This window comes from Alligator mississippiensis, chromosome 1 (assembly GCF_030867095.1).
Source record: "Alligator mississippiensis isolate rAllMis1 chromosome 1, rAllMis1, whole genome shotgun sequence".
Lineage (NCBI taxonomy): Eukaryota > Metazoa > Chordata > Crocodylia > Alligatoridae > Alligator > Alligator mississippiensis.
In genome coordinates, this window is record NC_081824.1 from 169,356,790 (window position 1) to 169,478,685 (window position 121,896).

Sequence of the window (121,896 nt, forward strand, 5' to 3'; positions counted from 1 at the left end):
TTTCTCTCCAGACACTGATCTGATCTCTTGGCATCCAAAGGAACTGGAAAGCCAGCTTCAGAAGATGGCTTCTAGTCATTAATTCCTCCAACAGCTGGAGGAAAGTAAGTTACTTGATCCCAAGTTTGGAGGGGCTGATGTGAAACAGATCTCTAATTTTATCTCTGAGTTATTTTAAAGTCTAAGAGGGGATGGGGATGGGGAAGGCAGGGGCAGGAAATACAAGTAAATACATGCTTAGCACATCCAGCAGACACAAACAAGTTGCCTGAATTATTCTTTGTGAATGACCCATCTCCTTGTTCAAACCGATCACATTTTGTTTCTAGAAATGTTGTTATTTAGAGTGATTTGGCAAACAAGAAGTCAGCTGGGGTCAGATCACCCCAGCAAGATAAGCATCCAAGCATTTCTTAAAGGTATCCAAAGTAGGTGCTTGCACCACTTCTGGCAGGAGTCTATTTCAGACTCTGGAGACTTGGATGGTAAAGACGTTTTTCCTTATGTCCAATCTAAAATGGTCTTCCAGCAGTTTGTGACCATTAGACCTTGTCTTCCCTTGGGTGTCTTGCTGAACAGATGTTTCCCGGTTCCTGATGTACACCCCTTATATACTTGTATGCTGACACCAAGTCACCCCTGAGCCTTTGCTTCTCCAGGCTGAAAAGTCCCAGGCCTCTCAGCCTCTCCTTATAAGGCCTGCTCTCTTGACCTCTAATCAAGCACAGGGCTCTCCTCTGGACTCTCTCAAGCTTCTCAACATCCTTTCTAAAGTGTGAAGCCCAAAATTGGATGCAGCACTCCAGCTGCAGCCTTACTAAAGCCGAGTAAAGCAGGAGGATGACTTCTTGGGTCTTGCTTCAGATGCATCAGTAGATGCAAATCAGAGTTTTATATGCTTTGCCAGCTGCTGCATCACGCTGGTGGCTCATGTTCATCTTGTGGTCAGTCATGACACCCAAGTCTCTTTTGGTCATGGTACTATTGAGTGTAACACTGTCAAGCCTATAAATAGGAAACAGGGGTGCAGGTGGTATTCTCCTTTATTCTCCTGGTAAGCAGAAGTGGACAGCGACATGAGGCCTGCATCGGCGAGGTTAACCGGCAGCTATGGAGCTGGTGCAGCCAGGCAGACTTTGGATTCCTGGATAACAACCCACACTTTCACACAGGGGACATGTTTGGGAGGGATGGGTTACATCTCTCCCCTAAAGGCAAGCGTGTCTTTTCTTCCAGATTGGCTGATCTTGTACGGCGTGCTTTAAACTAGCTTTGCCAGGGGATGGGGCCACAGGAGGACAGGAGGACACCTCTGAACCAAGATGGGTGACGAGCACAAGGAGTACCCAGGTAAGTGTTGGGGGTCCGGATAGTCCTAAGAATCAGGGGGTGGTGCATGCACCAATACAAGGCCTTAAATGCCTCTACACTAATGCTCATACCATGGGAAAAAAGCAGGAGGAACTCACCCTCCAGATAGCTAGTACAAACCCAGACATAGTAGGGCTCACAGAAACCTGGTGGGATTCATCCCATGACTGGACGGTAAACATTAGGGGCTACAGACTATACAGGCGGGATAGAACAGGGAGGAAAGGTGGGGGTGTGACACTCTATGCCAAAGAGCAATACGCGTCCTCAACTAACAGGATGGGGTCAGAGGAAGGGCAGGCTGAAGTGCTCTGGGTCAGAATACAGGGGGTCATGGGAAAAGGGACTTAACGGTGGGGGTCTACTACAGACCACCCAACCAAGGGAAGAGCTGGACCATGAATTCTCAGGCCAGCTTGCGGAGGCAGTTAAGGCAAGGGTGATCTAAATTACCTGGACATCTACTGGGAGAAGCAGTCAGCCAGTCAGACCGCTCACGAAAGTTCCTTGCTGAGATACAGGACCTCCACTTAACCCTGGAGGTGCACAGTCCCACCAGGGGGAATGCCCTCCTGAACCTGGTCCTGGCCACAGGCGACGACCTGGTAAGGGGACTCCAGGTTCTTGACCATCTGGGCGACAGTGATCATCGCCTGCTGGAATTCACCATCCAGCGCAGGGAGTCAAGGGCTTGCAGTAAGGCAGTAGCACTTGACTTCAAGAGGGCTAATTTCAATGAGTTGAGGAGATTGGTAGGAGAGGCACTGGGGTCCTGGAGAGTTGGGGAACTGGGTGTCCAAGACCAGTGGTCATTCCTTAAGGAGATGATCTTTTGTGCCCAAGGGGTGACAGTCCCAATGAGAATCAAAGGGGGCAAGAGTGCTCAAAAGCCCCCCTGGCTTACCAAAGGCATTTAGGAATGCCTGAAAGCCAAAAAAGAGGCGTACGCCCAGTGGAAGGGAGGGGCTATCACCAAAGAGGAGTAGAAGAAGGCCAATGTGGTCCCCATTTTCAAAAAAGGGAGGGGGGAAGACCCAGGCAACTATAGTCTTATTTTGATCCTGGGGAAGCTCTTTGAGAAGATTATTCAGGAGCACATCTGGGAAGGACCGGCAGGGGGGATGATGCTCAGGGGCAACAAGCATGGGTTCATTAGGGGCAGGTCCTGTCAGACCAACCTGGTTGCCTTCCACAATCAGGTCACAAAATCATTGGATGCAGGTGTCGCAGTGGATGTACTCTTTCTGGACTTCAGGAAGGCCTTTGACACTGTCTCCCACCCCATTCTCATTAAAAAGCTAGGCAACTGTGGCACTGATGCCTACACAGTCAGATGGCTCACAAATTGGCTGAGGAACCACACCCAGAGAGTGGTGGTGGACGTGTCTTATTCGACCTGGAGGGATATGGGCAGTGGGGTCCCCCAGGGCTCGGTCCTTGGGCCCGCACTGTTTAAACTCTTTATTAGTGACTTGGATGAGCGGGTGAAAGCACCCTGTTCAAATTCGCTGACAACACCAAGATCTGGGATGAGGTGGGCATGCTAGAAGGAAGGGACAGGATACAGCTGGACCTGGACAGGTTACAGGGGTGGGCAAATGAGAATAGGATGGGATTCAATACTGACAAGTGCAGAGTACTGCACTTGGGCAGTAAGAATTGGCAGCATACCTACAGGCTGGGGAACTCCCTTCTTGAAAGCACAGTGGCAGAAAGAGATCTTGGAGTCATTATCAATTCCAAAATGAACATGGGCCACCTGACAGGCTCAGGAAATGGGCGGATGAGAACCTGATGGTGTTTAACACAGAAAAATGCAAGGTTCTCCACCTTGGGAGGAAAAACCTGCAGCATCCTTATAGTACGCTGACTAGCACTACGGATGAAAAGGACTTGGGGGTCATGACTGACCACAAGATGAACATGAGCCTTCACTGTGATGCTGCGGCTAGTAAAGTGAGCAAAATGCTGGCTTGCATCCATAGATGCTTCTCAAGTAAATCCCAGGATGTCATTCTCCCACTGTACTCAGCCTTGGTGAGGCCGCAGCTGGAGTATTGCATCCAGTTTTGGGCTCCACAATTCAAAAAGGATGTGGAGAAGCTTGAGAGAGTCCAGCGAAGAGCCACGCACATGATCAGAGTTCAGGAAAACAGACCTTATGATGACAGGCTGAGAGCTATGGGGCTTTTTAGCCTGGAAAAGGGCAGGCTCAGGGGCGATCTGATGGCCACCTATAAGCTTATCAGGGGTGTTCACCAGGATCTGGGGGAAAGATTGGTCACCAGAGCGCCCCAAGGGATGACAAGGTCAAACGGTTATAAACTCCAACAAAACTGTTTCAGGCTGGACATAAGGAAGAATTTCTTTACTGTCCGAGCCCCCAAGGTCTGGAATAGCCTGCCATCAGAGGTGGTTCAAGCACCCACATTGAACACCTTCAAGAGAAATTTGGATGCTTATCTTGCTGGGATCCTATGACCCCAGCTGACTTCCTGCCCCTTGGGCAGGGGGCTGGACTTGATGATCTTCCGAGGTCCCTTCCAGCCCTAATGTCTATGGAATCTATGAAATCTATGAAATGTGGGGATGCAGTCAGTAAGGTCAACTGCACCTTGTCATGCATCCACAGATGCATCACCAGTAGGGCCAAGGAGGTGATCCTCCCCCTCTATGAGACACTGGTCAGGCCACAGTTGGAGTACTGCATCCAGTTCTGAGTGCCGCACTTTAGGAGAGATGTGGCCAGCATCAAGAGGGTCCAGAGGAGGGCCACTTGCATGATCCAGGGACAGCAGGGCAGACCGTATGAGGAGAGGCTACAGGACCTGAACCTGTTCAGCCTTCACAAGAGAAGGCTGAGAGGGGACTTGGTGGCCATCTACAAACTTACCAGGGGGAACTAGCAGGGAATGGGAGAGACCCCGTTCACCCGTGCACCTCCTGGAGTGACAAGAAATAACAGCCATAAGTTGTTTGAGAGTAGGTTCAGGCTGGACGTTAGAAGACGCTATTTCACAGTCAAGGCAGCTAGGATCTGGAACCAACTTCCAAGGGAAGTGGTGCTGGCTCCTGCCTTGGGGTCTTTAAGAAGAAGCTTGACAATTACCTAGCTGGGGTCATATGAGCCCCGTATTCTCTCTTGCCCAGGGCAGGGGGTCAGACTTGATGATCTACTTAGGTCCCTTCCAACCCTACATCTATGAATCTATGAAATATGATGTGGGGTTTTTCTCCCGAGGTGGAGCACCTTGCATTTCTCTGTGTTGAATGTCATCAGGTTTTGATCCACCCACCTTGTAAGCCTGTCCAGGTTGGCCTAAATTGCCAGCCTATCCTCTAGCGTGACCGCACTTCCCCATAATTTGGTGGGGTCTGCAAACTTAGCCAGTTCGCTTCTGACACCCAAATCCAGATCATTTATGAATATATTGTAGAGTATCGGTCCGAGTACTGAGCCCTGGGGGACACCACTGGTCACCGTGCATCAGGTTGACTCAGTCCCATCAACTATCACTCTCTGGGTCCAACCACAAAGCCAGTTCCCCAGCCATTGGACCATAAGGTTGTCGAGGCTGCAGTTTCCCAATTTTACCATGAGGACATCATAGGAGACCAATTCAAAAGCTTTTTTGAAATCTAAATATATGACATCAATCTCTTCTCCTTTGTCCAGGTGATGTGTTACCTGGTCATAGAGGGAAAGGAGATTGGTCAGGCAAGACCAACCCACAACAAAGCCATATTGGCTCTCTCTCAGAATGTTTCCTTCCATTAGCCTGTTGCTGATGGTTTCTCTGATGATTTTTTCCAAGATTTTTCCAGGGATTGAGGTCAAATTGATTGGCCTGTAGTTCCCTGGATCTTCCTTCCTTCCTTTCTTGAAGATAGGCACCACATTGGGCCTCTTCCAATCTTTGGGAACCTTACCCAAGCACCACGAGTTCTCAAAAATCCTTACCATTGGTCATGCTATGTCAACCAACTCTTCAAGCACTCTTGAGTGCATTCCATATGGGCCAGCTGACTTGTGGATGTCCAGCTTCTAAAGCTATTCCCTCACAAGATCTTCGCCAATTATAGGCATATGATCACTTTTACCCTAGCAGGGTGATCCCCTCGGGCTGGTGGAAAAACAACATAAAGTAATCATTGAGGAGATTAACTTTTTCCTGGATGTCAGTTGTCAGCTGCCCCATTTGGTTCAGCAAGGGTCCAATGTTGCCCTTGTTTTTTTTTCTGACTTTCCACATATTTGAAGAAGAACTTTTTATTGTCCTTGATTCCCATAGCCAGTTTGAGTTCAGTTACAGCCTTGGCTTTTCTGGTCTGCTCCCAACAGGTGCGGGCCAGTACTGCATAATCCTGACTTCTACCCCTTATAAGCTTCTCTTTTCAAATTCAGGAGGTCCATGAGTTCCCTATTGAGCCAAGGGGGTCTCCCAGCCCTTTTGCTACCTTTCCTACAAGCCAGAATGGACTTCCCTTGTGCTTTTAGGATCACATCCTCAACAAGCAACCACTCATTATGGATTCTTTTCCCTGTCAGTTTATGGTCTCTCAGGGCCTTAACAACTATAGGCAACGTATAGGGCGGGCACAAGGGAGCACATTTCCCCCCTGAGATTGGCCACCACTGAAGCCACCACCAGCTTCTGTAAGCAGTTGCCACTTCCCCCTTGCTGTCAACAGTGTGGATGGCCGCTGCAGGTGGTCCCTGCTCGCCACCCACCCCCTCCCCCTCTTGCCACCAACACTGCCACAGCCTCCTCCCTTGGCCCTCACCACAGACATCACCACAGCCACCTGTGGGTGGTCCCCACTCACCGCCACCACACCCCCACTCCTAACACCACTGCCACTGCCTGTGGGTGGTCACTGTGCCCCACCAGCCTCAGGAGGCATGCGTCATTCATGTCCACAACCAACCTCATGAACTTGTGAAAGTCAGCTTTCCTAAAGTCAAGGATTCCTAAAGTCGATGATGAAGAGATCAACAAGACTAACCGCACTTTATCATGCATTAGCAGATGCATGACGAACAGGTCCAGGGAGGTGATGCTTCCTAGGGGTGTGCAAAGTAGGCCCTATTTGATTCAGATTTGGATTTGGCCCGAATCAGGGACAGTGATTCAATTAGTTGATTAATTAGTGATTAAATTAGTCTAATTAGTAAATTAGATCAATTAGTGATTCAATTAGTCCGCCGAAAAGCTGGCAAGTCGGTCAGCAACACGCAAGTCCTTGACTTGAGGAAAGCCGACTTTGACAAGCTCAGGAGGCTTGTCAGTGAGGCCCTAAGGGACTGTGACCGCAGGGAGAGGGGAGTTCAAGAAGAGTGGTTGCTCCTCAAGGGAGCGATCCTCAATGCACAAACTAAGTCTATTCCATCTCGGAGGAAAGGCAGCAAGAGGGCACAGCAGCCCCCCTGGCTCTCCAGGGACCTAGCAGACCTCCTGAGGCTAAAAAGAAAGGCCTACAAAGGATGGAGGATGGGAGTCACCTCCAAGGAGGATTATTCTGCACTGGTCCGGGCCTGTAGGGAGCAGACCAGGAAAGCCAAGGCTGCAACTGAACTCCAGCTAGCTTTGAGCATCAAGGACAATAAAAAGTCCTTTTTCAGATATGTGGGGAGCCGGAGGAAAAGCAGGGGCAACGTTGGACCCCTGCTGAACCAGATGGGGCAACTGACAACTGACGCCCAGGAAAAAGCCAACCTATTAAATAGGTACTTTGCATCGGTCTTTCATCAGCCCCATGGGACGCCTGTGCCTGCTACAGGGCCGGGAAGTCCGGGTGAGGGTGATCCACTGCCCTCCATTAATGCTGACTTTGTGAAGGAACATCTTGAGAAGCTGGATACCTTCAAGTCAGCCGGCCCTGACAATCTTCACCCCAGGGTACTCAAGGAGCTGGCGAGCATCATAGCCCAGCCTCTAGCGCGGATCTTTGAAAACTCTTGGCGCTCTGGTGTAGTGCCCGAAGACTGGAAGAAGGCCAACGTGGTGCCTATCTTCAAGAAAGGGAGGAAAGTGGATCCGGCTAACTATAGGCCCATCAGCCTGACTTCTATCCCGGGGAAGATCTTAGAAAAGTTTATTAAGGAGGCCATCCTTAATGGACTGGCCAACGCCAACATCTTAAGGGATAGCCAGCACGGGTTTGTTGCGGGTAGGTCTTGCTTGACCAATCTCATTTCCTTCTATGACCAGGTGACCTATCACCTGGACAAGGGAGAAGAGATTGATGTCATATATCTTGACTTCAAAAAAGCCTTTGATCTGGTGTCCCATGATCGTCTCTTGGAGAAACTGGCCAATTGTCGCCTTGGGTCCCCCACGATCCACTGGCTGGAAAATTGGCTCCGGGGTCGGACCCAGAGGGTAGTAATTGATGGAAGTCACTCATCGTGGTGTCCTGTGACCAGTGGGGTCCCCCAGGGCTCTGTCCTTGGACCCATACTGTTCAACATCTTCATTAACGATGTGGACACTGGAGTCAGAAGCGGACTGGCCAAGTTCGCTGATGACACCAAACTTTGGGGCAAAGCATCCACGCCAGAAGACAGGCGGGTGATCCAGGCTGACCTGGACAGGCTCAGCAAGTGGGCGGATGAGAATCTGATGGTGTTCAACGCCGATAAATGCAAGGTTCTCCACCTTGGGAAAAAAAACCCGCAGCATCCTTATAGGCTCGGCAGTGCTATGTTGGTTAGCACTATGGAAGAAAGAGACTTGGGGGTCATCATTGACCACAAGATGAACATGAGCCTGCAATGCGATGCTGCGGCTAGTAAAGCGACCAAAACGCTGGCTTGCATCCATAGATGCTTCTCAAGCAAATCCCGGGACGTCATTCTCCCCCTATACTCGGCCTTAGTGAGGCCGCAGCTGGAGTACTGCGTCCAGTTTTGGGCTCCACAATTCAAAAAGGATGTGGAGAAGCTTGAGAGAGTCCAGAGAAGAGCCACGCGCATGATCAGGGGTCAGGGAAGCAGACCCTACGATGACAGGCTGAGAGCCCTGGGGCTCTTTAGCCTGGAAAAGCGCAGGCTCAGGGGTGATCTGATGGCCACCTACAAGTTTATCAGGGGTGATCACCATTATCTAGGGGAACGTTTGTTCACCAGAGCACCCCAAGGGATGACGAGGACGAATGGTCACAAACTACTACAAGATCATTTCAGGCTGGACATAAGGAAGAATTTCTTTACTGTCCGAGCCCCCAAGGTCTGGAACAGCCTGCCGCCGGAGGTTGTTCAAGCGCCTTCATTGAACACCTTCAAGATGAAACTGGATGCTTATCTTGCTGGGATCCTATGACCCCAGCTGACGTCCTGCCCTTTGGGCGGGGGGCTGGACTCGATGATCTTCCGAGGTCCCTTCCAGCCCTAATGTCTATGGAATCTATGAAATCTATGATTCAGATGATAGTCCCTGATTTGATTTGGCCAAATCCAAATCTGAAGATTCGATGCTGATTCAGAGAATCAGTGATTCGGACACAGACACAGCTTTAAAAGTTTTTTCTACATACCGTGATGTAGCAGGTGTGGCTTATGATTGCTGCAATGCTGGGGTGCATGGAGCATCCCACAAGACTGCTGGGGGGGGGGGGGGGGCGGCCTCCATGTGCTCAGTGGTGAACCTGGACGTGAACCGGAAGTACTTCCGGTCCACTTCCGGGTCTGCTAGGGAGCACACTGGGGGGCCCCCCCACACCTCCCTGGTTCAGCGATTGGCCACAGGGGAACCCTGGGTACCCCCCCAGACCCAGGAGGCACCAGTCACCAAGCTGGGAGGGTGCGGTTGGGTGGGGGCCCATACGCTCCCCGGTGGACCCGGAAGTGGACCAGAAGTGCTTCTGATCCACTTCTGGGTCTGCTGTCAAGCACATTGGGGAGCCCCCCACACTCCTGTGAGACACTTCATGCACCCCAGCATCACATCACTCACAAGCCCCTGCTACCTAGACGTATGTAGAAAAAACATTTAAAGATGTCTCTACGTCTGAATCTCCGAATCTTTCCAAATCTCTCCAACTCAATAATGAGGGTTCTGATTCAATTTGGAGATATTAAAGGGACCTCTGATTTGACTCAGATTCAGAGATTTGGCCACTGAATTGGGCTGAATCTCTACCAAATCGAATCAGGGACTGAAGCTTCACAAAGCCCTAATGCTTCCCCTCTATGCAGCACTGGTCAGGCTGCAGCTGGAGTACTGCGTCCAGTTTTGGGCACCACACTTCAAGAAGGATGCGGAGAATCTTGAGAGGGTCCAGAGGAGGACCACTTGTACGGTTAGAGGCACGCAGGCAAGGCCCTATGAGGAGAGACTGAGGGACCTAGTTCTCTTCAGCCTATGCAAGAGAAGGCTGAGAGGCGATCTTGTGGCTGCCTATAAATTCATCAGGGAAGGATAGCAGGGAATAGGAGATGCTCTATTTACTAGGGCACCCCCTGGAGTAACTAGGAACAATTGCTACAAATTGACAGAGAGCAGATTTAGGTTGGACATTAGTAGAACTTCTTCACAGTAAGGGTTGCCAGAATCTGGAATGGGCTTCCAAGGGAGGTGGTGCTCTCCCCTACCTTGGGGGTCTTCAAGAAGAGACTGGACTGTCACAGCCCAACATTGTGATTTTCTGTTTGTGTGTGCTTCGGCATCGCTAAATTATTTTTCCCGCTGAATTGCAGCTTCCTTGCACGATGGAGTTCTCTGCTGCAGAAGAGAACCCCGGTGCAACGGAGAATTTCCCGCCAACTTGTAGCTTTCTTTGCATGGTGCATTTCTTTTGCATCTCAGAAATGCACGGTGCAAAGGAGTTCCCACCATTTGTATGAGGATTCGTGCCACATTATTGGCCAATTCTAAATTATGCACATGTGGCAGCTAGCGATTGGCCTGCTAGCCATATAAAGAGCTTGGGTGGTTTCCGCCCAAGTTGGAGAGAGAGAAAAACTGGAGAGAGAAGGAGAAATTGGAGAACTCACCAGGAGGAAGATCTTCACGCTGTGTGAAGATCTCTAAGTGCTGCGGATCCTTACAGACCCAACGCATCTCTTAAGAAGGCAACAGAGGTCTAAACAGCCTCTGGCCTCTCCCCATCGCCGAGCGCAATCCTAGACGTATCCCTTTTCCTGTATACTAAATATTCGAACCCACGGAGCTTTAACAACTCCATGGGAGGGAACCAGACTGAACCCACGGAGCTTCAGCAACTCTAGGGGAAAGAAATTACCAAACCTGCGGAGCTTCACAACTCCGGGGCTAGAACGAATTTGTCGTAGTCCTCCAACGAGGATTTAAGCGGAGCTGCGCCTGGATGCTGACCAGCCTACACCACTACCACCACTGGTGTAAGTAAACAATCTTTGAATCAACCACTAAGTGTCCTTGACTAATTCTAGTTCGCCCCCCGGTCTTCTCCGGCCCCGCGTGCCCGGGCTGCTGGCCACAGCCCGCATGAGCAAAGACAGGCCCAGCTCGCCCCCAGCCTGCACATGGACAAGCACCTAGCGGGGGTCGTCTGACCCAGAGCTCTTTCCTGCCCAGGGCAGGGGGTTGGACTCCAAGGTAGTAGCTTGTAGCACAAAGAACAGAGGATGTTCCATCCAAATTAGTCTCTAGGCTGATGGCTTGTGCTCACTGCTACAAGATGGGAGCAGTGCCCCTCTCACCCGAGCAACAGTACTATTGCAGAGCTGCTAGCTCTACAACAGGCACCCTGCTCCCAAGTAGGCTCTGCTCTTCATACTATTGCAGGGCAGCCCACTCAACCATAGGCACTCATAGCCTGTGGCCCCTGGTGACCTATTCCCCTGCATCCAGCTCATCAAGGGCAGGGTTTCCCTCTACCTGGGCTGCTCTCTGCTGCTGTTTCTCCCTAAAAGTAACAGGGAGTCCCTGGTTCCCTGTTACAGAGGTCTAATCCCCTCAGGCAGAGACAGGCCTATAACCCAGGTCTTTCATTACCTGGGTGACTGTTCTAGCCACTTGGCCAATATATAAAAGGTTGACACCACAGTCACCCTGTTCAGTTTTGTGTTTACCCACAAAAGAGGACTCAACCCTCTGACTGCAGAGTGGATAGAGGTGTCTACTGTGTAACTCTGGATCAGGTACCTATGTTTTGGTGAGGAGCAGGAGTTTAGACGTACACCTCTGCATAGTATTTCTTATTGGCTAGCTCAAGGCAAATCCCTGCTCACCATCTCAGCCCTTTGACTTATTGCTTAGAAATGCCTATGCCCCCATATTGAATGTCTAGGAAACCTAGGTGCATAAATTCCTTTGAATCACCTTCCTGGAGCCAGGAGGATATCTTGACATCTTCACTGGAGGCAGCTAAAGGGCTTTGGCCTAAGTGACCTGACAAAGGTTCCACAGGAAAGCTGGCAGAACCAGGGGCTTGGACCCAAAATCTCCTGAGTCCTGATTCAGTGCCTGATCCACAAAACAAACCTTCCTCTCCATCTCCTGAACACTTGTGAACCTTTCCCCTGTGCTCACCAAGCTTTTACTTCACCAGCCAATATGCAGAGTAAATTGAACAGAACCTTGGTGGAATGGGGGAAGCACCTTATTCTCATACATGCTTTTAAGGGGAGCATTAATGGCTTCCTACAAATCTGGGTGCCAATCTCCCAAGTAAACATAAAACATGAGCTTGCTCCAAATGGACATTTCTCATCATCACCATAGTAAAGATATAAATATTTGTTCCCAACACTGAACTCAACCAGGGAAACAGATGTAGTGCTTTTTGAATTTACCTCTGTCTTAAGAGTATAGATGAGTTTTCCCCTTTCTAGTGGTGGTGAGCTCTGCTCTGTGCTGTAGTGTCTATTCAGGAGCAATGCATAGGTGCTGCAGCCTGAAGTTCCTTGCAGGCATTTGTTACTTACCATCCTCTAAATAGCATGTGCTGTGTGAGATGGGTCATGGAGCTGCACAAAAAACAAACACAACTGTATATCTAGTGCAGCAGGCTCACCTTTCAGAGCTTGGGTTGAGTCCCAGGCTTGAGATCCTGCTGTTTTGATTGGTGGAGCCCATCCACCAATCAGGAGACAGCAGAAGAAATAAAGTCATGCCCCTTTCCTGAGGGGAGTGGGAGATGAGCTCTTCTGGACCTGATTGAAGACTGTAAACTGTCAGGTCCGGAAGACTTCAGGGGCGGAGCCCTGGAGCCTATAAAAGGAGCTGTGCCCAGCACAAGGAGCAGAGGGACTTGAGAAGAGTGGAGCCAAGGAAAGGTGGGGATCTTTCCCTCAGCGGGCAATAGGCCCAAGGCTCCTGAAGCTGCAACTGGAGGAGCAGCCTTGGGAGTGGTGTGAGACTGCTCGGGTTGTTGACAGCACACAGGGATGGTGTGTGGAGACCTGGTCCTGGGAGCAGTGTAAGACTGCTGGGGCCCCTCAGTGCACAGAGCCAAGGCTTTGGGAGACGCAAGCAGCGGCTCGAGCCTGCAACCCCGGCAGAGCCTTGGTGTCCACAGTGAGGTGGCTCAGGCCCCATCTCCCATCAAGTGGCTAGGTCCCACCGTGCACAGGGCAGCGCACAGACCCAAGCTTTGGGAGCCAGGGAGCAGTGGAGGCTGCTTGGGATAGCCACCCAGCATGAGGATGGACAGACGGAGCCTGAAGGACCTGGCCTGACCTAAAAGAGCCCTCGGTGCCAAAACCAGGGCACGGGGAAATAGTAGTGCTACAGCGTGAGGCTCAGCACCCAGAAGCCAGCAGCAGTGGTGGAGCAGCTGAGAGGAGCTGAGCCCTCAGTGCCCAGAGCGGGGCAGAGGGTGAGAAGGAGCCCAGTGGCATGGGAGAGGCCTGGAGAGGCACTCCAGCAGAGGAGACCCCATCAGCTGCGCCCTGACCTCCACCCCCTGGGGGAGCATGAGTCATTGGGCCTTTGGGTCCCACAGGGGAAAGACATTTGATCGGGCAAACCCAGAGAAGGAGCTGGGTGAGCATCCTCCCCACCCGCACCCCAGTCAAGGCCTAAGGGGAGGGGCCCCTGGTGCTTCCTGGACACCCCACCCCCAAGGGACCCCATTGGAAGGAGGACTATCTCTTGCCATGGGTCAGGGACTATATTAAGGAATAGATGTTACTAAGATTGTTCATGTTTGCACCTTATATTTTGTAATTGAAATGTTGTGTTGTGATGTTGTAAATAGTGTTATTTAGGATTTGATCTTGGTTATTGGTTAATGTTCACTGTATAAATATATGTATATGATCTTTAGTTTTATGTTTATGTATATTATAACTCAATAAATTGTATATAGTTAAGAACTTTGGGGCTTGGGCTAACTCTATAGAGGAAAGAGGGATCTGCTAGATATTCTGACATCCCTCTCACAGCAGCCCCTCCTGCCTACCCATCCCATCCTGTTGAGAATAGGGCACGCCCTTGGGTGTACCCAGGTTACACTAGGCAGCAAAAGAGCTAAGCTGTGCCTTTGACCAAGCACTGAGGCTGGAAGCAGATGTGTCACGAAGTAAGGTTAGGCTGTGGGGAGAATGGGTGTTCGGAAGGACAAAAGGCATCACGTGAGTTAAGATCAGGTTGCTGTAGTAAAATACATGAAACCGCAGCCTACTGCTACTTAAAATAAATTTACCCTAACTTGTGTCTGTGTGCTTGTGCTGTGTGCAAACACAAACGCACACACACACACTAAGCCAGGTAAGAACCAGGAAGAGATTTCTTCTATTCCCAGCCTCCTACCTCTGACTTGTGGGAGACCAATTGCAGGGGGCCCAAGCCCATTTGTAAGTGGCAGGAATTGAGAGGCTGGCAATCCTCCGGTCTTCTGCCATCCCCAGCTGTGTAATTCAGAATTGCAGGATGCCTCTATGGAGAGCAGTAAGTGTGAGAAACACTCTAACAAAGGAAGAAGGCGTGTAAGCACCCCTTACAAAGGCCTTGCTTCTGTAGTATCCTTCTCAACGCTCAGCTCCCTTGGCACTTCCCTGCCACCTGCTCCTTTTATTTCACAGGCATCCCAATATGGGCAGTGCACGGCCTTAGAAGCATGGGCAAGGATAAGTGCCTTATGCTCTCAGAGCAAGTGCCAGGTCCAGGACGTAGGCTTGCAGTTTTCCAAAAGTGCTACACTGTGATATTAGGGCACAGCACTGCTGTAATCTGCATTGGCTGGATACTGTAGGGCAGTGCTATGCACAGTGACATGCAACCAGCAGATATGATGCTGAAAACAATGTTTCCCTGAAAGGCTTACACAGCCAGTGAATGCTGTGAGCTCCCTGAAGCAGGAATCCCAAATTTATATCATGCAGCATATGCTAGGTTCCTGTTTACTCTGCATACTCATGGGATTTGCTGGACTAAGGAGCTCAAATATTAAGGCTCCCTCCTTTTTTCCTCTCCATTCAGGTTCTTATACCATGCCCATCACCATGGCATCCAAGAGCCCTTCAAGTCAGCATGGATCTCTCCCAGCTCCACTTCCTCTTTCTGTTTGCAGCCTACATTGTGTCACATGACAGTTATCCTCACGCATATCAGACCTTAAAGTCAATGGCATGGTACCTGCAATCACATGGCCCTGACGACATTCCTGCCAGCACCTAGAGGCAGAGCAAGGGGCCCTCAAATAATTCCCACGTCCCTTCCTGTACTGCACTTCCCCTGCTCTACTGTACTTCCCCTGATATATACATAAAACATCAGAAGAGCAACAATGAATTATAATGTTTTCTCATTCTTCCTGCATGCCCTGGACATCTGCCATACTAGGCTCATCACATTATGGTGGAGGAGACCATGCAGGCTGTAACTAAGATATTTGGTACTGATGAAGTCAAAGACTTGTAGTAGAAAACTATGTAGTCTGCTGCACTGGAAAAATGACTGGCACTGTTTCATGTTGTAATGGTGATGTTGAAGAAATGGGTGAAATGAGACTGATTTTTTTGCAAAACTTCCACTTCTGACAAAATCCTGCAATTGTAATGATCTTGATTTTTTTTAACTTTTGTTTTGGAGAACAAAGCCAGTCTTAGATCTCATCTCTTTTCACATTTGGAAAAGTTGACTACATAACCTGTGACATGATCAGTACTAATACAGAAATTCATGTTTATGACTTGCATGAAATTGCACTTAAATTCACATGGATGTAAGCCAGACTCTTTGTCTGGCACAGCTCAGCTTGGTTTCTGGAAATGTGACAGGGCTCTACTGATTTACATCTGCTGAGGATCTGGCCAAGTGTTTGAAAAGCACTTGGTAGTGCAATTGTTGCTTCAATACACAAATGCTTGCTCATGTGCTTCATCCCACTGAGTTCAATGAGATGATGTCTGTGGGGAAGTACATTCTAACTTGAGAAAAAATTGCACAATCAAGCTCCTGTGAAGAACCCCAGTCACGATTCTGCTTTTAAACCTTTCTTTGGAAAAATCACTGATGCTCCATTTTGAGCAAATCGAGTTCAAATTCTCTTGACTTAATAGGATTTAAGATTTGACTCAAATATCTTCTGGAATAAGGGCATTTCCTCAAGTGGGGTCTTAAAACCAGCTTTGTTTCCATACAATCTGATGACTGTTCTGTAATTTTCTTTCATAGTTTTTAAATTGAAATTCCAGCCCTAGTGTCTATGAAATTTATTATTTTAATCACAAATTAATAGGTGCTGGCATATAACATAGCTCCTTGGAGGCTCCTCCATCCCATCTTGATAATGCATCTTCAAATACTGTCAAGTGATAAGCCAGACACAGAATAAAGCTCTGCTGACTGAGGTTCAGAAGCAAGCAAGAACTTTTCTCTTGACTCCAGGTAGTCTAGGAAAGGAGACTCAATGGACTCAGTTGACAGTGGTAACACTGTTTTTCAAGAACCCCTCCACAAAGGATTTAAGACCCAATATGGGCCTCACTAAAGTTACAGGGAGTATTTAAAATGACCTCAGGGAGTTTGATCAAAGAGTCCAAATGCTATGTACATGCCCTGGCTTTTCATGGAATGCCTGTGCCCGCTTCTTTCCACCCCTCGGTTAAAGACACTAACTCCTGATGTCCCTTTAGTATTATGCTGTGAGGCTGAGAGCACTCTCCTGGACACCTTTCCATGGTAGACCTGACATTCTCAAGGATGCAGAGGTCACCCAGTCACTGTGAAAGGATGCAGAGGGCACCCAATCACTCCACACGCAGTCTGGAGCAGATTACCATACATCAAGGACCAAGAAAAGGTAGAGGTGCCATGTGGCAACTGTCTGAACAGACATCAGTGTCTTCACTGCCATATCTTCCATTGTTTAAACCCTGCTCTGAATCTTCACTATTGCATATGGAGGCTGGTTTATATTTGGGGGTTCTGCCACTCCAGATGTTCTTCAGTGGAGACAACATCCTCAAATTTCTCCAGACCGCAGTAGGACCCCATTGGTGCTTATCTGCTTTTGCTCATTTTTCAGCTGCCTCCTGTCCTGGCCAAAACATCTGTGGTAGCTCTTCTTTGCTGCTGGCTGCTATTAAAGGTTAACAGCAGGTGCTCCAAAGTTTTGTTCTAGGCTCCATGCTGTTTAATGACCTGGAAAGGGAGGCGCACAGAGAGGTCACAACATCTGTAGATGACACAAAGTTATTTATATTAGTCGGGATCAAATAGGACTGTGAGGAAGTTCAGAGGGATCTAACTGAGCTAGGTGAATGGACAGCACAAAAGCAGGTGAAATTCAGTGATGATAAACACAAACACACAGTGGAGCAAAAAGTCTTCCATTACTCATGTGCTTTACAAGGTTCTAAATTAACTGTAGCAGCTCAGGAAATGGACCTGGGCGTCATTGTTGCCAGCTCAATGAAAACCTCTTCTCAGTGGGCAGCTGCTATCAAAAAAGTAAACAGGATGTTGGGATGAGCAAAGAACAAGAGGTTGGAATAATAATAGGCTGGTCTTCTATAAATCAATCGCACAGCCTTGTGTAGAATACTGTGTGCAGAGCTGGACGCTGCAGCTCATCAGGGCACTGCAGCACTAAACTGGGCTCAGGAGAGGACCCTGAGAATCCTGGCAGGACTTGGGAATCCTTTTGTATGAAGAGCAATTGAAGAGCTTTGGGGATTGCTTACCTTGGGAGACAGATCACAGGGGACACAATAAGCATATATGAAACCATGAGTGCTGCACAGAAGACGGAGTTAGAGTTTCTCTCTTCCCTGTCTCCTGGAAGCAGAGCAAGGGGGATGGGCAATTGAAGTACAAGATAGGAAATTCAAAAGCAATTAAAGGAAATACTTTTTCACCCACTCAAAGAGGGAGTTCATTACTACAGGAAATCATTTAGTGCATGAATTTAGCAAGATTCAGAAGAGGATTGGATGCATACATGGATATCAGCAACCTGCAGAATCATCACAAATCATAACAGCATGCTTTGGAGGGGATATAAGATCTTTTCAGGGCTTAGACCAGTCTCAAACTCAGAGTGATCAGGATGAGGCCCAGTGGGGGTGGGGAAGGGAAGATTACCCCTCAGCTGCCTGCTGCAAGCTTCCTATAGCTTTCAGGCACCTCGTACTGGCCACTGTCAAAGACAGGACACTAGACTCTACAGACCATGGGTCTGAGCCAGTGTAGCCATTTCTATGTTCCTTTGCTACCAGAAAATGCTCCCTTTTGAGAGACTGATTGAACGCATCGGGAACAGAACATGGAACTGAGTGACTGAGGGGCAGGAAGGGAAGGTACAATGGTAGAACAAGGGAGAACTTCCTCTGTATTGCTTGGGCCTTAGTTCTCAGCTTCCCTGAGGTCCAGATGGTCACTTCCTCTGTTGTTATGTGTGTCTGATTTTAATCTGGATGTCTGTTTATCCTTTTTTTTCTTTGGTGCTCTGAACACAGTCATGTGCTGCAGTTAATATATATTCCTAAAACTTCTACATTCGATTGCCTGAAGTGGTTAGGAATTAATAAGAGACCTAGAGCACTCAAAGTCTATTACTGCTTCCCTGAAGCTATGAAGTGTAGAGTGACTTGGCCTAACATAGCAAGAAAGTATAGAGCAACCTGGATTGTCAGAGGATTACAAGATGGACCAATGCATTAGATGATTGTAGGGCGTCTTGGAACAGTTGAGGATTGCTGCCTGCACCAGGATGGCTAATGGTAGTAGGATAAGCTGACCTGGTGCAGTTGAGGAATATTGCCAACTCCCTTCTCTCTGGGGACTATCATACTGGTGACAAACAACATTTTGTTTTAGTAGACAGTGTGTCTCAGGAAATTCTTTTATTTGTAGCTTTGTCCTAGCTATTGATCAGTAGCTCAAAAAGCTGCCCCACAACCAAAGAGGAAAACACTGCCGAATGCACAACTCATATTTTTAAGCTTCTGGTAATTATTTTTTAAGAGAAAATAGATGTAAAAATAGATTTTTATCTTCAGTGTCTCAGTATGGGACTTTTTCATACCTTCAGAATAATTCAAACTGCATGGCGCAAAGTTTCTAATCCAAAAAAGCACCAGCCCATTGAGACAGGACAGCCTAAAAAGACAGTAGTGCAAGCCTGAAGTCCAACAATGCTTCAATATTGAGATCCTATATGAGTGAGGGGATTAACAATTCCAGCTTGTCAAGATGGCAGTACCATGTCATAGCCTGGCCTTTGCTGCAGGCTGTTAATGCAGGTTGTTGCGATAGTATAGGTGGGGATGGTCCTGTTTTGAGTAGGGCATTGAACTACATGACTTCCCTTTCAACCCTAATTTTCTATGAGTCTATGATTCATGAGCATCTCCCCCTGAGATCTCCGTACTTCTGCTATTGAGCTGTCTAGTGTAGGTACTTGTATGCCTGTCGTTGCTGTATTTATCCTCACAACACCCCAGCAAGGTAGAGAATTGTATGACTCCCATGTTAAAGCTGGACAGCAGTAGCTCATGCAAGATTATAGAGGACATCTGTGGCAGAGCAGAGAAAGGAATCCTTCTGTGACACCCTAAATACTAGTCCACCCATCCTTTCACATCATTTGTTACACAGGCTATGGTGAGTTATGTGAAACCTGGACAACTTTCCACATGGTCTCCCTGCATCCTGCTTTAGGGCTAAATTCTGACATGCACATTGCATATTACCTTATCCTAAAGTAGTGCCATTGATTTTAATGGTAAAACTGATGGAGAGAGGCATTTGTTAGGAGAATCTACCCCTTAATAGATCAAATCTTCACCAGGTTACAGCTTAAACTGCAATAAAAGCACAACCTTGTTTTTTTTCCTAGAGATGATTTTGAGCAAGTACAAATTTATACTCATTCTTCAAAATTAAGACATACATATATTATTATAGAAAGTAGGGATGAAATTCACCCCTGTTCAACAGTGTAAGATCCACCACTTCATTCCCACATAGGCTGTTAGGTACAAGGCTTTATGCACAAAGGGTGTCTTTACATATGCTTGGGGGGGAGGTGCTTTAATTAGAGAGACTCTCAGGAGATGCTCTAATTAAAGTGTCCACGGCGTCTCATGTACGCAGCATCTCATACTTCAAAATGGTGGTGGAGCACTTTAACTAAAGCTCGTTCAATGAGCTTCAGTTAAAGCACCCCTGCCACTATTTCGAAGTGCAGGGACGCAGAATGCACGTGATGCTGAGGCTGCTGGAGCATGCAAATTAGTACACTCCAGCAGACTCAAGTCTGCTCTGACACACTCTGATTAGAGCGCATCAGAGCAGGTGTTGGACACGTGGATAGGTGCCTAAGGAGAATATTGTGCTCTGAAACCTCAATATACTTAATGCCCTGGATGCAAATGAACCTTGTGAATTAAAACTATGGCAATATGGTGACAACGAAATTTTTAAGCGATCAGCTGTCCATTATCTAAAACATTTTCTCAGGACGCTTCTGCTTTTTCCAAGATTTCCTATGCTTCTTTCCAAAACGAGATGATCTTTTTGGGAAACAAAAAAAGGACAAAACTCAAAGCAGGCCCATATCCAGCCGTAAGATCCTTTGCATGAGGAAGGAGTATGACTTCCAAGTATTGCCTATTCCAGTCATACACATGGCAGGACATGTACATGAGTTCTGGTAAACGCAAATTACCTCAGTGAATCACTGCATAGGGCCTAAGGCTACCAGCGGTTCAGTCACATCCTATTGTTTCAATAGACATCCAGGAAAAGAACAAATGTCATGGAAGTTACAGAAGTACAATAAATTAATTCAGTGCAGATCTTTTAAAATTAACAAAACATACCCTAGAACTCCTCTTCATTCACAATGTTAGTTGACCTTTCAAATGCATACCAAAAGGAGACTCCCTTTTCAAAATGTTAACTTGTTGATCTGCACTCAGCTACATGTTGTATATCATGTGCTTCTAAGAGGAAGAATTATCTACATATGTGGGCCCCGTCAACATTGAACAGAAAGCCTCTCCGCTATATGCATATTGATCCTCCTAGTACTCCAGTGTGGTATCATTGTTCTCCTGTTACAGAAGTGTAACAAGAGCTTCAGGAAAGCATATGGCTTTCTTAGAGCCACACAGGAAGTCGCAGAGCCAGGACTATAGGAGGTGAATCCAGCTGTCCTAAGTCACCATCCAGTGCTTTCATCACCTTGACCATCCTACCTGAAATGCAATAACCTCTACACTGTAGGAGAGCTATCACATGGTCTACATAGTTCTCCTTTCGGCTACAAAATGAGCTGTACCTCATATTTAGTGTTGGGATTTAGAATGAGGATGCTCCCAATCTGAATGGCCTATGATTGTAATGGGAAAGGGGCTTTTCAGAAAAGTAGCAGCAATCTTTTCTCATAGAGTCATGGATCTGAAAGCTACAAGGGCCATTATGATCATCTAGCCAGCCTCCTGCATAGTACAGGCAGGTCAAAGGATTTTTTAGCTTGAGGTAGTAGCTAAATTAACTCCTCTACACTTCAGAGTTCTGTCCTGTGTACAGTCCATGAACTGTGAGGTAAAGGTAACTTGAAAGGTGAGGCATCACTGGTATCTGCTCTACAGCACAATACAATGCCTGAAACAGCCAATATGTAAATAAGCACAAGTGCAGAAAGTAAAGGCCAGTTTAACACATCAGGATAGCTAATGCTCTTATGGCTATTGGAAAGTAATTGGCATCCATAAGCAATTAGAAAGAGATTTTCAAAGGTGCCCTTGCAATTTTAGTAGAAGCTGGGCACCCAGCTACAACCTGTAAAAAATTGTCTCCTCCTTAAGTGCTACATTCCCACTCAGCCAACAAGTGCAGTGCCCTTGGCTATTTTAGAGTATATTACACATAGTTATGAAACCTCTTTCTTGCCCTTCTGCACCCATGGAACCAAGCGGACTCTGTTCCCAGCCCGCATCAGGTTTGGCTCAGCTGCAGAAAAAAATTGGCATAGTTAGGGTCTTCAGAAACCACTGCTGCTCACTCCAGCTAACCTGACAGTGTCGCCAATTCTCCAGCTGTTCGCTTTGCCTTTCCAATTGCTCCTTCTCCAAGTCCTCTAACACAGAGTGGCTTCTCCTGAATTAATATGCTTCGGGAGGGTGGGGACTGGAAGAGGGGTTGGCACTACCAGCGTTAGTATGTTTTAAACTGAATCTAGCCACAGCACAAGAGCCTCAGCTGCTGTAAAATGGTTGCTGGCTCCACTGATGTCCACGGGGTTTTGACAGTTTACAACTTAAAGGACCCAGCCTACTGTTTCTTAACTTTGTTCCCAGCCTAGCTCAAACAAAACTTTTCATAAAGGGTGATATCTATGTTACAGGTCCACTGGGCATGTTAGACCTCCCACCTTTATCCAGTCCCTCTGAAAGCGTCCGCCTTTAAAGCTAGACTTCAGGCCTCTACTTTTTGCAAAGGTGAACCCTGCAGCTCCCCTAAAAGTGAGGCTAGCTCTCTCTTTCTGGCTTCAGCATATTTTTTCTTACCCCAAGGCTCTTCCAGCAACTTCAAGACAATGTGAGTTTCCATGACAGACCTACCCTGCCTGGAAGCCGTGTAATATGTAGTAGGGCTGTGTGAAGCTTTGGGTGGCGATTTGATTCAGAGGAGATTCAGCCCAATTCGATGGCAGAATCTCCGAATCGGAATCGAATCAGGGGACCAATTAAAAGGTCCGAATTGATTCAAAGCTCACTAAATCTTCAGAAAAGATTCAGAGAGCTTTGATGATTCAGGCAGTCCCCGGTGGCTGCAGCAGGGAGCTGCAGCCAACTCCAAGCTGGTAAGTCCTAGGGGCAGGGGGAGGGGGGGGGCGGACCATGGTGGGACCCCTGCCAGCCCCCATCCCCTCCCTGCTCCCCAAGCCCCCCAGCCCTGCCCCCCCCATGGGTGCCCCGCCTACCCCAGCTCACGGCCTTTTAGAGAAAAGCCCCAGTACTCACCGGGTACTGCCAGGTTGGGGGGGGGGGGGGGGCGCGATCCCTTCTGCCCACAACTGCCCCACGCTGCATAGGGGGCTCTGCACAGCTGAATCTCCAAATCAGATTTGGCCGAATCAATTTGGGACAGTGATTCAAATCACCAAATCAAATCACTGTCCCTCGAATCAGTCAAATCCGAAGCAAACACTAGCCTCTTTGCACAGTCCTAATATGTAGGTATCTTGTAAGGGAGAGCTTCTCCCAGGTAAGACAGCGCTTCTTAGGTAACTGGAGCTCAGTGCTTTAGGGCTCTTAGGCTGGTGGAAAAAAGCAGTCCACTTCGGCACTTCCCCTATCCCCACCTTGTCCCTGCACTGGGCAGCAGAGACACCTCAGCCCTTTGTTTCCGGCTCCTGTCCCACGGCTTTCACATGCTCTGCCTGTCTCTGCTGGCAGTCATTCACAGTTAATGGTCCAGCCCCTGGCTCTTCATTGTCTTTCTAAAACAAATCCATTTGTATGTTGACACTTCTCCATAGTTCATTTTTACCAACCACTATGTTTACAGCCTATATGACTCCTACCCATTCTCCGGTACATGAAAACAATTAACTCCTTCACTCCTGCAGGCCACAATACAGAAGTGAATGGGGAAACTAGGTCATGTGTATTTTCCACAAAAGTAATACAGAGATTTGGCACAACGTTAAAGGAGGAATCTTTCTTCTGTTTCATCTACAGTCTGCTTTCTTTCCCAGTTTACCTTCTCATCATCTTCCCTTATGTAGGCAAGCCTTAACACTATGCCCTGGGGAACAGATGATGTCAGCAATTTGCAGGACCACAGAGTATATTTGAGATCCATATTTCTATTAAAATGTTGACAGCAAATGGATTAATTACAAAGATACAGGAAAATAAAGGTTGATGCTGAGAGATCTGACTGACTATAAATAGCACATAGAATAAATAGGCAACTGTCAATTATGGGCTTTAATTCCAGGTTTGGCCTGTAGACAACACCTGTTAATAGGCGACTTTTACCAGTTTATTTATTTGTTTTAAAATAAAGCCTGTTTGCAATGATAAACCCCAGGATGACAGATTTACTACTTTCTGTGAAAATGTTACCACTTAATGACCACTTGCAGGTGTTTTTTTTTACCTACTCTTCTACTCTTACGTTATTTCTTTCAGCCAGTGGTGAGGTAGTACTTTAAGGTATAGCTGCATGCCAAGTTTTCTTTCTTACATAAAATAGGCATAACACAAAAAGCAGGGGGGGAAGCTGCTGATTAGCTGACAAAACTCTAGAGTGTGCAGTTGGCCAGTGGTTACTGGGATAGGTCACAGCTCATGAAGTCAAGTGCTACTAAGAAATGTAACTAAAAGTGCTTTATAAAAATCGAGAAAACAGTTTAAGACCAGGAGCTGAGGGCCTGAGGAGGTCTCTTAGGAATCTTCTCCATGCAAGAGACAACAGCTGGGATTCATGTAATTTAGATGTTTCCAACTAAGTATGCCAGTTTTTAGATTAGCAATGCTTAGTACAAATGAATCAGATTTGGGACATGTTTGACCAGAAGGGAAAATGAGAAGTTTTTAGGCACAATGGTGAAAAGTTGAGGAAGAAAAACTATGATTTTGCCTTAAGTGACAGGAGTTTGTTCTCTTATTGTCAAGGGAAGTTTGACAAGCTGGCTTGTGAGACTTGTGGAGAACTGTACCTTGAGGCCCTGTCATGACCCAGCTGGGACTAGTTGCAACGTTATGCCGTGGCTTATGGTACACACAGTACTGATCAGTTAAAACTCAAGCCACAAAATGGAGCAGACTTCCATCAAACTACTTTGCTCAGTGCTGCAGTAGGTGTGCATGCGCGCGCGCACACAATACAGATAAATAACTGTCATGCATTGTTGGGTAGAGGATCTCTCCTTCTAGTCCAGCTTCTTGCATCTAGCAATAGCCAATGGCAGGATCTTCAAAAAAAGGATAACTCTCAACATAATGATCCTAACTAACAATGGCTGCTTACCACGGCAGGAGGCAAACAAGGTTCTTAGGGTAAATCCGATATCTTTTATTAGACCACCTAAAGCAGCTGGAAAAAATTCTTCTTTGCAAGCTTTTGGGTACAAACACCCTTCTTCAGGCTGAGGAAGCATCTGCAGTTGTTCTGTGCTCTTCCTGAATGGGAGAGAATAGAATAGAAGCCAGAGGCCAGTATGCAAGAATGCCAGTCAGTGAAAATGCCCCTGTACCATGGCAGGAGACTTTTCTTCCTGACTTACAGCTAACTGAAAAATGTATGATGTCCTCATTCACAGAAATACCAGATCTTCTTTTGAACCTGGGTACACTGATTCATCTACTGTGACTTCCTGTATAACATAAACCATAGAATCTCATTTAGTTACCCCTGCACTGAGCACAATATGTGTGTCTGCCCTTTAGCATGTCATTATTTGATATTCCATTATAATTTCTCTTCTCTACATAATTGGTCCACATTTCTCTCACCTGTACTGAAGCTTTACATCCCTATTGGCATTTCCATTGTTTTCTTGGGAACTTTTCTATTTCCATACCAACCTCTCGGAGAGGAGATGACCACAATCAAAACCAGGGTTCCAAAGGAGGGCACATTATCTGCTTATAGAAAAGCCCCTATAACAACCTAACTTGTGGTTTGTGTTATTTCTTGTCCACTACAATCCACTGCCAGAGAAGATAACGTGCTTGTTTACCTTCAGGCTACAGCTCATTCAGAATGCCCAGTTTGTTCAGAAATCTTACTCTGTTCCTTCAATGTCCAGCACTTTGCTCTTATCTACAAGGACATTTGTCTTCTACCTTGTAAACCAATTACCTTTCTAAATAATTTTGTATGAGCCTCCACTCCTGCCCCCTCTTCCCAGAATTATTAAAGAGACAGGACTAGCTGGTTTCACCATAACGTTTCTCTTTGCTTAAATTCAATGTTTTATAAACATCGGGGGAATATTTCCAGGATACCCACCTTCTTCCCCCAATTAATAAAATTTTTCATTCAGCTATTAACTCATACTGGTCCCTAATCATTTCTACAGCCTGATAACACCAGAGAACCAGAAAGTGAAATTTCCCAGAAATTGACTGTACACAGAAATTGAACTGCACTAACCTATTTTCACTGATTAGATTTTGAATTTCTATTAGGGCAATCAGTTTAAATCATTAAATGTGCAGTATTCTGGAGGCCAGTTGAATGATTCTAATGGAGCCTACTGCCATCTCTTTTAGGGACAAATAAGACATTTTGTTGTTGTTTAAATATAACTTTTAACCAGTGTCACTTTAGTAACTATACTAGACAGCTAGGGGTATGTTCCCTGGAGCATCCTGCTATTAAAACTTCTTCCATGCTCAGAAACAGCCATTCATTGCACCTCTTTGTGTTCTAGCTCCCCCCCAACAATTTTTAATTGATAACCAAATGAGAAAGCTAAATTCTGCAATCAGGTTGCCTTTTGTGAGGGATTTTATCACAAGCCTTTCAAAAATCTAAATAAATTAGAGCCACTGGTTCTCTTTTGCTCACTGTTTTGTGACCTCCCTTAAAAATATTCCAGTGCTGTCCTGCAGTCCCAACTCCAGCTAGATCAGCACCCTTCACTCCTCACCTGCAGTCCCCCAACTATTCCAGTCCCAGGTTTCCCTCACCCAGTTGTGCCTGTCTCATGCCATAGCACCATCTGCTGTTCCAGACCTCTCTTTCTTTTTGTGTCCTCTCCTCTCTCCCTTCCCCAGTGCTAACAATCCCTTTACATTCATCACATTAAACAAAACATTTCATGGCCATCTCTTTTATCTCCTTCACTGAACAGCTAATCAGAAAAAATGCTTTCATGTTGCTAAATCAGGACCAACAGGCAAAGCTGGGCTGACAAGAGACATTTCCCCCTGTCATTAACCTGGCCTAAATAGTATTAATTACACAGGCTTCCCTTTGATTGTTGAAGTGTGGAGAGTATTGGGGCTGGTGGCAAGTCAGTAAAAACTCCAGGCTCCTCCCTCACTCACTTCCAGACCAGCCCCAAGATTTCTGTTTTTCTTGTCTGCTTGACCTCTGGGATTCACTCATGCTTCCCTCTTCCTAAGGAGGAAGAGGATATGAGAACCATGTGGTCAATTTACATCAGTAGCAACACATTATAAGTGCACTGGGACCTCCAGTGAAAGATGTGAGTTGGACACCTTCTGCAATTAAGGCAAGTCCTCCTCAGGAGAACTGCTGCTTCTAGCAGACAGACAGCCACCTATGGTCCTGAATAAAGAAGAAAGAACAAGCATGTCTCATGTTCAGCAAAATCAAGGAGATAAGGGTTGTGGAGAGGAAATGACCCAGCAAGAGAAAGATGGAGAGACCGAATATGTCACCAGGTGGCTTCCTTTCATTGGCTGCATGAATGAATAATGTCCATCATTGCTAAAACCAAAGCACTTATAGTGTTTTTTTTCAAGTATTAATACATTCCTTCATACTTGATGCAGTGGGAAGGCTCTTGAAATGGAGGAGTCATTCTGAGGCTTGAGAGGGACATGGTTTGCAGACCTTGTGTGAGAATCCTCTGCACTTCCATGTGTAGTGGAATTAGAAAGCATGGCAAGGGCAAATCCAAAGGGGTCCAATAACCCCCTGACTACGTGGCCCCTGCAGCTACATGAGGGGTACTATGGTCCAGTGGGCAGAGCACTGTGCTTCGAGTCAGAAGACATTATCATCCCTGCTTCTCACATTTACCTGCTGTGTGACTGGGGCAAACTCATGAATTTCTACTTCCCACCTTACTTTTGTCTATTGAGATTTCAAGTTCTTCAGGGCAAAGACTGTCTCTTTCTCTATGTTTATACAGCTCTTAGCATAGCATTGCCCTGATCTCCGTTGACCTAAGCAACACGTTAATGCAAATAGTGTTATTAACATACACAGACCAGTCTTAGAGATACTCCAAACCCTGGGCATGAGGGTTCTTTCATTTCAAGGCCTGGATAGATGAGTTATTTACACCATTGTAAAGAGATAGTGAAGAAACTGACCAATCCAGTGTATAATGATCCATAAAAGAATCAGGGTAAAATTCCACCGGTATAAATTACATCAGCGTTTGTGTCATCTGTCCACAGCTATCCCAGGGTTGCTCAATAATTAATTTAATACCTGCTCCCCTGCTAGAAAAGCACTTTAATACCTGGTAGTAAGGCACCTTACTATGAAGTAGCAGCACGTCTGTTTTCTTTGGATGCCAGTATAATTTACATTAGTGTAACACTGCTATGAGCATGTTCAGGTCTGAGGCAGCCCCTCACAGGACTGGGGCTGAGGGCAGTAGGTTCATGTTGCATTAGCAATAACTGTTTAGTGATTTTGCTGAAATGTATTTCTACACATTAACAAAACAGCAAAAAATCCTCAGAAACATGAATCATCCTTCAAGTTCTAAGTTATGTGAGTGAAGAATGCAGGCTATTGATAGTCCCAGTAGCTTGTTCAGTCTTTTATGAACCAAACTGAACTGAACAAAGATTCGGTAGGGCAACCACCGAAGGAATTTGCACAGCAGTCTTTTTTGCCAAGATGCTCCCCTTAGCTTGCTGCTGTGGGTCTGAGTCAATAGTTGTTCTGGCTGAAAGTGGTTGAGGCTCTTGCCCCTGGTGACTCCAAGCCATGAAGGTAAGTTCCAATCCCAAACAGGTGCAGGGAAGTGTAGTGTGAAGCCTCGGGGTCATGGACTTTCCAGAAATAGATATACACCCACAACAGGCTAGTCAGCTTCACTTTAATTCCCAGTCATGTGTACTCCCATATCTCCTTCTCCTATAAAGACTCCCATCTGGGTATAGCCACTCCTCTGCAACACAAACCCAATAACTATTCTCCCTGCCCTGTTTCCAAGCCTCCCCACCTCCATGTTATGTCATACTCACTTCAATCCACCAGCTCCTCCAGCAAAGGACCAGCAAAGCAATTTTAATAATGTCATCACTGTAATTGTCATTACCATGTTTAGAGTTGAACAGTTCACAAGTCTTGTTTCAGGATTTCTACAGACTCAGAAGAATGTGGAAGTTTCTTTTTTACAATAGTTTCATGCTCTTAAGGCCTTCATCATTGCCATGGGGTTAGAAATATTTTTTACATTGAAAATGAGCAAGATAGGAATGACCATATTTAATCAGACTAGAAGACAGGCACTATTCCAGCTATTAGACACCTAATTGAAACTTGATGGATAAATTATTCTATTCCAGTTCAAATGCCAGAAAAATTCATTCATATAAGAGGTGAGAGGGAACCCCTTTTCCTCACTGCTTTTTATAATTCAATCTGAAAGTTAAGATGAAGGCATTTTACAAAAGTAGGCACAATAACCAATTTTCAAAGACTCATGCAAGGTGAAATAGGCTTGCACTTTGGAATCAAATCTAACCCTTAGACTCCAGTATTCTGTCTCCAACAGTGGCTAGTACCAGTTGTTTCAGAGAAGTCCATAAATTCAGCAGTGGGAGACTGAAAAGAACTGCTTATCACAAAAGCTTTTCTCCAACCATTCCTAGTCTGAAGCTGTTCCCTGCCTTGAAGCAGGAGGGTTTATAACCAAAATGCCTTTTTTTCATTGTTGGCTTTTAATCCTTCATTTTGAAACTCTGGATAATGAGGCTTTGGATTCTGGAGCCCAATTCTGTAGCAAATACTGGTTTCCATGACCATGTCTGTAGCTACCAAATCAGAAAATAAATATTATCTATGGAGATGAGATTATTGATAAATAGAGGGCTTTGCCTGGCAATAAATGGAAGGTACTAATACTACATATCACTGACATGTTCACATGAGCTCACAATTCCTCTTGGGGTTTCTGTATGTTGAGTGACACATTAGGCAGGACTTTACAGTCTGTCTTTTGCCTTGGACACCAGGTCAGGCTTGCCTGAAGTACATAAGTGTCCACAACTGGGCTTTTGCTGCCATGTGTTGACATCCATTCTCTCCTCCTGACCCCAGAGTCCATCATTTGCTGGAGGAAGAATAAGAAAGCTGGAATGAACAGTTCTGAGCTTTGGGTTATGATTACTCTTTGAGTGACCCATTTCTGAGCTTCTAAGAGCTTTTCCAAGAACATTTTTCCTGTTTGGAGCAGCTCAAAAGCAGCAATGCTGTTGGCAAAGGCTCAGAGTAGTTGTCAGGTACTTTAAGGTCAACATGTCGGTTTTGTAAATAAAAGTTTTACAGGCTCTAAAAGCAATAGAAATATTTTCACAAAAATGTCAAGGGCTTGGGTTTCTGTTTGCATGCATTTAACCTCTGCAAGTATTTACAGTGTGAACTAAATGTCTTGGGGAGGGGGGTGGTACGCAGAGGGGGAACTAAGAAGTCTGCCTTCGTTGTCCAAAGTAAGTGACTTGCTAAAAAGTCAGCATTCCCAAGATATGGTGAGCTGTTTGTCAAATCCTTCTAGCAGTATACACACCAGGTGTTCATGATGGTTTCTGCATAGATAATCATTAAGTTAATCATGGCACTCTGGGTGCCAAGCACACTGTCATGAATCAGGCAGCACCTTCCTCCCTCCTTGAAGCAAGAGACAGCTTTGCATTGGTTCAGCTGGAATCAGGCAGCCCAAAAAAGATGAATGAAGGGACACCTGCTATGAACTCAGTGAAACCAGTCACTTGCCTTTAGGCTATAAATGGTTCTCTCAGACACAGGCGAACACCATGAACATTGAGGCAATGATCATCTAACATTAACTTCACTAGGCCAGCTACATCATCTGGATGTCCAACTCCAGACTCCAGAAGCAAGTTTTATTTCTCCCAGTCAAGGCAACATGCCCAAGTCATACACTCACAAGGAAGGTAGATAAAGCACTTCAAGGATGTCCTCAAGGACAGCTTGAAAAAAATGCAACATCAACATCAGCTTGTAGGAGACTATCACCCAGGACCACCCTAAATAGCAGAAGAGTCTGCTGCAAGGATCTCCGTACTTTGAAATCCCATGACAACAACAGGAGATGGAAAAGCAGGAGCAGCAGAAACAGCACAAACAGATGGCAGACCTAAGGGGAAATGCTCCTTTGTCTGGGATGCTTCCTCCCTGGAGACTACAAGGCTGCTCCCAGTTGCTACCATAGCACATCATGGGACGCTGCAGATGGCAGCATGGATGAACGGATGCACATAACTGAGAAAGGTGTGAACCAGCAGCAGGATCAGTTGACAGTGTAGGGTATCAGGGCAATCTTGACTGCTAAAGACTGAACTGATTGACATCAATGCATTGATTATACTCATGCCTCTCATTTGCCAAGAAATAGCTTGCAAACTGATCAGCAACCTCTCTCTTGACTCACATATACCTCAGACCCTTTAAGGACAGTGAGTTCCATCAGCCCCTCTCCCCCTTCCACAGGCCAGCTTACATGATGCAACCTCCACCTCTCTCCTCTGCCACCGTCACTGCTGCTACAGTCCCTGCAGGACACAGTGGTGAAATGCCTGCAGGGTCATGTTCTGAAGGCTGCATGGAGAGCTGATTGGGAGCAAGATGGGAAGGGAAAATCAGGAAAAGAGGGAAGGAAGAAGCAACAGAGAGAGGGAGACAGGGAAAATGCCATCTCCCTAGAGGTTGGGGGCTTGCCAAAGACAATCCAAGAAGTAGAACTAGGAGTCAGAGGTAAAAACAATAAGAGGAGAATGGGCTGAATATTACAAAACTTGCCATGATGGTGAGATCTCTCTAATGGTAGAAGAAGTGGAAGGAACCCCACTGCTTTTACTGTTCTTTCGTATGACAAAAAAGGTGTCTGTATCTTTATCTTTGTGCACTTTGGCATTTTTGTTGATTCAGGAGCTCTTGGCTATCAGAGACATTTCCAGGGATCACTACATGGAAGTGGCTCCCGTCGATCCCCGCTTTTACTGTGAAAAGAAGAGACTGGCATGGATAGAACGGCACTCCTCTGGCCTGGAACATCTCCATCTCCTATGTCTGTAGTTCTGTGACTACTAATTGCATCCTCATTTGAAGTGATTCATCAGCAGGGATCCAGGTTTTCTTTTTCCCATGGAAAGATGGAGAAAAACATGGATTTCCCCCTTTACCTGACGAAAATGCAGATTTATCATTTTAACAGAGAAACCTGTGGATTCTGTACTTTTGCAAAGAGCTTTCTGCAGGCTGGCAGAGTTCCAGCAGGGCAGGGGGCTGTAGGGGGAATGAGGGGCACCAGCAGGGCTGGGGAGGCTGTGGGTTGGGAGTGAGGGGCCTGGACCTGCTTTCTGTGAGTGAAGGGGGTAGGGGGAGCTCTGATTTTCCATGATAAAAAACCCAAAATCAAATACCAACATTTATAGGTATTTAGAATGTATTTTATTACAGTGATTAAGAAACTGGTAGGCTTCCAAATTGCTTTAAAATGGTAACTATATCAAGTAAATGTTATGTTCAACTGATACCTGTATATATAGTGGCCTTTCATTGTGGAGTTTGGGGTTTTTAGCAGAGAATTTGCCATTTTTAATCAGAGAATTTGCAATTTCTTTATCAGGGAAAACCAGAATCCCTGTTCATCAGGCAGTAAATGGAGATAGAAAAGAAGTACCTGAAGCATCACTGCCTGTTTGGTAAGTATAAGCCTTGGAGGGGAAATCCTGGGTTCTACCCCTTGCTCTGTATGACCAAGAGCTGGCTGCTTAATTTCTGCGCATGCCTCAGTTTCCCCACATCTAAATGGGAATCGATCACTTCAGACTGCTGCAAGTGGAAAGTCACCATGAAGCAGGGCCTGCAGTGCTTCAAGATGGAGTGGGTCAATGATGAGCTAGAGAAGAGGTGTCAGAGGCAGGCAAAACAAAATGGTACTTGGCATGCTAGTGCAAGCTCACCTGTCTTTATATGTGCAACTTCCTGGAGGGTCTGCTTGTCATGCATCAGACTCCTCAGCCACTCAAGAAGCTGTGGTGGTACCTGGTAACCCACCAAATGCGCAATCTCCATGGTCTCCTAAGATCAATGGCTGCCAACAGTGATAAAACAGGAACAATGTCAACAACCTACCTCAGAGGCTCTTTTCCTTGTGTCATCTGCTGCACTTACCCATTGCATCTTGTTTTAAGAAGGAAGGTTAGTTCCTCAGGCCCAAAGCCAGGTGGGTAAAACAACCCAGCCCGCTAGGGTCCTGCTTCTGGGGTCTTACTCCCTGTTGCTATGGGAAAAATACAGAAATAATATCAATAGTGAACAGCAGTGGAAGAATGGGGAATGGCTCTCCCCAAACACATCAAAGAAGATCTCACTTACATTTCTGTGCTCTGAGCCAGCGGCCCTGAAGAACCTCTTCCAAGGACAATACAAATGAGAACTCTAATAACCTTACAGCACAGAGCCCTGCCAGTTCCCCGGAGCGGCTGCTTTGGTGGCCATTAAAAGGGGCTCCTTCTTTGCTTCCACCTTAATTACCCTTCTCTGGCTCATGCACTTGGCAGCAGAAGTGCAAGCAGTCTTCAACGATCGCCAGGTTGGAGTAGCTGCTCTAGGACACAGATTGCCTCCGCTTCCCCCAAGCACTCAGCTGCCCACCAATGCAGCCCAGTGGCCTCCCACATGCTGATAGTCCCAAGGTAGCTTGACAGGGCAGGCTGCATTGGGGGGCAACACAGCACCCATATCAGGAACCAAAAAGGGCATGTGTGTACCATGGCAGTGAGCCACAGTATCTTTATATAGCTCCACAAGTGTATTCCCATGATAACATGGAGGCACATGGAGGAAACCCACTCAGAGAATGACTTGGTCCCCAGCTAGACCTACGCCCCCAGCAGGAAATATGGCTGAGCTCCTGTGTTGAGATCCCACAGCACTTTACAAAAGGGGACTGATGTTGTTATCCCTTTGTCCAGAAGAAGAAAGGGAGGAGAAGAGACTCATAGCAAACCAGGAGCAGAGTTAAGAACACGTTTCTTGACTCGACCTTTGCCCCACCCTGCCTCCCAGGACTAGCTGACATGAGGAGCTGGCTGCCCTAGAGAGAGGGAACATTGTGGCTTATTGGAACATGCCAGCTCTCAGCATGTCCAACTTCTGTTTCCTGCAGTAAACCAGTTTGCACCTTCCTCTTTATGTGACACTTACACAATCTGCTCCCTTGTGTCAGCAGGAGGGCATGAAGCCATAGCACTAAGAGCTAAAACACATCTTTTATCCCTTCTGGCACATCCCAGGCTGGCTTCCTCCCCAGCCCTGCTCCTGCCCATTTCAAACCCTTGCCACAGTAGCAAAAATAATCAACCATCTCTCTCCTCCCTTGGGACTGCCCATGTCCTCTCTGGCACCAGCCTCCTTGGCAATGAGAGTCACATGAGCAATAGTGATGGTCGGAAAGCTGGCAGGGGTATTGGAAGACAAACACAGGCTCCAACACAAATAAGATTCCCAGGGAGGGAGATGGGACGTCTTTCCCACTGGGGTTATTTTTAAACTGTTTATCAAAGGTTTGCTGCTCTTGGCATCAGGGGTGGCAGACTATTTTTGGGCAGATGTTGTAGCTCTCTGCAGAGAGGAGCTGCCACTGACCTATTCCTTCTCTCCCTAGTACCATCTGATCTCTCTGGGTATCTGAGGCATACCTTCCATATATGTTTTGTATATTCACACACACTCAGAGTCACATTTTTTAAACCACATTGCTGCATGCTGGTACCCTCTCATAACAAATGCTACTTAGCAACTCACTTTTGCTCTTTCCTGTCACCATCTTATCCAGCTTTTGGTATGCCAGTAAAATCCTTGCTCCCCCTCTACTCTTTCCAGCCCTCAGTGAGAGTGGTTTAGGCACAGAACTAGGTCTCTGGACACTGGGTTTCAGTTCCCATCTTACTGCAGGCTTCTGGCATGACCTAGAGACACACACTTTGTGTTACTGTGTCTCAATTTCTTATCCATAGTATAGGAATAAAAGCATCCCTACCTCACCAGGGTGTTGTGAAAATTAATTAATGGTTGTGAGAAGCCACTTAAGTAGATAGGTGGCAGAACTGGGAGTTAATTAATATTAAACCCTCTGAGAGCAAAGCATGAGAAAGAAGATAAATTATGCACTTTGAATGTACAAGCAATGTCCACTTTTAAACACAGCTGCTGAAGTATAGAAGGCATCTCCAAATGGATCCTGTGCAGTATTTGTGGCAGGAATCCTCATTGGTGTATTGAGTCTAAAATGCAAGCAAAAGAAAAGATGGAATTAGCAATTGAAGTTTCTGTGACTTATAGGAAGTCAAATCAAATAGAAGCAATAGAGAGAGGTGGAAAAAGGCAGTGGTAGGAGATGTGAAGCCAATGGAAAATGGAAAGATCAAACTCAAATGGTAAGGAGTCCAGTTAGTGACCAAGAGGAAGACACCTGAGGAGTTGCCCAAGAAGAAGAGGCAAGTGGTCCTATTGTTGGCTCCAAAATGAGGAGCATGATGTAAGGTAATCATGAACAAGGTAGAGAAAACAAGACTGTACACATGACCTGTTGGCTGCTAGGACAAAAGTGTTGCCATATGATTCCCAGGTATCCTCAAAAAACTCTGGGAATTTCCTTTTGATTGTTAACCATATGGGAACAATGATACCTCTGGAGAAAGATTCACTATATCTGAATGTGATTTTAGGGACCTGAGTGAAGTCTCACTTATTGGAAGTGACTCTCTTCTGATATCCTTCATGAGTGATGATCAGGGATCCTGTGTTTCCCTGATAAAATCTCAAATTCTCTGATTAAAAATCACAAATTCTCTGATAAAACCCCCCAAATTTGTGCTTAACTTGAAAGACCACTATATATGTGTGTGTATATATATAGGTCTCAGTTGAACACAATGTTGTCTTGATATATTTACCATTTTAAAGCAATTTGGAAGCCTACCAGTGCCTCAATTATTAAAATAAAATACATTCTAAATACCTATAAATGTTGGTATTTGATTTGGGGTTTTTTGTCATGGAAAATCAGAGCTCCCCCTGCTCTCTTAGCTCACAGAACGCAGGTCCAGACCCCTCACTAGCAAGCCACAGCTCCCCAGCCCTGCTGTTGCCCCTCACTCCTCTCCTCACTCCTCTGCCACAACCTCCCAGCACTGCTGGCGCCCCTCACACCCTGCCAGGAATGGCGCATGCCCCCGGAGGCTGGGGGGGCATGGTGATCGCATGCAGGTGGGGGTGTGGCGGCAGCGAGCTCCCGCAGGCAGCCACGGTAGTGTCAGCGGTGAGGGGTGGCGAGCACCAGCCAGCAGTTGGCGACCACCTGCAGACACCGCCAGCAGTATTGGCAATGGCCAGCGGCCGGTACCCACCCGCAGAGACTGCCAGTGGTGTTGGCAGTGGGTGGGGGGGTGGCAAGCAGCGAGTGGTGACCACCAGCAGTATCAGCAGCACTTCTCTCAGGGGGTGCACCACCAATCTCAGAGGGTGCACGTACACCCGTGTGCACCCCCTACTCATCGCCAATGCTCCCCACCCCCCACCCCCCCCCACACACACACACAGCCCCCTGGCTCTGAGAAACTGTGCCAGCCTGCAGAGAGCTCTTTGCAAAAGTACAAATCTGCGGTTTACTCTGTTAAAATGAGAAATCTGCATTTTCCTCAGATAAAGGGGGAAATCTGCATTTTTCTCTGTTTTTCTGCGGGAAATGGAAAACCAGGATCTTTAGCCATGATTGAAGAAGTCTGGCAGTGGTTTCATCAACTGGTATACCAACCATCAGATTCAGAAAGCGTGGATGTGTCTCTTGTTGTGGGAAGCGATTGCCTCATTTAGTCTCCACTCACACAAGAGGCAGTGCTGACATCCTACCTTCAAAACTGGCAGGGCTTGCCAGGTAGGCTGCAATCTGAATAGGAGGCTGGCATGTACTTTGAGCCATGCAATAAAATGGAAAACACCACTTTCTGAAGCAAACAATAAGCAACAAGCTAACAAGACTGTATACACAGAAGGAAGAAGCCTTCTGAGCTACAGGGTGGAACTGTGATCCCATTGACCTGACCACAGGTTTAGTATAGATGGGTGCAGTCTACATAAAAAAGATTTCTGGAGGGGCAGTTAGCATGGGCCATTGATCTGCAGCTCAGCAATGATGAGGGGGACAGAGAGACAAGTTACAAGGAATAAAAAAGGAGAAATGAGGAAGAGAAAGTGCCAACCTTCCCAACACAAACAGCAGTGCTCCAATGAGCACAGGATTCTTTGCCCACCAGTACACATAGGCAGGCAAATTTATAAAGAGGAAGACTGGTTGTCCATATTTTGTGCCAAAGGGTGGGGAAGATCCAAAGAAACTGCCAGATGACTCGTTCCCCTCATTCAACCAGCTCCATTAAACACCCACCTAGGGCTGATTGTGCAAACATCAGGGTGGTGAGGACTTATATAGGAACTTATTCCCATGGCTTACATTAGGGCTAGTGGTATGAAAAAGGCTGGCCATTGTGAGTCAGGGAGTATTTACTCCCCAGACAAATTCATTGGAATCAACGGGAATGCATATGTTAGTGTGCCTTCACCACAGTGAGTAACGGTTGTAAAATATGGATTTTCTTCAAAAGAGCCAAATGCTTGTCATTGGAGGGTCCAGAGGAGGATTCATGAGCCTGGATCTTCCTCTTATTAGTAAGATAGGACTCACTGAGGAAATAAGAATGACAGGGAAGCTTGGAACCAGTTGGAAACAGTGACCACAAGATATTTGAACTGCCTGTGTGCAGGATGCCAGCAAAAAGTGAACAGTGTTTTTCAAGAAAGCAAATTCAGAGGAAAAAAGAAAGAAACCCATAGTCAAATTCACTGCTGGTGTCAGTGGACAAAACTTTGTTGCCCATTTCCTCCTGTGATGATTTTGACCCTTCCAGGCAAAATTCACTCTGATGCAGAAGGCCAACACAAGACCTACTCACCATTTACATCCCCTCCAAGCCCTAAGGCATAGGCCTCACAGGGGCTCTCTGTATCTTTGGTCCTGGTGACTGATGGGATGGGAGAAAGCACTAACATCCACCAGAATGCCCTAAATCATGTTCTAATCAAGATGGCAATTCTACTGCGAGAGGCTACAAACAAGTAAGCCATTATCAATGCTTCTGTGAGACTCGCACACAGAACACAGGTTGGGGTGGGGGGAGCAGGAAAAACCCTGTGCCATGAATTATGAGAGAGGAGACTACACAGTAGGTTTAGGTTTGGCCCCAGAAATGGAACAGATATTTGAAGAAGCAACGGCAAAATGTAGAACATCTAGGAAGCAAAGGCAAATTTATCCAAATACAAAGGCCAAATATTAACACCCCGGCATACTGTTCGGGTCCACATGGACCAGAATCGCTAAAAGAGATACTGCCACAAAATTGTTATGCGACTTTTTCCTCTCTGGGTGGCCATCCTGTCCCAATGTATTAAAAACACACCATACACTAAAGGACTGCCCATAAGTATTCACAAAGGCCCTCTGCCCCTACTCACCTCATTAACCCAAAAGAAAAAAAAGGGCTGCCCAACAGCGTCACATATCTGGCAGAGGTGGTTTCCAGACCACAGACACTACTTAGAGAACACCTTTCTTGTCATCTCCTTTTGTTATATCAAGAGGGCCCCAGCTTGAGTGCAGCTGCTGATCTGGGGGACCATGGCAGTATCTGGGGGAGGGAGGGGGTCTCCCAGGTAACCAGCTTCTAACTTCTCAGCGGCTTTACGGCGTTAAACCAATTCATTGTGTTCCACCTAGAAGGCTCCTGGGGGGTTCTGCAGATCCCACAGCACAGGAGGAAAGTGCTTCCAACATGGGACTCTACTTGATAAGCAGACTGCAGGATTTTGCACTATCTTCCACTTGTGGATGGCCCTAAAGTGTAACTTACCAAGTGTTACAGCAAGGGAACCGAGGGGGTGTTTTGCATATCTTGGAATAATCAGTGTCAAAATAGACCTAAAAGCTGGATGAACTATTCTCTATGGAAGGGTCCTGGCTACAGTGCAGGCGGTGGCTGTGGCCCAGGCTGGCACTGGAAACCACAGCTGCCTTCCCCCAGGGAGAGAGTTCTCACTCAGCCAGCCTGTTAATGCCGGTCTCCCCGGCACTTGGCTGGAGTGTCGATTCCGGTCTCTTTCCCTCCACAAAAATGAAACAAAGGCCCAGACAGTGAGGAAGCGACTCCTTGGAGGCAGTTCCAGGGTCGTGAGGACCACTACATCTCTCTCCAGACAGATGGATGGGCGACTCTCTGTGCCTCACGTCATCTCTTTCTCTTACCTTGCGCAGCTTGTGAAATTGGGAGAAAACCCAAAACCGGACGTTGACTGGAAGCCAGAAAACAAGAGCCGGGGAGATGGCTGAAAGGGTCCTGACTCAAATGTCTGCCAGGGATTTCTGGGCCGAGGGGCATGTACGTGCAGTTAGCAGCGTGTGAACCACTGCGTGCTGGGGCTGAGTGACACGCGTCTATTTTTCGAGATGGCTTTCCTGGCAAGCCGAGCAAAAGTCAGCTGAGGGTTTTGCATGCTGGCCAGATCAGCTGGCAGGGAATAAAGCGGAGGATGGCAACAGCTCATCCCCCAGCCCTCCCTGCACGGGGGCTGCACCTGCCTCTGATGCCTTTGTGCTTAGAAAACACAAGAGGAGCGCGTGCCTTCCAGCACGTTAGCCCTCTGGGATAGCTCAGAAGCCTCTGGGCTAGTGCCATAGGCCCCACAGTGAAGCACCACTCACTGTAGGGTCCAGGTGCCCACTCCTTTCTAAGCAGTCTGGTGAGATTTTAATCAAGGGTTGGTCTGAATTTTAATGAGCTGTGGCCCTCGCTACCAGCTACCTGCCTACCTGTGGCTTCAGAGAGGAAAAAAACGATGACCTTTTATTTCAAGGACACAAGCTTCCCCCACTGACCTAAAGGAGACTCTCTGCTATGAATTGTGCAATTGATACTTAGTTCTATTCATGTCAGTATTTCTCAGCAGTTTCCAAGACTGGCAGTAGCAGAGTGCCCTTGAAGAGTTCACAAAGAACTAAGACTCCCCTCTGTTTTATCCTGCAGGCCTGGTCTGTGTTTAAGTAATAGTTCTGCCCTGCAAGGGTCATCACCTTCACATTACCACTGCTAACTAGTGCTGAGCGATATCCTATGGTCAGCATAAAAAAAGAAACAAATGCAGCAGTCCCCTTCATAAAATCTTCTCTCAGATTTCAATTCCAGTCTCCCAATTTGCACCCAACCCCCTGCCCTCTCACTCCAAATATCAAGCTAACATTTTCTGTCCTTTAAAAAAATTGAGTACAGTTTTTAAAGAATTGTCTCATCATTTCATTCATCCATACACTGCACTCCCTGAGTCAGCTGGAATAAAGAGCCCCTACCCCAGACTGACCTCAGGTCTTCCAACCCAGATCCCCAGAGTAATTTGAAGCAGCACCCAGACTTGTGGGGTGAACTGAATCCATGAGTCACCTTTCATCATCTATGTAATTGCACATTGTGGGTGACATGTCTGTAAGAGGAAAGTTCCTGTAATTTTACACACTGGACAACAGACACGTAGTAACTTAGCTAATCACACTCATGCTCAGAATGACTCAATGTCTATATCTACACTGCAATCAGAGGTGTGACTGCAGCCAGGCTAGGCGCACCCAGGCAAGTTTTAACCTACCTAGCCTGGGTACCAATAGCAGCATAGCCATAGTAGCACAGACTTCATCTGAGGCAGAGGCTGCCTCAGACCCTACATACTCACTTGGGTGGCTGGCCCAAGCTGAAGTCTGTTCACTGTGTCTTCACAGCTATGAGCACCCAGGCTGCCATCATACCTGCAACAGCAGAGCAGGCACATCCTAAAATACTCAAGGGTGAGATTTGCCCTTGTGCATATAACCTGCACAAGTCCAAAGGACTGGCATGGAACTACAGTGGCACCTGGACCTGTTCTGGGCCACCTTCACCAGTGTGAATGGCACCCTGAATGAATACAGCAGGTTAATTCTTTTGTCGTGTGTTTTATCTGCAGAGGAGCACAGTATGGAATGGCCCCATGGGAAGAACAGAGGCAAGCTTGGCCCTTAGGCTTCACCTTTACGCAGCAGCAACCACTGTCAGCACGCAGACACTCAGGTGCTTCAATGCATCTCTGCTCAGCTGCTGTGCCCCCACAATGCAGGGCACATGCTGGGAAGGCCTTCAGGGCTGAAGAGACCTTGGCAGGAGGTGCAGAGCTATGAGTATAACTGGTTGCTGAATGGTACCAAAAGCTTTACTCCATTCAGCTGAGGTGGAGAAACTCTGCCAGCAGGAAGAAGGGGTTCGATCACAGCAGAGAAGCTTTGGGTGCCAACATGCTCAGGGATCTACTCTCAGAACTGGAGCCTTGTGTATTTTATGCTTTGTAAAGAAGTTGTTCTTTTCTCAGTCATTCACTGCAGCACAGTTGTGCAACTAAAGGAGAGTGGAAGGGGGCAACTGAAGCACTAGCCCTGGGCACTGACTTGGTGGAGGGGGCACAGAAATAGCAGCTGCCACCACCACTCTCCCAGTCACCATGCCACTGCTGGCAGCCTGGCTGCTGCCACCACCCTGTACACCATTCAGGGGACAGAACTACGCAGTTACACCTCTGCTGCAACAGGTTTGCTGCTTCTAGACCTTTAGCCACAAGGGGTCAAAATCATTAAGCACTATTAAATATATAAGAAGTTCTGACATGCCTCCCAGTAAAGGACTGTATGGCACCTACACACCAACTATAGCACACAAGCTGCACTGTTCATCCCCATGCCCTAGCAGTACTTAACAGGCCTTTTGTAGAACTGGCTGCTGTGATCCAAAAGTTCCTCAACCTCATTACATTGCAAACAACATCCTGAGATTGCTTCTATCCATGACAGAAAGGCAGCCAGCTCTGGACTGGAATGTGGCAGCTGCTTAACAGCACACCAGAGGGCCAAAAAGTGAAGAATGCTTTACTCAGGGGAAAGGGCAAGGGAAGCTAAGCTGGTTAGAATATAGTGAGGATTAACCCCTCTAATCCTGCACAACCTGCCATAGGACCTTGACTGAAGCACGCAAGCTGGGAAGTAAGTGCTGGACCTCAGCTAGAATGATGCCTCTCCAGCAAGAGTGAGCTCCCTGGCAATGTGTTGGGGCACTGACTAGGAACTAACTAAAAATGAAGAACACCACCGATGTCATTTCATCCTGCAACACCTGCCTGGAAGCAATGACTGGCCCCAAACCTCCTTGGGTTCCAAGCCTGCTTTTAAACTCAGAGGACATGACTCTGGTCTCCACCGGTGCCATCACAAAGAAGCACAATTGCCAGGCTTTGTACTGGCAATGCCAGGGATGCTGCAGCCCAACCCTCACAGGCAAAGCAGCAGCCTGTGCATGAGGAGGACAAGCAGATTTCTGCAGGATCCAGAATGCCCATCCACTTTGCCTGAGGATTAACTGGGTGAAACTTGGTTGAACTTCAATTCTAAGGGAAGCAGTCTCTTTAAACGGGAAGAGTGAGCAGAGCCATGCACCTTTCTCTCAGCTCACTCCACAGCAGGACAGCCCAACGCAGGGCCTAACTATATCTTTACCATCTCTTGCCTTTACCATCTGTCAGTCAGACTTGTCAGTCTCACCTCCATCCTTGGCAAAGTTTTTGAAAAAATTATCGAGGCTCACATTTGCGAGAGCCTGGCAGGACAAATTATGCTGAGGGGAAACCAGCACGGGTTCGTGGCAGGCAGATCGTGCCTGACCAATCTAGTCTCTTTTTATGACAAGGTTACGAAACACCTGGACACAGGAGGAGGGGTGGATGTTGTGTACTTAGACTTCAGGAAGGCCTTCGATACGGTATCCCACCCCATACTGGTGAACAAGTTAAGAGGCTGTGACTTGGATAACTACACAGTCCGGTGGGTGGCGAATTGGCTGGAGGGTCGCACCCAGAGAGTCTTGGTGGATGGGTCGGTTTCAACCTGGAAGGGTGTGGGCAGTGGGGTCCCACAGGGCTCGGTCCTTGGACCGATACTCTTTAATGTCTTCATCAGCGACTTGGACGAGGGAGTGAGATGTACTCTGTCCAAGTTTGCAGATGACACAAAGCTATGGGGAGAAGTGGACACGCCGGAGGGCAGGGAACAGCTGCAAGCAGACCTGGACAGGTTAGACAAGTGGGCCAATGGAAAAGCCAATGGCACTTTATTGTGCACCAGCAGATGCATGACGAATAGGTCCAAGGAGGTGATACTTCTCCTCTATCGGGCGCTGGTCAGACCGCAGTTGGAGTACTGCGTGCAATTCTGGGTGCCGCACTTCAAGAGGGATGCGGATAACCTGGAGAGGGTCCAGAGAAGGGCCACTCGTATGGTTAAGGGCTTGCAGACCAAGCCCTACGAGGAGAGACTAGAGAAACTGGATCTTTTCAGCCTCCGCAAGAGAAGGTTGAGAGGCGACCTTGTGGCTGCCTATAAGTTCATCACGGGGGCACAGAAGGGAATTGGTGAGTATTTATTCACCAAGGCGCCCCCGGGGGTTACAAGAAATAATGGCCACAAGCTAGCAGAGAGCAGATTTAGATTGGACATTAGGAAGAACTTCTTCACAGTTCGAGTGGCCAAGGTCTGGAATGGGCTCCCAAGGGAGGTGGTGCTCTCCCGTACTCAAGAGGAGGTTAGATAAGCATCTAGATGGGGTCATCTAGACCCAGCACTCTTTCCTTCTTATGCAGGGGGTCAGACTCGATGATCTATTGAGGTCCCTTCCAACCCTAACATCTATGAATCTATGAATCTATGAATCTCTCTTGCTCTCATGTCTAGGAGTCATGGGCCCTGGCTCTTGGCCTTCCATGTGCAAACCCAACAGCTCAGAGATATGAGTCTGTTGTGAGCATCTTTGGCTAGGGAGGGGGGATCTGGAGGGAGATGAGCACAGAAATAGTCTGGCTGGGAAGCACAGAGAATGCGTGCAGGCTGTGGTTAACAGGCAGTGCTCTTTGCCAGACTGGAAGGATGGGATTCCCCGTGCTATCACACCCGCAGCTAATTGCAGGGCAGCCTGGGTTCTCAATAACTGTGCTGCTGAGAGGAAGAGGAGACACAGCAGAAAGAAAAATCTAACCAGGACTTGGGTTTTGTTCCACTGAAAAAGGTAGTGCTTGCAGACCCCTGCTCCCAATCTCCCCTGATGTGCCAAACAGTGCCCTTCAGGCCTGACTCCCCAGTTCTCCATCTTGTCCCAGCCCTGGACTCCCCACAGCCAACTCTGCTGATGTCCTTTATTCCTAAATACAGTTCCTGAACTCTGCATGATATATGACTCATGCAGGGGTTTTCTAATATCCACTCCTTATGAGAGACCAAAACACTCATTTTCCTTGGGCCTGTTACCAAATTGGAGTCCAAATCTGTGAAAGCTGCTGAGTAACATGAAAGAATCATGAACTCAAGATTGGCAACTGGTTCCTGTCATGATTTCTTTCCAAAGGTGATGAGTGACACAGAACTCCAGCAGCGAGGTCACACTGTGAAGTCACTTATCCTCTAAACACCCTTTTTACAATATGTAACTGAGAAAAGCAACCTTTCCAGAGAATTGTTTTGAAACAAGTGGCCAGACTGGGGAATGTGTAGGAGAGCTGGTAGCTCAGGTTTTTGGAAATGGCAAATGAAGTCTCAGACACTGGGGCCAAGCTGACCCCAAGCTGGTGCAACTTCCACCTGATGGCTGTTTGATGCCCTATACAAGAGCTCTGCCTCACCCCTTCTCACTAGGTGGCATCTTGGGTGGCACTCTGCAGAGAAGCCAAGTGAACACATGAGCCAAAGAACCTCTCCTTGGACTGGGAGGATGGTTCCCACTGGTTATAACCATAAGACGCGTACGTTGGCAGCTCCATTGGGTTGGGCTGTGCCCATTTATACCATTCAAGCTGCTCAGTGGAGGACAGTATGATTGAAAAGAGGTCTTTGCTCCTTAGTGCTATCAGCCTAGCCCCTTCCTTCAGCCAACACAAAGGAGCTAGGGAGTAGTATCACCAGATACTAACTCAGATTCCTCCTGGATAGAAGAACCAGCAAAGCTACCAACGCTGAAGAGCAACCTCTCTTGTTGACCATTTTCTGCCTTGTTGAGTAACCAGCTAAGCTCAGAGGCTGTGTCAGTGTGGAGGAAGCAGCAAGACCCTGACTACTTTCACACAGACAAGGCTAAACTGGCAAGGCATGGCAGGATGAGGCACTGCAGTGACTCTCTTCTGCTGAGCACATAAGCAAATTCACTCCAACACAGCAAGAAGAGGTGCAGGTGGAGCAGGGAGATGCCAGGATCTGCTCTTCCTTTCTCTCAGATACCTGTATTCACCTGATAAACTTGGCTGTCTGCCTGGTTGTCTTCTGACTTATAATCATAGAGTAGTAGGGCTGGAAGGGACCTATAGAGGTCATCTAGTCCAACCCTGACTTACCTCCCCTCGGGGTCACCCAGGAGTGAATCCAGTGAAATCAGGAGTTACACCAGAGGATGTGAAAGAACAGCCAAGGCAGAGGGGCTTGCCAGCCTCACAGGAAGCAAGAAGGAATTGGTGCTAGGTTTATGTGGCCCAACAAATTTGTGTGGGCACCTCCACAGCTGGACTTAACCATAGTCAATGGAGCCAAGGCAGGTCACATCCACTGAGGATCTGTCCCATGACAATTTTGCTGGCCAGTGGGAAACTGCTGCTGTCACAACTCAACGTGCTGAGTTGTGTTGGTGCAAGCATGGTTCCAAGCTGGCTGGAACACTGACTGCTGTATGGCCCCCTTTGCAGAATGAATGAGCTGGGGGCTAATTCCTGGTACCTCTTCCTCCTGGGCCCTTGCCCTCAATCACACTCACATGGAGACCTAGCTCAGTGCATTGAACTTTGTCTTTATCACACCTTCAGTTGTTTTGCCAGTTACTCGTGACTCTGCTGGAGAAGTCCCCGTGCTCCCGCTGAGCTGTTACTCCTGTAAGCCTTTCAGATGACACAGTCCCTCCTGGTGTAGGAGAGACAAGGCTGTGCACTGTACAAAGGTGGGGATGACTGGGTCACATGGAAAGAACCTTTGTGCGGCTGGCATGTTACACAGCACCGATCTGCACCTTCCCTTGACCTTTCTCCTGCAGCCATTCAAAACAGTGATGACAGAACTGCCAGTGGGATAGCAGCTCATATTCTGTTGATGCAATTTATAGTACTGTCTGGATGGCTTGTCAGCTGGGATTTCCCCCTACTGCTTAAGCCCTGCATCATCTCATTCTCTGTCACAGTGAGGAGGAGAAAAGACTGTTCCCTCCCTAGCAATGCTTATACGTGGTTATGTATTTGTAGTCCATAGCACAACCAGGACCCAACTGAGATCAGAGCTGCATTGTACTAGCTACTGCATATTCACTGAGAGGGAGTTCCTCATCCAAAGGCTTAAGGACAGATCCTGTTCTACATGTAAAGACTTGTTGATGGTGCAGAGGCAGTAAGTCCAAACACTGAGGGGTTTGAGTATGCCTCACTTGCACCCGCTAACCTGCCCCAAACCTGAGAGTGTGCCGGTCATGCTGAACCATGGCCACCCCTAGAGGCTGCTCACAAGCCTGCAGGAGGCTGGGAGTTTGAAGGCAGACTAGCCTTGTTGACCAACCTCTGGGTTCAGAGTGTGCCTGGGAGCATGAGCAGGCAGGGTGTCAGCAGAGGGTCCTCCTCCATGCCAGGACTCGCCATTCCTGCAGGGTAGATTTAAACATCTAAGTGCTTTCCTATTCTACCCTGGTGTGGTCCCTGAAAAATTGCTAGTGCATCTATTTTCATAATATATCTTCAGCTTTAGCTTTAAGGTTTTCACAAAAGCAGCACGGAAGAGGAGGGGAGTTTTGCACCTTTTGCACTGGCAGTTTTTCAGGGACTCCATTCAATGGAAATAGGAAAGCCCTTAGATGTCTACCTGAGGGAATGGGATCTGGGCCCTCCAGCTTAGATGAAAGGAATAAATTAGGGATAATTGGACTCAGCCAATGGTTCATGTAAACCAGCAAGCCCAAGCTACCCTATCACCAAACTACAGCATGACGCTTTCAAATTTCCTGTCACCTGCTCACCTTCTGAAACATGTCCCAGCTGTACTGGAGAAGTGGGAAGCTCCCAACTTCTATCCTTTTCAAGTAAATGACTAGTTTTGGGTAGGGAAAAAAAGAAAAAGAGAGCAGTAAGGTGAGGGGAATATAGAAAGGAGAGAAGCAAAGGTGAATAGGAATGGAAAGCAAGAAATAATGGTGAAGAGAGATTATGGCAGCAAGGGGAAAGGATGGGAGGAGGAAAAAGTACTGAAGGCACCAGAGAAAGGCTAAATGATGAAACTGGAAGGACTAGAAGAAACAGGTTGTTTTTTTTATTGCCTCTGTGGTCTGGCTAGCCCCCAGGGTAATTAAGGTCCAGATCCTGATGGAGGGAGGGTCTTGAGGCCTTCAGTAATATAAATATTCACTAGTAATACTATTTGGGACGCAGATGAATGGGTGGAAAGCATAGCCACTGGAAAAAGAGGGGAAAATCCAGACCCAGGTGGGGAAGTGGAGATGAAAGGAATGGGAAAAGCAGGAGCGACAGAGTCAGATGAAATTTATATGGAAGAATAAGAAATGAACTATATCATGCTGAGCGGCTGGTATGCTGGGAAACCCTCTGGCATTGTTATACACCTCCAGGGGTGCCACCAGAGAGCTTAGCACCAAACTAATTAGTTCTGGAAACAGCCTGTTCAGTAGTGAGATCATTCATTCTCCGCAGCTGGAAATCTGACGCCGTCTACAAATTTATTTTCCAGACTAGTAGCTGATACTCATGGAAAATTTTAAACCCTGAGGTTCAAATAGTTGCACCCTGAGTTTGTCAGTGTCAAGATTCAGCATCCACTCAGCCGGTGCAGCTATCTTGAAATTGTTTCACCCTGGTAATAACATCTTCAGTAGTCCAACCAGCAAATAGAAACAGTGACGTGTAACTTAGCACAGCCCATGAATAATGATCAGCAAACAGCTGTAGCGACAAGTTCCCAAAGAGCCAGTTGACTACAATAAGTTTATATTCAGTGCTCATTGGACATTTTAAAATAATGAACACTCTAACGTTTGATGTTTTGCAAAAAACAATCAGTGAACAAAATACATTATTTGTTGCACACGGTTTTTCTACCTCTGGCTGAAGGGAACCAGTCCTGCCCTGGTCAGCAGGAGGTGGAAAGGATGACTCCTTGTAAGTGTTCTCTGTCTCTAAGAACCAATTATGTGAACGTGGTTTTCAAAAACACATACAGAGGAACGGCTTTTGTCACGAAGTCATAGCCATGCCAAACCACTGTCCTACTTGTTGAGGTTTGTGTGGAAAAGAATGATTTCTAACAGCCCGGGCTTGAGAGATGAACTGTTCCATAAGCAGTGTGCCCTGCATTCCACCCTGCCCTGTAGCCTGCCATAGGATGGTTTAATCTTTTCCATATTTAACAAAAATCAAAGGAAAGCAGCAACAGTGACTTTCATTTCAAGCAGGTATGGTTGCTGAAAACTGTTAGGTAGCAGGCATTATAACAGATAAGTGTCTCTTGCACTGAATGGGGTGCTAGGGTTGGAGCAAAATCTGGTCATATCCAGGGTGTTGGGTGTGGCATACAGGTAGTGAAGGGAGCCCGGGTTGTCATTTCTACATCGATGGCAGGTGTCCTAAGGACATGTCATGTTTGGTCATGGGCTTGTCTACTTTGTGGAGCTATTGCCACTACTGCTATGGTGGCATACCTATGTTGGCAAGGCCCCCTTGTAGAAATGACTGGCATAGTTACATCACCTCCCTATCAGGCATTAGCTTAGCAGGAAGAAGCTCTCCTTTGTGGCATACCTGCATCCATGCATCAGTTTTTGCTGGCAAGCTATGTTAGTGAGGGGGTGTGATCTTTTTTATAGCCTTGACACAGTGTTTAAGAGTGTGGCAAAGGTACCAAGTATACCCCCTCTATGGCACTCTGGGGGCCTTAAGCAAATAGGTAAGCCCGTAGGCTACTCCTCTCAGTACTTCAAGATGAACTGCAAGAAAGCAGCCTTCATATTGTTCAGTGCAATGAAGGTGCTGTTGGAGCCACACCAACCACTCTGGAAGTGCTTCCTGTCCTTGATTGTGACAGAGCAACCTCAGCTGTGCAGAAAAATGAGGCCAGACAGAACACCATGACCTACCTGGCCTGGCAGCTCTGGCTGCAAGGCAAATGCAGAGCCTTGAACTTCCTGTTTATCCTCCTTTGGAAACAGCAGAGTATTCAGGCAACAGCACATCTGTGAGATAAGGAGGGATGCTAGCCAGGATTGCAGCCAAGAGACCCTGGGATGGATGTGGGAGGGATTAAACCAGCTGCCTTAACCACAGGGTCAGATCACTACGGTGGTCAGCCAAGTGGGAAAAGCCTTCCTTAGAGAAGAGACCAGGGCCCCATTCTACCCCACCTCCATATATATAGAGGGGCAGCATCTCCCTTTTTAGCTTGTCTCTACCTTTCTGCAGCAGTGCTGTTTCCTTCCTCTTCCTTTTTCGCTCGCAGTGCTGCCTTTCTCAGAGCAGATTTCATTTTTTCCCATGAGGAGACTGACACATTGTCCTTCATGTTGAATACTGAGCACATGCAGTGCTTCACAATAAAGGAAATATTCCTCTCCTGAAGCTTTTCCAGAGGGAAGGCCTTGGCAGGGCTAGGGGCCTGTGTGACTGTGTGTGTGCATCTATTACCCACCACAGCCATGGCTCACCTGCAAATCTCTGAAGGAAAGGGAAGAAGCTAGGAAGCTGCTCTCATTAGGAGAGGTGATGTGGAAGAAGTCACGGAGTGAAGTTAAGGGTGTGACAACCAGATGAGTAGTTTGGGAGGACCAAAGGCTCTGGAGGGTGTGGAAGTGAGAGCTTGACCAGGAGGGCTGTTTAAACGTACTCTGGAGGAGAGCAGTGTGGACTGTAAGAAAGGAAATAAGCAGCTAGCATAAGAGCTTTGGGATGGGGACCTGTCTGGTGCAACTGGCTGGGAGCTTGGGAGGTGCTGCCCAACTTCATGGGGACAAAGCCTGAAGCCTCATGGCTCACTTTGTTAGTATGTCCACTGGTGAACATGGTGTGCCGTGCCCCATGGGGAAACCTGGAGCCATCCATGACACTTGCAGGTCAGCACGTATTAGAAGCAACAGTGAAATGGCCCCCTTGGCTCCGCAGTATTACTGATGAATGGCAAATAGACAGCAGAACTGGTTGCCTGGATTTCTATGCACGCTAGGGTCACACTACAGCCTGTTGCTACTGCCAGCAGCCTGAACCTCAGGAGAGATAGTGCTGTCCCTTTGTGGGAATGCAGAAGGCCCCTAACCAGATTGTTTGCTCTTCGTTTGATGTCAGGAGTCACTCGTACTTTGCCAAGATCATATGTGTAAAACAGGTGCATTATCATTGTCATCAGAGCAGAGGCAGAGACAGACCAGTTTCCACGCCTGGCTGGCCCAGGAGGGTATGCACCCTCTACATCTGGTCTGTCCCCTCTGGGGGAAGAAGCAGAAAATTGCAGTGCCTAGGCTTAAAATGTGAGTTAGTTCAGCCCCATTGAAGCAAGTACCCACTCCCTTCTCCACCAGCACTATAGGTTTTATCATATCTGCTTAAGTGCAGATCTCACCCATGGAGAAGGCCCCTGTGTATTTGTTGCCTCTGCTCAGCACTGTTCAGCCCTCCCCTGCACCCTGCTGCCCTGTGACAGACCTGACGAAGTAAGAATGGCAGAAGTAGCCCTAGAGCCTGGCTCCCATCTTGCTTTCCCTGGTGATGGGAGATAATTAGGTTCTAGGTGAGTGCTAGAAAGGATGCCGGCCAGTATGTAAATCACAGTCATGCTGTGGCAAAAGGCAATGCCACCTACAGGATGGAGCTGAAATGTCTTCAGGCTGCATATCTCACCAACAGGTAAGAGCTACTCTCTGTATAGCCAAAGTCTAGTATTACACAGTGTCACCTTGCAGGGTGCAGTGAGGTCCCACAACCCCCTATGACATGGTTTGGGGGTAGGGAGGGAATTGATCTGTGGGGTATTAAGACAGAGGGGTGCCCCAGCTGAAGCAGGATCCTCTCCTCAAGCCAGCCCTGAATAACCATTATCCAGGCCTTAGACAAACACTGCTGGATGTGGGCAGACGTGATTCCAGGCACAGCCACAGCTCCTGGTCTTGTGGGAACCCAGCAGAAACACTCCTGGTTTCCTCTGGACTCCTCTCAGCTGCATGTGGAGATTTTCATGGGCAGAGCTCAGCCAGGGAAGCTTGCCCACCCCCTGCCCCCACTCTGCCAGGGTCCTGCCAGCTGTCTCAGGCACTCACATATGTGAACTTTTGTCTGCCTTGAAAGAAGAATATTTCAAAGGCATCATTAACCATCAGCATCTTAATTAGCTGTGGGCAAACGGCAAAATAGCTGCACCTTCAGCAAGGAAACACAACCTCATTTCCTGAGCCGCTGTTCAGCTCTGCCAATGTACTTCACTCCTGCCCCTCAGCACTGTCCTTGCTAGCTCTGTGCCAGCTCTCTGCCAGTGCCTCTCACACCTGCCCTAAAGCCCCCACTGTGATGCCAGTTTATTGCTGCCACCACTCTGCAGAGGTAAGTCCTGATCTGTATCCTATCTCCAACTATTTCAGCCTGGGGGCCACTGCACACACAACTCTGCCAATGTCCCCTCATTTCTGTCTTGCAACCCTACGCTGTTCTTCCAGCCCCAGGTACCCCAACAGCCCCTCAGTCCTGACCTGCATGCTCCTTATAGTTGCATGAGTCATTCAGCCTATATCAGTTATTAAAAGAAGAATTTCCTAAAGAACCACGAAAAGCAGGAGGCTTTACAATATCCACAGAATGAAAAACAAATCAGACAGTTGTTAACATTTTTTGGAAAGTGGCCTGGAGAACAAATACAGCCAAGTTCCAAACCTCTTACCAATTAGAGTCCATTCAATGTACTAATATTAAAAGTCTCTCACCATCCAGTGCTGTCTTACTACCATGCTTCAGTAATAAACTTCAGGAATCTCCTGTCCTTTGTCAATGGTGCAGTCTTATATAGACATCACATTAATAGCTAGCCAATTGCTGCTAGCTGCATGGGAAACTGAGACTTGGGCACTGTCTCACTGCAAACTTCCAGGTTTTGTCTTACAGATAATTTGCTTAAAATCAGGATTTAATGAGCTAACAACATGCCAGCATGCTAGTAGGAGTGCTGTATCTTTCCATGTGGCTAGGGTGAGGGAAAAGACGCTCCAGGGCAACCCAAGAGGTCCAGCTGTTTAGAAAGCAGCTATGAAGGATGCCTGGGCTTCCTTCTCTTTCTCCTTGGTTCACCAAAACTCTGTTCTGTGTCAGCCTTTCAGCCCTGACAGGGTATCATCACCCCTTTCTTCTTACCCAAGTGCCCACAAAACAGGGAAAATACCCTTTGGGTAAACTTTGCAACCACTCTGTTTCTTCCTAACTCCCAGAGAAGTTGTTCAGTTCATAAAGCCTATACAGGCAGCCCTTACAAATGGGAGCATATTAACCATCCTCATCTTTCCCACACACCTGGCAGTGATATACCTCTCTTGCCCTGACTTTGTCTACCTTCTCTTTCAAACCCCCCTCTGGCGTTCCAGCATGGGGAGGGCCTTTCCCAGCAATGCATCATGGTAGCAGTAGGTAATGGAGAGGCTTAAGATGGGCTCTAAGGGCACAGGGAAGGGGTTACATTTCTCCAGTGGGGTATGGGAGAAGAACCCACCCCACATCACAGAGCCTGCTTGAGCTGTCAGGCCTGAAGGGAGAGTCCTACAGGGGTAGCCATCAAGAGGGTGGAGGCCCTTTCTTCTACATTGAGCAGAGGATTCACAACTTAGTGCCCTGAAGCGAAGAGATGAGGTCTAGGGTTTGTTTACTGCCTTCTGTGAAAAAGGAGAGCTTTCATGGTGTTATTTTCCCTGCCAAGGAGAAGCTGTATTGGCAATCTGACCCTGGCAAGAAGAGACTTGTTTATTTTCTCCCTTGGAGCAAGGGCATCATATGATTACCACTCTGAACACTTTGGTTTGCCTTTCCTACAAGGACAAAGGAGAACCCTTTGTGTATGGCCTTCCCTGAAAACCAGGGGAAAAATGTTTATTTGCCCGTTGTTCCCCTGGAGAACAACAGGGGACACTGTGCTTCTTAACCTCTTCCTGAGGGGACCCTAATAATAAAGCTGGTTTACCAGTTGTTATGGACTGTGTATCTGACAACCTGACTGTGTCCTCTCCCTGTTAAATAAAAGCCAGCAGCAACAGAAGGCCTGCTTCACTGCCTTGTGGAGTCACATAAGCCAGTACAAAGCTGGTGTCAAGTGCTACCTGTCTTGTCAGGCAGTGCTGGACACCCAGAACTGTGTGCACCAACACCAACAATGAGGCAAAGTGTAGGGCAGTGACAAATTGGAACTGGAAAATTCAGCTTCTGCATTCTTCAGGCTGGTTTCTCTTCCCACAGACCATCCCTACCTTGGGGTTGGGATTTTCACCACCAATGCCTGTGTCTTGCACACAGAAATGATAAAGTGTACTTATCCCCATACCCACTACCTGCAAGATCATATGATACAATATGTGCACACACGACTTTGTATGTGAAACCATATATGTCCATACTTTCCAATCCAAGGGGTATTCTTGGCCAACACAGCTAATGAGCAATGGCTCTTCCAGTGCTACTATGCAAGTGTGTGCACAATTGCTTGTGTGTGCAAAACCCTGCATGCACAACACAGGGCTGCTTATGACGGTCTTCTTCTCTTCATCTTTGGTGAGTAGTCACTGGGCCCCTGGGATTTTAGTGTTTGTGGGTCTGCTATTAGGAGCTATATAGGAAAAAGCAATGGTAGTAATGCCAAAAAAAATTGCTCTAGCTGTGCTCCTAGTATAAAAGAGTAAATCAATGTCACTCCTATCTAGGGTTGGGTATTTGACTAGTTAAATAAAGTTTGGTTAATTGACCAGTCAATATTGATCAAAAATTGTAAAAAATTGCCTGTAGGTCCAAATAATACACAGAAAAAGCACAAATTTTCCATAAAGATATGTGTCAAAAAACAAGATGTCATATTTATGTCAAGAAAACTACAAAAAAGTAGCTTTTTGTAAAATTGCTATAATTTTTAACCAGTCAAAAATATGTAATCAGTAATATTTGACCAGTCAATTGACCAGCTTGCCAACACTACTCCTATCTAAATTCCTTTGCCCAAAGACTTGGAGGTTCTTATGAGAACCTCCAACCTTTAACAGAATCTTCAGTAGAAGCCTAATGTATGCCTGAGAGCAGAGGAGCTAGAGAAAAGCCAATTTGCCATGTCCAGCTGGGGACTGTATTATCTCGCCATACTCTAATGAAGGGAGTCATCTCTGTCACACCAAGAGCTGCCATTTCACTTGGAATGCTACTATAGTTGGGAAGATCGCTCAGCTGCCTCTGACAAGTCAGCCAATTTCTTGGCAACAGTAGATGACCTGTTTCTGACACAGGTAGTGGAAGAGCCTACTAGGGGTAAGGCTACTCTGGATTTAGTGCTGGCCAAAGGTGAGGACAACATAGGTGACCTAAGGCATGGCTGGTGCCTCCTGACTCTTGGGGGGGGCACCAGTGGCCAATCACCAACTGAGGGGAGGGGGCCCCAGAAGCCAATTGCCGACCGGGGGGGGGGGGAGAGAGAGGGTGGTCAGTGGCCAATTGCCAGCTGGGGTGGGACAGTCCCCCAGCAGCCAGTCACCAACACTGGAAGCACCACCAGCAAAACCCAAAGTGCTGCCGGCGCTTCTCAGGGGTGGCACTGGCTGGCATTCCCCACTCCCTGGCCAGCAAGGGCCAATCTCGGGGGGGCATATGCCCTCGCCTTCTCACCCCGCTACATGTCGCCTATAACCTAAGGATTGGTGGTACTCTGGGAGGCAATGATCATGACCTGGTTAGGTTCACCATCCACCATAAAACCAGGAAATCAGTCAGCAGAACAGAAGTCCTGGATTTCAAAAAGGCAGATTTTGGCAAGCTCAAGAAGTTAGATGGAAAGGCCCTCTGCAACCAGCAACTGGATGGCTTGGGAGATCAGGAACAGTGGGGCTTCCTTAAGGAGGTAATTCTTGAAGCTCAAAAACAGGCCATCCCTAGGTGCACAAAAAGTGGGAAAAAGTGGCAATGCATAGGGGGTGCACATGCACCCCATGAGAGTGCCAGTGCACCCCCTGATAGGCCGAGGTCCCTGCTTAGGCGATAGGCAGGGGGGAGCACTGGTGCCCCCTTTGTGAGCACCAGCTGGGGAGCGGAAGTACTGTGGCCACTTCTGGGAGTGCTGCGGCTACTTCCTGGCCAGTGCGATTGGCCGCAGGGGACACACAGAAGGCTAAGACAGGCATGGAGGTCAAGATGGCAACTGGTATAAAAAACAACAAAAAGTCCTTCTACAGATACATAGGGAGCACAAAAAAAAAAAAAAAAAAAAAAAAAAAAATCGAGCTCACCTATGGGCCCCCTACTGAATACTCGGGGCAGCCCGAAGTTGATGCCCATGAAAAAGCTGAACTCCTAAATAGACAGACAAGGTTCCTTGGGTGAATTTGATATCTTTTATTAGACCAACCCGAATAGTTGGAGAATAGTTATTAAGAAGCTTTCGGGTTCAAAAACCTTCATCAGGTTCTGGATGAATTCCATCCAGGAAGAGCACACACCAACTGCTGAAACCTCCTTAGCCTGACAAAGGGTTTTTGAACCTGAAAGCTTGCTTAATATCTATTCTCCAACTATTCAGGTTGGTCTAATAAAAGATATCAAATTCACCCAAGGAACCTTGTCTGCCTATGTCCTTAGACCAACACGGCTACAACCTGAACTCCTAAATACATACTTTGCGTCGATATTCCTGAAATCAAACAGGGGCTGTTCACCTGACCAGAGGCTCGGGGAGCATCAGAAAGACAACAGGCTACATGAAATCAGCCCTGAACAGGTGAGGGATCTCCTATTACACTTGGATGTTTTCAAGTCTGCTGGGCCTGACAACCTGCACCCAAGAGTCCTGAAAGAATTGGTGGAGCTTACAGCAGCACCACTGGCCAAGCTGTTTGCAGAGTTGCGGAACTCAGGAGTGGTCCCAGACAACTGGAAGAGGGTCAGTGTGGTGCCCATCTTCAAAAAAGGGAAGAGGGATGACCCTGCAAACTCCGACCTCAGTCCTAGGTAAAACCTTTTAAAAATTTATTAAGGAGGCCATAAATCACAAGCTGGTAACTGATGGGGTCTTAAGAAGTAACCAGCATGGCTTTGTGAAAGGTAGATCATGCCTGACAAACCTTGTGTTCTTCTACAACCAGGTAACTAGCCATCTGGATGAGGGACACAAGGTTGACATGATTTACTTAGACTTCAGTAAAGCCTTTGATTCTGTTTCCCATGGGATACTCTCAAACAAACTGGAGGTTGCTGGGCTGGACCAGTCTACAGTGAGGTGAGTGAACACTTGGCTCAGAGGCTGCTCCCAGAGGGTGGTAATTGATAGGATGGCCTCATCCTGGAGGGCTGTCTCCAGTGGTGTCCCCCAGGAATCGGGGCTCGGACCCATGCTCTTCAATATATTCATTAATTACTTGAATGAGGGGGTGGAGAGCTCAATGATTAAGTTTGCAGATGATACTAAGCGGTCGGGAAGTCCAGGCACATTGAAGGATAGAGCCAGGATCCAGGATGACCTCAACAGACTGGAATCTTAGGCAGAACGAAATCAGATGAATTTTGACAGGGATAAGTGCAAGGTCCTTCACCTGCGTAGGAAGAACCCTTACCACAACTACACAATGGGTGGTGGTCTGCTGGCTGGCACTGCATCTGAACGAGACCTGGGGGTCACAATCGACCAAAAGATGAATATGAGCCAGCAGTGCAATGAGGTTGCCTGAATGGCAAATAGAACTCTGGTGTGCATCAGCCAATGCACGGCCAATAGATCCAGGGAGGGGCTCCTCCCTCTTTAGTTGGCACTGGTGAGGCCTCAGCGGGAGTACTGTGTCCAGTTCTGGGCACCGCACTTCATGAAGGACATGGATAAGCTTGAAAGGGTACAAAGAAGGGCCACCCGTATGGTCAAGGGCATGGAGGATAGGCTCTACAAAGAGAGACTCCAGGAACTGGGCCTCTTCAGCCTGAGTAAGCGAAGGCAAAGAGGTGACTTAATAGTACATCAGAAATGCATCAGAAGTGAGCACCAGGATTTAGGGGAGCAACTCTTCAGGAAGGCACCCCAAGGGAGGACAAGGACCAATGGGCATAAACTAACAGGGTACATTCAGGCTAGATGTAGGAAGGAACTTCTTCTCTGTAAGGGTCACCAGAATCTGGAACACTCCTAGCAGAGGTGGTGTAATCATCCTCCTTGGAGGTATTCAAGATGAGGCTGAATAGGCACCTTGTTGACCTCATCTGAGCCCAATAACTTCCTGCCCACGGCAGGGGACTGGACTTGATGATCTTACAGATCCCTTCCAATGCTATGGTTCACACATTGCCAAAATACAATCACTACCCATGCAAATTACCTGAGATGCTATTCACCATAGACCAGGCATTGGCAACCTACAGCTCGTGGGCTGGATCCAGCCCATGAAGCCATTTGATAGTCTGTGGATGTGGGAAGTCAACAGCATTCTGTAGCGAGGGGTTTCAGCAGCAGTCACTTTCTTGTGCCACCACGCGGAGAAGCGGCAGCAGGTGCTGGGTCATAGCGCCTGCCCACCCACACACTTCTGACCTGAACTGGATCACTTTGGCCCACAGCCTGGCTGCTGCAATACATTAATTTAGTGTTCAGAACATGATTGCATGTGCTGCATGACTGCAGGTTTGCTATCGCTCTCACTGCATTTCCATATGAACAAAATAACTGCTCCTGAGAAGTTCTGGTTCAGAATGTGGGGATATACAAGCCCTGCTCAAAACCTTTCATCTCACCCAAGCAAAGCAGCTAAACAAGGCTCTCTCAGATGTTTCCAAGTGCAGTGATGTCTCACTTTCACTGGGCACACAGGCTCTTGTATCACTATAGTAAAGTCTTTCCCCAGAACCAGGTTGTTTCTGCTGAGTTGTGATAGTAGCCTGAGTTGCAAATATGAAATGAGTCTGAGCAGGCACTTGGGAGAGACCCATCCTATGAATTGAAAAAGCTCATTGGAGGGGTCACAGGTCCTTGAAAATCATGAAGGAAAATAAAAGTTCATTGGCCACGGGATCCTTGAGAAGTTTATAAACATGAGAGATTAGTCACCGTTACACCCCACATCTGTTCTCTGCCATTGTTTATAGCTCAAGGGCTACTTTCACCTCTTATACCACAATTTGCGCAATGCACTGTCTTCTCTCCAGAGTGGACGTGAAGCTTGTCAACAGCTTCCTGAGCTGTCACGAAAGCTTTGGGTTTTGGGGGTTTGGGGTTTTTTTTTAACTTCAGAGATCTTGGAACCCACTTTCCAACAGGGCCTGAGCCCAGCCCCTGCATTAGCCTGTACAGTAACATCCCAGTCCACCAAAGCACTTACCCCCTCTGTCTGAGTTGATCCAGGAGAGGAGTGAGGGGGACACAGACACACCCCGCTTGGCTGTTCAGCACATGCACAAAAAGCTCTCTGAGTTCCTGGCTGGTCAGTGCTGGCTCCTGCTAGAGCTTCACCTGTGAAAGCTCTCTGAGTTCATCAACAGGGTGGTGCAAGCTCCTGCCAGAGTCACTGCTTTCATGCAGCTCCACAGCCCAGGGGATGAACTCTGCTGTCATTCACCCCACTTTTACCCTTGCCTCCAGACTCAGCCTGGGGAAGGCAGGTTGGGGAAGCAAATGGCAGAAGTGCTCTACTCCTGGGCTCTACAGCCATGCACAAGCAGTGCTACAGTAGAAGCCCGCACCTACCATCTGGTAAGCTCCAAGTGTTCCCTGCATATGCAGTGCACAACCAAGGGGGTGCAACCATGCCACTGCATACCCCTGAATCTGCCCCTACTCTTCAGCCTGCTTGCAGTGGGACTGCTTATGTGGTAAGTGCTTATTGGTGTGCAAGGGTGTAGGTTGTAGCCGTGTTGGTCTAAGGACATAGGCAGACAAGGTTCCTTGGGTGAATTTGATATCTTTTATTAGACCAACCCAAATAGTTGGAGAATAGTTATTAAGCAAGCTTTCGGGTTCAAAAACCCTTCATCAGGCTAAGGAAGTTTCAGCAGTTGGTGTGTGCTCTTCCTGGATGGAATGAAAAGTAAAGAAGCCAGGGGCTGGGCTGGAGAGTCAGTTGCCAGGCAGATTATGGTGTGCAAAGCTTTTGCACAGAAGAGAGACTCTCTGTATCAAAACACCAAGGAGCTCCCATGGCATTTCAGGCCTTAAGGTATTCTCTTACATTCAATAAGGTCACAAAAGAGTTTCCCAACTAAAGGAAGAGGGGAGGAAGGCTTCAGTGCTGGTCTTCCCTGCATCCTAGAGGTGCCCATGGTGCCCTGAACCCATTTCCTGCTCTTGACGCATCATCTGCAGGCAAGAATTTAGAATGAGGACTGAACATGAGGAGAAGCCAGGTTCTGAAACTGGCCTTCTCCAAGCAACCTCCTTCTGTAGAACTGAGGGACACCTTTTGGGATCTCTTCTGAATTTGTTTGCCTGTTAAGTCCTAAGGAAATATTACAAGTTTAACTCTCTCTAAGAACTGGTGGGGGCTAGACCCTGAAGGCTTATGCATCTTGGTGTTTTCTTAGTATTTGTAAAGGTTCTTGCTTCTTATCGCAAGGGCTGATGGTTCCATCCTACCTACTGCCCATCTTGGATTAATGGTTTAATTCCAGCCATAACACAAGGTAGTCTTTAAATGCATTGATTACTCTTCATCTGAGTATTTGGCATCTCCCTGCCACTGGATCTTAATTCAGGAAGCACTCTTTTCTGATTTTGATAGATAGCTATCCTCACAGCTATCAATATGGGGTGGAACCTAGGTCCTCCAGAGCTAACAGTCTCTGTCCCTTGAGCCAAAGCAGGCTGTTACCCTCTCTGGGGATTAGAAGATAACACTCACTCACAGAATACTGGACTAAACTGGACCAGTGATAGTTTTCTGTTGATGTGACAAGTTCTTTGACAGTGCAGACTGATGCAACTATATGACATATGAAGTACAGTGCAGGCACAGGTAGCAAAGAGGATGGAATTAGTTTCTATTCTGCTTTGACCTTGTTACCTGCCTACAGGGATCAATATGCTTGCTGGAATCACATGGCTTTCTTGGAATCACTTGGCTATTTTACCACATGCAAGGATATGTGACTAAATGCTGCTTTCTGGATTGCTTTTCATGCAGAAAAGGTCTCCTTCCCAAGCAAAAACTGAGGGGAAATCTCTAGTTCAGTCACTGGGCGCTGTTCCAATATGCAATCGAGACCCTTGGATATGGGGGTGATGGGAAGGTACATTTGCTAGCAGCTGACATTCCAAACTGTCTGACATGTTTACATAGCAGAGACCTTCTCTTAACACCAGGGGTTGGCCAATGAGGGGAAATTTTACAATTGCATCACACAGCTTAGTTGACTTAAAGGGAAAAGAGAGCTTCAAAGTAAAACATAATACACATAGTCAGTCACATACTCTTGCCAGCTGCAGAATGAGGCATTTCAGTCAAAAGATCATAGTGGAAGTGGATGGCTTGGAAAATTCCTGAAATCCAACTGGATGGATGCTGGCTGTCCACTCAAGCCAGTTACCAAGTATCAATACACAAACAGCAGATAGGCATTTATTGAGAGTCAGAATTCGTATTGGGAAAGGGAAGAGAGACAACAAGGAGATTCTAGTAGTCAAACATCAAGCAGGAAAGTTTGGGCAATGCCCAAAGCAACAGGCAGTTGTGTAGGCAATGCAAGAAAGAAGAAGGAACAAGCAGAAGAAATCCTAAGACTCTCTGTGGGAGGCGACAATCCTGGAGTATTGTGGTAGAGCAATGAAGCCTGTCCTGCATTGCTAAGGCTCTCCCTGTTGTGAGCACAGAGGGTTTCAGTCTCCTGGGCTGTTGATCAGTATTTTGCAGTCTTTTATTCATCTTTCCCACCTAATCCACAATTACTTTTATGAGCTTGTTCTCAGTCAGATCAAATCAAGTTCTATTCAGATGCATTTCACCTCATCACTCTCTGTGTCCCATGGTGTACATATTCCACCTACATGTTTGCTTTCTGGTCCATTTCTCTATTTGCAGTTATGAGGTTATTTGGAGGGACAAGTTTCATTCTCCCCTTGACCCGCATCTTGTGAAGATATTGTTTCCCACAACTGTATTTTAGCCAGTGTGCCAGAGTGGAGAGTGCTACATACATTTTTCACCCAGTTGTCACAAGTTCAAAGAAGGGTAACTCTGAATCTGCTGCTATGGATCAGATGGTTAACAATATGGGACAGAAATGCTCTTCACATAATATCTTCCCTTCACATGATATTTACTGGTGACAGGCCTGCTAATCATTTCCAGAATTCATTCATGTCCTTATTGAATGTCATCCAATTAATTTTTGGGCCATTTCTCCCATTTATCAGGTCATTTTGAATCCTAGTTCTACCCTCCAGAGTGTCTGCAACTCCACCCATCTTGGTGTCATCCACAAATTTGCTAAGTGTGTATGCCGTCCCATCCTCCAAACCATTAATGCAGATGTCAAACAATACCAGGGCAGACTCCTGGGGAACTCTACTCAATGCATCTTCCCAACTAGATATTGAGCCATTGACGAGTACTCACTGAGCACAATGATCCAACCAGTTATATATTCACATTTACAGCACTGCTCTTGTACCATCTTCAGAGCCTATTGTCTTGTCGTGGAAGGAAATTAAGCTGATTAGGCATGACTTGCTCTTGATTAATTTTTGCTGGCTGTTCCTGATCACCTTGCTCTTCTCCAGGTATTTAGAAAGCAACTCCTTGATGACCTGTTCCATGATCTTTCATGACACTGAGATCAGAGTGACTGGTCTATAATTCCCCAGCCCCACCTCCTTCTCTTTCTTATAGAAGGGAACTATAATTGCTCTTTCCCAGTCATCTAGGATGTCAAATGAAAGCAATGAAGAAGAGGTGTCTGCGAATATAGACATCTATACATTGCCATGATTACAGGGAGAGGTGGCAGCTATGCTTTTGGACCTCAGGGCTAGAATCCCCCTTCAGATGCAACCTTCACTTTGAACACCCTTCAGGGCCCCACTCCTTATGTGCTATCAAGACATCAACTCCTGCCTCCACTCTTCTTGCGATGCCAATATTGCTTGCCTGCATGGCAATTTTTCCAACAATGCCCTGCATGTTATCTCCCACTCCACCCACCATGCAGAGGAGAGGTTCCATATAGAGCACCTACCACTAGCTCATCCCCCACATCCCTCTGTAAAACTCTCTTTTGCTGAGGACAGGCCCTACGAGGAGAGACCGAAGGACCTGAACCTGTTCAGCTTCAGCAAGAGGAGGCTGAGGGGGGACCTGGTGGCTGCCTACAAACTCATCAGTGGGGATCAACAGCAAATAGGCAGAGCCCTTTTCTCCCCACCACCACCTGGGGTGACAAGGAACAATGGTAATAAGCTGATGGAGAATAGGTTTAGGTTAGAGATCAGAAGGCAATATTTTAGAGTTTGGTTCCAGATTTTGGCCACCCTACTTCCCAGGGAAGTGGTCCTCGCCCCTACCTTGTGCAAATTCAAGAGGAGGTTGGATGATCACCTATTTGGGTCTTGTGAACCCAGCATTCATTCCTGCCTGTGGCAGGGGGTCAGGCTAGATGATCTGTTCAGGTCCCTCCTGACCCTAGCTACTATGAAACTATGAGATGCTTACCAAAAGACTAGACCAGCCATTCCCAATCTGTATGGGCGGGTACCACCCAATCTGGTACAGGTACCACCAGTGGTATACAAACAACCTGTCAGTGGTACATGTTAACAGATTTATTATAATTACTTTATGTGACAAAAATTTGCTGGTGGTACTTAAGGTCGTATCATTTTAAATTGGTGGTGGGCAATCTGTCAGAATTCGGGTACAGCCGGACTAGACCATGGTCAGTGGCCAACTAGTGTGCTGCAACCATTTCTTATCACACTACATACCCACTTTCCTTATGCTCACCAGCACCTCCTTGTTATATTCACTAGTTGTCCCTCTCATGTAGATCATGTGCTCTTCAGAGAAGGAACCATCTTCTTGTTGGGCAAACAAGACAAGACTGGTTGGATTATAAGCAGCATCCAAGAGGGGCTGTCACCTTCTCTGAGGTATTTGGGAACTCTTGAACTCTGGCCTTGCTGTGGTTACATAGGCCTTCATCATCTCCAGTCAAGCATTTCTCTTCTTCTAGGGCTAGGTCTCCTCTTGACTGTGGTGTGGGAGCAACACCCAGTGCTTAGCTGATTGTCATGTGATGTGCATGTCCCTCTTGAGACATCCTTAATCCCTTTTGTTAGGGGCTCAATTATCCACCATAGGACCAATGAGTACTGTGTTTTGTATTTGTTGGCTCTAGCCAACAGTGAGGTACATAAACTAATGACCAGCCTCTATGATCTCCAGGACATAACAGTTTCTAGGTTCAGAAAACTGAGGGCCAACAGACAAGGACAAGCAAACATTTCATTCCAAGAAGCAGTAAAGGTAAATAAAACAGCTGAAAGAGCAGGAAGCAGGGACAAAAGGAGAAGGCCCGCAAATAAAGGAGACAGCAAATAAAGGAGAGATGAACCTATTCCATAGTAATGTGACTAAATGATCTCCTGGAATACTTCAAAACCCACAAGGAGATGTGGCACCAAGGTGCAGGCACAGGCATTAGCAGGTTGGTAGAGTCAAGGGGAGGGATAGTGTTCTTCACTGGGAAGCCAGTCTCTCTCTGGGCAGGGCTGGGAATAGAAACCAGAACTTCTGATTCTCCTGGGAGCAAGTTATTGCCTAATTATCCACCTCTGGAGATGCTTACCCCTGAAGCAGCCAGTGCCAGCCATAGTCAACACCAGGACACTGCTGTAGGTGGAACTGCTGTGATTCAGTACAGGCACAACTGACTTCCTGGGATTCCCAGACATGGGCCCCAACTACTAACCCTCTCTGAGAGCTTGAGAGAGGCCTAGAAAAAATGTATTCTTGAGATTACATAAAGGGAGGCGTGAAGAGGGAGGCAAGCCATGGGGAGAGATGCCTCAAGGCCTGGCAAGAAGCTTTAAGTAACTGTGCCAGAGGAAGAAGAGAAGTACAAAGGAATACAGGTCAGTGGGTGTCAGAGGCAATGTGCTGAGACAAGACAGGACCCTTTGCAGAACCAGTCCCTTGAACAGGATGTCCAGCTCATCCTCTAGAAACACTTTGTCTAATCCTCTTGTCTTAGTACTAAACAGCCTTAGGCAGAAGGCCAATTAGAGCCTGCACTGGAGGTTCAGCACCATCTCCCAGCTGATTTGCAGGTGATGCTTAAGGGCACTGCCTGTTTTCCAGAGAATCCCACTGCAGACATAGCCTTCTAAGCCACTTTAGCTAACCGTAAAAAAGGGGCTGGGTAGCAGGACAATCATGAGGAGGGGCCCTCCATTCTGGAAATCCCTTCCTGACAGAGCCAAGATTTCATGACCTTCTGCAGGACCAATTGGCCTTCCACAGCTATTTCTGGGCCTGGTGTGAGTGTTTTTGAAGAGGCTGGGATGAAGTCACTGTTTAGGAGGACTCTATCCCCCTCTTACAGCTCAAAACCCAGCTCTGATACAGTTTATAAGCAGGACTTGTTTGATGTGCAATCTCTCTCCTGAGCCCAGGCTTTGAGATAGTTGTTTAATCAAATCTGTTAATTGTACCTAAGATAATAAAAGAACATGTCTGTGAGAGGTAGGGCCAAGCCCCACCCAGGGTACTCTGTGCATCAGGATCAGAGTCGTCTCATGCCGACACACATTTTGGAGAGCAAATATGCAATCAGGACTAAGAATTAATTACCTAGGCTCATTTACCACCGCTCTCCCTCCCTGCTTCTCCCACAGGCTCACACCCTGCCTCAGTGCCAAGCAGCACGTACAGCAGGAGCTCCTGAGCAAGAATCTGACTAAGAGCTGCTGAGGGTTTCTCAGCCATCCCGGTGCTGCTCCAGCGTGCCCAGTGCCTGCTCAGCCAGGTACTCGCCCCACTCCACACCCTCTGGCTTCAAGCTGGGTGCGTGCCTCAGAGCACTGCCTGCATGAGGAGCTGTGAGGGCAATGCTGGCTTTTTTGCCTCTTTGCCTGTGGCTGAGTGGCACGTTGTACTGCTGGTGACAGCCTCTGCCTGTTAGCCATGAATGGCACCCCTATGTCCACTGCTCACTGAAGCATTCATGCACCAAATATTAATATATTGCACCAGTGCAGGAGACTGGATTTATTGCCTAAATGGTAAATAGCTGGGGAAATGCATATGCAGGGGAGGCCTGAGGGATGTGAGTGCCTGGGCAGAGTCAGGAAGCACTGGGGATGATCTGGGGAGAGCCAGGTCAGGACTAGGAAATGGGGCAAAATTGCAGGGCCAGGGGACTGCTGGGAAGCCAAGCAGTGCTGGGGAGAGCTAAGCCAGCTTCTAGGAGCAATGGGCCAGCCAGGGCAAGCCAAGGCAGCACAGGGAGATTGTTGTGGACAGAAGCACTGGAGAAGCCTGGGAGAGTCCCCCTCAGAGTACCAAGGTCAAGAGCCAGGCAAGCTGGAGCAGTGCATGTGCCAAGGGACCTGAAATGAGACATGGGACCTAGCAAAACCCATCCCCTACTGCCTGTGGGGTTAAGAGCAGCCATAGGAATTATCAAGCAGAATATCACCCAGTTCCTTCTGTACCAGAGCACCTACCACAGCCTGACAGAGCCCCTGGGGTAGCTAACACGAGTTTGGGTCTCATGGGCCCTACCTCCACCCCGCCACATGCCTGATGGGCTGTGTCTCAAATCACCCCATATTAACCTGTCATGCCATTGGTCACTGCAAGCTGATGCTATCAGTGTCATTCAGATGCATCTGTTCCAGGTTTTTTAGAGCAATGTATAATTCTGTGGTTGAATGCCTGAGTTTTCAGTGCCACAACACGTGTGCTGTTTGTTCCCTCCTCTAGCGCCAGCCCTGTGGGAGACTCTGCCCGGAGCACAGAACACCTCAATACGGGGAGGTGGACTGCAAATCTGGAAACAGAGGAAATAACTTTCTATGATGCCTGCCATTCCCAAGGGGACATAAGTGCTAGCTGAAAGGTAGAAGCACAAGAACCACCTTGCCCACTACTGAGATGCAGCTACCCGTAGGGCAGAACACAGCTGCTATTTGACAGCATATATCTTTGCTACAGCTGCACGAGACAGGAAGTGAATAATAATGTGTGCAATCAAAGCCTCGGGTGAAATTTAAAGAGGCAGAATTTAAAATATGCACATTTGGGTTGGACTAGGATTAATACCCCTAATTCTTGCCAAAATGCCCCAAGATTGGTGATGATGACCATAGATGGTCAACACGTGGGTTTTCCTTCTTATCTAAAAGGCAGCATCACCTATGATGCAGATCTCCCAGTACCACGATGGGATGTTGGTTCAGCAATGACTGAACGGGAAGCATGCCTCTTGGAAGTATCCTCTAAATGATTAATGCCTCAACTCCCTGATTCTGGCGACTTTTGTGACAAGGTCTCACAACTACTCCTTAGTTTCATAGCTGGTAGTTGGAAGGGACTTGAGCAGATCATCAAGTCCGACCCCCTGCCATGGCAGGAAAGAGTGCTGGGGTCAGATGACCCCAGCAAGGTGTTCATCCAGCCTCCTTTTAAAGACCCCCAGGGTAGGAGCCTGCACCACTTCTCTTGGAAGTTGGTTCCAGATCCTAGCCGCCCTGACTGTGAAGTAGCATCTCCTAATGTCTAGTCTGAATCTGCCATCTGCCAGCTTGTGACTGTTATTTCTAGTCACTCCTGGTAGTGCTCGGGGGAACAGGGACTACCCCAATGCCAGCTGGTCCCCTTTGACTAGTTTGTAAATGGCCACTAGATCCCCCCGCGGTCTTCTCTTGTGGAGGCTGAACAGGTTCAGGTCCCTTAGCCTCTCCTCGTAGGGCCTGCCCTGCTGTCCCCTGATTATGCAGGTGGCCCTCCTCTGGACTCTCTCGATGCTGTCCACATCCCTCCTGAAGTGCGGCGCCCAGAACTGGACGCAGTACTCCAACTGCAGCCTGACCAGTGCCGCATAGAGGGGGAGGATCACCTCCTTGGAGCTGCTCGTGATGCATCTGTGGATGCATGACAAGGTGCGGTTAGCCTTCCTGATTGCGTCCCCACACTGTCAGCCCATGTTCATTTTGGCATCAATACTGACTCCAAGATCCCTTTTCTGCCTCTGTGCTGACAAGAAGGGAGTTCCCCAGCCTGTAGGTATGCTGCTGGTTCCTCCTCCCCAGGTACAGTACCCTGCACTTGTCAGTGTTGACACCCATCCTGTTCTCATCCGCCCACCCCTGTAACCTATCCAGGTCCGATTGCAGCCTATTCCTCCCTTCTAGTGTGCCCACTTCTCCCCACATCTTAGTGTCAGCTGCAAATTTGAACAGGGTGCTTTTTACTCCCTCGTCCAAGTCGCTGATGAAGATGTTGAACAGTGCGGGCCCAAGGACCGAGCCCTGGGGGACCCCACTGCCCACATCCCTCCAGGTCAAATAAGACCCATCCACCACCACTCTCTGGGTGCAGCCCTCCAGCCAACTAGTGACCCATCTGACTGTGTAGGTATCGATGCCACAGTCTTCTAGTTTTTTAATGAGAATGGGGTGAGAGACAGTGTTAGAAGCCTTCCTAAAGTCCAGAAAGACTATGTCCACCATGACACCTGCGTCTAAGGATTTTGTGACCTGGTCATAGAAGGCCACCAAGTTGGTCTGAGAGGATCTGCCTCTAATGAACCCATGTTGGTTGCCCCTAAGCATAATCTCCCCTGCTGGCCCCTCGTGGACATGCGTCAGGATAATTCTCTCAAAAAGTTTACCCAGGACTGAAGTAAGACTGACTGGCCTATAGTTTCCTGGGTCCTCCTTCCTCCCTTTTTTGAAAATGGGAACTACATTGGGCCTTTTCCAGTCCTCTGGCACCTCGCCAGAGCACCACGAGTCCACGTAAAGCCATGCCAGGGGTCCCGCAATGACCTCTGCTAATTCCCTCAGCACTCTGGGGTGGAGATCATCAGGACCTGCTGATTTAAATACGACCAGTATACATGATAGTTTTGTAATAATAGATCACAACATTGCACTATCAGTCATCCTCTGCTCCCCTGGCAGACACCAGCAACTTGCTGGTATCACCTGTACATTGTTTAGGGCAGCACCAGCAGAACTCCTTTTCCCACCATGTGTCTGTACTAAGAGAGTCTGTCAGTCTAACTCCCCTGCGGAGTGTAGACAGGTCTCCAGTAAACTGGTCTCTAGGACTGACCATGCCCAACCCTCTTTGCCGGGTGAAATGTGTTGCAATGATGTGTTGCAATGCTGCCTTGTCTGGCACAAAGATGCACACAGCTCCCAAGACATGTCTTGACTATGTCCCCTGTGCATCCAGATGGGCACACTCCCACTCACACACACCAAACCTGGAAATGCAACAATGCGGTTGCTCTGGGAGTCGTCCCTTGGCAGCTGCTCTTGAGATGTCTCGTGCCTGAGAGCAGCCATGAGGGAATTCCCCTGAAGTGTCTTCACTTCCACATTTCCAAATTTGCTGGGAGCCCATGTGCAGGGCATGGTCAGAAGCATCCTCCTTCTGGGAACACAGGGGTTGTGGTATAGACCTCACCTCCCCCCTGTCCCCACCAAAGTCTCATTCAGAAAAGATGGCAAAGGTGACTAAGCTTTAAAGATGTACTTTAGGCATGCACCATTCCAAGAAAGACCATGCTAGGGAAAGCAGTTCAGAAACAGGAGGATGCCACCTGAGAAGCAGTGAGGAGCAGGCACCGAGCAGTGGCATGGCACAAGGGCTCTGCACGCACACGCACGCACGCACACACACAGGGCAGCTCATGTGTGAATGAATTCCTGGCATGACAGCCAGGAAGGGATTCAAATATGAGTCAGACAGGCACTTGCTTAGAGGAAGGAAACCATCCAGAGGACACATGCCAGACGGACAGGTGGAGAGAGCAAGCCAAGCTATGGCACCTCCACCCCTCAGACAAGGTGCATTTCTAACAAGGCACCAGGTAACAAAACTGATGGCTTATGGGGTGCAGTGGGAGCAGGTGAGACCTAGACCTCATCTACTAATGAAATACGGTAGCCACAGTGTAGCCCAGGACCCCACACATGCAGAAAGTGTTTGTGTTCACGTGAATGTATACACACACATTTGCCTGCTTCCTAATTGCAGGGAATGACACAAAGTAATTGCCCTGCAGTCAGTGCAGCAGCACTCTTATCCCAGCACAGATGTTCTTTGTCTGTGGAAACCCTGACCAGCCCTGCAACATCTGACCCCAATGTCTCCTGATGCACCCACAATGTACGTGCATTGCCACTGCCTGTTATAGATTAATCGGGGAAATCCAAGAGAGTTCAAGGCTCATATTGGGGCAGGGCAGTGCTGGAGATGCTTCCTGGGTTCAAATTCTGTAACTGGGTTTAAAGGGAGGGGGAGGTGGTTCTCTTAATTCTTATGGAGTCTCTGTGTCCCCATCTCCACCTCCCTCTCTGGGTCTCTCTTTCTGATACACACACACAGCTAGATATGGCTAAAAAGGACTAATCCTTGGGGGTTTTCACATTTTTTCCAAAGGGCAAATATATTGTCTTTGGAATGGATTGGCTCACGCTAAAGGCATGGCCACACTGCACTGCAGGTGCATAGTCCTAGTTTGGGTCCCAATCACAGTGGACTCCAATTGGCATAGACTTCAGTGTGGAATATATTAGCCTGCCTCCCAAACCCTGGGCCTGTGCTTGGACAAGGAGCACCACTGTTGATCCACTAGGACAAAGCTAGCTCAAGTCTGTGAATATTTACAGCAGTCGCCTCTCTGGTTGCAATTTGAACATAGGCCATGTGCCAGACATGTTTGAAGGCCCTCCTTTGAGGAAGGCCCGTCACCAAGCTCATGTGAGAAGCTCATGCCATTTCTGACGACAGGAGTCAGACGTTGCGCTGCACCAGCTATACCCTGGTGTAGCTTGGGAATAAACTTCCCTGCCCTTAGCCATTTATTTGGTCCTGGCAGCGCCCTCCCCCCACCAATCCTGAGGAAGCAATTCTGTAGGGAAGGAAAAGCTTAAGCACCACCCAGCTTCTCCACTAACACCCCCTCCTTTCCATAGCATACTCATCCCTGTGACATGGCCTTCATCACAGGCATGCTTCAGGGGTGGGAATTATTCTTGGAGTCTCTCCTAAAGCTACTTGCAGCACATAGCTGCTTCCTCTTAGCTGGATCTCATTCCCAGATGGATTGCTTCAGGCTCTGCGTGGACACTGATGCTGAGCAGGTAGCTCTAGATGGTTATTTACCTGTAAGACCTATTGCTCAGTGGAGCTTTACTGACTTGTTTTAGCTCCCCCCTTAGAATATACTGAATTGTGCCAAGCAACAGGTAGGGGAAAAGAAATCTACCCCCCCACACCACCACCGCACCCAGGAGACTGCATGGGTCACCAAAAGGTCTCCCTGCCCCAGTTCTAATACCACAAGCTGGCTAGTATGCAAGACAACCAATGCATTCAGGGTACTTTCTTGGCCTCGATGTTGCAAACGGCCCATTTCCAGGGTTTGCCCAGTGGTTTTACTTCTCTCCCTGGTTATGGGAATATTTTATTTAATTAGGAAAGGGAGTGAATAGCTGTCCCCACTCCAAGCCTCTATGCATGACCAGAACCAAGGATGTACTGCAAGGCAGTAGGTGGAAAGAAGGGGAGCCCTGAGTCACAGCACTGGTCCTATTCTGAGGCACAGACTGAACGCCCAGACTGCTACCAACCCACAGTGAGGACAGGCAGGAGGACAATGGAGAGTCTATAGAGATGCGCAGCATCTGTGACCTTCCCCATGGCCCTGTGACACACTGCCCTGCTGCTGCCCAAGCCCCTGAGGCTCCTTTTGCCTTGCAGCAGAGCCTTCACCCACTCCTCCCCTGCCTTTTCATCACTGCTGGGGAGGGAGCTCCCTGTCCTGTTCTGCAGTGCAGCAGAGGTTTGGGATGGGGGGGCAAAAAAAAGGACAGGGCAGTCTTTTCTGGAAGAGAGAAAGACCTCTTTTGAACTGCAATTGCAGTGACCGCAATGACTCCAAAGATCATCCCCCGCCCCCTCCCAGCTTGCCCCTCTTTCCTCTCTGTCTGGTCAATCTGGCTTTGCTTTCTATGATTAAGTCATTTCCTGAAATTCAGAGCTTTGTAGAATGACCAGGAGCAGATGCACACAGAGAGGTGGGGGGCGGGGGAAGCAGGAGTCTGCAAAGCTGGGTGCAGAGGCACGTTGACAGCACAGCGTGCTGGGTAGGGGAATGAAAAAAAAACCCACACACAAGCTCAATACTTTCCATGTGCAGCCGCTGAGGAGGAAATCGCCTCCATTCGCTACGTGCAGAGCCTGGTGTCTGCACAGCGAGCCAGAGAAGAGAAGGGAGTTTGTTTTCTAGGTGGGGAGGAGGGGCTGCGGCTGGAGCATCCACAGCAGCGAGGAAGGTGCCTTGCACACCTCTATGGAAGAGCTCAGGAAGGGCCCTTCCCTGTGAGGCAGGTGGCCATGGGAGTGCCAAGCATCAGAGGCAGTTTTGTAGCACAGCCTTACAGCCGGCGCTTGGTTATTTGCTCCAAATATCCCCTCCCCCCAGCCAAAGGAGGAGAAACTGCAGGGCAAGATTTGGGAGCTCTGTCTATTCCCAACTACTCCAGTCTCTGCTGGAGACTGCTCTATCCAGCAGGAGCCACTGGAGGGAACAGGGCAGGAGCATGGCTGCAGGGTGGGAGGTCATCCTTGCTTCCCCCATAGAGCAATACTGGAGGGAAGAGGAAAGGAGCACTGGCTGTGAGGGAGCTCTCAGATACCTGTCTTTATCTAGTGCAAGACCCCGTAGCAAATGGCTCAGGAGTGCTGCTGCCTGCGTGGGGACCCCAGGTCACAGCTATCCCCAGAGCAAGGACCATTATACCCCTCTCCATTTCCCCCTCAAAAACTCCAGCAGGGTGGCAATGGGTAGTGAGCGCCCTAGAGATCCCTGAAATCCAGGGGTTCTTCAAGGAGCAGCAAAGGGCCGTAAATCAGGGACAGGAGCAGAGAGCTGCCAGCTGTGGGTACAGGCTGGCTCTTGGACAAGCATGGAGAAGAAAAAAGACTTCCATTCTCATTCCCAGCACTGCTCACAACGGTGGCAATATCAGAGCTCAGTGATCACCGGAGGAGCTCCTCTCCTCAGGTGTCACCTTCTTCCTCCTCTTTCAGCTATAGCACCTGCTAAAGGTAAAGGAACTACATGCCAAGAGCTGGGAGATCCCCAAGGCACACCCTCCTAGACATATCACCCCTCTTCAAAGCTGATTCCCCACCCCCACAACCTCCACACCACAATAATCTGTGAATTTCAGAGCTCTTCCCTCCTAACTTTGGTTTATGACTGGGGAGAAAAGGGATGAGCTATGCCTCTCTGTACAGGCAAAGGCTGTGAGGTTCTGCTTATCAATTTAGGAATCATTACTGTAATCTCCCACCTCTGGGTCCCCAGGGCACCCCCCGACCTCTCTCTGTCTCAGGAGACTGACACAGACCCAAATCTGAAGGGCCAAATCTCAAGTAAATTCAATCACTGGGCTCTCAGGGCCTTTCCCTGTGTTCTCTGCTCCCCATACTTGACAACACATCCAGGGCCCTCACTGCAGGATCAGGACCTCCATCCACAGGCTTCTTCTTGGTCATGATAAGAAGGCACCCCCAGACTTTATTTGCAAAGGCAGGATCCTCACAGCATGCAGAGAGGTCCTATGCTGAGCAAACGCACCAGGCTGGCTGCCCCCTGGAGCCATGAGATGCACAGACACACAGCGTACACATTTACACACACACACACACCCCCCTGAAGAGGCAAAGGTGGATCTGATTAGGAGATCTGACACAATAATCATCTATCAGCCACACATATGAGGAAAGTCCAATTACTGAGGGATGATCACGAAATCAGGCTGTTGAGGCAAAGCACAGAGCAAGGAACAAGAGGCGCAAGTACACTTTCCCCTCCAGGGGTGCTACCCGTCTTCTGACAGTGAAAAGGAAAATGAGAGGTCCCTGTCTGATGCTCCTTTCACTCACAGAGACCCCTGTCCCCTCGTCCCCAGTCTAGAGGATGCACAGGAAACGCACCAGTTGAAATTCCATCAGGAAACACCAAGATCCCAAGCATTTCTGCAGCTGCAAGTCAGGACAGCCAGAGGGACTGGGAAAATACCTTTAGCTGTCTGTAGTAAATTCTAAGTTGTAAACTATAAGTTAGTCTGGTTATGATCCAATCTGGTTAAATGCCAGCCCAAGCCCTATAGCACTTGCTTTGCATCCTATCTCCAGGCTCCCAGCTGCTAAGGAAGTTATGTCTATTCCAGCAACTCAGAATCCACCATTCTGTCCTGATGTGACCCAGGCTCCTGCAACCTTGTTTTGATCTTGCTTGCGCTGTTGAACAACTGGTGCGACTCCCCTGGAGTCCACCGATATTTACAGCAGCATCAGCAAGAGTAGGTTCAAGCCTTTGGTTGTTACTGTTTGCTTGGAAGGGCCACGATTAACCATAGCTATTCAGAATAGGCCCTATAGGAGACAGGGGCTTCTTCAGGAACAAATCATGAGCTAGATGCTTTGAAGTGCTTTGGGTATCCATTGTGCCTGGTAAGCACCAGCCACAAGGGGACATGCCAAAGTACAGCAAGTCCTCACCACTTCAGAAGGCTTGGAAACGCTTTCCACATTAGCCTGCTCCATCTTCTGGAGCTGTACACAGTGAGGGATGGGGCTTGTCGCAGGCTTTTACAAGGCATAATGGCATTCAGGTTAGCTAATAGAGAAAAGGCACCGTTAGACCCAGCAAAGCCAAAGTTTACCCTCACCCTAGTGCAAAGAGGAGAGTTGTAACCAAGTCCTTATGGGAAGCTTTTAGCTCTTCTCTTCCACACTCACAGAGTTCCTTTGGGGGCAACTCTGCATAGAGACCAAGTGCTGTGAAAAAGTCTCCCCCCGGGTTCTCAACTGCCGTTTGCCATTACCAGATGGGAACAGAGCTTACCTCCAATTATCTCCAGCCACATGTGGCTCTTCCTCGTGGTGTGACACTTCCCTTGGACAAAGATGCCTATGGCAGAGAAGAAGGCAGACGGGGACAGGATAGCCGATGGTGTGTCCTATGGGGTACTGCCATAGGGTACTGCCAATCAGCTCCTAGCGGCACGTCTACCCAACTCAAGTTGTGGTATCAAAGCCTCCCCAGTCAGCCTCCCACGGTCAAGCCTTTATCTTCTATCTACTTGCTCTCAGGCATTTATAATGTCTCACACACTGTTAGAATCTGTTCCACTTTTTCCATGTAGTCTACCCCAAAACACAGCTCTAAGGACTGTACATTGTACATTCAAAGGGTCTGAAGCTGCCCTCTGAGAAGGCTCCATTCCGCATATCTGCTAGTATCTCCCCAACTGCTCCGTATTGAAATCAGTGCAATGCCATGAGATGGAAGCTGGATCTCCTGCGTATCAGTCTGTTGCCTAGATGGATGAGCTAGTGCCATATAAGTGAAGCAGAGAGACTTCCAACAGGGTCCCTCATTCATCTCCCAGGGGGAAGGACAATCCTCCTCTAGCTGGCAGTGAAGAGGAAAACAGCACAATCATGTACTGCAAGAGGGAAAGAACTGCACTGAATTCAAACCTCTCTCCACTAGGCATCTCTCTTTCTGCTGTTCTGTCTTCCCCCTCCCTTCTTTCTCCACCTCCCCCACAACCCAAGAACAAGGAGAGAGAAGAAAACTAGCACAGCTGCAGATGGAATCAGTCTTCCCCTTGCAGGCAGGCATGCACAGCTGGGAATGCTCTTTCTTAGAGACAAATCGGTACCAAATGGAACGTATGGAAGAAGGCCAATGAGGGCCACTGACTCATGTATCAAGAGCTTGATGAAGAGCTGAAGAACTAGAAGCATCAGCAGGGCTGAGCAGTGACTTGGCTTGAGAGTGGGGAACAAACAAGCAGAATAGGGCAGGAGTCAATATTTGTCAGAGAGATATGGTGGGAGAATGGGGAGTCCAGTGCTGCTCCTCAGATCCTGTTCCAGAAGGAGCAAGGAATAGATAGCTCCAGGCTCAAGGACTAGGACCAGATACCTGGCCTCTACTCCTGGCTACTTCACAGATTTGCTGGGAGAGTTTCACTGTGCCTCACTTGCAGCCTCCATAACAGGGGCATAATGATATTGATTCAGCTCCCAGAGGAAGTGAATTCATGCCTGTTTAGCCAGTGCTTTGAGAGCCTTCCATAAAAGGCTGGGTAAAAATAGAAGGTACACAGCTATGCAGATGCTGGCTTGGAAGGAAGAATGGACTTCTAGATTAAGGCAATGGACCAGAAAATGCAGGTTCTTCTCCCAACTCTACTGTCAACTCACTGCATGACTTAAACCAACCATGGATTTCTAATAGCCAATTCTGCAAAGGTATTTAGGTGCCTAACTTCCCACTAAAGTTAATGGCACCTAGGTACCTAAATACCTTTTATAGGTCTCGGCCTAAGTATCTTCAGCCCCCATTTTATCTTCTATACAACAGGGATTTGGTCATTGCCTATCTGCCTCTTTGTCCATCTCATGGGTTTGGCTTATAGTGCATGTCAGTGCAGCTGTGATACAACAGGGCCCTGATTTCAATGAGGTGCTATCGTCATCATTTTAATGAAAATTGTTTCCATAATCATGAGGGGCTGAGAATTAGATATGGATGCTGCACCATTAGAAGACATGCACAAATAAATAGTAAGTGGCATTATTTGCTGGGCATCAGCAGCCTATGGAGAGTTCTTCAAACTAAATCTCTGCCACTAGCTTATGGTTTAAAGAGGAGCTGTTATTAAAATCATGGCAGCTCTAGTATGACCTACAGCTGCTTGGTCATTTTCTTTCCTCCCCAAAATAGCATGATAACAAGCAGCTGGGGCCTGTGATTGACTAATTGACCCCTACCTGTCAATATCCTTCCAGCACTCAGGGGTTAGTTATTTATTTATTATTCTCAAAGGTTTATTCCTCATTTCCTAAGCTTTACAACTACATTTGAGTTGTAACACATCCTCTCCCTCCCTCCCTCAGACAAAGGCAGAGGACTGCTCATAGCTGTTATAGTGATACCTCACTCAGAGAAAGGTAATCTCTGTGATAACTGTACCCTAGCCCATTGTAGATCCAGATTTTGAATTAGGCAAAATGGGGGAGTGGCAGCCAATGGGGAGAGCAGATCATTGATGTGATGTGGTTTTGCCATCCAGCTCACTGGAAAGGCAGCTCAGAGCATTTGAACTGCTTGAAGCTTCCATGTGATCTTCAAGGTCAGTGCCAACATACAGCAAGCTGCCTGCAATCATTTGCCTGGGCAGTAACCAAGCCAAGGATTTCTGTAGTTAAGTCCCTGACCAAGAGGCAAGGGCAGTTTCCTGTCTAGTTTAAGATGGAGGAAAGATATTACCAGACACCACTGACACCTGCACATCCCATAACAGAAAAACTAGGCACAGCCTGGGGGTTGTTCATCTTCTTAACAAGATGGGTGAAGGGTCATTGACTTTCCCACCCCTACTCAACTGGAGCCAGTTCTTTTCCATCAGTCTCTCCCAGTCTGAGATGCAGACCACAGCTGGCAAGGAGGGGAGGTATACCTGAGTACTATCTCTTTAGGAGAGAGGGGTTGTCTTACATCAGGTACAGTTGCTTCTGGCCTAGAAATCCCAAAGCCTGTTTCTTTGCATTCAACCAATCCAATTAAGCGGTTCCCTCCTGTTCCCGGCAGGCCTGACTGCTTCGCATTCCTTCGGTGTCAGGGGTGCTTTGCTTTGATAGATCCCAGACACGTCCCAGGATGCTGCTGCTTCCTCAGAATGAGAGACATGATTGAAAGGTATTGCATGGCTCTGAGCTCTAGCACTAAATCACATGGGCCTATCTAGTATCTACCATTACTTAGCTGGTTAGATGGAAGGGTAGGTGTTTTTCCGAATTCTAATTAAGTGGGGGGAAAAAGAAGTAAAAGAAGAAAATAACATGAAGAGTTTCTTCTTCATACCTTCTAAGCTTTGGCAAAAGATAACTGTGGCCTGACTGGCTTCATTAACACAGCAGAGACCTGGCTGACAGCTATTACGGGTGGAGCTACCATCACCTATTAGTATTACAATATTGAAGTGGCCTGATGCTTCCCGTTACAAGACCTTGCTTTCAGTTGCTTGTAACTTTGTAATATGGGCTGAATGTTTCCATGCTGCAAGTGTGCCTTGGGCTAATTTCTAGGGGGGAGGGATTCAGCCAAAATTCTTTAGTCATTTCCAAGAATAATGTGAGGGAAAAACACATTGTTTTGTCCATGTTTAAAAATATATATATGGTGACCTTTTTTTGGAGCAGGTCTAACAATTCTATGCTTTGGAACAGGCACTTGAAATCTGGCAAAGAGGAGGGCACAGGCCAGCCTCTGCACTAGTTATGAATCTGCCTTTTGCTATCCCCATGAAAACCTGGCAAAGGTATCAGAGATGATAAGCCTTTGGAAAAACACAGATTGCTCATGCTCAGGAGAAACACCTTCCGTTTTAGACACTAAAATCCATGAAAATTTCATCTGTACAGGAAGGACGTAGTCCAGCCTGGAGTAGGATCTCTCTACAAATGAAACTCTGGGCTGCAGTAAGCAAGGCTATGTCCCCATTCAAGTCCTGGCACCTGAACTGAGATAAGGCTGCCTTTCTTGCTTGTGCTGTCAGGGACCTTCCTCCTTTTTGAAATCAGGCAGTGTGAAGGAGGAAGCTGCTAAATTCAAATGCAAAAAGAGCCAGGACCAGAATGATGGATGTGGGGAAGGGAGTAGATTGGAATGTGAAGCGTGGAGACTGGGAGTGGAGACAGGTAGGGAAAGAAAAATCTGGGATTAGGGATTGGGTTGGGTTGAGGAAGATTATGACTGGAAATCAGGTAGGGAAGTAGAGGCAGGACAACTGAAAGTCAGCAGGTGTTGGGGGAAGACTGAGTTTGGAAAAGGAGCCAAGGGGAGAACTGGCACTGGCTGCATGAAATGCAAGGGGAGACGGGGTGCAGGGCCCTTGAGATTGGCAAGGAGCTAATGAGAACTGAGAGCCAGTGCATGTGGGGAACATGGGCAGAAGGAGACAGGGACTAGAGGCCAGGAAGTAAGAGAAGGACAGGTCAGATGTAGACAAAGAAGCGTGAACAGGAATGCTTGGGCAAAGAAACTGGAACCAGGAGCAAGATAGGCAACTGGGATCCCAATGGGGGTAATAGCTCATACCTCACAGGGGTGTTGGTAAAATAAATTCATTAATACTTGTGAAACACCTGGATACAATTGTGATGCTTCCCATAGAAAAGCCCAAGAGCAAATTAATAGCCTATTTTTAGAGCAGGCTTGAATAGCATTCAGTAACTAAGACCCGGAACATGCATTGAACAATGAGGAGAAATTGAAAGTACATTGAATAGTTGTTCATTATGTGAGTATCATGCTTTCTAAGCACTGAGAGGGGTTCCTATGGGAAAACTAGCATGGGATCATGTAATTAAAGACTGTGTCATAATGCATAGGCACAAAGGAGATGAATGAAGGTTGCATAGATGACCTTAATTCAGGCACATCCTATTTCTTGAGTGTTTGACTTTGCAACCTTAATAATGTTATTTTAATGTCATTTTTTGTGCATAACACAAATTAAAGCTGGTATAAATCAATGCTGCTCCCTTGAAGTCAATGGACCAGATCCCCAGCTGATGTAAATTGGTACAGCTTCATGGACACCAGGAGAGGAACTGGTACATGTTTAGATTCAAAGGACTAAGTCAACATGAATAAATTAACCAGGATATAATCAGACAGTGGATTAAAGTATTGCTTCCAAGGGATGAGGGACAAATCCTATCTGGTATGGAGTGAACAAAACCCTGATTCCTGAGGTTCAGAAAAGCTTAATTTGTTTGTTTAATTTCATTGTGACCTTCTGGTTTTCCCGGCGAAGTAAAAGAAATGAAATCACACCAGGTAGGTCTCCGGCCTCATTTCCAGATTGAAGAACTAGATAGGGTTTGGAGAAGGTCCAAGCAAACCTTTGAACCTTGAAAAGCCTATTTTGCATAAGCATTAACAGTCCCTTTCATAGTTATGATGCAGCTCTAGGCACCAATGCAAACAATCTTTCTATGGAAGTTAGTCTTTTATGGGACTAGCATTTACTGCAGACTAGCAGCTCACACTGTTAGTCCTGGCTTTACCTTTGCTTCCCTCTCCCTTCCTCTTAAGGAGGAAATTGTTCCACCCTTTTCACTTCTTTATTACTTAACCTCACAAAGGACACATTTATACATGCCCGTACAGCAACATTGCTACTGCGCCGTGCTTTAGTACTTCCTTTTGGAAGTACTAAAACATGGTGTAGTAGCAGCCTGTACTGCACCGTACTCTGGGCACATGGTTTTTAGCCGCTACTTTGGCATAGCAGCATGCTATAGCAGGGGAGAGCACTGCTACAGCGAAGTAGCTGCTGGTCACATGTAGACAAACATGGTCACTATGTCACTGTACAATGTAGCATCATGTGTAGACATGCCCACAGTGGCACAACATTTCCATTTTTCAATAAGAATCTCAGTTCAAGAAGAGTATAGATCTGTGCTGTTTTCTTGGCAAGTGAAAAAGAAAAACTGAAAGTACAAAGTTCAAATTCTGGTATTGTCTATGATACCATGGCTAGTGAGCTATCTTTCAGCCAATGTATTAGAGCATGACTCGGCTCTGAAGGAAATAAAAAGACTGCAAACCATGAAAAGAATGGAAACTACAAGGATGTATATATTTGCAGTACCTTACACAGCCAGTAGGTGTCTATGGCCAGGTACAGAAGTTATATTTACTGCACTGTAGGCAGGCAGAAAGCACTCTACGTCCATAACCGAACAGACAGTCAGGGCACATAGAGTGCTGTAAAAATGGTGGATCCCACTCTAAAATAACCCTGGATGGATGTGATATCAGACTTCAGTAAGTTAAAGCACCATAACAAACATCTGTACTGCATCCCATTGTGACTCATGTTACATCACATTCCTCTAACATCCCATGGAGTATTGTGGCACCCCACTCACCACCCCTTGCAGGGTGATAGTTTAGCTTCAGCCAGTGCTTCACTTCCCTGCCCAAGCACTGAGCTAACTGCCCCCCTCCCCCCCCAGGTGTCACTGACAAGAGTTGGTGAAGCCCCTCTTTCCTCCCCAACATTGTTCCCTCCAGCCAGCTATGAGCCACTGTCTGGTTTTATCACTCAGTGTGCAGACTCCATCTACCTTGTCTGGGCATTTGTAAGGACTGCAGCTTCCAATTAAGTGCTTCACTGATTGTGGACACCACATTCACACAGGAGGCTGTCCAAGATGTTTGTCTTATTCAATGTGGTTTTGAAGCATCCATATCCAGATTGTGGTCTGGTCAGCTTGACCCATGCATTTCTGTCAAGGTCATGCCCAATGGGGACTCATTTGGTGTTGGTATAAAATGCTGTAGAAATAGATTTCAGACTGGATTACTCTGAACAATCATTTCATTTCCATTCACCCCACCCCTTATCTAAATTTAGCGCAACACACAAGGCCACAGTACCCAGTCTGCTGGGCTTTCCATGGGCCCAGAAACCTGGCAGCAGAGGAGCAGTCAGGGCCTGTCTTCTTTTATCACTTGGTCTAATGTCCAAGAGTGCAGGGAATTCATCTGTATGTGTGCAAGTTGTGCAGCCTGTTATGAGTCTGTCTCTGTGCACTGTTAAATACAGTGTTGAGCTCTTTAGTGCAACAGCATCTGGACCACACAGGAGTACAGTAATCTGCTGAGGCAGGGGTTGTCAACCAGGGGTACCAGTCCACATCCTGCTGCTGGGGGTACACTTCTTAAAAAGGTTGAAAACCCCTCTGCTGAGGTATATACCATTGCAAGTACGGTAGTCCTGCGCACTTTGATGTTGGCAACCCATGTCGTGCTGGCTAAATGTCTTAAGGTAGCTACCTGTGCAGAGACTTTACTGCTGACCTTCTGAACGTGATGTTTATAGGTGAGGGAACAGTTTAATGCAACTCCTTGGTAAGTTGGGGTATGCTCATAGGGAAGGCTGTGGTAGCTTACTCTGATATTCAGCGTGTTTGTGGCTTGACAATTATCCAGGTAGAAGACTGATGGTACTGATTTATTGATACTCTTCAATGACTTTGTGCCTTTCAAACAATCCCCTCCCCAACCCTTCCGCCTTAGGCCTAGAATGAAGGTACAGTGCTAGGCTTGCCACCCCCCCCCCCCCTTTGGAGGCAGTATCAGTCTGTGTTACACTGAGTGGGGCCATAAATCTGGGTACTTGATAACACTGTCCCATCCCTCAAGGTCCCCTTGCTTTCCTGAGACAGGCCAGCATGTTTACCCAGATCCATCTGACACAAACCCTAACCCAAACAAACTGATAAATACTGAAATCTTTTCTCGAGCCCCACAGCCATAGTGTAACGAACAGGCCAAACTGCACGTTTTCACTGGTGATCCTCCGGGTGCCATTTGGCAGAGCTGCTACAAATGAGCACCACTGTGGGTAAGACACAGTGGGAAATGGGAATTCTCCCTAGCAAAAGCCCCCCACTCCTTCCCTCCCTCTCCTCCCAGAAAAGACTCATCCCTCTGGGCCCTGATGCTTGGGTTTCCCAGCCCTCATGGCTCCCACAGGAGGCTGGGTTTCCCAGCTGGGAGGTGGAACGCAGGTGCTCTGTCCATGGCCAGCATTGGGTTGTGAGGAGCTGTGTAGTTTCTTGCCCCAGGTCAGGGAAAGAGTCCAGACAAGGAACTCACCCCCTTGGTGTCTCCCTTGTCTGCAGGTTCCACATTTGCATGCAGGAGGCCTGGTTGTGGAGCCCGAGATGCTGGATCCAGGATGGTCAGCCGGACACCTGCAGAACACCAAAGACATGCACAGATGGCACTAGTGACATAAGGACCAAAGGGAACCCTCGATCTGGGGGGTTGGAACAGACAGATTGGCAACTGCTTGTGCCAGTGGTGCCACAGCACTTGAACGAGCCATCCAGGACCAGGAACATGGTGCAAAGGTCCAAGGATGAGGTCTATAGATGGCCTGACACTCTCTGAGGGAGGTTTGCATGCACTACTAAGGAGTTGAGAGAGATGCAGTGTTAAGGAGTTTATGCACAGGGTCAAAGACCACTTGGGATCCAGCTACAACACCCAACTGCCATCAGTGCCACCTCCTGCAGGGAAACTGTTTCCCTCCCAGGCCAGGGTGCTGGGGCTGGCTGCTGCCCCTTTCTCCCCCCTCCCCCCCTCCCATGGAGAGCCCTGCTCCAGGAACTACTCTTTGGGGCAACATGCCTGAGAGTCCCACAGAGGAGGGAAGGACCTTGGATGGCAGTCACGGAGGAACGTTCCATACCACAAATTGATTGGGAGCTGCTGGGGGGCGGAGAGGCCCTGGGACAGGAGATATAGCATGTGAGAGCCACTGGCCCATAGACCAAGGAGCCAGGAAAGCATCTGGTGGGGACTGCTCCAGGGAGCAGCAACGTGAGAGGGGAGGGAGACCAGGCTGCCTGAGACCTGATGCCAGTTCGCCCTCCAGGACTAACTCATTACTTCAGACTATTGGTAGTCACTGGTGTAGGTACAGGGTCCCAAAGAGAATGGGGGTGCAGCCCACCAATCCACCAGGCTAGGCCACTGTGGGCCCAGGTCCTGCTGTGGGAGAGCAATGCAGCCTCTGCAAGATAGGCAGCCCCCTGGGCTCTGGTCCATGTTCCAGAGCGGGCAACATTCCACAGTTAGTCTTCATTAACTGCACAAAAAGTCTAGGAGCTGTAATGTTTAATTAAACCAAGGGGTGGCAGTTTCGCACACGGCATCCCCTCTGCTGCCCCAAGGTTTCGTGTTGTTGAACTGAACCCTCAGCAGCTGCCTGCCTCCTCCCCCTCTCAACAGCATATATGCCCAGTGCTGGCAGGGTCTTTCCTCACTCTCTCAGTGTTAACTGAGAAGAAGGTTCCAAGCTCCAGAATAGGCGGCGTTGCAGTTTTTGTTCCATAAACACACTAACCATTTGGCAGCTTCAACATTTGATTAAAATAAGGCACATCTTTCTCATGCTGCATTCGCCTAGACTCCAATGTGTGCCCCTGGGAGTGTTGGGGAAGAAAGAGGAAGGGGGGCAGTGCCTGGGCAGCCTGGGTTGTGGGCAGTGGTGCCCATGATGCAAGGCCAGAGGAACTTGTGGCAGGAGACCCATAGCCGGGTGCCAGAGCATGGGCACTCAAAGCCCTGTGGCCTTGTTCATCTGGGGAGGGCTCCTGGTCCACTTGCGTGAGAAGGCAAGCAGTCAGCAAGAGCTTCATGGATCTGGACAGCCTGCCGTCTCGCAAGCCAGAGCCATATATATCAGCAAACACCATCCTCTTCAGCTGCCCAGCTGATTGCCCAGTTGTGCCCAAGATGCCTGGGGTGTGTGTGTGTGTGTGTGTGTGTGTGTGTGTGTGTTCACTTCACATAGATTACACTTAGATGCTGAGGGTATTTTATCATCATCTACAGCTTCTCTGGATATGTTTTTTTCCCACAGCTCTCCCAGCCTCCTTGCCTCTTGGTCACCAGGTAAACTTGTGTTCATAGTGGTACATGCCTAGACTCTTTCAAGGATAAGGTCATTATTCTTGCCTGCTGCATTGAGTAGACAGGCCTCTCTTTATGAGACCTAGGGAAGGAGTTAGTAGACAGATTGTTTTCCCAATAAGCAATATTGGGAGGGTTGGCACTGCCCATCCCTGGGAACAGAACTGAGTGGGATAGTCCAGCTGGAGATGCCAGATGACCAACACTGCTGAAGAACAATGCAGGGAATAGCAGGCATGGGGGAAACAGTGAAGAATTAATTGATTGTCTCTTCACTTGCAAGGTCTCTAGGGCCAAAGCAGACCAAGCTCCAGGACTCCCTATCATTGCATTCCTTCTCCTCCTAGCAAAGTCACCGCCTCCACACAGGACCAGGATTTGTCAGCACATCTGCTTGATCAACCTGCAGAGTCCCTGATGGGAGACACACAGCTCACCATTTCTGGAACCCAAGCCTGATAGGTGAGAATACTTTTGTCAGTGGCACAATGCCTGGGTATTCTTACCCCCCCCGGGCTATGCTGTGTTGTGTTTGGAAGTCTGCCAGTCTCAGGACTACTGCTGTAACTCTCCGCAGAGCTGTTCTCCCCTCCAGGGTTGCTGCAGGCATCTCCAAATCAAGCACACAGGATAATTTGCAGATATATGATCCTATGGGTTTCCCAGCTGTTTTCCTCTAACATTTCTTTCTGTGATTCCTGGAACACCTCCCAGAAGAATCCAGAGAACAAGCTTATACCAACCTGATGTCATGGAAAGGAGGGCGTTCTTGGGGAAACACAACCCCTGGCACACAGGGCAAGATTAGACTCTCCCTTTACAAAGGCAGTAGAGCAGGTTCTTTTTTATCACCAGTCAATAGTCAGTGAAGATGCTAGGGAACATTACATTTCCTCATCTCCCTTCTGTGTAATTTAGATATGGAGTCCTGCCTCCAAAAGACCTTAGCACCTAATAGCTGCATAAAGGGAAGCAACAACATGTATGGAACTGCTTCTTTTTTTTTGCCTGTATTTGTCCTCCTGTTCTCCAGGATCATTCACTGAGTGGGAAGCTACCCAGAGCTTTTCTCTGATGCAGGTTTTTACAGTATCTTTCAGGATCTCCTTATGGTACTCTGGGGAAACAACTGTGCCAGCCCTAACTCATTCTGCTTTGCTACCCTCCCTTGACTCCACAGACCCTCCACGGCAGCTGGAAGAATGGCCAGTAAGGTTAGACTGGAAACCAGCAAGGAAATCAACTCCATAAAGTCAAGAAAGGCTGAGAGCTGAGAGCAGAATCAGGGAGCCTAGATCATCCCATCTCCCCTCTTGCCAGGAAACAAGGAGGCTTCAAGGGAGTTACTTGAATCTTGTGCCAGGGGAAAAAACTGGGTCCATGTGTCCCCTGTCTCTGCACTATGGGGAAGTTTGCATGTAGCCCCAAGCTTCTAAATTTTGCACCTCAAGCTTGTCTCTGTATTGGGCTGAGCTGGGGGCAGTAGGTCCAAATGCCACTGAACTTGCCACTTGGGCTCATTGCTGAAGTGATGTACTCCAAAGTTACATTTTACCTGGAAGTGTCTCGGTAGCTCTGGGTTATACCTCATACACGTAGTCCCTGCCCAGCTGTATATAGTTTGTACTCCTACTTTCTAGGGTAGATCTGCCATGGGATGTTGAATATGTCCTAATGGTCAACTGAGAAGCCTCAAAGTGTGACTAGAAACCTCAAACCTCCAAGGCCTTCATGAAGAGTCTGTCACAACAGGGCCAAGGTGAACCAAGACAGCATCTCTGTTTCCATCACGTCCATTGCCATGAGAATGCTGAGCACCCATGACAGTCTGCGCGAACATAGACTTCTATATTTTGTAGGCATAGGCTTTACCCAGCATCATTTTCTGGACCTGGCACTGACTGTATAACTCAATTAGGGACAAATCCTAGCCTCAGGCTGGCTTTGCATGTATATCCAAAGGCAGAAGGCAGCCTCTGGCTTGGACTTCATGACCATAGGGTCCATTCCCAGCAAATGATTCTATCAGAATCACCCATGTAAGAAGGGACTGTGTAAATACCACTTAAATAGGAGTTTGCATCCTTCTCTCAAAGTTGAAATGCAGAAATAAAGTAACAGCCAGACTTGAGTGTGCATGGAGCATTGAGGACAAAACAGTACTAAGCCTTCACAGCATTGATCACAGCAGTGCACTTATCAATGACAGTATGCTCTATGAACAGCCACTCCCTCCCACATGGATTTTCCCCTGGGAGGAGATTTCAGCTCAGTTTGTGAATCAGCACATCCTTATGAAGTCCCAGGAGCTGACTCTTCAGACTTATGGGCCAGAAGGGACCATTCTGATCACAGTCTGCCATCCTGCACAGCATAAGCCATAAAACCTCACCCAGAGATCTCTGTATCAAGTACAGAACTCCTGCTTGAGCTACAGCATGTGCCTTAGAAAGAGCCCCAGTCTTGACATCAAGGTGGCCAAGGACAGAGAAGCTACCATGTCCCTAGCTCAGCCATTCCAGTGTTTTATAGCCCTCTCTGTTAGAATGTTATGCCTTATTTCTAATCTGAATTTGGCCATAGTTTCCAGTCACTGGATCTCATTATGCCCTGTTCCTGCTCCACTAGCAAGCTATCTACACTCAGAAATCTCTTCCCCTAGTCACTTCGTAACCTATCTTTTGAGAAACAAAATAGAATGATCTCCTCCAATCTGCTACTACTTGGTTTGTTTTTCAGGCCTCTCTCCATTCATTCTTGTATCCCTGATCCTCTTCCACTACATCAATGTCTTTTCAAAGTGTGGACATGATAGAGCAATGATCTCCTCTATCATGTTGCACACAAAAGTAATTACCGCTTCCCCACTCCTACTTGAAACTCCCCTGTTGATTGTGTCTACCGGCCCATTGTAGTGTTTGTGCCTTTCAGTTAGGGGACTTGTCTGGAATTCAATTCCCTGCTCTGCCACTGAGTGGCTTTATGTCCTTGAACAAGTCACTTAATCTCTCTGCACTGGTTTCCCATCTGTAAAAAAAATAACAGTTCTTCACCACCCTTCACAGCTCATCAGGACAAAGATTGCCTCTCAGTGTGTGTGTGTATGTGTGTGTGTGCGTGCGTGCGTGCGTGCGTGCACAGTACCTACCTATCAGAATGGGACCTTGTAGCCAGGTGATGCTGCTGTAATGCCAGTAAGATTTTCAATAAAGTCACAGAAACGATTCAAAGTCAGAGAGGGAGTAGCTCTAATGAGTGAAAAGGGTCCATTTCACCTGGGCACTTTTGTGGCCATGACCTTACTTAAGGCAAAATGATTCACCAGAGTTTGTCGTGCCATCACTGTACAATTTACATGGGTCATTGCTGTAACTTGGGTGAATTACTACATTTTTCTGCTGCTTTTAAAGGAGAGGAAGACAACTTAGGCTCATGGAAGAGACTAAGCATGTGAAAAATGTTCCCTTTTTAAAAACGACCATTAGCCAATTGAAGACCTTTGTATTTGCACTGAAACCCTATGCCAAGCCTCTGTCTGAGGCTCATTTCAAACACTCCAGTGACATAATCGCTTCCAGTCTGGCTCCATAATGGAAATGCCAACAGACCATTAAGCACAGCAATATTGCCAGGTCCTACTACAATTAAATTAGCACCCAAGAAAAAGAGATAGATGGCTAGCTCAAGTTAACACAAGCGGCTGTAACTGAAAGGATCTCCAGCGAAGCCTGCAGCTGGATTGTGTCTCACTGTGTCATGGATCGGAGGGCAGGATCAGACTATATCCCTGGAGCACTTCAGCTGCCACATTAGACACAGGGCAGTGAGGATCTTCCACTAAAGTGAAGCAATTTACCTGAGGTCATGCTACCAAAGAACATCAGCCTGCAGCTCTGAAGCCCATGCTGCTTCCACATAAGGAATTTCTCCACCTTACTTAGAGCCATAAGGAAGGAAAAAATGAAAGTGTTCTATCCCTTCAGTATCCTACTCTTTATGACATTGTCATGGATATGAGGGCAGTTATCACAAAGAGATGATTCTGATTCAGGAGCAGGTAAGGCTCTGAAGAAGCCCAGTTAGACACAATAATGGATAAGGAGAAGACAAGGCAGTGACTCCCTTCCCAAAAGATTGCCCCTCAAGTCCTGAGAGGCTCACAGCCTTCCTAAGATACTTATGTCTGACATGGAAGTGGGGCAAAGCAACCCTAAGAGACACTGTGGGGCTGTATTCTCTCATCAGTGTGGGTGAGAAGTTCTCCATATGGGTTATTTCCATTTTCACAGCCTATGCTGCTTAGTAAGAAAGCTCCTATTACTCCATCTAATGGTCAACTGGTCAAGGGTGAAGTAGGACAGTCTTGGCTATTAATTTTGGTTGAGGGTATCAGGAGGTGGCAGGGTAAATGATGAAGAGAAAAGGCAGATCTATACACCAAATGTTTCCATCATAATAATCCCATTCCCCAACAGAACTGGCAAGAGTTATAACATCTCCTAGGAGTTCCCAAGTCGTTACATAACTCAGTGCAGTACACAAGACACATTAAGAAGTTCCTAGAGCAAGCAAATTACCTTGCTAGCAAAACTCACTCAGCTTGAAACATGAGCTAAAAAGTTCCCATGTTTGCTTGGGACCCTGATATTGGCCTGTGGTCCTGGCAGGGAAGTGACAGGCAGTAGCATTTTCCTTTTGGTCTCTTTCCCTTTTTTTTTGCCCACTTTGGTTTGTCTGGGTTTTCTAGGCCAGTTTTGCTTTAGTTAGATTTCTAATTTTGTACCAATGCCTTGGTGTTTTTTTTAAAGGAAATAATACAATAAATATTTGTTTTTAATAACTTCAACATAAAAAGATGCTGTGAGTCACACAACACAGGCATATATATAAGCAAAGACATGCATACACAAAGTAGACACACACACACACACACAAACACACACACATCTACGTGGAGAAAGACACGTACACACTGACACACCCCCCCCAATCAAATGCAAAAGCTACAGCACTTTTCCATTTAAAAACATGGCTTCTTTCCCTATGCTTATGAAAAAATTCCCCCTGCCTGAAACAACTCTTCTAATAATTATTTCTTACAAAAATCAAATTTTGCATGAACAAAAAATAATAATAAAAAAGGATCATTTCTAGCCTGGAACACAAAATCTGACCCTGAGCTGTGCTTCCACAGCTGAGTTAATAAATCTCCCCACCCCCAAAATATGGAAGGAGTTCAGAATGGAAATGTTAAGAGACATAATTCCAGGGGATGTGAATGGCTAATTCTGTACATTCAAATGAAACAGAGGGGAAATATACTGAATGGAGCCATGTATAAGATCATATGAAATGTAAAAAGACTTGTTGTTCTGCACACACACTGCCGCTTCAATCTAGTTCTGTTTAAATGCCCATTCTTTTGGTTTGGCATCACCTCGCCTCTCTATGGCTGAATCAAAAGAGGGACGAAATAATGACACAAAGATTTTTAAAAACTCTGCTCCAGCTGCAGCAGAGAGAAGCCTGAAGCAAAACGTGAGAGCGTGCAGCTCTTTGTTGAAAGAATATGGTATATGAAATGCCTCGCGTATCCTGTTTGGTCCTATGGAGTGAAAGCTCTTAAGGTGGCTCCCTGGGTTCTTTTTTTTTTTTTTTGCTCTGGATCCTAAACTGGACAAACTTCCCACCTGAAAATCCCCCAGAGCACCCCAGGGACAGAAGGTAGGATCCCTCTCTCTGCAGATGGTGGGTGGTCTGTTCTTTTTTATTGTAACTACCACTTTACTTCAGGAAACTTGGCACATCTAGTCAGAAGATGGTTCCAATTTACATAGGTTTCCAGGAAATACATATTATATTTTAAAATATGTCTGCTCTAATGTATATATGCCCTTCCTGGCAAGGCAAAACTGTGTGCAGAATCTAGCTAAGAAGCTATTTCACCAGTTCCACAAAACAAGATTTAGACAGCCATTGCCATGTAAATACATATAAAACAAACATCATGTTGGCAAAAGGGTTGCCTGCCTGGGAAAATGAAGGATTCTCATTATTACCAGAACAGGTATAGCATGGAGAGGAGCAGGACAAGATTACCGGATTCTCATGACTATCTAACATTGTACCTCCACTGTGTGGGAGAGATCGCTCTGATGGGTGAGAGAACCATAAATGTCTTTGCTTCCTGCTTCATATTGCCAACAAAGGAGGAAGTAACACAGAGCCAGTTGTGATTATGGTCATCCCCTGGGATGTTGTCTGTAATCAGTATAGACAATCATACTGGGTCAGAGATGATGATGGTGGTGATGGATTTTGTGATGTTGGGTCACAGAACTGAGACCCTGTAACCAGAGCCAGACACAGGCATGGGCAAACCGGGCAGCTGCCCAGGGCCCAGAAAGGGGGCCCAAAAATGGTGAAAATAATTATTATTGGGGGGCCCAATACTAAAAGTTTGTCCGGGGCCACCAGGAGCCTAGGTACAGTGCTGCCTGCAACTCATGTCATGCAAGGGCCATGGAACAGCACTTAGGTGGGACTGACTTTTAGCTACAACAAACCTTGACCATATATGAACCAGGAACTTTAAGTGAAAAGCTCTGTATCCCATTCTAGAGCCATCCAGTCCCCTAAGCCCAGAGCAGCTCTTCTAAGGTCAAAATTAGAAACATCCTAGAATCTCATAAGGGTTAACAATACCTGGGTCACTACAACCCTGCTCCTAGTTGAAGAGCAGGAGCTCTTCTGTGGCTTAAGGAAGCAGCACCAGCACAAGAGATATGAAGAGACAGAACAGAGAGGGTCACAGATGAATGCAGAATGGGTAAATCAGGAGAGTGGCTTCAGAGCTGGAGGTGGGAGGAAAAGAGCTAGAATGTAGTTGAGGTGCAGAAGGTATTTCCCTAAGTAGCCCCGCTTCATCCAGCTTCATGCACCACTCTGCTGAATGACGGTGCCAGCTCTTCTCACATGGACCTTATGACTTCATTGGTTCCATAAGATGCAATACCCTGGTGGCCAGCTCCACACAGCTGAGCAGCTTTTAGCCATATTGTTTAATGTAAACAAATTCTCTGTAAACATCAGCGCTAATTCATTTTCCATGGGCTGCACAATTTCTCGGAGAAGTTCTACACCAGCTGCGAGCTATTCCCCTCAACCCTGTGCTCAGATCATCTCCCTAAATGTTCATCATGCTTGTGATCACCAGCATGGTTCCCACCACAGGACCATCACAGCCCCCTCAAGACAGGTTCCTTCATGACCACAGCCAGAACCCAGGTACCCTGCCACATTGAAAACCCCGATATCATAGTACCTCACAACCACACTCCCATCCCGGGGTGCAACCTAAAGGATACAATGGGAACTGGAATGTATTTGGATACTGCTGGCCCAACCCAGTCACCAGTTTGTGTTGTTTGAAATAGGGGTTTGGCCTGGAGAGAAGACCTATGCATTAGGAATGAAAGGCTCACCTCCAAGAGACCCTCAGAAAACACTTGATCTATTCCAGAGGCAAGATGTAGGCTCTTCTAAACCTTTTGCCCTAGAGATAAGTCCTCTCTTGGAAGGAAGCCCTTCAGCAAAATGTGTGGAGGGGAACCCTGCCAAGGTAAACCTAACCTCCACATTCAGTGCGGCAGCAGAGAAGATCACTGTGAAAAGCCACACTCCCTGATGTTTCAGCTCAGGTATAGTCCCATGGACAGGGGCCCTCGGGGGCTGGTGTTATTGCTAGGGTTCCTTCTCCTTCTGCGGCCATATCATGAGACTAAATCCCTTGTCTGGATCAGGAGGTGGGTAGGGAAAAATCTGTTCCTCTGGGTGGCTCCTAGAATGCTGACTCCATTTCATCGTGAGGTGTGTGTGCATGTGTTTGTCTGCCAAAAAGTCTTATGTGCCACACTGCGTAGAGAGGGCACCCAAGGTGGCCATGTGATTCCTTACTGCTATTCCTAGGCTTTGAGGAAGCTGAAGGATGTTGTCACATGAAGCAAGAATCACCCAGCTACAGAAATAAAGTCAGGTGAATGCAGCCACTTTGGCAGCAAACTGCTACCTTAATTAGCTCATGGCATTACAAAGGCCAGACACTCCTAGTTATTACAATGGTGTGTCCTACGTGCAGATCTAAGCATCATGCCCCAATGACCTGCAACCCAAGATGAGAAACTGCTTGCACTGGAAATGGATGTGCTTCACACTGTGCCCTGCAAGCCAACACATTTAGGATTTATTGGATACCCCGGGAAACAAAGTTCAGTGGAAAGAGTCATCCAGTGAGACTGCCCTCCCTCTCACTGATTTCTTTGGATCTGGGCATCTGAATTCTGGTGGGGGAGCAAAGAGAGGAATTTAGGATCATGATGGCAAATAATTAAGACACCTTACTGCGGCTCCAGAGGCATGAGTTTGAGCCTCACTCTGGACTTCTGCTGAAGGCAGCCAGCCACCTGTCACCCCAGCTGTAAATGGATTCCAGCCCATTCCAACATCAAGCATCAAATGGCAAACATGATGCCAGCCACACCACCTCCATGTGTACTACTAGCCACAGAATCCAGTGTGTCATAGCTATGCTAGCCCAGTGTGCTGCTAGGTCCAGGCAAACATTAGTCCTTCTTTTTGGAAAGCAGGCATCCTTAATGCTTGGATAACATGGCTAATGAGGCTGGACTGATGTTCTCACGCCATGCACATGAAGGCTTGAAACACTGCTGGCCATACAGGGCTCTCCTTTTTTTGCTACACAGCACACTGTAGTAAGTATGTATGCTAAGCAGCATGTGCATGTATATGAGTGGGGCTGAACAGGACACATGGGTAGGTTCTCTTACTTAAACACACTGATCAAGGCACAGAAAAACTGGGAATATTTTGCAGCCTCACATATTTTTCTAGATGAGATGAATGGGCAGAAATATTGCAGGCCCCCTTCTTGTAGTGTGTATTCATTTGTAATGTTGTTATTATTGTTGCTCTTACTCACTCATTTTGAGCACTTTGTTGGGAGAGGCTGAAAGCCATTTGAACAAAGCTGTTAAACATCAGTATGGCCCAGTCGAATTCCTTGCGTGCCAGACGGCAGCGCTATACAGTGACTTTTCCTATAAACCTTGTCTGGCAAAGGACAGAGACACTGTGTAAGTGCTGGCTGGCGGGTCATGCCACGAGTGTATTCCTTTAAGTAACGGATGGCCCAGGCAGAGTTGCATGGCAGGTAGCACAGACATGTTTGGCAGTGGACGATATACTTTGGAAGTGCTTTTCCAGTGATACATGGAAATTGAGTATTTTTAACTTTATAGACAAAGAAAAATGTATGGATTGTGAGCTCCTCAGAGTAGAGGCCATCCTAGTGTTTGAAAAGCAAACAGTATGTAGGGGGCACTATTACAAACAGCAATAATAGCGGTAATCACAAGTAAATGGAGCTGCCATTCTTAGACAAGGAATAGAAACCGGAGATGGCAAAGACCTATTAGACTAGCTGGTCTATCTCCGGAAGCCAGGTCAAGATTATTCCATCCCTTCTCCAGAGCTTTGTTTTATTTTTCCATGAAATGGGCTGGAACACAGATAAAGGTATGCTTTAACTTGCTTGTCAAGAGACACATTGCTGATGCCCCTAGAAAAGACTAACCTGCTATGTGCCCTACCAGTCTAGGAGCTACAAGTTTCCCTCGCTTTATGCAGGTTCTGAATGTGCAAATTCACTCCTTTGCTATGACCCTTTTTATACCAAAAATTTGCTATATGCAAGGTAAATTCACTCTTATGCGATTGGTGTGGTGGACGCCCGCAGCCAGCTCCTTTGTGCGGTGCACTGTGGGAGTGATGCGCACCAAAATATAGTCTCCTCTGTGTATCTGTACTCCTCGCTCGTTGTCTGCAGCACGTGTTTCTGTAGTTGCCATCCCCATTATCATAGTGCCCTGCGCTTGTGTACTGTCTGCTCGGTGGTGAGTCCCCCTGTTGTCTTGTAAAAGTGGTAGAAATGGGTCTGAGGGTTAGTACAGTCGAGGTCTTGGAATGTATCCTGTTGGCTACATTGTAAAGTGGGTTCCCTTTATGCGAATTAGAGTTATGCGCCACTTTCCAGGAACACATGTACAGCATAAAGTGAGGGAAACCTGTACAGTGAATCAAGACAATGGTCCGGGGAAATCAGGCAGCATTGGTTCTTATTCTGCTTTCCCTGCCTCAGCCCTCATGCTTCAGGCATGCTACATGTCACTGTTAAAAAAGAATAACATCTTGCTTTGCTCAATTGCTGCTCTGAATGAAAGACTCCCATAGCAATTTTAGAAGCCATACAGAGAACTGTCTCTTTAGTCACTGCTGAAGTGTTACCTCCACCAGGGTGGCACACAGGAGTGGTACAAGAGCGATCAGCAAGGCTACATCACTGGTTCAGCAGACAAGAAACAAGAAAAAGTCATGTATCCAGTTGAAACTGCAGTGGAATTTAGGTCAGACAGAATTACCCAGATTGGAGAGAAACCAGAAGGAGGGAACTAGCACCCAAACTCTATGAAAGGTACCACTGGATCTTTAATTACCACATATGGACAGAGGCTGAGGTTTGTTTCACCCAAAACACTCCCCCTCCCTCCAATGCCACATAGGGCCAGTGGGATTACCTCTGACTCAGTGGCAGAATACCACCTCTGAGTCACAAATACCATCCTCTCCAGCATGCTGCCCCTTAGGACCACGTTGAAAAATTGGTTCAGTGCTGAACCGAAGCGAGACTTGGGGTGCATGATAAAACTCCCTCCGCTGCTCACTCAACATGCAACTCGGCTGCTACCCTGACTTCTCCCAGGGATGTCACAGACCTTGTCCAGTCCTCTTCAGCTTGTGCTATCCAACGTAAGTGCAGGACACGGTGATCTGGCTGCAAACCAGAGCTTTTTGGGAGGAAAAGAGGTGATCCTTCTCTCCTTCTGCTCCCTGGGGGGCTTCTAGAAAGAGCTCTCAACCGCTCTCCTCCAGGAACTGCCTGCAGCAGAAGCACACAAACTCTCACGGCCAAGGCAGCCCAGTGCCCTCCTGAGGAAGCTTTATTACTAGCGCATAAGGCAGTCAACCAAACGGACAGATAAGCAGGGACTCCAAAGGTGTGCAGACAGCTGCAGGCCTGATCCAACCCCCTCAGTGGGTAGGTGACTGAAAAACATCCTTTGACTTCCAGAGGTGCTGCACACAAGCCCCTTCTGGGGCTCACATGCTGCTCATAGTGACAATCGTAAACCTGCCACCCCACAGATCCCCCAGGCAGGACCCTGGCAATACATCATGGGACATACAGGAGCTGACAAACCTTGGGGTGCGCACTGGGTACCTCCATTAAAAGCCAAACAGCGGGAGCGTGAGTCCTGGCTCTTCTCCCCTATCAGGGAGGGAGGGAGGGATTCGTCTTTGCCCCTGAAGGTCTCCCCAAGGAGCAAAGAGGGGCAGAGCCGGGGGCAGCACAGAAGCGGGGCGCGGGTGAGGCACTGCCAACCACTGGCAGCATGCACATCTTGGACCCAGGGCCAGCAGGGAGAGGCTGTGTGACAGGCTCAGGACCAGGGCGAGGGGGCTCCCCGCTTGGCAGCACCAAGGCTGCACACAGAGTCCCTTTTTCCTCTGGGTCCCCCGGCGGGGCAGAGCTGCAGAGGGGCGCCTGGGGGTGCCAGGAGGAGACCCCGGGCGTGTCCCCGCCACGGGGAGCCCCCCAACCCAGCGGCCAGACAGCGCGGGAGAGCTGGCGGCTGGGAGCCGAGCCGAGCCGAGCCGGGCCGGGCTCTCGCCGCTCGCGCGGAAGCAGCTGACTGGCTGGGCGGCTGCCAGGCCGTCTGCTGCTGGATCGCGCCGCGGCAACGTGCAGCCCGGCATGTCGGCGCGGGCCGCCCCCGGCTCCTGCCGCGCCTGCCCGCCCCGCCCTCGCCGGCCGCACGGCTCCTCCGCCCCCGCAAGCCCCTAGTCTGCGCTCGGTTGGCTCTCCCACCTCCATGCTGTGCCCAGGACTCTCCCCACAACACCCCCCCCCCAGCTGTGCCCTAGGCTCTCCCCATGACCCCCCCAGCTGCGCTCTGGGCTCTCCGCGACAAGCCCCGTGATCTGTACCCTGGACTCTCCCCGCAACCCACACCCCCAGCTGTGCCCTCGCCTCCCCCTATAACCCCTCCTGCCCAGCCCAGCTGTGCCCAGGTCTCTCCCCACAACGGATCAGGACACCCAGCTTTCTGGCCCAAGCTGCAGGATCTAAGTCAACCTGCCAGGCTCTGAGCCGCCTGCCCTAAGCACTGGCCAGTGCTGAGCACCAGGAGAGGAGCCCACTGCCAACGCAGGGGCCAGCACCCCAGTCCCATTTTCTATCAACCAGGCCCCTTCCCCAGCCAGGGGTCTCCTGGCCTCTGCCCCGCAGTCACCCCTCCAGCCAAAGGGACTCTGCCTCATTTCAGGCCAGCAAGAGCACCCACTGGACCGGCTAATCCCAGTACTGCCAGCCCCAAAACATTCAACTTGCTGGCTTAAAAAAGCAAGAGGTTTCAAAGAAACAAATACCAGCCTCTTCTAATTGCCCCCCCCCCCCCCCCTTTGCTGTCTGCTTTCTGAGCCTTTCAGGTGGCCTCAGCTCACGCTTGCAAGCTTTTCTCCAGACGACCATAAAAACCTCTGTTTTAATGAAAGCCAAGAGTCTTGCCTAACCACATGACTCCAGGAGCTGGGGCTTTATAAGAAAGCACACCCAATAGCCTGAGACTCTGGATAAATCATGACAGCTAGTTACACTTCTGCTCTTTTACCCCCCAAGCAGAGGTGTGGCCTGCTCTTCATATGCCATGAGATTCTTTGCAAAGACCAAGGAGCATTTTTGCAGGAAGGGAGAGAAACAGCCACTCTTCCCCTGCCTCCCAGGTCCCTTTCTCATTCCCATGTGAGCAGAAGCATGGGCACCTGCTTTCTCTTAGAGACATAATGCTGCCCCCCCACTCCAGGGTGCACCAGGGAAAGATGCTCTCTCCCACCAGGGACTGGGGATGGAGGCCTGGAGGTTGTTTTGTCAGGATCCTTTGCAGAATCCATGTAGTAATGCCACTGAATTGCAAGCTCCTAAGCTCCTACCCCCAGATCTTCTTTGCTCTGCCCAGAGAGGGTAAAATTAACCCCATCTTGGTACTGTGAACCAAGCATCACTCACGTAAGAGGATGGGAAGAAACAAACCATCGCCCCCCACACTTCATTTCCTATCATACACTGCTTCAGGAAGCCCCCACTCACCCTTGGGGGCAGCATGTCCTTCCTCTTGTATTTGTTATCCCTTATTTCCCAGGTCTTCAATTATAATTCGCTCTCTCAGGATCACTATCCCCACGCAACACAGTGCACAAGTGAGACATAAGGGGGTGGGGAAGGTGACTTGCCCAGAATCCTATGGTGAAACCCAGGAACAGACCCCAAGAGTTCCCAGTTCCCAGGAACAAGAAATCACAGGGTCTAAAAGTCTGAGTCAAAACAATAGAAGCTTATAAGCTCAGGCTTTCCCTCCTGCTTCTTGCAAGCTATTTGTTCCCAGGACCTCCCTCATGCAGGATGTAGCCCCTCGACTCTATGTCACAGACTAGCAGGAGAGAGGGCAGGTGGTAGAGTATGTCTGCACAGCAACCATGCACGCTGGCCAAAAACTCACTGTGCGTGCACACACACACACACACACACACACACACACGTGTGTCAAAGTGTGCAGATGCATGTCTGCTTCGTGTGCAGGTGCGAGATCTGCTGCTTACTAAAGATGAATGGAAAGCTCTGTCTTAGCATCTCTACAGGGAAAAGGAAAAAAAAACCCTTGTGAGTGCAGCGTTTGCAGAATGAGCTGGCAGTAAATAGCTGGAGGATAGACAGCATCTCTGTACGTGAGGCAAAGCACGGAGAGCTGCACCTGAGCTAGACAAGGGCGCTGCTCACGTTCAGCATCACACGTCATTCACTGATGCATCTTCACCAGCCAGCCTGTCTTCTCTGCATCCGTGCCCCCTCCTCCTCCTGGAGGATGTGGCGCTAAAATGGGTCCCTACCACACAGAACTGCACACATGAGATGCCAGACTGGACTGGCTTCAGAGAATAGCTGATGCCAGGTGCTGCAAGCAGGGGGTCTTAAGCAATGGGATCTGGCTCCCAACCCATTTTCTCCTTAGCACCTAAGTTGGCTTCTGCCCTCTCGGCATGCCTATTCAGGCTCTTCCCTCCCCGCAGCCTTCCTGCCAACCCACCCTGCTAGTTTTGTTCCCTGCTCGCAGCAGTTATTCACTGTGTTGAAACCCCTTTGTTCTCAAGGCAGCCCTCTTGTGATTCTGTGAGAGACTGAGGCCTGGCACAACTCTGTCCCTCAGTGACCTAGGTAGGAATCCAGACACTCACAGATGAGAGAGACCCAGCAAAACTCAGCTTCCCAGCATGATACCTAGCCAACTTGGTGGCCTCCCTCTCACACTTCAGAAAGGAGCACCAAAACCCCTCCCATACCTGCAGGAAGAGTTGCTGAGAGACAATGGTAATAGGAATAAATAAGAATCTGGTCATTTCAATAACTAAGGCGATACCCTTTCCCAAGGTCCACTTATTTCCATTACCATGCACATTACATGGTACTTAAGCACCTTTGTTCCCCCCACCCACATCAGGCCAAGCCAGGTGCCCTGCCCTCTGGGAAGCCTGTGCATGACGAGCGCTGTCAAAGCACTCACACCTGTGGCTGCCCCACAGCTACTGCCTTGTAAAAAGTTCAACAGCTGTCAGCATGGATCTAAGCTCTCCAAGAGCCCCTAGTGCCCTGCAGCTGTCTTATGGATAGGGCGATGGCTCTGGAAAAGGAGCCTGCCCACAAGCCAAACATGAGAGGAAATCCTAAAAGAAGCAGGGCTCTGCAAAGGGAACTGGAAAAGCAGCACCTGGCACAACACGGTCTTAGCCCATGAGTAGGGACCCTAGGCACAATGGCAGTACAAAAAATGAAAGGCAGAGCTGACAGGGTAAAATCTTCCTGTGCTAGGGTGAACCATGGGGGTGGGCTGACACCTTCACCTCCATGCTCTCCTCCCTTCCTCTCAGAGAACCCCTAACCTCACTCTTTTCTCTTTCACTGGCCTTCACCCTGTCTCCCCCTCACACCATCAGCCAGCAATTCAATTGAAGGTTACCTCAGAAAGAAACCCAACCCTTCAATGACATCTCCTGGCTGCTTTCTGCTTTGCAGGCTTCCCAGGATCTGTGACTGACAGCCTAGCCGTCACTGTCCCCCCATGCTTTTCCTCCTTGCCACTGTTCCTAGGATCCACTCTGATACATTCATCTGTTTCTGTAAGTGCACCCCTGCCCCCTGACATGAATCGCAGTGGAAAAATTAATTAGAATCAGCTGCTTGGCACTGATATCACAGAGATTGGCCAAGGAGTCAGAAACAAAGTGGGGCTGGCAGTAAGCAAAGGATTCAGCTAGCGGAAAGAGTTACTGTCCCCCCCTCAGTAGTGCACATCCTGGGAGCTGAGTTATACCCATTTTCCAGTTCCTCCCTGACACACACCCATCCCTGGCTGTGGCAAGCTGCCCCCTGCACCATGCACATGTAACTCAAGATTCCCATGCACATCACCCAGATGACATCTCCAGCCTGGAGACCTGGAAGTGACCTACATCCCCCTCTGGGAGCAGTGAGTTTGGGGTCAAGTGAGGACATAGTGAGTTAGCTGCAGATGGAGTTGACTGCCTTGAGGAGAGAGGGGAAGGCTATTTGTGGCCATGGCCTCTCTTTGGAAGTCATTTACATGCCCTCAGTGATGGCTGCCCTATAACTCAGAGACAGGCTAGAGATGGCAGGATGAAGTGGCTTCAGCCTAGCTGTAGATCTCAAAGGACTAGTAGTGCTTCCAGAAAAAGGGTGGACTGGGGGATCTGTCTGAGAAGTAACACTGAAGCCCCAAAGAGGCAAGCCCAGGCTGAACATTCCCAGCACATGACATTCCTCGCCAAAGAACTGAACTTCATGCCAGTATCATAGACCAGGGGCTGTGCCCATCACAAGAGGTGCGCAGAGCCTTCTGCAATAGGAACTGAGTTAATGCAACACTAGCAGGAGGGGGAGGATGGGCTGAGAGGGAGCAGGCCAGAAACTCAAACCGCCTATTAGCATTTCAGTGGAGCAAAACTAACATGGAAGGGTAGGAACCGCAGACTGGGCACTGAGTGCCAAGCACCTGGCTGGCTGTCCTGCTGCCCACCAGCCAAGGGAAAAAATAATAAACGCTTTAATAAAGCCACGTGCATGTATCCAGGCAGTTACTGCAGGTGCCAATGGGCGCAGCCCAGCATGTCTGGAAAGGAAAGAATTTCTGCTTAATGTTAACTGATGCCACATTCTCTTACACACAAAGCACGGCAGGCATATGACAGCAGGGGCCAGGCATAGAGTCTACTATGAGCAAACAAGTAGCACATGGGAGCCATGGAGAGCATCTATGCTGTGTACATGCAGCCACCTCTACTGCAAGCCTTGTCCCCTAAAGATTCCTTCCAGTTTCACAGTTTGGCCCTTTTTTCCTGTCCTTTGAACGTTCTGTTTCCCCCCAGCACAAAACCAAATTTCCGTTGTCTGAATCATATACATTAGGGGCCCAGCAAGTCCCTGACTCCAGTGCATTGTATCAAATGTGTTTGTGTGGGACAAGATATGCCAAACAGCACATGCAGAAGATGGGTCAGATCCTTATGCCATGGGGGTGCTGCACAATAAACCAAGGGCCCTAGCAGAGCTGGGTGTAGGGAGACCAGGGCTGGGATAGCAGAGGGAGCTGCAGGATGGGAGCCCTGGCAGAGGCCCTGGCAGAGCTGGGTATAGGGAGCCCAGGGCTAGAGTAGCAGTGGGGTGGGCCTGCAGGGCAGGAGTGATATACTGTTCACAGAAGAAAAAGAGAGGTAGTGCTGGCAGGCTCTGTGCAAGCCCTTCACTCCTGACCTGCAGCCCCTGTTTTCCTTCTAAGATTCATCATTCCAGCCTGCATGGTGGCCTTGTGATGCAAGCTGAAGTTCACTGGGGACTGACTATACAAAAGCCCACCAGAGCAAGGTTCCATGTTATTTGTGACCTCTGCAATTTTCACACCTGCCTTTCTGCACCACTCGGCCTACACTGGAATGGGGCATGACCAGGGAGCTGTTTGTTAGCAGGTTGTACCTCATGAGCTACTGCTCACTGTAATGTAAAAAAGACATTGCTACATTGATAATATTGGGGATACTAGCAGGGAGCAACCTTAGGCCAGAAATCGCTTCCTGTGACATTCCAGGGTGACTGTGGATATAAGCGTGAGAAATCCACCAACTCTGTTGGAAGATAGACATGTGTCTCCATTTACAAAGCTAACCCACAGGTTGGCTGTCCCTTCCAGCACCCTGGCTCTTTTCACATAAGAGTGGCCACCACTTTCCCCCCAGACAGTTGCACCTCCTGGGTAGGAGGAATTGTGTGCCTTAGGGAGACCTCTGGCTTCTTTCCCGTGACCTGCTGAGTATTCAGCTGCCAGCAGGGTTACCTCCCAGGACCACTCCAGATGAGTGCAGCATACCAGGTGATGTTAGCAGGGCTGTCACCCTCCTCAGTATTTTCAACAGATGCTCCCAGGAAATCAGACCCATGCAGGTCAAAGAAATAATCACTACCAGACCTTCACCTATGCAGATATCCAGTGGGACCAGGCCTCTCAGAGCCTTAGGCAGGACTTGCCCTCTCTCGTGCATTATTTGGCAAAGGGGCAATAAAGTTTCAGCTGCCTTCTCTGCTTTGAACTGGCTGGAGTCCAGCGAGATCTCATTGAGATAGTTCAGGCCCAGCAAGTTGCTCTGGCCGGAGCCCAGTAGGGGAGAGTTTGAGACATTCAAACAACACATTGCAGTGGAACCATTTTAATTAAAAAGATGCTCCTATCAGCAGAGCAGGGGCTTGGTCAGGGAGGCTGATGGAGAAGCAGGGGCTGTTATATTTGTGATTGACACAGGAGAAAGAAATGACCTCCTTAGGGTTTTGCAAAACCAGGCAGCACAGAGATCAGGTTATGAGGAAGGGAGTGGCACTGGTGTGCCTACCTCTAGATTTCCTAGAGGTCCAAGCGTGAAACTTGGGCTGCTCTTGAATTTGGGTTGGGATCCCCAGGAGCTATTTAATATTCTGGTGAAGTCCCCCAAAAGCAGGGCTGAGACATTGTTGCACAGAACAGCAACAAGGATATGCCTGAAGGTGAGGATGCTCTCCCCTCTCTGCTGTCCTTGAGCTGCTCCTTTTTGTGGTGAAATTCTGCCCTGTGAAGCAAAGCAGCACTAAAGTGGCATGCAGGCAAATTAAGTGGACTTTTGCCTCTGTGGGAAGTAAGGTCAAGAGCTAAGAAAGTTTTATACCCACTGGGCATTCCTGCAAACCTGCAGGGAACCAGAGCAGCAAGCAACATCTTCTCAAGGTCAAAATGTCTAGTAGACTTGATCTGTCCTGCCTCTAAGCAGGAATCCCAAAATCACCTCTTGTTTTCTGCTCCATATTTGTAGAGGCCATTTTTGTCTCAAGTTATTCATGGGGCTGATGCTAGAAGAGACAGTGTGGAATAAAGGAAAACAGGCACAAGAGACACGTACAGGCTGTGAGGAGTCATTAGTCTATGGACTTTTCTCTGCAAGGAAGAGCTGGAACTCTTCTGTCTTGGGACACTTAAAAGTGGACGAAGGAATAGGGAATGCGCTGGTGGAATCAATCCTCTGGGGGGTAAATACTAGATTGGACCTCACTTTGCCACTGATAACTCCGATTCTCCCTTGTCAACCTTGATTTCCTATTACAAGCCTCAAGCAAACCCCCCTGCAGATGCAAATGCCATTTCTGAGGTGCCATAAAGGCCTGCCCCCATTCCCTGGCTTTCATGTCTTCATTTCCTTTGCTCTCCATGAACATTGACAGATTGGAACTGCTTGGCTCGCTCTGCCCTACCCCAGACAGAACAATTTCTTCCACTTCAAAGTGGGAGCAAAATACCCTCACAGGCAGAAACACATGGAGGTTCTAATTGGGGAGCTCCCTCCCCTCCTTATTCACAAGTGAAAGCCATCGCACCAGGCACTGGGCAAGGAAGATGAATCAGAATCCATGATTTCTCCGTGCTGTTGCCAGCAACCACTATTTCCTACATAGGAATAACTGGATAGAAGAGAAACAGAAATCCACACCCCTGGACAGAGACCAACATCTCATTCCACACGTGGCCACTGAAGAGCCCACAGCTGAAAGATCTGTCTGGACAGGATCAGAAGAACGGGCACCTTCTAGGAATGAAGGGCTCAGCATTCGGTCTCCATCTCCAAGCTGGGCTGGACTCGGGCAGGTGTCGCAAATGGTGAATAGCTCCTAAACAAGAAAGTCTCCCTTGATCCATGCAGTCCCAGCTCATGGGAGTCCAGCCATATTAAACCACAATTATTTTTCAGACAATGCAGGGAGCATTTCTATCGAGCTGCTCCTGGAATGTTGGCAGCCAGTGGTTGCTGGCCTGTAGGGCCAATCACAATAAAGAGCCCTATTTGCTAAGTAGCGCCAGCGAGACTGAATTCGCCTTGCAGGAACCTGAGATGAGGATTCAGCTGCAGGGGAACAGTGTCTGGGGTGAGAAGAAGGGAACCTGCCCAGGCAGGAAGCTCCTACAAACAGACGGCTCATACGGATACCCACGAGGAGCGATGGACAGAGACGCCTTGGGCACAGATGGAGCAGAACAGCTGGGAAAGGGTGGAAAAGGGCTACGTGATCCTTCTCAGGGAGACCTGATCTTATTAATAAAAGCTGCTTCTTCCCAAGGCCTTGATAATCTCTCCTGCTGCAGATTATTTACAGCTGTGGAATGTAATACTCCAATGAACAAAGCTTCCCAAAGCATGCTGGAGAGAGAGAGAGCAAGAGGCCTGACTGTTAACCCTTCTCAGCAGTACCTACAGCTTTTGGTTCTGCTACGATGACTGGCCATGCAGCTGTGCCACCTCATGCTCTGCTCCCATCTAGTCTGGGTACCTCAGCAGGGCCAAGTCGGGGGGGGGGGACCTATTTCCAGCATTCGAGGGAAAAAAAAATTAAAAAAGACACTCCTAAGAATAGCTCCCAAAAGCAGATCTTGATCAGGGTGGGAGGCTGTGTTCATTATGCTTCAGGACAGCTGATGCTGTTTGGGTGCTCTGCCTTTACAGCTGGTGCTGGACCCAATGCTGCAGCACTGTGCTGACTGGTGCTGGACTGCATGGAGGCCCAAGAGTGTCTCTGCACAAGAAAGTGTCCCATCATAATCAACACTGACCTCAATGCTCCATGTGGTGATATGGGCCAGTCTAGTATAGGAAGCATATGAATCTGAACCCTTAGCCCCAAGGCAAGGCTGAACCACACTGGGCTACATGAACCTTGTCTGCCTATGTCCTTAGACCAACACAGCTACAACCTACACCCCTGGGCTATGAGAGACATTTACTGCGGTGGACTAATTAGCTCCACAGTAAACATCTTAGTGTCTATACATGCACTCCTATTAGGCCAGAGTAAACTAAATTAACTCTGTAGCAGGATAATACTTGTATTTACAAGTACTATCCTGTCGCCAAGTTTTTTACTGCCCTGGCTGGCCCCACAATAAAGCGCCCTCATGTCCCAGCTAGCCCTTCCACAGCACATTGAGCCAGGGGAAGCAGACCCCCCCGGACCCCCTGACAGCTGGGGCTGCTCCAACCTGGCTCAACGTGCTATGGCCCTGGGCGCATGTGAAGACACAGTGCCTGGGTGCAATAAGCTCCGGAGTTTATTCATGCACGTTAACTACATGTGTAGATGTGCCCAATAACAAGGAAAGGAGTACGAGTACTAGGCACAAGTCTGTACTGACCCTCTTCATCCTGTGGATAGTGAGAGGACTCCAGTTGACCTACAGTATGTTATAGAGCGTCTTCGGGGTTTCTAGTATTGTGCCTCATAGTTATGTTCAAGGGTCTGAAGTTTCAGTTTTCAGGATTCCTCAGGTAAATGATTGCCTGCAAATGTAGGGGGGTTGACTTCATGACCCAGGAGACCCCCTTCACCTATGTTACTAATCCTGTACCTTTCACCAGCACTGTATTCACACATATACAACTACAGAGCTAAAAGCTGCTGCCTTGTACCACCTTGGAGGCAGCTATATTTCATTGGTGTAGGTCCTACACTGTAGGGAATAATTCCTGCTGACATGGTCTGTGAAGTGTTTTGGGAGGCAAGCATCAGGAAATGTAAGTTCTGATGGTGATTTATGTACACATGTTCAGAGCAGGCTGCACAGCTCTGGGACAAAGCTAAGTTTCTCAGGAGAGATCTGCTGACTTCAGAGAACCCTGAGAACACTGCAAGGCAGGTATCTGGCATTATACATTTGGCCATCAAACCCAGCCTTCAGACCGGGAACATAACCGGCCACAGCAAAGTTGTCCAGCCCTGTCTTACACTATACAGTACACATACTAAATTACTCATATTCACTATAGGGCATGTATAAAATGACTTGTATAACATGATTGTACACATTATAACCTGCCTAACATCTGACTCCCCAGGTACCTCTCCACTATTTACCAGCTACATTCAGTCCCCTTTCCCCCGCCCCCCGGCCTGTCTCTCACCCACTAACTCCTCAATTGGCATCTTCAATGACTGTCTTTCTTGCATGCAGACCAGCCTCTGGCTTCTTTACTATTCATTCCATCCAGGAAGAGCACACACCACCTGCAGATGTGTCCTCAGCCTGATGAAGGGTATTTAGACCTGAAAGCTTACAAAGACGAATTTTTCCAACTCTTTGAGTTGGTCTAATAAAAGATATCACATTTACCCAAAGAACCTTGTTTGCCTATGTCCTCAGACCAACACAGCTACAACCTGCACCCTTGTATAACATGAATCAGGTAAGTTCTCAAAATGACCCTAAATGACCTTGAAAATAACCTGAAATACCCTATTATATAATAGGAACAAAAGAGATTATGGTAGCCAAGTGGGAGCTCTGCAATGGTTACGGTTTGAACCTATTTCTGGTTAAAGTCCAGCTTGTCTAGGTGCTTTAAAATCCCCATGATTACTCAGAATACCTCGGAACTTGATGTGCCTTAAAGAGAAGTAGGGTAGGCTTAGTCTTCCAAATTCAGGATCTTTTGAACCAAGAATTACCAAACCAGAGCCCCTTCTGGGGAAAAAAATGGCAAAGCAGAATTTACTGATATTTTGCGTGGATCTATGAACAACATCATGGCTCAAAATGGTCTCAGTTGCTTGAGATTTACCCTGGTTAGTGCAGAGCATCCACTACCATTTGGAGGAAGCAACATTAAAAATCATTATTCAACAAAATCTGGCTCTACAGATAGGTATGAAACTTGTCGTATCCCTGCACCAAACGGATTGTATTGCACATGTAGAGACACAGCAGCCAAGAAGGCTTCTAGCCTGCCAGTTTTCACATGAGGTGGGCGCCTCAAGGGAATGTGCGGTAGCCATTGATCCTGACCTGTGCCCCGCCAGCGTCAGTCTGACTTGAGCCCTTGGCAGAAAACTCAAAACGAAACACAGGCTATCATCCGCCTCTGTCAAAGGGGCATTTGTTTTTGGGCAATGTAACCTGAGCACAACAGAGAATTCAGAAGGTGCTCCATTATTTTTAAAAGAAAATGAATTACTCAGGTGAATGTTTGCTGGGAAGGGAAGGGGTTTCAGGGCCCGAGAATTTGGGGGAGAAGGTGGGAATAGTAGGGAGAAAGGGAGTTGGGGCTGTGACATGGGAAGGGGGTGTGGGTGGTAGAGGAGTTGGGGGCTCATTAGAGGGAGTGTGAGGATTAGGAAGAGCAGGACATGAGAGCAAGTGATGTGAGGGAGTGATACAGCCATGGGGGTGATGGTACCTGGCAGCCTCCCTTTCTCTCCTTTCACATATACCAGGATACAGAAGAGTGCCCAGTACTTCCAAAGGTGTATGCTTCCCTCTTCCTTCTTCATCATGTTTGTGGGGAACTGGAAGGCCATGATCCCCTGGGGGGATTCTGATACTCCTTCTCTGCCCTAAGTCATGTTCTAGGGGCCCCCTTTGAGGTAATGCTATTTTAAATATTTTTTTAAAACCCAACAAATGTAAAGGTGAGGTACATGTCACCTCAGTTTGGGTGAGGAAACTGTCTGGGGGGCATGGAAGCCAACTTGGAGAAAGGCATCATGGAGTGGGGATGACCAAGGAGGCCTGTTCAAAGTAGGGGTAGGGAGATGAAGTAGGGACATGAAGCTGGTTCACTGACACCGTGGGTTATAAACTAAGAAAGTGAGGGACCCTTGCTTCTAAAGAGCTAATGCCTTATTGTGATGGGAAGACAAGGGTGAAATACGAATTGTGGCAGGGAGGGTGTGAGGGGGGTATGAGCAAAGGAGAGACACGCACACACTCACACCAGTTCTCTCTCACCTAATTAAAATTACTGTAACCATCATGTAATAAAGCTACCTAGATTTGCAGACATAGAACATATCTGATTTCTCTCATCAGTCCTGTGAGCCACTATACATATGGGAACATTTGAAGGCAGGACCAAATCCTCAGCTGACTGTAACAAAGTGCACAGGAAGAAGGAACTCATAGAAAAGTCATGATATTCTTTACCTGCACACAATAGTATCTCAAATGCAAATTTACCTGCTAGGTACAGCTGTGTACATGTATCACTAACACTCACAAAGCACATTTGATTTCATATTGTTCATATAAAGAACAATAAGAAATTCAGTGACAAGAGATTTGTTAACACTGCTGTAGTTAAGGTTATCCGATGATATCTTGTGTCCTTCCAGAAGACTGTGTTCAATAAAACTCAAATCTCTGAAAACCAGGAAAGAGAGTTAAGGTACACACCCTAATTCTGTCCTTTGAGTGATGCCTCTATGTGAATAGGCGGAGGGAGAAAAACATTATTGGGGGGGGGAGGGGGCTGAGTGAGTGTACACATGTGCACATGCCCCCACACCCCCCACCCCCATCCTGCAGGTAAGTCTGTGGGGGAATGGGCAGGGAACCCTGGGAAAGAGGGGGGGAGGGCAGGCATATCAAGGCCCCAGCAGTGAGGCAGGGGCAGGGGTAGGGGCAGGAGCAGGGGCAGGGGCAGGGTGGTGGGACAATTGGAGCCTGGGCAGCTTATCAAGGGATGTGGGGGGGCTCCCACCACTGTGTGCACCCCAGTGAAGGCCTGGGGTGAGGAAGGGAGTAGGTCAGAGGCAGGGGCTGGGATCTATACCCCACTGCCTTGAGAGCTGCACAATGCCATGTGCATCCTGCCACCCGGAGGGCAGGGGACATGGTAGCAGCCCGGTGGCAGCAGGCACAGGATGTTACGCTGCTCCCATGGTGTGACAGGCCAGCACGCAGTGGCAGCCACCTCTGCCCCACCCCGCACACAGATCAGGAGGGCATGTGCCCCCCAGGCCTCCACTGGAGTGCACAGTAGTGGGAGCCCCCTTGCACACCTGGACAAGCCGCCCAGGCTCTGACTGTCCCACTCCCTGGCCCAAACTGGGCCCCATTCACCTCAGCCCCTGCCTCTGCCCCACTCCCTCCATCACTGTGGGGGCCTTGATCTGGGCCCCTACCCCAGCCGCTTTCCCTTCAAAATAGACTGGTACTTGCCTGCCGTGCTGGGCAGCCAGTGATCCACACACTGGGCTGCGATCCTGGTTACATGCGCACCCCTCCCCACCCCTGCTGCAGCTGCCCAGAGCCCATGGCCAGACTGCCTTGCGGTCCTACCCGCTGCCCCACATTTGGAGAGCTAAGCTCCATTAGACCCGGCCTTCTGCCACCTATGTGCCATAACACATACTCATGCTCTGCACTGACTGGGACTTACCTATACCTGCCCTACTGTCAAACATAAAGCCTGCTGCACAAAGATACAACATCCCATCTACTATATTTTACAGCCCCTTTACCCTCAGACACAATAACATCTAACATTATATTTATATTAAATCCATGGACCACATTCATCACCTAATTGTTGACAATCCTCATGGTCAAAAGATTCTGCTGCCACTGTATACCACCTACATAATGCAGTGCTGACGTGAGGCATATCAGTTTTCCCAAGAGACACATCCCCTTCCTGCCTTTGATTATGCAAGGGGACCAAGTAGTGTTTTTTTTCCCAGGAGCACATGATCTACCCAGATCAACTCCTATCCCAATGATGCTCCACTTATTCCCTTCACCATTTATCACAGCTACACATAACTAAGCAAATACCACTTGAGTGGTGGCTGAACATTTCCCCAGGCTATTGGACTGCTCTCCAGGACAGCAGTGTTACAAGCACATAGGTGTGTGCCTTAATTCTACATTTCCTGGTTGTCAGATGTTGGAGGTTTGGTAAACTCACTCTTCAGGAAGAGCACAGGATGCCACCAGGCAACCTTAACAAAGCGTTTTGTCATTGAATTAGCCCAGCTGGCAGATAAGGCCAGCTGTTAGAGTTCCCTAAATAGAGACATAAACATACAGCAGAGACCATAATAAAGTGACCCTAGAGAACAATTGAAGCATAGACACTACTGTTTGGGGCTCATTACACATGCAGAGATTCATTCTCACACACAAAGAGGGAATGGTCTGGTTTCCTTTCTGTCCCATAAAAAATAAATTAAGCCACCAAAATGCATTAAAGGGTATGGACTGATGTCCCAAGAACCAAGAAATTCACAACAAAGGCCCAGCAGAGAATGTCTTCAACTCACCCTGACCATTTGAGGGTTGTGGAGCATCTGACCCCCCTTATATGGGGGAGGTCTGTGACACAGCAAGGCGGCTCAGGATGGACTGGCAGACCCAGGAAGGGGGACAAACTGGAGACTTCATTTTATTAAGATCATTAGACACATAGTTAAGTTTGCCTAGTGCTGCTTCTGCCCTCCCAGAACAAGGAACATAGATGACTATAAAAGCCTGAAATTCAGGAAATAAGACTTGAGATAATATCTTGTGTACAACCACCATCATCTCCTCCCTTTCCCCCCAATTTCAATTTGACCATATCTTTCCCCATTGTCCTCCAGATATTTGGGAACATGCCAAAAAGTAACATGGAGAGAAACTTGGGCCTTGTAGTGAAAAGGATAACGGTCATCATTTGGTCAAATCTGAGCAAGTTAGGTTACACTACTAGACTACTTCCCTGTCCCATACAAACCCACATGTTAGCACTGGTTTATCTGTGTCCCAAGGAATCTATCTAAGCTGTCTCCTTCAGCTGGCCATAGTTGAGCCCTACAACACACTGGGTTATGTTCTCCCAGACTGCTGGAAGTCCCCAACGTGACGGTGCAGTACAGGAGCCAGAGAGACAGCCCAGCAATTGCCAATGTAGATGTGGAGTTCCGGATCCCATTGCCACCTTCTCCTGTATCACACAATCCAGACAAAAGAGATGCCTTGCACTGTAGAGTGAGGTCTGGTAAGCAGTAGTGACTACCCCCTTAATCAATACAATTGTTTCAACTGGAATGAAAGCATCTGTGAATGACACACAACCCACAGCACAGAAAGTGGCAGTTTTGCTAAGGATAAATCAGGTTTTGATAATCAAGTCTAGACTGGATTCCAGCCAACTCCAGGTGGACATCATGGGTACGATGCCAGTGTTTCCTGGTTCGCAGGGGTCTGAGTTTGGCCTCCCTCGTGATCTAGAAGGGTGCTACACAACCTCAGCCCCTATGTGGGAAGTTTGTCAGTGAAGTCTTCTTGCTTTTCAAGCTGTGATAATGAGGGGATATGGGGAACTCCTATGCACATCATGGTGCCACTCTAGTTCCTCTATGTCCCTGGTAGGGATGGAAAGGCAATAAGGAGGAAGTTGGTAGCCGAGAGGCAGTAAGGAGCACTTTCTGTCATCCAGGGGCAACAAGAGGGAGGGGAGCCCCAGTATCCCTATTCCATTTGGGGGCTACTGTAGTGGAAAGGGCCTCTGCAGCACAAGAGCAGCTGGTCATCTCACTGTGGTGTTTATTCTAACCTAAGGGAAATGAGAACAACTTGGGAGAGTAGAGGGGGTTGAAGCCAGTCCCAGAGTCAAAGACTTCATTTCCTCCCCCTAGATCTGTATGAAGAAAACTGAAAAACCTGCAGAATAAAAAGAAGCTCCTCTGGGCAGGAAAGCTGCCATCTCAGGCAGTCCTTAACCAAAAGATCCCCAGTTTGCTCCACAGCTCCTGCTGTGACATATTTTCACAGACGAGCTCCCTGGAGACCTGCATTTTATTGCTCCAAGCAATTTAAAAGAAGCTCACTTTGGAGGCAGACACCATCAGCAACCATATGTGGCAACAAGAAACACCTGATTCTGGGCTAGATACAAGCAGAGTAAATGAGTACATCACTTCCAGACCTCTTAGGCCTGGCTGTTTGTTGCTATGTGGGTGAGGGAAGAGTTAATTGATGCTCAATGCTGTGATTGCAGATGTTTTGTCATCTGTACAAATGCCTGGTCTTATCTTGAACCCTGTTAAACTGTTAATCTCAGTGGTGTCTCATGACAATGAGTTCCCTAGGCAGAGGGTGCACTGTCTGAAAAAGGGTTTCCTTTGATCTGTTTCAAATGCACCATCTTTCAGTTTCCCTGAACACCTTCTCTATGGCTGCATAAGGAGACGGGGAGAATGGAGATGCCTGATCTACCTTCTGCCCCATTCATTTGATATCTTTCCCTCATGACTCCTCATTACTCTTCTCTCAAAGCTAAACTGGCCCAAACTTTCCAATTCTCTCATTCTATGAGAATTTTTCTAGGTCTCTAACTACAGTAATCACCCATCTCTGAACCCCTTCCGCATTGCTGCTAGATTCTTTTGGAGCCTGGCTAGTGCTTATGCCATTGAGCAACTATGCAAACTGGAGCAAAGCCTAGTGTGGGCAGTTCTGCGCAAGATTCAACCTGATAGCTCTGCAACAGAGCCCCAGTTCGGACCTGCTGCTAGGCCAGTGCTGGGTTCTGTACAGAAAGATCTACTGATGCCCTTCAAACTGCAACCCTTCTGTCCAGGCCTTCCCACACAAAGCCCCATCAACACCAGTCAGTTCTGAAGTGCTGCACCGACTACTATCTATATTTATCCATATACATGCAGCTCTGCTGATACACCATATTCCTGAGGTACCATCTCCTGCTCTTATTCTAGTCCTTGCCCTGTAGCAGCCTGACGCAAATAAGTGGAGATGTGGATATAGCCATTTCCCATCCCTATTATTTTGTTCTTGCTGGGTGAGTCTGAGACTCTTCAAAGACCTTTGTAAGGAAGGATTTTTCAGTATGTTTCAATGAGACATTTACCATGAGGCATAATAAAATGAGGCTTCCAGAGACCAAGGAGGCCTTTTCAGCTGGTCTGAGAAATAGCTTGTTATTAGCCTCTCTAGCTTAAGCATCAAGAGGAAAAGTACACTGCTCAAAGATTCATAGATTTCATCGACATTAGGGCTGGAAGGGACCTTGGAAGATCATCGGGTCCAGCCCCCTGGCCCAGGGGCAGGAAGTCAGTTGGGGCCACAGGATCCCAGCAAGATAAACGATGCCCTTTCCTCCACAACTGGAGCCAGGTTTGCTTGTTTGCTCTCTCTAGCCATGACCATAGGTCCCAGCTCCTGAGTCTTGCTTTGAGCAGCAATTGCCTTGTGATAGCAGCTTGGCATTCAGCAAAATACAGAATAAACTGTTGCCTACCTCACCCTTCCAAGACCTCATATTGGGGTTGCATTTCATAGGTCCTTTCCCACTTGTTGGTAATGATGCACTGTCCATGGCCAGTCCAATAGACTTCATAGACATTAGGGCTGGAAGGGACCTCATGAGATCGTTAGGTCCAGCCCTCTGCCCAAGGGGCAGGATGTCAGTTGGGGTCAGATCACCCCAGCAAGATAAGCATCCAAGTGTTTCTTAAAGGTATCCAGAATAGGTGCTTGCACCACTTCTGTGGGGAGTCTATTCCAGACTCTGGGGACTCGGACAGTAAAGACGTTTTTCCTTATGTCCAGTCTAAAACAGTCTTCTAGCAGTTTGTGACCATTAGACCTTGTCTTCCCTTGTGGTGCCCTAGTAAACAGATGTTCTCCCAGTTCCTGATGCACACCCCTTATATACTTATAGGCTGCCACCAAGTCATCCCTGAGCCTTTGCTTCTCCAGGCTGAAAAGTCCCAGGCCTCTCAGTCTCTCCTCATAAGGCCTACTCTCTTGACCTATTATCATGCATGTGGCTCTCCTCTGGACTCTCTCAAGCTTCTCCACATCCTTTCTAATGTGTGGAGCCCAGAATTAGATGCAGTACACCAGCTGCGGCCTCACCAAGGCCAAGTAAAGCGGGAGGATGACTTCTTGGGTCTTGCTTGAGATGCATCAGTAGATGCAAGCCAGAGTTTTATTTGCTTTGCTGGCTGAGGCATCGCATTGGTGGCTCATGTTCATCTTGTGGTCAATCATGACCTCCAAGTCTCTTTTGGTCATGGTGCTAGTGAGTGTAGCACTGCCAAGCCTATAAGTATGATGTGGGTTTTTTTCTCCCAAGGTGGAGCAGCTTGCATTTCTCCATGTTGAATCTCATCAGGTTTTGATCTGCCCACCTTGCAAGCCTGTCCACATTGGCCTGAATTGCCAACCTATTCTCTGGTGTGACCGTGCTTCCCCATAATTTGGTGTCATCTGTGAACTTAGTCAGTTCGAAGGACTGCACCAAGTCTTTAATAAAAACACAATAAATATAATGCACTTATATTCTCATGATTCCAATAGATTACAAGCAGGTCTGGTAGTCCCAGACATCGGGTTCCCTGCTGTGACCCTCCAAGCTCATGGAAAACCTGTGGCAGGAAATCCTCCCAGTAGATTCTGCATGGTGGAATGAGGCCTCCTATCACCATGTCATTCAAGCCACCTCTCAGACCATCCATTACCTCCTCACTTCACACCAGCCTCATGCAATAATTCAAGCATCAGCCCATGAAGGGCTCTCATCAAGGGTTTTTCAGTGCATTTCAATGAGACATTTAAACATAGCTTACTATGCCCCAAAGTGGTGGCACAGCTTGGGTCTTTCAGAGACACGACAGGGCTTAACCTTTACAGCTTGGCCTAAGAAAAGTTTCATTATGGCCTCACAGACCTACTGGCATCCCACCTCCATGGACTGCACCAGTGTTGGGATCCCGGGAAGGAAGAGCTAAAAGATTTGGGGCCCAGTTGGACTCTAGTCACTAGTGGACACTGAGCATGCAGAGGACCTGTAGGTTATGTCCCTTCCTCAGTTCACCCTACAATTCAAAGAAGCCAGAAATCTAAGGGCACACCATCCCTCCGTTTCCCTACTAGGATCTCATCCAAGAGCACAAGACGACCCAGTACCCTAACATTAAACACAATCTTCAGTTGCCCCTTTCCTTCCAGATCCCATCTGCTCTCTCTCTCTCCTGCCCATTCTCTCATGCATTTCTACTTCCCCTCTCTTCCACATGCACCCATTCATACCATCCTCACCTCCTCCTCCTCCCCAGCGTTCAACTGCTTCTTCCTCCTTTCTCCTCTTCTTCAGTCTCCCTGCCTGTCTGTCACTTGTGCTTGCCTTCCTCCAGTCCAAGCACCACTATTCACAACTACTCATGGTTTACAGGTCACACAGGCTTTGTTCATTCCCTCCTCTGATAGGAAGCAGAGGCACAGAGAGGGGGAGTGACTGTGCCTGTAGTCCAGCAGAGGATGGGCTCAGAGCAGGAGATTGTTTCTGTAAGTCCTGTGCTTGGTCTCCCATGGGCATAAGTGTGACTTGCTACAGAATTCTTCATAGGGAGGCAGCTCTTTGGACTCAGAAACAGCTCCCTGACAGCCACCAGTTGGTTGAGGGTCTAGCCCCACAGGCACCGAAGTGCCAAAGCTGCAGCTTTCTGAGCAGCTGCAAAAGTGGAAGTGGTGGGGGTAGAATTAATCACCCAGAATTTCTACTGGGGCAAGGTTTTCTCCCCAGCAGTTTCTGTCTCCTGTGCCCTCGGCGATGGGCACAGTTCTACGTTCATTTTTTAAAATGGCAGCAGAGGCTAAACTTGACGCCTGTAAGCCCCAAAACATTAAAAGCAGGCAGCAATTACAGGCTCTACAGGCCAGAGTCCCAGTGCCCTTCAGCTGCCTGCACTGTAGCACAGCCTGCTCAGAAGGAGCTTTAGAGCAGGAGCTCGTATCAGCCCATAGTATGCAAGATTAGTACCTCCAGGGCCTGCACCTGAGCCTTGCCCAGGCTGAAGTGGGCTGTTTCCCCAACATATCCTTTGCTGGGGCCAGGTAGAGCCATTCCCCCAGTTGGGATCAGGCCTCTGTGCTAGTAAGAGCCCCCAGAAATCACCCCAGCAACTGTCCCAAGAGCAGGGGAGGCCTCCCAAAATGAGGCCAAGCCTTCCTCCCCTCAGGCTGCTGCTCCTTTGTCCTTCTGCGGCTGCCTGCAGCTTGGGAACGCGCTGACAGAGGGGGATTTTGACTATTTAATGTCAATCAAGATTAAGAATTGCATGGTCGGGGGATTTCATGTTCAGTCTTCTGGGCTGGATTTTCATACCCACACTGCCCTCTAGTGGCTAGCAAAGTGTCAGGCGTGCAGATCTGCCATGGCTTGGGCTGCACAACCCTCAGTAGGATGGCAAGAGTAGGTGAAAGTCTGCAACAGCCATGCCTTTCAGTCTCCTGTGTCTGTGGCGGGTGTGATGGCTTCAGGTGGGCTTTGCAGCAGGGTCCGACTGTATCAGGACCGTGTCACTGAAGCAGTTTCTACGCACGGGTCCGTTTATGTGGCCTCCCAGCTCCTGCCTCTTCCGTCTCCCGCTCTTGGATACCCAGAGGTCCATGCTTCTTAATGAGTTACCCCTTCTGCCAAATCAGAAAGTGTTTCCCTGCCCTGCTGCTCCCCCGTTTGGGGAAGGAAAGGAACAAGAGTCCAACTTACAACCTCCAGCTGGCCCTTGCCCTGCTCAGTCGGGGCATATGCTGCCATGGACTTCACTGTCACTGGCCCTAGCTCCCCTCCGGAGCTCAGCTGTCCATTAGTTCTGCTGGAGCAGGGCCAGAGAGAGCTCCCCCAGTTCAGCATGGAGTCAGCACTACTGTGGAGCACTGCTCTAACGTGTCATCTGAGCCACTTCTTCCAAGAAAGAGAAAGGGATTAAGAGACTGAAGCAGGGTATCAGGGCCCCTTCAGGCATCTGTGCATCAACTCTGCAATGAGCTCTCCTAACTCCCCAGGGATCTTTGAACTTCAGTCAAGGAGAGAGAACTTCCCCGAGGCTTCTTAGCGAAGTGACTCCTACCACAGCCTGTCTCCCTTCACACAGGCAGATTTCCTTCCACAGGAAATCACTTGCCTAGCATCGTGTTGTATTTAGTCCTCTGACCCAACCTTCCCCAACACCCCCACCCTCAAACTCAAGCCCATAACTAGGGAAGTAGGTCCAGGTGGCACTGGGGTCAGCTGTCCCACCCTGTAACAGGAGCTCTGTGACTTGGGTTGTTAATATTATGCAACCTCCACATCCAGAGGCACAGGGGAATGGAACTGGAGGATAAACCAGATGTGTGTTTAGTGCCCTGGTCACTCAGGAAAGAAAAGAAATCCCAGGCCAGCAGGACCTCAGAGCTCCACAGAGTCGTTGTTTCTAGCCCTTATGGATAGAAATACAACAGGGCAGCCAGATCAGTGATTACCAGTCACAGGGACAGGGTACAATATACTTTCCTGTCACTCAGGTCCCCTCTCCCATTGCACAGAGGAACAAGAGTTCTTTGGGGAAGGTACATTTCATCACAGATGCTGTCAAAGACTCAGCTACACTCTGTGCTGGGGAGATTTTCCATTTACCTTATTAAATCATTTTGCTGTTTGGCAATAACAGCACAGGGTCATAAAAGGGGCCACCCAGGCTATCAGGTTCAGCCCCCTACATTTGCAGGCAACAATTTATCCAAACAGACCTCTCAAACTTGTCTGCTTCAGCTCCTCACAAAGAACCCCTTGGAACAACTGAAACCACCCCACAACGTGCCACAAGTAAAAAGCAAGGAAGACAAGGGTACTTCCCATGTCCTCCCACTACAATAGCAGAAAAGCTATTAGTTATTGTACAGGTGAGCCCAGATGTGCACAGGTGGGAAGAGGAAAAAGAAAAAATATCTTGCAGCTAGTAGCTGGTAGTTTTCTCCCTGATGACTCATCAGGTCCCAGACACCCTCCCTGGAAAAGAACTTGAAAGGGGCTGGTGGTAGAGAAGGGGAGTCACTAACTCAGGAGCAGAGCAGATGCACAGAGGGAGAGCACTCCATTTTGGAGAGATCCTACTCAACTTCTGCACCTGAAGGTCAAGTGTTTGCACCTATAGAAACACCCAAAAAGAGACAACAACATCACCGCTCCGGTGAACGATGCTTACTATAAAACAAGCAGTCCTGAATTAGATGCAAGGCTTCCAGTTACCGGCTAGTTAAGGGTGTCATTCTTTGTCTCCTTCAAAAGGGCACAGAACAGATTTTATAGCTGAGGCAAAGACTTACAGACAGTGTAGCTGGACAGAGAACAACTTTGGAACAGCAAATTATGCAGATCAAAAGAAAAATTACAGATAAGGTGAAGAGATATTGTCTGCTGTTCTGAAACAAAAGAACTGCAATTTTTTGAATGATTGGGGAAACAGAATAGGAGCACCCAGCACTGGCCAAAACACAAAGGGAAGCAGCTTGGCCACCACACTACATTGATTTGGACTTCTGCAGCATAGCCATCTCACGTGCCCCTGCCCATGTAGTGAAATAACACAATTGTGAACAACACTGGCACTGGGACTGTTGTGCACCTGAACAGGACAGAATTTAAGAGGATACAAAAAGTTATCTATTCTTTTATATGCAAGCCATATGTCCCCCTTTTTTCAGCCCCAGACCAGATGCAAGGATTTCCATCTGGGAAGAGATTACTACAAGGCACAGGACTGGAGTTTGCCAAACTGGGAGCACATCAGCAACACATTTATATCCACTGGGACGCCCTTCAGCAACTCATTCCATGTTGGGGTATTGCTGGTAAGAACTGCAGTAGATCCTGTTCAGGAAATGATTAGCTTAGTTGTCTGGCATGCCTGCTTACTAACCTCATAGGTTAAGAATTTAGTTCAACATTATTAGTTTGCTAACAAATAAAATGTCTCTTGACAGTTTAATCCTAAGTATGTCCTATTGTCTTGTCCACTTCTTGCCCCCCTACTGCACAATATGGGAGAGGTATGAAAAAACATTCTAACAAATATTTAATATCCTAATACCAGGGTCCATTTATCCCAAAAGAAATGCACAACCTTCATGTTCAAGGGTACAATTTAAAAGGTGTTTGCAAACTGCTGGACTCCAGTTCTAAGATGATTGCAAACCTGAGGTGATAGTATGCAAAACACATAGATTAAATGTTGTTAGATGGTTTACACAGCAAGAAAGACTGGAATGACCAAGTTCTCACAAAGAGATCATATGTTCACAGCTTTCTCACAAAAGCCTAAAGCTGGGATGAGAGAGATGATTTGCAAGAGACTCCTGAAAATGGTTTTTCATTCTTACCTGTTTGGGACTCAGTGACAACAGTTACATTGTCTTTTCTCCCAATACACAGGCCACCCATTTTCCATTTTAAAAAACAGTTACCCTGGTGGGTGAGAGTGTTGAGTTATCTGATCTTTCCCAGTGGGCTAAAAGGTCAAACAGGACAACTAAACTTCTGCTTACATTTTAATATAAGCCCACTGCTGTGCAGGTGAAGACACTTTAAGGAAGCATTCATAAAGATAAAACATAGGACAGTTTAGCAGTACAGTAGAACCCAAGTCATTCATATCCCTTTAGGTAGCAACCCACTTAGTTTGCACATGGGGTTGCTGAGCGAAGGATGAGCTTCTCAGCTGTTTGCTGGAGTTTTGCCTTCAAAGGGTGCTGCTTCTCATTCACTTGGAGCTCATCATCAGCCAGCCCACATAGCTGTCTACTGCAGGGCTACATGCCCCTCCCCCCCCCAATAGTTCAGAAATCCTCATCCTTACAGGAGGCTAAGGAACCTAACCTTGCAAAGAATCTGTGTTCTCCTGTACACACTTTACCTACTTTGTTCAGTTTTCACTGTGGTTGGGAAGCTAGTCAATTGATTAGTCAAATGATGTCAATTGACTACATATTTTTGACTAATCAAGTATTTTACAATTTTACAAAAAAAAAAAAAACAACCAAAACTTACATTTTTTTGTAGTTTTCTTGACAAAAAATATTATTTTAATTATTTTTTGACACAATTCCTAATGGAAATGTTATGCTTTTTCTGTGTTACTTGGACTTATTAGCAATTTTTTACAATTTTTTACCAATATTTGACCAGTTGGTTTATTTGACTGGTCAAATACACAACCGTATTTTTTATTTGAAAGTCTTTAAGTCAGTCTCATGGTTTTATGATGAGTTTTCAAGGTCTGACTATCAAAGCTGTAAATGCATGCTTTATTAGCAAGCTACACAACATAAAACTGTTTTTTTCCCCAAATTTAGCTGAGCTCAGGTACGTTTTGAACTCCTGCAGCCACAGACTGCAGTTCTCCACAAAGCTCCACAGCAAGAGAGATTAAACCCTGTAAATCCAGCAAGCCCCAAAGCCAGCTCACCCTTTTTTAGATGAACCCTGTTGATCTGATCCCTCTGTGCTGCACTTACTTGTTCATAAGCTCAGGCTTCCAGTGTCCAGGTAGATCTTTGTTCAAAGGTGTCAAACATTTGTATGCTCAACTGCAGCAGATTGTAACCTACATTTAGCATCCCAGGAGAGCTTCACATAGATTATAAACAGTTATAAAATAGGAAGAACCTTTGCCTGGAACCATGCAATGGGGTCCTTTCAGAATTATTTCTGTATACCAGTCACACAACGTGGATGCTAGAAAATGCATCTTAATTCAAAGTGAACTGCAAACTGAGTAATGATTAATTTTAGGAAGTGGAACCTGGGGGACAAGAAATCAATGTGCAAGTTTACTTTTCCAATGCACCCCTCCAAAAAAAGCAGCAAATACTTGGTAACAAAACAAAACAAAGGGCTTAAGTTACATCCAGACAGTTAAGTAGGATGGGGACAACTGTATTTCTCAACACTAATTGCCAATGTCTGTAAAGAAAAGCTAGGACTTTTCATCAAAGACATAAAAGAGATCAGATTTACCCGAAGAACCTTGTCTGCCGATGTCCTTAGACTAACATGGCTACAACCTGTACCTTATGCTACTATGGACATTTATCTCTGGCAGAAAGCTGGAAGTGCTTTATGACTTTACTCGGATGGTCCAGGGCAACCCACTCTCCCACATAAAACCTAGATGCCTTGGTTTGAGGCACTGGCATTGGGTGTTTCCAGTTACTCTTCTGTCTCCAACTGTAGCTCACATAACTTCAGTTGAAAAAAATGAAAATGCTGCAAGCAAGCATAGCAAGTAACCTCTACAGATAGCAAAGCTTTCTTCCCTGTCCAAACAGAAAGGCAGCCCTGAAGACCTGGACTACCTTTCCCATGTGTTTTTCAAACAGATACTGCAGATGGCAGCCCTCAGTTTTATAAATCCCCAGGTGCACTGGTGCATTCACACTGCAGGGAGCCACTAGAGGGCACCCTGTATGTAGAAATAACTGGTACTCAAATCCAAACTTGTTAAGTACAATCTTATGATTCTTTTCAGGAAGAATAGGGCCATTTTCTCTGCTGGTGGCTTAAATTACAGCTAGGATTGCTGTAACAACTAAAACTCCCACCACTACTCTGATGCTTGGGTGCATTTTTAAAAGGAACAATCATTGATTTCATTTAATTTCACATCTGGGGTTTTTATTTAGTACCCCCTCCCCTTTCCACTTGCAGCCCTGATTGCATTTCATCCGATTCTCCCAATCTTCCCCAGCCTTCAGTTAGCCCTTCCTAAGCCTTGATGAAAGATCTCAGAATAGCTCTTTGCCTCCCACAATAGCAGATGCTGACACTCTGCAGGAACTCTCTGAACACCTTAATCCTGCCTTTAGAATAATACTCGCTGTACATGAGACTCACAAGAGTACTGCATATTACAGGACCTGGGCATCAATGCAACCAAAAAAAAACTTTACACAATACTTATGTGTTTTCATTTCCCTATATTATGGTGGAATGGGAGCAGACGCACTTCCAGGCTTCTAATCCAGCTATGCTTATCACTGTAAACTATCACACACACTGTTGCTATTGCCCATCTGCTCTCTATCAGAGTGATAACAGGTCTTGCAGGGGAAAGTGGTGTGAGTATCCTCTCAAAGGACAAGGGTTTGCTTTGAAACGGATTGCCCTCAGATGAAGTGAAGAAGCTGCTCTCAGCCAGGCCAGAGCAGGGGCCACCCAACCCCAGGACTCACAGGTAGAAGTTCCTTGTGAGACCTCTTCCAACACTGCTTGTGGGTACAGGAAATTCAAAACTTTCAACTGAGGCTGACAAGGACAGCAAAACAAGATGCAGTCCATGACCTGCTATTTGCTTAGTATTTGTTGCTCATGGGACAGCAAAGGTTGGGAATTGCAGCACTGAGCCTGCTTTTGTTGCGTCACAAGGCAGAGGCCTTGAGTGCAGATAAGTACATTCAAAAAGGAACATCCAAAGAACTTGTCAGCATGTAGAACAGTGATACTCAGACCCTGCTTCAGCTTATTGCCAGATGCTCTTCACAGAAAATGTTTTCAAAGGTTCGGAGATTTTTTTACTGCATGCACTGAGTATGTCGTTCCTGCAACCCTG

General features: G+C 47.8%; 2 long non-coding RNA genes across 4 annotated transcripts; both read right to left on the bottom strand.

Moving 5' to 3' along the window:
* Nucleotides 1-15,997: 15,997 nt before the first annotated feature.
* Nucleotides 15,998-22,655, bottom strand: LOC132244664 (uncharacterized). Its single transcript, XR_009456367.1, has 2 exons — nt 17,486-22,655; nt 15,998-16,943 (listed from the first exon to the last, which is right to left on the bottom strand). It is a non-coding gene; the product is annotated as an uncharacterized LOC132244664 (long non-coding RNA).
* A 6,091-nt stretch (nt 22,656-28,746) lies between these two features.
* LOC109286437 (uncharacterized) lies at nt 28,747-114,693 on the bottom strand. 3 transcript variants are annotated; one of them, XR_009456370.1, is made up of 5 exons: nt 114,569-114,693; nt 82,098-82,195; nt 80,561-80,771; nt 32,687-35,011; nt 28,747-32,594 (listed from the first exon to the last, which is right to left on the bottom strand). It is a non-coding gene; the product is annotated as an uncharacterized LOC109286437 (long non-coding RNA). The 3 variants fall into 3 exon arrangements; XR_009456369.1 differs by having other exon boundaries at nt 28,747-31,903; nt 32,404-35,011; XR_009456368.1 differs by having other exon boundaries at nt 28,747-35,011.
* Between the last annotated feature and the right edge of the window lie 7,203 nt (nt 114,694-121,896).